The sequence below is a fragment of the Vulpes vulpes genome, chromosome 16, assembly GCF_048418805.1.
Source record: "Vulpes vulpes isolate BD-2025 chromosome 16, VulVul3, whole genome shotgun sequence".
Lineage (NCBI taxonomy): Eukaryota > Metazoa > Chordata > Mammalia > Carnivora > Canidae > Vulpes > Vulpes vulpes.
In genome coordinates, this window is record NC_132795.1 from 7,296,897 (window position 1) to 7,437,889 (window position 140,993).

Consider the following 140,993-nt stretch of genomic DNA (forward strand, 5'->3'; position numbering starts at 1 on the left):
GAATGCAAGGCTGTCTGACCTCTGGGAGTGGACAAGCTCAGGCAAAGTCTCACTGAGCTATTTCCAGGCAGCCCAAGGGTGAAAGGGTTTGGAGGGAGACAGAGGAGGGGCCAGGAGCCCAATGCAGGGTGGAGACTGAGAATGGAGAAGATGGGGGAAGCTACACTCTTACTCTTGTAGGCTGGGGGTGGGGGAGGCCGTTAGCAACTTCATGAATTAGAGTCCCAGTCACACTTCTCCTTGAGTGCTAAGTATTTGTTCTTTTAAATGTTCTTTCGAGCTCAACCAAAATGTATTCCACATTTGAGTTCAGGCTGAGTCTGACACCCCAGGGAGAAATATCAAATCCTAAAACTGCTTCATTTATTCATAGGCACTAATGATGACCCGATAAGGCTGAACCTTTTGAAAGCAATTAGCTTTCACCGTGATTGCTTCAACAAAAGAACACCTCCCCAGATTTACAAATTGTGCTCCGATGTAAACTGCAGTGTCCCACCCCCCCATCACCCAGATTATGAATGCAGGTCCAAGGTGAATTCACTGAGAGAAAGAGAGCTTGCAGAGACCAAATATGAACTCTTTTTAAGGTGACCTGGAGGCCTTCCTATAGGAGGTGTGGTTTGCCGGGAGCTAATGACAAGTCCCAAGCTCAGCCTCATTTGTGAATATAATCACAGAACTAGGAAATCAGAAAGCGATTTGAGACCAGAATAATCTGGACGAAGAGATCAGAATCTCCTTCTTCTGGGAAAAGAAAAGTGACTTTCTGGTGTGGTCCAGTAAATTAAAATGGGGAGGGCCTGCAAATTCTCTGTATCTCCCTCACCCCTTGGTCGTTGTTTTGCAGCTGCACACTTTCTAGATCAACACTTAGAATCTCCGACATAGGGCATTTATTTTCTCTGCTTGGTTCGGGGTGGGGGTGGGGGTGGGGGGAGTCAGAGCTGTCCCCCAGCTTCTCATCCCCACCCCTCCAGCATCTGCCAGTGCCCACAGTTCTCCTAGGTGAGAGCTCTGGACGAAATGCTGCCCTGGAGCTCAGAGAGTGAGCAAAAGGAAACCCTTAACCTGGACCCGGGGCCCAGAGGATGTCCGCTCCGCCCGCCGCACCCCTCCCCATAGTCCCTGCTCCTTCCCTCCCCAGAGATGCCCCCCTCCACCGCCTGCCTGCCGGGGCAGGGGCCTGGGGGGAGCTAAAACAAACAGTCCTTTGGAAATTCAGTGAAAGAAAAGGCTGAGTCAGGCCTTCTGTTTAAATAGTCCCCACCTGTTCTCCTCCAAGCCCTGCCTCCCCCCCACCCCCACCACCGCTCCCCCCACTCCCCTTTCTCTTTTCTTTCCTTTTCCCCTTTGTTGCTCATTTTCAAAAGGGCAGAGTTGACAGCTCTTGCCTTGAGCAAAGCCAACCCCGGAGCCAGCCAGGAGCCCCCGCTGCTGACCCAGCTCCCTCCGAGGGGCCCTGCACCCCGCAGCCAGCACGTGGCTGTGCCTGGTCCAGTGGGACCTGCCCCACCGCCCCCCTCCTGCTCCCCCACCCTGCCAGGCAGACCTGCCTCTCTCTCTCTCTCTCTCTCTCTTTCTCTCTCTCTGCATCAGATGATTGATTTGTAAAGCCTGGAAGGAGAGGGTGACAGGGGACAAAGACACGTAGACAGGTGGCCCCTTACCAGGGATGCCCCTTCTCGCTGGCTGGAACCCTCCGGGGTCCCATACACTTGACGCTCTGTGCAAAAATCACTTCTGGGCATCGGAGGAAATGATTTGTTGCCCGTCTTCAAAACTCAGGAAGAGGCAGTTTTCCAAAGTGGCACAAGTTGAGTCAGGGGATCTGCCCCGAACCCAGCCACCACCTTGGAAGGGAACCACCTCTCCAAGTCTGTTGCTGGCTCTGTCAAAAGCCTTTTTTTTTTTTTTTAATTAATGTTTCTCAATTAGAAATTGCATGTGAATCTACCATTTCGAGAAAATCGCGGGCAGACGCACATGCAGTTGTAAGAAATAATGCTGAGAGCTCTCCTGCACCTTTACCTCGGTTCGTCCCGGGGAGCACCTTACGGAACAGAGGAGTCCAAACGCAGAACTAGGATCCTGACAAACAGAGAAGATAGGGCACGTTTCTACCACCACAGGGGCCCTCCGTGGCCTTCTGTAGCCTAACACACTTCTCTCCCACCCTCCCCGCTCCGCGACCCCTGGCAACCACCCATGTGCTCTCCATTCCTAAAATGCTATTTCAAGGATGTTCTATGATTGGAATCGTGCAGTATGCAAACTCGTAAAATTGCCTGTTCTCAGTCTGCATAGTTCTCCAGGGATTTGTCATAGTTGTGTGCATCCATTGTCCATTCCATCTTTTTTAAGATTTTTTAAAATTGATTTATTCATGAGAGACACATAGAGAGAGGCAGAGACATAAGCAGAGGGAGAAGCAGGCTCCCCACAGGGAGCCCAATGTGGGATTCGATCCCAGGACCCTGATCACACCCTGAGCCAAAGGCAGATGCTCAACCACTGAGCCACCCAGGTACTCTTTGTCCATTCCTTTTTGTTGCCGAGTAGTATTCCATCATGTGAATGTACCACAACTTGTATAACCATTCACCTGTTGAAGGACACCTGGGTTACTTCCAGTTTTTGCCTATTACAAGTAAAGTTACCATAAACATTTATTTGTGTGTAAAGATAAGCCTTCATTCGTCTGGGGTCAAGGCCCTGGAGTCAATTGCCAGGTTCTATGATAATTGTGCGTTTGGTTATATGGTAATTGCATGCTTAGTAGTGCACCTTTTAAGACTCTTCTCTAAAACTATTCCTCGCACATGCTTCTGGGTATATTCAGGACTTGGAAGTGAGCAGAGGTAAAAGCTGGAAGTAAAAGGAAGGGGGTCTCTGAGACCCCAATTCATGGAGCAGAGTCGCTGCCCAAACAGACACACCTTGTATCCACACTGGATGCTGTAGGTGGATGAGCAGCAAAACCCAGGATGGCAAGCAGAACAGTGGCCCCCCCAAGTGCCCGTGCCCCTGTCCCCAGAATCTGTGATTGTATCAAGTCACGTGGCAAAGAGGAATGGATGCTGCGGCTGGAATTAAGGTCACCGATCAGCTGACCTGGAGATGGGAGAGTATCCGGGATGCTGCAGGTGGGCCCAATGTGACCACAGCATCCTTAAAGCCCAAGAGGAAGGTGCAAAGGAAGAGTCAGAGAACAGTATGAATTGGTGTTGCTGGGTTTGAAGATGGGAGAAGGTGACCCTGAGCCAAGGAACCCAGGTGGCTTCCAGAAGCTGGAAAAAGTCAGGCAACAGGTTTTCCTCTAGAGCCTTCAGGAAGGAGGGCAGGCTTGGTTTTTTGCAGGCCTGCGGTTCCTGTGCCAGACCTCTGCCCCCAGAGCTGTAAAATAATAAATCCGTGTTTAAGAAGCCACCGAGTCTAGGGTAGCTTGTTGCAGCAGCAAAGAGGAAACTAATACATGGACTGACCCTACGTACCGTTCAGCTCTCAGGGTTTGCCCTTCCTGCTGCTGAACAGAATGCAGCTGCTTGTCCTAGGAAGGGGTGCCAAGAGTATGGGACTCTCACGCACTTGCTTCGAAACTCCTGCTTTTTCTTCGTGTTCCTGCACACTTTCTGAGGGGCTTTCTGTAGGCACACTAGGGCTTGGGCTTCTCCCTTCCCAAACCAGCCCTGTTGCCTGCTATCCCTTTCTAGGGGACCCCCTCCACCCACCCTGGGCCTTGTCCTGTCCCTCCCTGGGCAGCACCTTTAGCGTTAAGGACTCTGAGAACCTCCATCCAGCAAACTCAAACGTCAGCCCAGCTTTCGCCCACAAAAAAGACTTCAGGATGTTTTGCTGTTGGGAATTGTCTGTCCACTGGGATTCAGCACGTAATTAATAGGAGCCCACAGGGGCCTGCCTCTCTTACAGCGCAAGATCAGGCAACGGGTGCTTCGTTAGCACGTCAGCGAGCTCGGCTGCTTTCCCTCTGATACTAACCCTAGAAAGCGATGAGCCCTGGCTGTGCATGAGGGCTTTGCCAGAGCAAAGATGCCAACACAGCGTCATTTATGAGGAAGCATAAGTGAGGTGACAATTCCCCCCAAATGAGTAGTTCTCAAGCAAGGAGTGAATTGGAATCAGCTGGTGAATTTTCTCAGCCTGTACACTCACTGCACCCTCGCCACCTGCAAGCACCCATAACGGACACATGCCCTGCTCCTCTAGAATTATCATGGTTTTATGAGGATCAGAGCCCTGAGAGCTTCATCTGTGAGGACATCGTATGCAACCTAACCAATATCCAAATACATGCCTGGGATCTACCCCCAAACACATACACTTTTAACTTGATCCACTACTTTACCATCTAGTCAGCCTTTAGCTGGCATGAAGCCAAGACTAAGAAGCTAGTCCAAGCTGGAAGATTCCTCTAATTAGTGATCTCCCTTAACTAAGTCCTCTCTCACCGGAGTGTGGCATTCCTCACCCTAGCCTGTTTTCTCATGGGGTCGGGCAGTTGGACCTAGAAAGGAAGAATGGATGAATTGTCACAACCCCGGAGATTTCCAGAGATACAACCAAAGAAAATATCCTGTTGACAATGAGGCCTCTGAAACACCAAGAATACCTCACTCATTTATTTTACAAATATTTGTTCTGCAGAAACGTAAGAGGTGTCGTCACCCTGTGTCGGACCACATGCGCATGTAGCCCGGGGTCACGAGCTCTCTGAGCCTGCTCTGGAGATGGCCATTAACAACCCCAAAACACAGGCTGGGGCAGTGGTGCTCAACCAATATCCCTTGGTCTTCCTGGGTGAGCCACCAAATCTGAATAAATGTGTTATTTATCTTTGGTGCACCTGGGCATCCATACTGGTAGGGTGGTGATGCATATGGCTCTTTGAACTCACTGTATCATGCAACTCAGTTTAAATTTTTTTTTTATTATTTATTTATGATAGTCATACAGAGAGAGAGAGAGAGAGAGAGAGAGAGGCAGAGACATAGGCAGAGGGAGAAGCAGGCTCCATGCACCAGGAGCCTGACGTGGGATTCGATCCCGGGTCTCCAGGATCGCGCCCTGGGCCAAAGGCAGGCGCCAAACCGCTGCGCCACCCAGGGATCCCTGCAACTCAGTTTAGAGCAGGTAAAGCTTGCTGTGGGGAATGGGACTTCTCTTAGCCTCATTAGGCTACCCTAAGAAAATACCACATTCTGGGTGGCTCAAACAATAGACATTTATTTTCTCATAGTTCTGGAAGCTGGGGAGTCCAAGATCAGGGCGCTAGCATGGTCGGGGTCAGGTAAGAATCTTCTTCCTGGCTTGCAGAAAGCTACATCTCCTTGTTGTTCACATGGCCTTCTCCTGATACCTGCACATGGAGAGTGAGCCAGCTCTGAGCTCTCTTCCTCTTTCTAAAAGGACACGAATCCCATCATGAGGGCCTCAACCTCATGACCTCATTCAAACCTAATACCCTCCCCCAGGTGCCCCCTGCAAATGCTACCACATTGGGACTTAGGAGTCGAACAGGAATTTGGGGAGGACACAAACATTCAGCCCATGACAGGCACAGAGTTGAGTTCTAAAGAAAGAGCACATATTCAGTGGCACGTGTAAGAACCTCCTGGAGAGAATGTAAGAGAATGGGTCCGAGTAATAAAGAGTTCTACTTGTAAGGCCCACGGCATTGCAGGGAACACAAGCAATTTGTGAGGCCAGTGGATGCCTTCACAGATATGGAGAGATACAATGATTCTGCTGTCATTGGCTGCATTGTCGTAATTCCTGGCTCACCAGTGGTGTCTTCCGATCCTTAATCATATCAAGTGTGTTTCCAATATTATGTCACAGATGGGAAAAGGCTGGAAGCCACCAGATTAGGGGCATACTCCAACTCTTAACTTCATGTCTGATGTTCTGTGGCCCACCTATACCACCTTTGGGAGGTAATGATCTCCATAGAAGGTACTAATGGCTCTGTAAAGTTTGTGTCCTTTTAAGTCCTTTTCAAAAATTACCCATTTCAGGGGCATCTGGGTTCCTCAGTGGTTGAGTGTCTGCCTTCGGCTCAGGTCATGATCCCGGGGTCCTGGGATGGAGTCCCACATCGGGCTCCTCGTGGGGAGCCTGCTTCTCCCTCTGCCTGTGTCTCTGCCTCTCTCCCTGTGTCTCTAATGAATAAATAAAATCTTTTAAAAATTAATTAACTAATTAATTAATTAAAATTACTCATTTCAGGTCCCCCCAACTGGGCATCTCAGTTGCTTAATCATCCAACTCTGGATTTCAGCCCAGGTCATGATCTCAGGCTTCTATGATGGAGCCCCAAGTCAGGCTCCATACTCAGCATGGAATCTGCTTGAGATTCTCTCTCCCTCTCCCTCTGCCCTTTCCCACCACTTCTCTCTCTCTCTCTCTCTCTCCTATTCTCTCTCCCTAAAATAAATAAATACATATTTTAAAAATAATAATAAAGTAAAATAACCCATTTCAGGCTTCTGGAGATGTTCTCCCCTTTGCACAGGGAAGGTGTTGAAAGTCATAGCCATGTCCTATCCAGAGAGCTTCATAAATATGTAACTTCTTGTAACTTCTTAGCCTCCATATTTTCAAGGTAGGAAAATAAAGGCAGACAGAGTGTCTACCAGAGCTGGGTCATGGGGTGAGCCTCTGTAAGTTGTATTTGGGACCCAGCAAGTAGAATGTGTTGGCCACACAATTGATGTGAGGAGGGCAGGACAGTGAATTCTGGTTTCAATATCCTTCTTGACAAAGCATAAATTGTGTTGGCTTTCTGCCGCGGCTAATGGCCCTGTCTTCAAGAAACAGTCTGCAAAGACTCTCAGTTTATGCTTTTGGGGTTACAAAATTCCAATAAAAGTTAAAGAAGTCCTGCCTAACCCTAAAAAGTCACGCTGAAGAATTTCCCACCTCTCAAATATGTGTAGTGAATTTCACATAGTTTTTGAATGATGCAAGTGAGGCCAACTCACTGGATTAATGTGGAAAATAGAGAAAAAGCACAAAGAAAACAAAACTCATATTTTGTGTATGTATTGGTATATAATTATCTGACCATAATCAGGATCATTCTGTATCTAACCTGCTTTTTGGATGTATTGGTAAGACATGAGCATTTTCTCCTGTCATTTATACAGATCTTCACAAACACGATTTTTCATGGTAGGTGGCGTGCTATCGTGTGGGTGTATCATGATTCGTTAAGTCTATCTTTTACTGTTGGCTATTTAGTCCGTTTTTAATTGTTCACTGCTTCAAACTACCCTTTTCAAAAACACTTCAATTCTAATCCATGATTCGTCGCAGAGGAAAGGTTATGGGATATAAAGTGAGCCTGCAGCATGGTAATTTCCTGATTGTTGACCAGTAGCTAATTAACACCCAGTTAAGCTGATAACTATCCTAGAAGCAAGGATAGAAACCAAAGGGACCCAGAGAAACTCAGATGAAAGCCTGAAAATGGTGCTGCTTCAATGGGGTTGGAGAAGTACATCAACCAACTAAATGATAATTCACTGAATCTCGTATACATTCATTGTAAGCTGCACCGTTTAGTTTAGGCAACAAGAGAAAAGAACAAAAGATCAGTGATACTAGATTTAGATTCTGACGCCCACTGCAAACCAGGCTATCTCTGCTGGCCCCTCCTAGTTTTTATTTTAAGGACAAGCATAGATGTCCATCGCCTCTTAAAAAATGTGAAACTGTTCTGTATCCCATTCTTGCTGACAATACAGTATGTTGACAACTCCCTACTATATGTTGTAAAATCAAATTATTTTGTGGTACATTATCTCATGCTTCCGCAAACTCTAATAAATACTGTATATGGCTTCAGAAAAAAAAAAAAAAAAAAAAAAACAGCATCTGGGTACAAACAGCACCCAGATGGTTCAGAAGACTACAGGCTAAAGGAAAAAAGTCTCAATAAGAGATACAGGGTTGGAAGATACTCGTGAGTGGCCCAGGGTGAGGCACATCACCCCAAACCAAGGCATGGGGTCATAACATGGAGGATAGCCTATGATCTTGAGATAAACCAAGCTGACCTCCTTGAGGAAACAGACTGGCTTTGCAAATCATCATTTTATTAGACTGCTTGTCATCTCAAAATGATAAAAGGCACCTTTAGACTCAGCCTTGGTCATTGTCACCCATGCACACCCCCCATCCCCCAGACTATTTCATTCCTCCCTGCCTTTCTGGAAGCAGTTCTCTCTTCCTGAAACACCCGTATTCATCCAGAAAATGCAACTCATGCCTCGCCTTCTTGAGGACAGCCCCCGGACCTCCCGAGGACAGAGATGGCATCTCCAGTCCAGAAGGAGTAGACCAGTCTCTCCTCCGACCCATCCCTGGCTTTGCACATCAGCTCCCGTGGGTCAACTACCACCATCGGGGACCCAAACAAGTGAGTGAAGATAGAGCTTTGAAAGAGGGAGCTTCGTGCAGTGTTGCGACCCTGGGAGCCAGAGTCTCACCTGACTTCTCACAGTCTAGAAACAATAATCTGAACCTGCAACACCAATCTTCGCTTTTTGAAGATGCTGACAGGATCTGATGAGACCAGCAAAGCCCAAACTCTGCAGATGACTTCTGCATACCTTTCCTAACCTTATCCTATCCAACACAGCCAGGAGGCTGCAGGGCTGTTCTCCTATGGCCCGCTGGATTCCCCTCCCCACCAATGGGAAAAGGCCTCAACCGTGGGGAACACGCGGTTCAGACCTGGCCTCCACACCGGTGTGTCCCACAGCTTACTCCACACTCCAGTTCTCCCTGAAGCTCCAGCTGCTCAGAGTTTGTTTAAAAAAAAAAAAAAATTGCTTAGTTACAAACTGTGGCATCTCAGATGGCCCCAATCCCCTTGAATCACTAAGATGTCCTCCTCGTCTCTCTCCATGCCATGCCACCCCCTTCACAAAATGTCATATACAGAAATTACTGGTGGACATGCTGTTCACCCTAAAAGACTGTGTGACCCTCCAGGACCAGAGAGCATTTCTGCTTCACTTAATCTTTTAACCTGAGCTCCCAGGACAGAACGGAGTTTGAAGTAACAACCTTAGTGACACTAAATTGTAGTAACAGAGACAGATGACACTTACCAAGCCCTCATGGGCTGTGTCCTGTGCTAAAGACCTAAGTACATCATCCTTTTATCTAGACAGTCACCCTAGAATTATTAGCTTCACTTTACTGATGGGGAAAGAAAATGGAGGCCCAGAAAGAGTAAGCAGCCAACGCCAAATCCTGCAGCTCTGATGTCAGAAGGACCTTGGTTTGAACATCTTCCTCCTCACTTAACTCCGATGGTCAATTGCTTCTGCAAGGTTCTGAGCACGTACTACTTAGTGAGTGGGGCTCAGCTTTTAACTTGAGTCTTTCTGACACTAAAAATAATGCTCTGAAACACGAGGTGCTCATGGCAAAGATGATCTAACTGTTCAAACCCCTGGCTTTCCATCTGGGGCTCTACGGCCCCCCTGTGCAGGCCTGAGCACATGCACGGAGAGCAATGAACACCAACACCTACACACCCAAAGCATAAACCTTCCTATGCTGAGCTCCATGCTCGCCCTCGGTGCACCTGGAGCTCTAATGAGAAGAGCCATCAGAGGGATGGGTGACTTCATGCAACCAAGCCCCTCAATCCTTCCCTGGCCACCCCATGCCTCCTCCCTGGAGATGGGAGCAAGAAATCAGCTTTACCGTGCCAAGCCATCGAGGTGTGGGTACTGACGGCTGCAACAAGAAAGTTGCCCTGACCAAAACAGTGCCCCGTAGATGATCGACTTTAAAGCCATATTGGGGAGCCACTGAGCTCATAGGAGCTATTTTATGTCAGGAGGGAGAAGGTCCCCAGTAGTGCTTCGAGAAGACTTGATGCCAGTTTATCTTACATCCTGCGCATCTCGGGGGCGGGGGGCTCACTAGTCGAATGAATGAATGAATGAGACTAAACTAAACATGGGAGGAAGGAGGCCAGAGATCACTGAACCAAGTACCTGGGAGCAGGGAGAGATGCGTCACACAGAGGGACCAGGGCAGGGCTCCTTCGGTTGACAAGGGCCCTCTGGGGTGGCGGATGAGGGCAGGGACAGAGGGAAGGGGCTCCAGCTCCTGACCACTGAGCGCTGACCAGGTGCAAGGGAAAGCCTGCCTGGCCTGCAGGGCTGGCAGCCGGGGGCTTCATCCAAGATCTGGCCCCGCTCTCCGACACGCAGCCCCCCCGAAAATGAGCTGGCACCGTGTCCCGGCAGCTGGTTTCCCACTGCCCATTCTCTCTTTCTCCCTTTCTTTCTCCGGACTCTCCTCTCCCTGCCACCGTTCTCCTGCTCTTTGGTGGCTGCATTAAGGAGAGATTGACAGTCCCCTGGGGCAAAGAACACCCCAAACCTGCAAGCAGACTGTCCCTCTGCCCCCACACACATTATGCCCCACTTATTTGCATGTCAATACCCAGAATGCCCGGCCGGTCCACGCCAGAGCCATTAGACAGCTGTTGCCAGCGTCTGGAGCCTGGAATTGGCAGAGCTAGGTGTCCCTCGGAGCACAGGGCGCTCGCTTCCGTGCCAGCGAAACTGGGAATGAGTCGCTTCACCTGCAGCCTCTGTCCCCCGGACAGGGTTCCGCTAGCGTGGCTCAAGTTGGCACAAGGCACAAAGGAAGGAAGCCACATGCACTGAGGACTGATTCTGGAAGCCATGTGACGGGCTTTCAAGATCCTCATGCTGCTCGCCAGGTGCATCCACCAGCTCAAGCCAGTGCGGCCTCTCCTGACCATCAGGGGCTGCCAGAGAACATTCTCAGAACCCAGACTCGAAGAGCTCCCCCACCACCCACCTCCCTCCATCAGGCTCCATGATTTCAGGGTGCAACGGCTTCCTCTTTGGTTGGGTTCAGGGAGGGCCAGCAACTTGCCAAAAACCACACAGGCATGACGGCCCCCCGCCCGGAGCTCGCCCCCAGGGTCTCAGCGTTGCCCCCAGGCCCTGCCGGATCAGTTCACAGCTCCAGAGAGCAGCTTGGGACAAGCCAACTTCTCCAGTTCGGGGACTAGCAAGAGGCAGACAGCGGGTGGAAAGAAGCACCGAGAAAATATCTGGGAGCATAATGGTTGGTGATGACCAAGGACGGGCCTACGTAGAAGGGGGGCAGGAAGGGGTGAGGATGAAGAGTAAGAGGATGAGCAGAGGATGATCCCCGTGTTTTACCTCATCCCCCAAGGGCTTCTTTTGCGCAGAGGATGTCCTGCACACCTGCTCTGGCCCTCCCAGAACGTGCGGCTCCATCCCCGACGTAGATAGATGTTTAATAACTCAGCGATGCATCCATTGACGGGAGCCCAACGTGCTTACTGAACCCAGCGTGGCGGTGACCTGGAAAGGTGTGGCCTCTGCAGGGTGATCTGCTTGCACACCGGGGGGGCCAGCAAGCCTCTTCCCTCCCTGCCATGTGTGATGATGGCCTCCTGGGGTCCTGGATCTCAGGTCCCCCCCCCCCCCATCATGTGGGCCCAGTCCCCAGGGGGAGCTGCCTGCGAGCATAAGGAGGAGGCTGCTCCTTCCCATCGGGGCATCTGGGGCATCAGGTCCCTCCTCTCCATGCCTCAGCTTCCTCTTCTGCAAGACGGAGCTCATGACATAACTGCCCCCCCACCCCAGGGGGGAGGCGAGGACTGCACGGCTTAACACACCGGACGCTCCTCACACCGGGTGTGACACAGATCAAGCCATCGATAACCATCGACGACTGTTACCATGGCAGCTGGCTGCACTTCTTAGCAAAAGTCACCGCGAAGCTTCAGGAAGCAGCAGCCAAGGATCACAGGCCCTTGCGAAGGGAAAAGGTGTGTACAGGAAACTAAACCCTGGATCTGGGCTCCTCGCGGGGGGCTCTAAGGAAGAACAGGACACGAGCACTTGTGCATACTGACCACTGGAATGGTGACTGGCCAGGAAGCATTCGTAGAAAACGTGGGGGGATCCCCGGGTGGCGCAGTGGTTTTAGCGCCTACCTTTGGCCCAGGGCCTGATCCTGGAGTCCTGGGATCGAGTCCCATGTCGGGCTCCCTGCATGGAGCCTGCTTCTCTCTCTCTCTCTCTCTCTCTCTCTCTCATGAATAAATAACCCTGAAAAGAAAGAAAGAAAACGTGGGCTCCTGCTCCCCGGCTGTCCTCTGCTTGCTTTGGGGTAAAGCCAGGGGACGTGGGGGGAAGAGTCACAGAGGGGCCGCGGAGACCGCGCCGAGGCCCAGAACCAGGAAGGGCAGGGGCCCTAACGCGAGGTCACCGCGATGTTCTCTAGCTGCTTGAGAAAGGTGACGGTGGGCCTGGGCCGTGGCTGACTGTTTCACAACCTTGACCCCACCCTCTCCTTGGCGTCTTCCCACCCACCCTCCCCCACCCAGCCCTCAGGGTGGGGTCCAAGACGAGGGATTTGGAGGGCTGAGCCCCAAGTCCCGGGAACTGTTTCTCTGTTCCCCAGGATTAGAAGATTAGGAGGAGAACAAAGGAGCAATTCACCAGTGGATTCTGCGGTTCTCCCGCTGCGTTCCCACCATCTCCAGTGGCTAGGGAGAGGGTGAAACCAGCTGGCTGGCCTCGGACCGTGTCTGCGCTGATGCCTGGCCTAGGGACTCTTCCGCGCCTTCTGTGCATGTAGCTTAGAGGAGATGGGAGTGAGTGTGTGTGTGTGTGTGTGTGCGCACAAGTTGCTCTGGGGAAAATCAGAGATAAGGGAAATAGGTACTGAACCAGAGAACCTTCCATGGGTCTTCTATTCTGAAGAATGCCTTAAATCCAGAAAACAGACACTGACCAGGAAGGATGACTGATACAACCCAACCCCAACTCCATCAGATACACACGCTGCCAAAACTTTGGGGAAATTGAAGGAGAAAAAAAAAAAACAACAACCCACAATTGCATCATGGGTAACATTTTGGTGTATTTCACTTTCTTTGCCTACATATTTTTTAAAATATAGAAAATACCATCCAACCCACACTTTCTTGGGGCCCGCGATGTCTCCTTTTTCCTAACATTACACCGGGCATGTTTGTGTGCTGTGACCATTCTTCCCATCGAGCCTTCTTGTAGGATGGAGCCCAGTGTGAGGACTGATTGCTCAAGACTATTCACGCCAGGGAAGCGAAGAATGAAGGAGACCCTGAGAGGCCATATTTAAGCTCCTGTGAGGCTACTTCCAATACAATATGGTCCAAATAAAATAAGAGGAAAGCAGTGAAAGCTGAAGCCCTTAGAACTTCTGCTATGAAGATGATTGTTCTGGAGAGTGGATTAGAGTTCCCTGGGTCCTTCCACGCAGGGTGAATTGTGGTCAGTCCCTCCTAGATGCCAAGAGATGGGCAAAGCGGGGCTCCCTTCGCCAAGGGGGTTTGGTATTTGCTCATTCTTAATGGATTTCTTTCTTCAACTCCTGCTTTCCCCTGTCAAACATATGCTCCAGCATTCTCATTTCTTACAACCACACCCTCCCACCTCAGAAACATGCACACCCTCCCTTCCTCGTTTGCTCTGCACTGGGCCTGTTCCAAACGGGTGGCATTAAGGGAGCTCTAAAAATATTGCTTTCCCCGTGGGATCGGGGATGTGTTGGCAAATGTAACTTTCAGCAAGGGTTAGCGTATCCTCTTTCTGCCAGCATTCAGCTCCTACCTTCTTATTCTCCAGACAGAAATGCCGGAAAGGGCTTGATGCCATGTGTGAAGCAGGAGGAGTGTGTTGGCTAAACAATGAAGAGGTGGTTCTTAGATGGAGTAGCTACTGCTTTGTTGAGAGGATAACCATCGGACACCTTCTTACGTGGGGCAGAGGCACCCCCAGCCTTCTCTCTCTACTCCCTTCTCTGGCCCGTTGGTCGGGGAGGGGGTACTAAGCTCCAGAGAGAAGTCTACTCTTCATCACTCTCCAGCCTCCAGGGAGGCATCATTTGCTCCCAGCTAGATCCAAAAAGACAAAAGACCCCACCTGTGCAGTATCCTCACGGAGCAACCCACCAGTTGCTTTGGCACAGTCTCATCATGGTCCACAGAGCTCAGGCAAGAGTCAAGATGTGAGTGGACCAAAAAAGCAAAAACAAGTTGTCACAGTTTGGAAGAAAAGAGATTCTTTCCAAGGTTAGTTGCCCAAAGGCCTGGGTTGGAAGGAGGAAAGAGAAGGGTTTTCTCTGGGTAAGCGACTATCACTGGAGGTTTCAGAGGTTGACTGATAGCGTTAATGATGGGTGCCCCCTCCCCCCCCCACCTTCTCTGGAGACCCCATTCCCAACTTGGCTTCCGTCGCAAGTGTCTGTGTTCTCAGGACCTCACCCAGCTGCTCATGGGAAGTGTCCTCGTGACTAAGGATGAACAGATGGTGGGGAATGGGTGGGGGGCAGCCAAACAGGATGGAATCATTATAATAAGAGCTCAGCCAAAGTTGAAGAGAAAAACTGGTGTCACCTCCAGCTCACAGCAGCTAGAGTCCCCATTTGGAAAGATGCTCTGGCAAGCCCCAAGTGGTCGGCAGGTGAGACACAACAGACACTGGGAAAAGTAGGAGCTGATGATTCTTTCGACCCGTTTTTCAGAAATCATAAAATCTCACGAGCTGAAAAAAAAAGGACCTGAAAGTTCATCTCGAAAATTCCTCCTTTTGCAGATGAAGGCACGCAAGTTCAGTCAGCCCAGCGTCATGGCAAGTTAGGGCCAGAGCCAGGGCTGCAGCCACAGTGTTTTGAATCCGGCCCCAGGGCTTTCTGCACTGCTCCCCGTTCACGTTCACACGGCCAGCATGTGCGCCCTCCCAGGCCCCCCAGGACATTCCCCTCCCCACATAGCACCCAGATGCGTCCCACTTTGGAGCAAGGATGATTTCCCATCGGGGCTGCCCTGCCTGTGATTGTATAATCCGACGGCACAAGGCAGGTGGAGAAGCACGTGCAGGGCAGGACATCAAGCACGAAGGTCTCGAGGGAAAACCTTAGGAAAGGGCAAATGGCTGAGGCATAGGGAAAGGGTAAAGATCTGAAAGCATTTGCCACGGGTAGGGTTCAAAACCCACAATGATACCGAAGGAGAAGCCAGGACCTTGCGCTCCAGGCAGAGCCACAAAATGCCAGCCTTTGTGCCCTCAACCTCCCTTTTCTCTGCCTCTGCCTCTCTCAGACAAGCTCTTCTTCTTTCATAAGCAACATTTTCTTTTAGGAGAGAAGCTAACGAGCACATCCACGGGGAAGCAGAACTGATTGAAAATTCTCTCTGGCACATTCCATAAGGGACAGAGACATGTTGCCAACCTCGCCTGCAAAAATGTTTTTAAATCTAGAAGCTAAAAAAATAAAAAATAAATAAATCTAGAAGCTAGATAATAGGTATCCTCATTATCTGCGCTGTGGGCCGAGGGTGGAAATCTGAGCACTTTGCAGGCTGCCTGGCATATCGCAAGCCCTCAGCAGAAGACGGTAGCTCAGGAGCTACCCTCACAGCGCATCCCCCTCAAGACAGTCTGGCCTCGGTAGTTGCAGGATCCAACCTTATTTCTTACGTATGCCCTTTTGAGCCAAGGCTTCCCCTGGGTCCGCTGTCTGGTCACTCCACTATTGGAGACCAGATCCCTTCCAAGAAGTCGTCAGCACTTCTCTGCTACAACGCAGGATGAGTCAGGATGGGACAACACTCCCCTCTCCTTTTCCTTGGCCATCACAAGACCACACCCCAAACTGCAGGCATATGCAAATTTCTTTGTTGGAAAATCAGAGAAAACTCAAAAGGGAGTGATCCTTCGGGCTGGACAAACCTCAGGTGAACTGTGAACACGGACTCTCTCTTCATTCAGCTCCTAAGGGAAGGCATCTAACGTTCAGGCTTTCACAAGGAAGGGCTCATCTATGCAGGGCCGCCATATTGCACAATGCCTGAGAGCGCCATTCATGGAAGAGTCTACGTAATGGCTCCCCTGGAGTTGTGCAGGGCCTGGCCTGCCCAGCGATAAAGGTGGCTTTCCTCATGCTGACGTTGACCCACCTTCAGGTTATTCACATGGCCTCAAGCACCCACTTTTAGGATTCCCAAGTCTCTGTGTCCTAAATGTTACTCTCTTCAAGAACCTTCTCTCCTAAAAATGAGTGGGAAATATCAGAAAGGGAGACAGAACATGAGAGACTCCTAACTCTGGGAAAGGAACAAGGGGTGGTAGAAAGGGAGGTGGGAGGAAGGTGAGGTGACTGGGTGACGAGCATCGAGGGGGGCACTTGATGGGATGAGCACTGGGCGTTATTCTATATGTTGGCAAATTGAGCACCAATAAAAAATAAATTAATTAAAAAAAAAAAAAGAGGGCTCCCTGGGTGGTGCGTGGTTTGGCGCTTGCCTTTGGCCCAGGGCGCGATCCTGGAGACCCGGGATTGAATCCCACATCGGGCTCCCGGTGCATGGAGCCTGCTTCTCCCTCTGCCTGTGTCTCTGCCTCTCTCTCTCTCTCTGTGACTATCATAAATAAATAAAAATTAAAAAAAAAAAAAGAATCTTCTCTCCCTTCCATACAAGGATGTCTCAGCTCCCTAAATCATTCTGTCTTTCACTGCTTCATATAGAGCTCTAGATATAGCCATTTGGTCAACATTGGCATGCTGGCTATCACTGTGTCCCAAAGATACCAGTGAAAGAATGGGCTCTGGTCCCATGAGCAAGACTGAATATGGGTCTTCCAGTCCTCCCACCCAGGAGAGCTGTCCCAAGACGTGAAATGGGGGAGAGGAGAAAAAAGATACATTTTAAACCACAATGAGTAAATGCCCTGGCTCTACCCTCATGGGTGCCCAATACTGCACAACAAGCATTCTGTCTCTTTGGGGCTCTCTCTTGTGGACAGCTACCCCCACGAAAGAGCTGTAATGGGGTCTATTTGCTTCTCCATTGAATCAAAGGACCTTGAGAAAAATCTGTATGATGCCCCAGATAGTAGTGCCTCTCTCTGATACACGCATCCTCAAGATAGGTAATGTGAAAATTCATTGGGTGGCGGAGGAGGGGATAGAAAATCTGATATTACATTGACTTGGACCACCAAAAGGTCACAGTGTGAACAGATATAAAGTATATAAAGGAGGAGGGGAGGGCAGCCCGAGTGGCTCAGCAGTTTAATGCCGCTTTCAGCCCAGGGCGTGATCCTGGAGACCCAGGATTGCGTCCCATGTCGGGCTCTCTGCATGGACCCTGCTTCTCCCTCTGCCTCTGTGTGTCTCTCATGAATAAATAAAATAAAATCTTAAAAAAAAAAAAAAAGGAGGAGGGGAAATAAGGAAAAAATCATAATGCATCAATGTGTAAAAAGTCTCTTTAGGGGAGTGACAACCCAAAAAATTAAGATACACTGCTCTAATACAGGAAGGAGATGGGGAAAGTTGCCAATTCTAACTGCTGCTATAGTTATTATCATTATTATTATTATCATCGTAATTATCATTGTAATTAAAACCATTTTGTATGTACACTCTAAACTAATCCTCCAATCTTAAGGGGTAAGTACTGGGGCGCCTGGGTGGCTCAGTCAGTTAAGGGTCCGACTCTTGATTTTGGCTCAGGTCATGATCTCAGGGTCCTGAGGTCAAGCCTGGTGTCAGGCTCCGCACTCAGCATGGAGTCCACTCGAGATTCTCTTTCTCTCCATCTCCCTCTGTTCCTCCCTCCACTCGCTCTCTCGTTCTCATTCTCTCTAAAATAAATAAGTAAATCTTTTCAGAAGGGGAGGGGGAGTTCAGTACTATTATACTCACTGAAGATGATGAAACTGAGCTTTAGGGGTATCGTCGAAGGCCACACAGCTAGTAACCGGCAAAGGCACGGTTCCAGCCCGGTTCCATCTGACCCTGAAGTCCATGGGCTCAACCATCTTAGAACACTGACTGCACTGTCAGTCCAGTCGAAGGAAGATGGGCAGCAGCAGAGAAATTCTGAGTTCTCTAACTTCTTCCATCTACCCTAAGACCATGGAAGATAGTTAAGCTCGAAGAATAGAGACAGACAAATCCTCAGAAAACTCTGGTTTAGGATGAGGATGAAGAGGGGGGATGACGGCCCCACTGAACCCTGAGTCCGGCTCCTCCTCCCCTTCTGGGAGGCACCGAGCCATCGGGACCAGGATCTTAGAACCGAGGGCAGAGGGACACCTGGGTGGCTCAGCGGCTGAGCATCTGCCTTTGGCTCAGGTCATGATCCCAGGGTCCTGGGATCGAGTCCTGCATCTGCTTCTCCCTCTGCCTATGTCTTTGCCTCTCTCTGTGTGTGTCTCTCATTAATAAATAAATAAAATCTTAAAAAAAAAAAAAAAAAAAAAAGGAACGGAGGACAGAGAGAAAGGTGAGAAGAAGGAGGGTGGCCCCTGCTGTGGCGTGGCTACTGCCGCCCAAGCCCTAGCACAGCGTTGCAGCCAAGGCCCAGGGATGGGGTGACCTCTACACAAACAGAACTTCCCCAGGCGGTGCTTCTGCAAATATAAACATGGGCTCACCACGTGACGGGTTCAACCAGTTCGTGTAAACACTGGAGAGAGAAAAAAAAAAATCAAGGGACAAAATATGCTCCAAGGGGCAGAGCAGAGTATGTAGCTTTGCGACTCAAAGGGAGGAAGTTCGAGAGCGAAGGGGCTCAGGCCCTCTGGGTCTGCAGGAGGGCCCCAGGGGCTACTCCAAACTGGTGTGCAGGGGGCCCCCTTCCCTTCGCAGCATGGGAAGTCTTTTGTCAGGGGCCACCATCCATGCTGCTTGGCTTCCACCCCCTTCCCCAGTCTTCGGGGTTTATGGGGTTAGATTTACCATGGGAAACCGAGAGGTCGCCCTGAAGCAGGGGGACCAGCCATTAGAGACCAGAGGGCCTTCCTCACTGGCTTCCTTCCACGAAGTCACCTCGACAGGCCCATCTAAGCTTGGGGACAGCAGACCCTCTGGGAAGCAGGAGGATGGACGGATTGAACTCCAAACCGCACACCCTTCCTCCTCGCCCCTGCACCCCCCCACCCCCGGCTGTTAGTGCTGGCAACAAGGATGCTTCCCCCCACAGCCCTGCATTATCAGTGGGAATGCCAGCAGAGCCTCTGTTGTTTTTGCAAATAAACCCATGCTGCCCCCCTGAAAAGAGCCCGCTCTCCGGCGCATTTGCACATAGCACGCGGTCCTGCAGAAGAGTTTTGACAGCCCTCCGTCTGCGTCTGTCCAAGGCACCCGTCACCCTAAAATAAACCGGCCAAGGAGGAGGTTGGCAGCTGGCCCTGGTGGACAGTGGGAGACAGGATGCTCCGTGCTGCTGGGCTGCTGTCCCCACCGTTTCCAGCAGAAACCACAGAGCTCTAGGACTCCCCCACCCCCAAGTCGGGCAGGCCGAGCTCTCTGACTTCAGATGGCACCCAGGGGACCATAGGTGGCCCCCCTCCCAGTCCCCACCACTGTGTCGGGATTTTTCCAGGGAGGTATGACCTCCTGGCAGCTCAGCAGGCAGCCAAGGGGCCCCCCTGGCCCTCCTGGGAACAAAAATTGCATAGGGGTGGGAGAGAGAGCAAGGGACAGGAGCAGGCATGAAAAGGCTGGGAGGGAGTATAAGGATCAGTGGATCTATCTGGGGCAAATCAGTAACAGATTAAGGCCTGGAAGCAACAGGAGACAGTCCAGGGCCTCCCCCTCCCCGCCACGGCCTCCCACTTCTTATCTGCGCGCCCTTGGGCGAGTAACATAACCTCTCTGTACCTCGGGTTTTAAATGGGATTAACCATAGTACATATCTCCTGAGGTAATTATGAGAATTAAATGAGTTAATATTTGGAAAGCACTTGGAACAGCGTCTGGCACATGTGAAGCATCATTAGCATTTGTTAAACGCTCACAGGCTCAGGTGAGTTTGCCCCTTGAGTCGTGCCAAAGGGCTCCTCAGCCTACCCAGGTGTCGTCCGCGTGTTTATTCGGTGAGTATTTATTGGGTGCCTACTGCATGTCAAGCTCGGTGTTGATACTGCAGCTGTAAAAATGAGCAAGAACAACCCTGGCCTGCCCACTCCTGGGGCTTAGAGGCTCAACGTCAGCTCTTTTGATGAGCTTTTCCTCCGAGCACCTCCAAATCCCTGTCAGGTTAAACCGGCCCAACCTAGATCAAATCTTGCCTAGGGGTGCACGCCCCTGAATGCAGGATCTGAAAAGGAAAATTGCTTGTGGTTTTACAGCCGTCCCAGCCCTGGTGTTCAGGAGAGCAAACCGGTGGGTGCCCTGAGCCCCAGTGGCAGCATGCAGATGGCATAAGCCCAAGCCTAGCTGCGGTGGGAGGGTCAGTAGATTGCCTAGCTCAGCACCCATCCCAGCTACTAGCAGGCTTTGCTCCAACCGCAGAGGCTAGAACCCCAAAACCTGTATTTCTCAGATGCCCACGCAGCTAAGGTTTTGGATGGGACTTGGGACCTAGACGTGATTTGAAATCAAGGGATTAGGGAAAAGAGAGGGAGTGTGGGATGTCCATTTGAGTGGAACAGGCTGGAGCCAAGGCAGGTGGGCCTGGAGCCAGCTGGGGCTGTGGCCGCCTGATTCAGCAGGCAGCTTATGAGCTCGGCAGAGGCAGCAGCTCCCACTGGGCCCAGTTCTGCTGCATGGTTTGGGGAGCCGTTCCTGGAAGCTCAGCCTAGAAGCTTTTCCCTCCACCCTCCCAGCTGGTCCCTGATATACGTAACACCTCTTAATCAACCCCTTCCAGCCTACCCTCGCTGGAGTGGATTCCATCAACACCAGCTAAAAGCCAGAGCCAAGCACCGTAACAATGCAATGATGATTGAAGCAAGGCCGAAACCTGATGAGGAAACTCTATCTCCTAAGGCGCTGGGAAGGAGAAGACACCGGTTTCCTTGTCATTTGGCCAGCCTTGAGATTCAACAAACCCCTCCTGGGCATTTTGTCTTTAGAGTAAGCTTCCCAGGATCACCAGGCGGAGCAAAAGGTTGGAAGAACTTGGCTGCAAGACCACAATGGAGTAAAGGGGAGGAGATGGTTCAGCACTACATCCTTCCCTGCCTTAGCCCTCAGTCATTAGGATTTCTTCCTCTCCCTCAAATACACCAGGTGTGTCCCTGCCCCAGGGCCTTTGCCCATACTATTCCTTTCTGCTGGGAAGTGACTTTCTTTCTTAAAAAAAAAAAAAAATATATATATATATATATATATATATATATATATTTCTCTCTCTCTCTCTCCCTCTCTCTCTTTCGAGAGAGAAAGCATGAGTGGGGAAAGGAGCAGAGGGAGATGGAGAAGCAGGCTCCCCTCTGAGCAGAAAGCCCAGGACCCTGATATCATGACCTGACCTGAAGAAGTCAAATGCTTAACAGACTGAGTCACCCAGGCACCCCAGGAAGTGACTTTCTATCACATTTCCCTATTCTATCTTCTTTGCAGCATTTAACTATTATTTTATTGACTTTTTTCTTTATGTGTAGATTAACTGTTTTCCACCATTAGGATGTAGGTTTTTAGCGACCAGGAGATCTGACTTGTTCACACTGACTCCCTGGACTACAGAACATGCCTGGAGTGTAGTAGAGGCTCCAAACAAATCTGTCGCCTGACTAACATGTTCACTGACTCTCAAACCCGAAAACCTGCTTCTGAAGGCTTTTTGAGTCAACCAAAAAAGGCCCAACTTTTTGAGTATGAATTAAATCCCAAGTGCATTTTGAGAACAGAAGGGTCTCCTGGGTTAAAACCTGGAAGTCAATGGCAGGGAAATCCTTCTCCCCTGAGAAATTAATAAGTTAAATCAGATGGAAATAAATTTAATCTTCTCCTTCTTCCCCTTATTACCCTAATGGGTTTAATTTTGTGGCAAACTTTTCAGCATTCTCACAATGGGAAGCAACTCACGTTGTGTTGGTAGCCCAGAAAGTAATTATCCTGTGGTTTTATTCTAATTCACTAACAGACACTCTCTGGCTTTGAGGACCCCTCGGAGTGAAGAAGTAAATAATGAAGATCAGAAAATGCTTTTACCATCTCTTAGGCTTTTTTTTTTTTTTTTAAGTCAAAAACGACGATAAAATGATGAGGCGTGACAGTTCTCTTTTCTTGAAACTAAAAAAGAAGGTGCATGGTTTGGAGCGTGATGTAAGACACGAATAAATGGAAGCAAAAATCTAATCAGACGCACTGGGCGTCTCATTCACTAACCTTTAGCTGGTTTCAAATATTGCTGAATGCAGCCTTGATTTTATTCCAGAACTGAGTAAATTAAACTCTTTTTGATTATCCTAACTTGGACATAAACTTTCCCCGGGGCTCAGCCCAAGCCTAGTGTGCTTTGTGTCTTTGTAGCAGTGTTTTGTTTAAAAAAAAAAAAAAAAAAGAACGCAAGGAAGGAGGCTTTATGCAGCTTTGATCTTTTTTTCTAACAAGAAAGACCTTTAATGTCTTACTTGCAATTTATTAGAGAAAAGTCCAATTTGTCCTTTTCTGTCCCCAAGCTCTCCCCCCCCCCGCCCCCGCTTCCTCTTCCACTTTGCTGCCCACCAAAAACAAAGTAAAAATCAAACGTTTTCAGCCTTCATACAAGCTCACTGTGAGATTTCCAACCCAAGAGGTATCTGCAGATTTGCAGAGTCGTGCCAGCGCTCCCAGGAGATGTCTGCCACGGATACAGACTATCCCGTTAAGAAAGGCATCAATTATTGCCCTTGGACACCAGACGTATTTTAAACAGGCAAAAATGCTATCTTCAGGAGGTATGGGAAGTGATTTCTCTACTGTGTTTGCAACCCACCCACGACACCCAAATTTATGTGCAAAATCTTTCAGAAGTCCTGAGCAAATCGACAAAATAGAAACTAGCACAGTGGTCAACGGAAGGAGAAGGTACCGGGACAGTCATCCAGGTGTCACAGGTGCCTCTTGCCCATCCTCAATCCCTTGGTTCCCGATTGGGTGGCAGGAATATGAGATAGAAACCTCTCCTCTGTCCCCGGGCTCTGAAGTTTAATCCACCACTTGTCAGGCAGTGGAGCAAACTTGCCCAGCTCTCACCGTGAGTCAGCTCACCGGAACAGATGTTGGCAGTTTGGTTTACAAAGAGGAGAGCCAGAGAAAGGGGTGGAGGGAGCAGAACCGTGAACCATGGACCCGGAAAATGACGTTGCTCGTTGCTCGAGGAGCTTGGCTTTCAAGGACACACAGGTCTCCAAATTCTGGGGCATCCCTGTTTCTGATCTTTCCCTCCATATACGTGGCAAAACTTTGTCACATGGCCTCCACTTTCTGCTACCCACTCCTTCTCAGCCCTTCCTTCCTTCCTGGTGGATTCCTCATGCTTGGAGAAACCTCCGAGGATCATCTTATGTGGTGCTTTATAGATTACATGGAACAGTAAAGTGTCCTCCAAAGCTTGAGCATGGACATGACAATTCCTCATTTTCCAAGAGCGATACCGCGATTTAGGAGAAATACATATATATATTTGATCTTTGTCCCACTTCTGGCACAGAGATCCTTAAAAAAAAAAAAAAAAAAAAAAAAAAAAGAAAACCTTGGGAATTTCCTTTGTAATGAGAGTGTTAGAGGGATCCTTTGTAATGTTAATGAAGCAAATTGTAGAAAGCGCCTGAGGATGAGGGCTGGTTGCCTGGAGATCCAACCTTGTTTTTAGAGGGTTAGAACTTTCTCAAGGTTACCCCCTTGACCTCTGGTGAGGGGAAGGGCCACGGGCTGGAGACTAAGTTCAATCACCAATGGCCAGTGATTTTATCAATCATGCCTATTTCAGGAAGCTTCCAGAACAACCCAAAAAGACGGCATCTGGAGAGCTCTGAGGTCAATGAACACGTGTTGAAGTAGGGAGAGAGGCCCACCTGGAGAGGCCCCAGAAGCTCCCAGCCAACTTTCCCTAACTTTGCCCTATGCATTTCTTCCACCTGGCCGTTCCTGACTTACCTTCTTTTATAAGAAACAGGTAACCTACCGAGTCCAGTGTTTCTCTGAGATCTGTGAGCAGCTCTAGGATATTAATTGAAACCAAGGGGAAAGGGTTGGAGCCTCTTAGGTAGGTCAAAAACACAGGTGACTACTTGGGTTTACAACTGGCATTTGGAGTTGATGGGACTGGGCTCTAACCTGTGGGATCTGAAACTACCGCCAGGTCATGTTAGAATTGAGTTAATTGCTTGGTAGTGTTGGAAAACCCACATGCACGCTAGAATTGGGTATAGAATTATACCAGATAAGTGTTGCATCAGTTAAGGGGGCTTTCAGAGGCAAATGACAGAGAATCCAGCTCACACTGGACCAAACATGCAGGAGATTTAAGGGCTGAGGGTGGCTTCAGATAAGGTCCCATCAGCAGCCTAATGCCATCCCCCAGGCCCTGAGGCTCTTCCCTCTTGCCAGGACTACTACCCATATCTTCCCACATGGTTGCAAGAGGCTACCAGTGGCAATGGGGCCTACAATTTTTACATCCAATGACAGAAAGCAGAGACATCTCTTCCCCAGACATGGAATATAAATCTTTCCATGATCTAATCTGATTGGGTTAATTTGGGTCACTGATGGAACCAATAGCTGTCACCAGATTAAACCAGTGCTTCTCAAACTTTTCTAATTTGGGATTCTTTCAAAACTCTAGAAGTTACTGGGAATTCCAGAGAGCTTTTGTTTAGCTGGATTACCTATTGATGTGCATTATGTGATAAATTAACACTAGGTCATCTTTAAAATATGTATTTGTCAATTCATTTTAAAATAACAATAAACACATTACATGTTAACATAAATAATACGTAATGAAATGACTATTTTTTAAAGGTTAGTGAGAAGTATGGCGTTGTTCCACATTTTTGCAAATCTCCTTAATTTCTAGTTTAATAGAAGACAGCTGGATTCTCATATCTGCTTCTGCATTCAATCTGTTGCAAGATCACATGACAGCCTCTGGAAAAATCCAGTGTATACTCATAAAAGAATAAGTGAAAAAAGCAAATAATGGCTTAGTCTAAAAATAGTTTTGACCTCCGAGATGCCCTGGAAGGGTCTCATGGCCCCACTTTGAGAACTGCTGGCTTAGACTCATCAAAATTACCTTCTAAAGAGGGGGATGGGGTGGACCTCTGAACAAAACTGGATCCAGATGGAAAAGGGAAAGGGGCCTGGGTTTCAGTAGCTATCAACTGCGTCGCCCTCACTGATACTCAGACAAACAGACAAAAACGACTGCCATCATCCATCTTCTACATTTCTTTGCTTATTTAAAGGGCATTAAGACATGAAAGACAATTTCAAGATGAAGGATAGTAGTTTTGATCGAATACGTACAATTTTATGAAAAATTTACCACACTGATTAGACATGGAAGGAGGAGGGAAAGAAATGGAAGGTCTGCAGCTTGAGAAGCAGGAGGAAGAAGATGGAATTTACTGAATGAAATAGAGAACCAGATGGGGTTGGGGCCAGGTTTGGGGCAGAAATGATGAATTCCACTGTGGACATGTTGAACTTGGTGGGGCCTGGGAGACAACAAGTGGACAGGTCAGGACTGAGCACAGGGATCTGGAGCCGAGGGAAGGGTCATGGTTAAAGGAAAAGCCTGGGAGTCCTATGTATGCGGATGACAGCTGAAGACCCTGCAGGAGAGGAGGTGGCCCTGAGGGACAGGACAGATAGGAGATGAGAGACAGCCTAGGGGGGATCCCTGAGGAGCACCCATCTTTCAAAGTGGGTAGGAGAGGAAAGACAGGCAGAGGATGATGAAGAGCAGTTCCCAGAAAGCTAGGAGGTCATGTTCCAATCAATGGTCTTGAGAGTATTCAGGAAGAGAATAAGATGGTGAAGGGAATGCGTGTGAACTGGGTTCTAGAAGGTGGTGTGTGTGGGCATGGAGCTGGTTTGCTGGCAGCCTTCATAGTTAGCCTCCAGCCTCCAGTGTCTGCAGCCTCATGCTTCCTCCCTTTTTAAAAACAAAAACAGAGAACAAGAAAAGTGCATTCAGCAAAGAATCTCTAGGGACACCTGGGTGGCTCAATCCATGAAACATCAGACTCTTGATTTCGGCTCAGCTCATGATCTCAGGATATGAGATCCAACCCTGCAATGGGTTCCATACTGAGCATGGATCCTGCTGGAGATTCTCTCTCTCCTCACCCCCTGCCCCTCACCTCCCTCCCTGCTCATGTGCACACACATGCTCTCTCTCTCTTAAAAAAAAAAGAAAAGGAATCTCTAAAAATTATTTTTTTTAATTTCTTTATTTGACAGAGAACACAAGCAGGGGGAGCAGCAGGCAGGGGGAGAGAGAGAAGCAGGGAGCCTGATGCAAGGCTGAATCCCAAGACCCTGGGATCATGACCTGAGCCGAAAACAGATAGATGGTCAACCAACTGAGCCACCCAGGTACTCCCTTAAAATTATTTTTAATGATTGTATCATTAAAAATTAAAATTATTGGGGATCCCTGGGTGGCGCAGCGGTTTGGCGCCTGCCTTTGGACCAGGGCGCGATCCTGGAGACCCGGGATCGAATCCCACGTCGGGCTCCCGGTGCATGGAGCCTGCTTCTCCCTCTGCCTGTGTCTCTGCCTCTCTCTCTCTCTCTCCCTCTCTGTGACTATCGTAAATAAAAAAAAAAAAAATTAAAATTATTGTATCATAGTCTGCCATTTGGATATGCCGTGCATTAGTGTACGCACTTATAATAGGTATACTGGCAAAAAAAAAAAAAAGCAAGACACCAAACAGTATATCAAGTGTGATGCCAGTTTTGGGGGTCTTTCTAGATATATCAATATGAGTCTGTACATGTGTGTAAATTGACCCACACATGGTTAAATAAAATGAGGCTCCCGGGATATGCTTGGTCGGGATTTGGCTCGTTCGTTCTGCTGAGTGCAGCTGCTAGCTCTGTAAGCTGATGAGATTTCGATGGGGTGGGAGGGTTTCAGTGCCAGGTGGCTGGAGAGGCCAAGGAAGAGTTTCTTGGGAAAAAGAGAAGAGACAATGAGACAATTTCCACCAGGATTAAAATTTTGGAGAAAGCACTCAGATGTTTAAAGTGTAGGGGAGGAAGGCTCGATCTGTTGCGTCGTGTGACATAAACATCTCCATCATCTCCCAAGAAATTCTAGAACAATCTACATTAGCCGGCAATGATTTAGAAATTGGAACGGGTGAGACTGAGGGGCCCAGGGAGACTTGGTCACATATGAGTTATAAGACAACCCTAACAGCAAAAGCAACACGGACAGCCCTCAGTTCTTGAACCAGGCAGTGCTGGGTAAATCTTCAAAAGAGCCTTAAGGCATAGGCACCATGATTATCCCCATCTTACAGATGAAGCAGCTGAGGCAGAGAGGAGTCTATCATCTCTGGAAGGTCACAGAGCCACTAACTGGCTTGGCACCTGCCTCGAGATCTAGCTTTGAGCCCCCGCACACCACCGTGCGTCTCCGTAAACTATGCAGTCTGCCTATCAGCACTGGAGCAAAAGCTCTGCAGTTGTCTCTAGGTTACGCGAGCATGGGTGATTTGGGTTTCCTTGTTTATGTATGTGTCCATATATTTCATATTTTCTACAGTGATCGGGTGTGACCTTCACAATCGTATGAAAACATGAAAAGGATCTTATTATATCGTCCATTACATAAACATCAGTCACAACTGATCAGAGGGTAAATGAGACCTCTCTTAGGAGGATTTATGTTTTAATGAGAAGCAAATTCCTACCCGGAAGGAGAGCAATTTCTCATCAGCAAGCAGGCTGGGGAAATGCTAGAAGGGAGGGAAATCCCTCAGACTAGGAAGTCACCCCATGGCTCCCCAGTGCCTGGCCACAATGGTGCTCCCTAGAGCAACCCCTTGGAAGGAAGGGAACGGAAGGGATAATGACCCCCAAATATGAGCCAGAGCTTACAGAATGCGTGTGCCCCTGACATTCTTTGAGGTGTCCCCTTACGTTAGCATGACATTATACAGTAAGTGCTCAGAAAATGCCTATTAATTCATGTGATTTTCCATGTTCACGGCTGACCTACAAAGGAGAGAGCGCATACTTCCCCCAAGGAGGAAGTTCAAGAAGGCTTCTGCAACCACAGCATGCGGCCCCAGAGGGACCAGATTTGGAGAACATTTCCCAACATACCTGACTCTGTTCAGCCTAGCAGCAGTGAAGAGGCAGAGGGATGCCCACTGGGACTTCTGATAACTCTAATGACCTGAGCAGAAACAGCATGGCCCAACTGAAAAACAAACAAACAAAAATAACAAAATACCTCCAGGTCTGGGTATGAGTCCCAGCTCATAGAAGCTTGTAGAATTCAGGGTTTGATAGGACCTCATGGAGCTTCCCATCCCTACTCCCAGCCCACGTGCAAACCCCTCCTACCATCTCACCACCTGGTGACCCTCCAGCCTCCCTCTGACCACCCCTCTCTGGGTCCCCAAAGAGCCCATTCTATGAACAGTCCTCAGAAAGATGGGAACGGCTTTAGAAATGTCGATCACATGTGGGGCAGGTGCTCTAAATTACCTTAAGACGTGAAGCCTGGTTGACAGGTGAGCCACGACATTCATGAGATGCACCTCTGCCCTCTCTCACAGCCTCTAGGCAACAGTCTGTGATCAGGGCAGCCCAACCCACCTGCCCATGCCCTCTAGAATGCTGGATTCATGTCTTCAAGCCCTATTTCCAGATAAGACAAGTCACTCTGCGGACCTGTCCAATCTCCAACTGTTCTTAGGCCTCCATTTGCTCATCTGGAAAATGAGAAAGTCGGATGAGACGATCCATTGCTGAAATCTAAGGCTAACACTGCGATCCTGTGATTACCATTGAGGGTGACGTGGCAGGTGGGGAGACAGAAAGTACTCAGGATTCATGTGGGACTCACACCTGAGCTCCTGGTAGAAACAGCCTTGGCAACTAGCAGAGGCTCAGTCATGAAAAGTGGATGTATTAGAATCAGAGAGCCGGGTGACCCCCAAGGCCCATGCTGTATACACAGCAAAACCAGGGTCTCAAGTCAGCTGGGGGGAAAGGGCGGGGCACACCTGCCCGGCATCTGGTGGGCTATGGGGGAAGGTGCCTACAGCTCCTACTCGTGCCCAGTCCTCCGAAATCACACCCACCCAGCATGGCTCTGGGCCCGCGAGGGAGTCGGGAGATTGGGTCTTGTCCAGGTGAGGCTCCCAAAACTTGCTAGCAGGGCTGGGGAAACCACTGGGGCAAGGTTGCCCAGAAAGGCTCATGCACTGCATAGATGGGATGAGGTGGCACCAGGATGCATCCACTGTGTTCCTCGGCCCTGGCCTGGCACAGAGCCCAGCTGGCAAGGTGGCAGTGAGAAGGCACGAGCTCCAGCTGAGATTACCTGGCTCCCAGCCCCACTCACCCCCCGAGTCACAGTTGGACTACTTGGCTCAAGTAATTAACCTTTCTAAGCTCGGTTTCCTCATCTGACTAATAGGGATGCTATTAACCTACTCACAAGGTCCTGATGGGGGTGAAGTGAGATGATGTTAGTAAGCACTCAGCGAAGCATCCAGAACCTAAAACGTGATAGGGTTACTTAGCAGCAGGGGTCATCTCTGTCCATCCTTAGACCTGCGCTCGCCCAGCCTCATCCCAATAACGGAGCTACTGCCCGTTCCTGAGGTTCCTGGGCTTGGAGGAGGTGATGAAAGGAAGGGGGCAGGAGGGAATCCCATGCCCAGTGATAAACCCCGCAACCCTGTGCTCCTCACCCAGTGTGCCCCCGTTGCTCCTGGCAGGAGGGCTGCAGAGGCAGTGGCTGTACTCACAGCTGGTGTGGACTCCAGCCCAGTACTGCTGGGTGGCCTAGAAGCACGGGTGGCCAAGAGGCCTCAGGGACAGAGATGAGCAAGCAGGTCCTGGCACCTGGCAGAGAAGCAGAGGAAGAACCATTGTGCAGCGATATCAATGCAGAGAGAAAGGAAAATCAGTGGGCAAAACCCAATGCGGAAAGCAAAACAAGACCTAATCTTATACTACAAATATGTGCAAACACTCCATGGGGCACACTTTTTTTTTTTTTAAGAATTTATTTATTTATTTATGAGAGACAGAGAGAGAGAGGCAGAGACACAGGCAGAGGGAGAAGCAGGCTCCGTGCAGGGAGCCCGATGTGGGACTCGATCCTGGGTCTCCAGGATTAGGCCCTGGGCTGAAGGTGGTGCCAAACCACTGAGCCACTGGGGCCACCCTGCATGGGGCACACTTACATCAAAAAGAAAATTGTGGTTTATATGAAATTCAGATTTAACTGGACATCCTCTGTTTTGATTTGCTAGCTCGGACAGGGTGGACAGGAAGCGCTAGGACAGCAGGCTGGAGAGGGTCCTGGGGATGGGAAGAGGGGAGCTGGGCTCAGCCTGGGAGGGAAGGAGGAAGAGCAAGGACAAGCATCGTCGAGGGCCACCCCTGATGCTTAGGCTATGAACAGTGACAAGCTGTTCTCTCTTCTGCTTCGTGCAGAAGAGAGAGAGCATTGAGGCCTCGCGTGCAAAGGCCCAGAAGCGGCACGTGCTCTGAGGACAGCTGGCACCCCGTGTCACCAGTGTGGCTGGAGCCAAGCGCACGAGGCAAGGGGACCGGGGGGCCCCCACCTCAGGAGGTGATCCTCACTCAGAACACGTTCCCACAGGACTCTGAGCGTGCACAGCGTGCCAGGCTCTCCTGGGATAGGCAGTGGGCACACAGGCCCCCCCACCGTGTGGTTTACATTCTAGCAGGAAGCGGGGGTGCATTTCACACAATAAATAAGCAAAGGAGGTGATGAGAGCCCGCGACAGCCAGGACTAAGCCCTCGTCCATATCGACCTGGCTAACTCCAAGCCACCTTTAGGTTTTACCAGGATATTATTCCCTGGAGGAAGCCTCTTCTGAAGCCCTGTAACGGGCCGGGGGGGCCTTCCTGAGCTTTCCCTGTAATACCAATCCTCTTTCTCTTTAATATTTAAAGCTCAAGAGTCTTCCCCGCCCTCCCTTCCTTGGCCTGCTCAGTTTGTGGGTCCCTACAGCTCCCATTTTCCTGTTTCCTACGCACAGTCTAGAAGAGACCCGGTAAGACAAGCAGTCAAGACGTTCAAATCCACAGACACTCTTCCCAAGTTTTAAAATACACGACAGCAGTCCTGTTCGTGGCTCTTGTCCTGTCGGGACAGAAAAGCAGGCTCCCCCACGCAATCCCATCGGGCAGGTGGGGGTGGTGGTGACGCACCCCACACACACAGTGGGATGTGTTCGGCTCTGTGAAAAAGGTAGGGTTGGCATTACTTTTCTTCAGAGCTCAGGAAACAGCACTGCAGAAATAAAGCTGTGTGCGAGATAAGGTGGCTGGTAAGGAGCAAAGTGGAGAGCTTACCCCGGCCTGCCTTTTTCTCTTACTCTCAGAAACAGCTTTCCTACGTGTGTTGTTAACACCACGGACAGGTTTTACGGCCTGGCGGTCACGGCCATTCCCTGAAATGACACTCATCTCAAATCCGCACACAAGCAGTTCACATAGAATCATCTTTTCTCCCCAGCTTGAGGAATGGTTGACAAATAAAAATTGTGCTTATTTACGGTGTACAGTGCGGTTTGGCGCAGGTATACACTGTGTCACGGCCACCACAATCAAGCAACTCAACGTATCCATCACTTCACACTGGTATCATTCGCGCGTGCGTGTGTGCGTGTCTGTGTGTGTGGTGAGAACACTTGAGATCGACCCTTTTAACAAGTTTCAAAGGCACAACGCAGTATTAAGTGTGGTCACCACACCATAAATTAGATCCTCAGGACAATAGGCATCTTATAACCAGAAGTTTCAACCCCATTTCCCCCAAGCCCGTGGTCACCACCATTCTATTCTCTATTTCTCTGAGTTCTGCTTGTGTTGATGTCACATATGAGTGATATCATGCAGTTTTCATCTTTTGGTGCCGAGCTCATTCTCCTTCACATAATGCCCTCCAAGGGCATCCACACTGTCACAAAGGACAGAATTCCCTTCGTTCTGAAGGCTGAAAAACGCTACATTTTGGGTGTGCACGTGTGTCCATGTGTGTGTAGGTACCACAACTTTATCCACTCATCTGCCAACAATGCCCAGGTTGTTTCCATGCCTCAGTTCCCCGGAATAACGTTACAATAAACATGGGAGTGCAGATCCCATCTCTTTGGATATATACCCAGGAGTGCAAATTCATAGCAATTTGCTGAAGGCCACACTGCTTAAAATCCATGCTCTTTTCAGCCCTCCCGAGGGAAGCATGATTTGCTCTGGAGAAGACAGGTGAAGGGAGGAGAAAGCAGCAAGGCTCCTTCTTGGGAGGGGACCCCACTTCAGATGCTCCTCTGGAAGAGAGATATTGTCTGACCCACCCATTTTGAAGCCATGCACAGAGCCACTGATACATAACTCAATTAACATGGGTTGCCTCTCCTCTTATTTTGTAGCACTTGTGGTTGGATACAGTATGACCTGACTTGGACCAAAGATGGACACAGATTGGTCTAAGCCAATCACATAATTCCAACCAATTTACCATAAAAATTGGTCCAAGGATGAACAATAATCCAAATTTAAGCCAATCACACAAAAACAGACACATAGATCAATGGAACAGAATAGAGAACCCAGAAATGGGCACTTAACTCTATGGTCAACTAATATTCAACAAAGCAGGAAGAAGGACAATCTCTTCAATAAATGGTGCTGGGAAAATTGGACAACCATGTGCAGAAGAATGAAATTAGACCACTCTCTTACACCAGACACAAAGATAAACTCAAAATGGATGAAAAATCTAAATGTGAGACAAGAATCCATCGAAATCCTAGAGAAGAACACAGGCAACACCCTTTTTGAACTGGGCCACAGCAACTTCCTGCAAGATACATCCAGGAAGGCAAGAGAAACAAAAGCAAAAGTGAACTATTGGGACTTAATGAAGATAAAAAGCTTCTGCACAGCCAAAGAAACAGTCAACAAAACTAAAAGACAACCTACAGGATGGGAGAACATATTTGCAAATGACGTATCAGATAAAGGGCTAGTACCCAAGATCTATAAAGAGCTTATTAAACTCAACAGCAAAGAAACAAACAATCCAATCATGGAATGGGCAAAAGGCACGAACAGAAATTTCACCAAAGAAGACACACACACGGCCAACAAGCACATGAGAAAATGCTTCGCGTCACTGGCCATCAGGGAAATACAAATCAAAACCACCATGAGATCCCACCTCACACCAGTGAGAATGGGGAAAATTAACAAGGCAGGAAACAGCAAATGTTGGAGAGGATGTGGAGAAAGGGGAAGCCTCTGCACCTTTGGTGGGAATGTGAACTGGTGCAGCCGCTCTGGAGAACTGTGTGGAGGTTCCTCAAAGAGTTAAAAATAGACCTGCCCTACGACCCAGCAATTGCACTGCTGGGGATTTACCCCAAAGATACAGATGCAGTGAAACGCCGGGACACTTGCACCCCGATGTTTCTAGCAGCAATGTCCACAATAGCCAAACTGTGGAAGGAGCCTCAGTGTCCATCGACAGATGATGGATAAAGAAGCTATGGTCTATGTATACAATGGAATATTCCTCAGCCATTAGAAACGACAAACACCCACCATTTGCTTCGACGTGGATGGAACTGGAGGGCATGATGCTGAGTGAAATAAGTCAATTGGAAAAGGACAAACATTATATGGTCTCATTCATTTGGGGAATATAAGAAATAGTGAAAGGGAATAAAGGGGAAAGGGGAGAATATGATTGGGAAATATCAGAGAGGGAGACACAAGAGATTCCTAACTCTGGGAAACGAGCAAGGGGTGGTGGAAAGGGAGGTGGGCAGGGGGTGGGGGTGACTGTGTGACTGGCACTGAGGGGGACACTTGACGGGATGAGCACTGGGTGTTATGCTATATGTTGGCAAATCGAACTCCAATTAAAAATATACAAGAAAATTAAAATTAAAAAAAAATAAAATAAAATAACCCCTCAAATTTAAGCCAATTGGCTCGTGGTGTTCCCCTGGGAATTACAGTGTTTAGTTCAAGGTGGCCCAGTGAGAGTAAGGGCAGGACTGGGGCCGATTTCATGGGCATGTGACCTGAAGTCACACAGAGTGTCGCACTTACCAGGGTCCCACCATTAGGTCAATGCTCTGGTTTTGCTTTCTTGAAGTTCTTAATAATTGTGGAACAAGACGCTCACATTTTCCTTCACGTTGGGCCCCACAAATTCTGTGGCTGGTCCTACACAGGACTTCCGTTTGTTGGTGGAGGGCGGACAAGAGCAAGGAAATGCATAGCCGTGGTTTGGTTGTGATTGGCTGTTATCTTGCAACCATGAGAAAAGCCAGCCTGAGGCCTAAGCCAACACTTAGAGGAGAGCTGAACTGAGAGCATCGCAGAGAGCAGGCGCCCTGATTGAGCCATACCTGCAGTCCAACACTCAGCTGGACTTCCTGATCCTGTAAGCTAAAACATTCCCTTCTTGGTATAAGCAGATTTCAAGGAATTTTCTATTACTTGTAACTGAGCAGATCCTAATGGATACGATAACTAACGACAGCTGTCAGGGCATTGACTTAGACACGTGGAGCCACATCTATAAGACAGGAATGGGTGACCTCAGCTACTTCCCCTACATAGTCTGCCCCCTTGGTAACATCTTCCCCGTGCAGTCTGTCCTGCCCACTCTCTCCAGCCCCTGGGGTGACCTCGCTCATCAGGACTCTCCCTCATGGTATTGCTCATGGATATCTTGCTTTGACATTTAACTCTTAAGCTGGTGTTTAGCTTGTGGTGGATGCACGCTTTACCACTTTCCAAAGCTCCTTCAAGACAGGGATCACGTCATAATTGAGTAACACCTGCCCGGGCACCTGGGGCAGGGCTCTGCACTCAGTGAGTCCTCAATGAAGAACTGTTGACTCATTGGCCAACCTCCTCTAGCAGGTACAATGCAAGCATTTCCCCTTTGTCAGCTTTGAAAAAAACAAAAAAAAAAATAAAACAAAAAAAACCCCTTGCTTTCTGGTTTGCAAGATGGAGGATCCCACGAATTAATGTTGAAAATTGTCCAGTTAGGAAAGCCCGGGTGGCTCAGCGATTTAGCACCACCTTCAGCCCAGGGCCTGATCCTGGGGCCCCGGGATCGAGTCCCAGGTCAGGGTCCCAGTGTGGAGCCTGCTTCTCCCTCTGCTTGTGTCTCTGCCTCTCTCTGTGTGTCTCTCATGAATAATAAATAAAATCTTAAAAAAAGAAAGAAGAAGAAAGAAAGAAAGAAAGAAAGAAAGAAAGAAAGAAAGAAAGAACATCGTCCAGCTAAAGGGAGGTTCCAGGGACTTCTTGAAGTGGTGGGGACAAGACACCTGTTCTTTGTGCCAACTATAGACAAGATCCAAAAGAATGGGGCTCTACTACAGCTGGAGACATTTAAGCGACGTACTGAGAAGAAGTTCCTCTCTCTACTGAGGCTCTGATACACTTTCAAAGAAGGTCGTGGTGTCTTCTGGACACTTCTAGAAAAGGGGGACACTGATTTCTAGTACGGTTGGCATGAGGTGCTCCCTGTGGATAAGTGGACGGATGTCCGCTGTTCTCGTGCAGGCCCGGGGTGGCACAAGAGCAAAGAGAACAGAGCCTTGGGACCGAGTCCCCGAGGTCAGGCCTAAACACCCAGCAGTGCCACTGGTGTGCCACGCCAGCCCCACAAGCTGTACCCAGGGCCCAGCCCTTCTCGCCAGGGTGCACCGGGGCGGGGGGGTGGTGGTCTGGGGGCAAAGCAGGGTGAGGCAAGGATGAGGTTGTGAGGAAGTCGGGACACGATTATTCCCCTCCAGCAATCTGAGCCCCTGGGAGGAAGGGATGGCGTAAATACCAGGTCTTCCTATTATGAATCAGAATTTTTTCTCTTTAAATCCCTTGTGCACTTAATACTCTTAATGATGAACCATTTCTAGGAAAAGGGAACCGGAGACTTGAGAGGTGGCTTTCCGACTGAGTGGAGGGTTTTGGATGCTTTCACCCAGGCTTCCCAGATGGTTGGGTTTTTTTATTTTGTTTTTGTTTTTCCCCTTGGGATCAGATGTCTCTGACTGACCAGATACCATTCTATCTAAACAGGGAATTCCCAATCCCAACCCCTCCCCGACCCCTGGTTGCTCCCTCTAGTTTTCCCCCTCTTTTATTTACCCTTTGACCTGAACATAATATAAATATTTAATCTCCTTTATTACCTGAAAATTATCTGTGCTCATTCTGTTTATTTAGTGACGGTTACTTAAAAACCAAACGAAAACTCTAGGCTTGGGTCAAACAACCAGTTTGTCTGATTTTTCCACTGAGGTAATCCCTGCTGATATTTAATTTCAATAATTGGTTGCTCCCCAACCAGTCAATTATTTCAGGTTTTCCCAGCCTCCCCCTCCACGCCGCCACATCCATTCTCTGCCTAGTAGAATCCCACTCACCTCTCAAAACCTACGTCTAGCACCCCCTCCTCTGTGAACACGCTCCTGGCCCCCGACCATCTGGCCGCCTCTGCAGCTGGACCAGCGCTCCCCTCTCCGTGCTCCCCAGCGCCTTGGGTGTCATCGCAGCCACCCCCTGGGACCCACCAGCAGGCGACGACACAGAAGCTCTCTCGATGGGATTCTGGAGCACACTTCCTCACTGCAGACACAGACCCTACAACTTTCTCGTTCTGAGACCCAATGCAAGTGTCCTAACTTTTCTGTGGACCAGGGAGCCCGTCTTACTGGGTTTCGCTTGCTGTGCTTCTGGCCTCTCAGGGATGGATGCGATCCTCAGGGGCTGCATAGAGGAGGAAGAAAAGGAACTAACCAGAGGAATAAATATGGGGATGGGGAAAGTTCAAAGGAAGAGGTGGGACAAGAGGAGGGTTTTTCTAGAAAGGAAAGAGCAGATCACCTGTAGGCGTCGGAGACACCCCTCACCCCTTAAGTACACTGCACCTCGCCGTCGCTGCCGCCGCGGCCCAGGTTTGGGCGGCGTGGGTCACTGTCAGCCAGCTCGTTCTGCTGCGCACCAGCCAGGCCTGGGGCTGAGGCTCAGGTGCGGTGACAGGATGAGGCCTGAGCCGGCAGGTCCCAGCAGTCTGTCCTGGCACAGCCCACAAAGTCTGCCTCTCGGGCAGGACTTAGCTTCGGAACTCTCCACGCCCGCCCCGGCCAAGCCAGATCCGCTTAGCCTCGGGCTGGCAGGAGCCCGTGGCCCTGGAACCCGGGGAGCAATGCGCCCTTTGAACACACAAGTCAGCCCGTGCCAGTCCCTTGCTCTCGGTGCCCTGACGGCCTCCGCAGTCACTCGGGCTAAGGATGGTCCAGGGTCCCCATCGTGGTCTGGACCCCTGGCTACTTCTCTGCACTCGGTCCCCACCGGGCATCCTGGCGGTTTCTTAAATTCACCAAACCGGTTCTTTCCTAAAGGCCTTTGCACTCGCTGTTCCTTTTCTGAGGATCCACTCCTCCAAATACATGCAGGGCTTGCCCCCTCCTTTTGTCCAGGTCTCTGCTCAGATGCCAGCTCTTGGGGGATGGCCGGCACGCTGACCTTATCAAAGCAAGGTCCCATCCTTCCCTCCCCGCTTACCTGCTGTACTCACCTGTATCACGCTCACCTCACCTGCGTGACATCTGCTACCCACTTGCTCGCTCTTTTACCTGGCTTTTGTCAGCCGCTCCGTCTACATACGCTCCGTGCTTGCAGAGACTGTATTTTGTTCACCACTGAAGAGCCTGGAACATCACAGTTGGTCAGAAACAATGGTTAAGTCGAGAGCAGAAAGCAGGACTCGAACCTTCTTGTTCACAGGGAGGAACCCAGGACCCAGAGCAGAAAGAGCCTACTGGAGGTCACACTCACTGGCTGGCGTGTCACAGATCCTGAATTTAGCCCTTGTCCCCTGGCTCCCAGGTAGAGGCTTCGGTGCCACTCCATGCTGCGACCTGAGGACTGGTCCTTGCACCCTCACTGCTTGGAAACACACATGCCACAGGCTGGACTCTGAAGGGAGGCTGAGTGTGCAAGGCACCCAGGTTGCTTGCCCTGCTGCTCTTGAGCCTTTTCCCACCTCTCACTCCACGTAGATTCTGAATCTGAATGAAAAGATGTTTTAAGAACCCAGGTTGGGGCGTCTGGGTGGCTCAGTGGTTGAGCATCTGCCTTTGGTTCAGGATGTGATTCCGGGGTCCTGGGATCAAATCCTGCATCGGGGTCCCCACAGGAAGCCTGCTTCTCCCCCTGCCTGTGTCTCTGCCTCTCTCTGTGTGTCTCTCATGAATAAATAAATAATATCTTTAAAAGAAAAAGAAAAGAACCCAGGTCAAGCTTTCTCAGATCCTCCCTTCCAAGATGACCAAGAAAAGAAGGAATAATAGTTGTGCCACAGAGGGCCGCGCCACAGGCAGCCTATCTGCTACACCTGTTGCTCCTGTTGCATGCCCAAAGACAAGGCCATGAAGAAGGCCATTATTCAGAGCATAGTAGTGGGCACCGCCATCAGGGGCATTTCTGAGGAGAGTGTCTTCGACACCTGTGTGCCTCCCGAGCTGTATGTGAAACTCCATTACTGTGTGAGCTGTGCCACTCACAGGAAGGTCCTCCCATGAGGCACAGAAGGACCAAACATCCCCACCCCAATTTAGACCCACGAGTGCTGCCCCCTGACCTCTGCCAAAGCCCATGTAAGGAGCTAAGTCCTTAAAGACTGAAGAAAAACTCTTGCCTGGGAAAAAAATGAAATGGAGATTACACTTTAAAAAGAAAAGAAAGAAGGGATCCCTGGGTGGCGCAGTGGTTTAGCGCCTGCCTTTGGCCCAGGGCGCGATCCTGGAGACCCGGGATCGAATCCCACGTCGGGCTCCCGGTGCATGGAGCCTGCTTCTCCCTCTGCCTATGTCTCTGCCTCTCTCTCTCACTGTGTGCCTATCATAAATAAATAAAAATTAAAAAAAAAAAAAAAGAAAAGAAAGAAAAAAGAATCCAAGGGTCGAGATGATCACAAGGCTCAGGGAGCCAGTCATGAACTACATCCACAAAGGGCAGGACAAGAGTCTACTGGACTTGGTTGGGTTGGAGGGCAGAAGGGTTCCCAACAAGGTCGGGTGGAACCGAAATGGGTATCCAAGACAGAGTGAAGTGGAACCAGAGCCCAACAGAGACAGGAGAAAGTCACAGCTATCCTTTCAGTCATTCAGCAAATATTTATTGAGCACCTACTAGAGATTTTAGTGAACCTCAGGACAGGTGGACAGGATGACCTAGGAGGCACATAGCCCAAGGAACCTGATCCTGTGTGATTTTGTCTTCAAAGGACCTCTCTGTAGAACAGCTTCTTCATTAACTGAAGTCCTGAGTACTAGGGACAAGAAGTATCCAAGAAAGAAAGGGACACAAGCTTCTTCCTCCTCTTGGCTCCGCTTCAGTAACTTGAATATCAATAATACCCATTTTTTCATGGAGGTGTGGGTGCTGGGCTACCTGGACCCTCCACGGCTTATTTTGTCCATCCTCCTGCCCCTAAGGATGAACAGTACTTTCCTGGACCCAGGCTAGGCTGGGTCATTTTTAGAGATCCCATTGTGATTAATTCCATAGCATCCCTTGGTCCCTTGGTCCACTTTCCCTGACCATTAGCCTTTTCCATCATAAAGTTCCTTCTTTTTATTTTTAAGATTTATTTATTTATGATAGACACAGAGAGAGACACAGAGAGAGAGAGAGAGAGAGAGAGGCAGAGACACAGGCAGAGGGAGAAGCAGGCTCCACGCCAGGAGCCCGTCTTGGGACTCAATCCCAGGACTCCAGGATCGCGCCCTGGGCCACAGGCAGGTGCCAAACCGCTGCGCCACCCAGGGATCCCCCATAAAGTTCCTTCTAAAGTCTGCCCTCACACCTTTCTGCGATACCGGTTCAAGTTCTTTTGTAAAGTTAGTCTTGGTCACACAAGTAATTCCCTAGACACCAGACCTCCTTTTGCATCACTTACTACAGACTACAGTAAAATTTTAATCAATCAGCAGCCAGCAAATAAGCACTGGGCATCAATTATATGCAAAAATCTGTGGTAGGTTTAGGCAGAAGTACGAAGAGAAAGCAGAAGAGAAGAGCAGTGGGTCTGGAGACAGATACTAAATTGGAACCACCGCTCTGACGCTTGTCCCCATGAGAACAAATCCGCTTCCTCACGTCAGCTTTATCATCTGTGAAATGGGGTGACCAATTCTTGCCCCAACTCTCACACGGGATTATTGTGAAGCTCAGTAAAAAAGAAATGCAATAAGCAGGGGCTTTATAAACTGTAAAATTCCATAGAAATATGAGTCAGATCCAAGATGGTGCAGTGGAAAAACACTGAACTTTCAGCCACAGGGCTGAGTGGGCTGAGTAGGGAAGTCACCTACTTCCCTTGGGGCTTTGGGCAGGTCATTTAATTCATTTCCTTCTCTATAAAAATGGCTTGTTGTGCAGATGAGACGCTGAACCGAGAAGCAGCCATCATTAGCCCCTGGTACCTAGCAGATCCCCCATGTGTATTTGTTCCTTCATTTTCAGGTGACAAGGGACGAGGAGTGCATGCGAGCAGACTGAGAAGAGATTGAACACCTGGGTCCCACCAGGCTTAAAGGGTGGGCCTGGCAACAATGGGAAACGAGACCATAAGGGCTGTGAAGGGAAGAGGGAAAGTGAATGCCAGGCTAAGCAGCCTGGGTTTGAGAGAAACAATAGGCATTAAGGAGCCATTGATGGTTTTAGGACAGCAGGGTAATAGATGAAAGGTATTTCTGTGGCTCAGTGGAAAGTGGCTCAGAAAGGGGGAATCTTCTGGAACTGTTGGGTTCTCCACTCCAGGACTGGGTGGCTAACCTGCTGGAATGGAACATGGGCTTCACAGGCTCAAGGTCTGACCAGCACCTCTTCTGAATAGCTAGAGCTTAGAGCAAAACCTGCCCAGACTGCTAGAACTTGGGCCCTGTATTCATCGTAGACAGCTGTGTAACAAATTACTTCAAAAAGGGGTAGTTAAAACCAATAAGAAGTGTTTATTATCTCACAGTCTCTGCAGGTTAGAAATTTGAGAGTGTGCTAGCTGGGTAGTGTAGACTCTGGGTCTCTCATGAAGCTGTTGTGGTCGAGACACCAGCCCAGCCTGCAGTCATCTGAGGGCCTGCCTGGGACTGGGCCATCTACTTCCAAGATGGCAGATTCACATGGCCAACAAGTTGGTGCTGGTCATTGGCAGGAAGCCTCTGTTGCTCAACACATGAACCTCTTTACAGGGCTGCTTGAGAATGGCCATGATGTGGCAATTAGCTCCCAGAGCAAGTGTCCAAGACAGAGCAAGGCAGAGGCTACAAAGTCTTTGATGCACTAGCCTCAGAAGACACACACCGTCATTTTTATGGTATTCTATTGGTCACACTGGATTAATTCTGGAACAGTGTGGGAGGGGGCCTACAGAGGGAGTGATCAAGGGTCATTGGGCCTTCTTAGGAGCTGGCTTCCACGGCAGGGGGAGTGGGATGTCAAAGAGAATGATCTTAAAATCAGATAGACTTGGGTTCAAATTTCAGGTCCTTGACTTACTCCATGTGTGACTTCAAGCAAGTCACTTAAATCTCAGGCTTGAGTTTCTTCTCTGTGAAATGAGAATAAAATTAAGAGTAGCCGAGACATAGAGTCAGCAAGGTGGAACACACAGGGCACTTGGTCCAGCTCCAAGCCCAGAGTCCACATTTGGTAAATGGTAGCCTTATTTACTGGTATAACACACAGGCAGGTAGGTAGACACACAGGCAGGTAGGTAGAAAGCTGTTCTAGAAGCACAAACCATCCCCGTGGTAGGCTGAATAATGCCTTCCTAGGGTGTCCATGTCCTAATCCCCAGAATCTATGAATATGTTACCATATATGGCAAAAGGGATTTTGCAGATGCAAGCCAGTGATCTTGGGAAAGGGAGATTGTCCCGGATTAGCTGAGTGGATGCAATGATGCCCTCACATGGGTCCTCGTGAGAGGCAGGCAGTGGTGATATAGAGTGAGAGGGAGAAGTGATGACAGAAGCAGAAACTGGAGTCAGGCAGCCACGAGCCAAGATGCCAAAGTATGCTGGCAGCTTGAAACTGGAAGAAGCAAGGAACGGATTCCCCCCCTGGAGCTTCCAGAAGGAACCATCCCTGCCGTTACCCTGATCTTATCCCTCTTAATGCTCATTTCTGACTTCTGACCACCAGACCTAGAAGAGAATAAATCTGTGTTGTTTGAATCCACTAAATTTGCAGTCATCTGTTACAGCAGCAATAGGGAGCTAATAGGATCCTCTGAGGGCCTGGGGAAGGAGGATGGACAGGGAGAGAAAGAATAAAGGGAGGTCAAAGGGGGGGTGCATCTTATGGAACCCATTGCTCCCTCACAAGACAGAGTGATAGCCCTGATCCTGTGGGATCTGGAGCTAGAGGTATGGATTCAGGACCCAAACAGGGAAGGTGACAATAGGGAAAAAGCAAAAGTAATAGACCAATTCCGAAGGTGAGTGGCCTGGCCCATTGGCAGAAAGTGCCTTTTTCTTAATGACATATCTGATAAAGGGTTAGAATCCAAAATATTTTTTTAAAAAAAAACTACTACAACCAACACCCAAAAAATAAATAATCCAATTTAAAAATGGGCAGACGACGTGAGCAGACATTGCTCCAAAGAAGACATCCAGATGGCAATAGACACATGAAAAGATGCTCCACATCACTGATCATTGGGAAAATGCAAATCAAAGCCACAGTGAGACAGCATCTCACACCTGTCAGAATGGCTAAGATCAAAAACACGAGGAACAAGCATTGGCGAAGATGTGGAGAATAAGGAACCCTCATGCACTGTTGGTGGGAATGCAGACTAGTGCAGCCCCTGGGGAAAAGAGTATGGAGGCTCCTCCAAAAGTTAAGAATAGAGCTACCCTCTGATCCAGTGATTGCGCTACTGAGTATTTACCCAAAGAACATAAGAACACTAATTCAGGGACGCCTGGGTGGCTCAGCAGTTGTCTGCCTTCGCCTCAGGGTTAGGGTTAGGGTTAGGGTTAGGGTTAGGGTTAGGGTTAGGGTTAGGGTTAGGGTTAAGGTTAGGGTTAGGGATCCTGGAGTCCCAGGATTGAGTCCCACATGGGGCTACCTACATGGAACCTGCTTCTCTCTCTGCCTATGTCTCTCCCTCTCTCTCCCTTTCTCTCTCTCTCTCTGTCTCTCATGAATAAATAAATAAAATCTTAAAAAAAAACACCAATTCAAAGGGGTACAGGCACCCGAGGTTTACTTACAAGAACCAAGATACGAAAGCAGCCCAAGGGTCCATCGATCGATGAATGGATAAAGAACAGGTGGTAAATATGGAATATTATTCGGCCATAAAAAAAGAACAAAATCTTGCCATTTGCAACAACATGGATGGAACTGGAGAATAGAATGCAAAGCAAAATAAGTCAGGGAAAGACAAATACCATATGATCTCACTCATCTGTGGAATTCAAGAAACAAAGGAAGTGAACAAAGGGAAAAGAGAAAAGGGGGAGGCACACCAAGAGACGGACTTAACTCTAGAGGACAAACTGACGGTGACCAGAGGGGAGGTGGGGGGGGGGTGAGGGAAACAGGGGACAGACATTGAGAGTACACGTATCACAATGAACTTGGATGTGTGCAGGTGTCGCATCGCTGTATTGTACACCGGAGGCTAATATGACCCTGTATGTGACCTACGCTGGAATTAAAATTTAAAGATTTAATGATAAAAATAAGTAAACAAATAAAGTGCCTTTTGCTTGACCAGAAATAAAATTGTGTTGGCCGGTTCCTGACGATCTCCGTGGCCCTGCTCCAAGATGGGCAGAGAAACGGACTAGGAAAAGCCGTCTCCTGAAACCCTGGGTGGACGGGAAGCAGTGTGTCGGCTCCTCACGAGCGTGCGGCCTGGTGGGGGACCCAGGCAGCTTCCTGCAGGGCACGTGGGCCAGGCCAGGGACTCCTGGGACTCCGTGGGCTCCCTGAGCCCTAAACAGAGGGCTGCTGTGAGGCGCACAGGCTCGCCCTGCCGCCCCTTGGGGAGGGCTAGTCATGCTGAAGAAGGCAATCAAGACAGCAGCCCCACTTGATGGGATGAGCACTGGGTGTTATTCTATATGCTGGCAAATTGAACACCAATAATAAATAAATAAATAAATAAATAAATAAATAAATAAATAAATAAATAACAGCAGCCCCATCTACAAGAGACACACTGCTCCCTGGTCGGTGTGAAATCATCAGTAAAATAATCCACATAGCGATGGCTCCGTTAACATGAGTCACTCGGAGTGCTGTTGAGAACCCCCGCCCCCCAGCTTTGGAATCCTGCAACTCATTCCATCCCTTCCAGAGGACTCACAAGCAGTCTGACCTTGGGCGTGTATCTTAAATTCACTCCGTATCGGTTGGTCATCCCCGACACCAGAATGATCGTCCCTCCTTGCAGGGAAGCTGTGAGGTCAGGGGACAATCCGTCGACAGCAGTGTGTTGGGTGCGGAGCAGGGGCTCAGGGAGTGGCAGCTTGGCTCTGGTCATCAGCCGAGCCTCTCACACCGAATGCAGTTCGGATGATGTCGGAGGAGAGGTTTCCGTGCCCCTGTGACCCTTGCCACCCACGTGGCCGATGCTGCTCAGGAGCGATGGTGAAGACATGACCACCTGGAGAAGTAGGAGAAGGAACAATTCCCTGGCCAGGGGCAGTGCCAACCGGAACACCCACAGGGCCTCCGTGTCCCATGCAGCCACCTCCAGGCACCTCGGCAGCAGTGCCGCTGTGGCCCGATGCGAAGGCACAGCCTCGGCCTCCAGGGGCCATACCAGCCGGTTAGAGCTGGAAGTTCCCACTGGCATGGACTCAGCAGCCAGGCTCTGGGGGGGTGGGGGGTGCAGGGCAGGCGTGCCCTCTCTGTAAGCAACCCCAGGGGTCTCCTCCAGAAGCAGTAATAATAGAAAGTTTACATCTCCGCTCTTCGTGCACCAGGGGGTGATGCCGAGCAGCCTCCTTAAGGCTGCATGTTACTGTATACCCATCTGACAGATGAGGAGACTGAGTCACAGCTGCGAGAATTACTCGAGTGGGAGCAGAGAATCAGGATGTGCATCCCGCCCTCTGACTTTGGAGGCCCGGCTCTCCCCCTCGGGCCGCTCACTCAAGCACACTGTGCTGAGGGCTGGGGGTGCACAGCCATAGGGTCACTCTCTTCCATGTGGGACCCCCGCGATGCGGGTGGGGAGGTGCACGGTGCTGCGGCACTCCCGGGGCCGCAAGAGGATCCCTGCCTGGGAGGAACCAACCAGACGGTGCTTGCCTCCCTGGAGCCTGGCTCCCCAGCACCGTCTGCACTGGTCCCCCAGGGCCCTTGCAGGGTTGGCTCCCACATCACTGGAGGAGAAATCCTGCTCCCCGGGTCCTTCCCAGCACCTTCAGGCCAGCCCGAGGCCGCAGGCTACTTGGCCAGCACACCCTTCACAACCACCCTCTGGCTGGGGAGTTGAAATCAAAAGACAGACAGAGAGGGGAGGAGGAGACATCTGAGAAATGAGCTCTCCCCAAACACTGAGCCAGCCTTAAACATCCCTAGGACCGGAGACCAACAAGTTGCAACTCACCAAGACGTCTTCCCCTCCAGCTGCACCGACTAATTACAAGAGAAAGGTTGAAAGGGAAGGTTCCAGCTTTCCATGAGTGAGGTTTGCTCTCTAACTCTCCGTCCTCCCCCTCCTCCTTCCCTCCTTCCCCATCCCCGCTCCCCTTCTTCCCGCCTCCAGCTCCTGGCACCCTGCTCCTGCAGAGGTAGGGCCTGGCTGTGTGCACTGAGCACACAGGCATCTGCTGGAAGGGCCTTCCAGAGGTCACCGAATCAAACCCCTGCCTCCGTACGAAGAAAATCCGCTCACCTGTCAGCTTCATGCAGAAAACGGGTAAGAAAGGGGATCCTGTGTTGCTCCCTCTCAAGACAGCCTTCAAAAGTCACGTTTATTTCCCTTTGTTCAAGGGAGGCCACTCATGCAAAAGATATAAACACTTAAGATCATCCGCTCTCCGGGCAACCACAGATAACACATGATCCATATTTTGCTGTACAGTCCACCCTTGACCTTCTTGAGAATTATATTTCATGATCTTCTTGAATCTCCAAGTTTAAGAAAATAGATATGTGAAGGGCAAGCCCAAGAGCCTTTGCAAAGAGAGTGTCACACTACATCTACACTCAGCTGCAGGAAGGGAGGTCCTGGTTCAAGACCGGGGGTCGAATGAGGTACCACCCACTTTATAGGTAAAGGAACTGAAGCCAAAGGGATGTATCAGTTTTTCTGCGGCCCTCAGTTAAGTGGGAGTCAGAGACGTGGCCAAGAGAAGGGAGCTTCTTGGCAGGTCCTGCAGAAAATTGGCTGGTGCCTGCTTTGGCCAGGAACTCAGAGGTGCAGGGAAGCCGGCAGGAATCCTGTCCTCCACCTGCACTCACAGGTTGAGTCTCCAGCTCGACCAAACCCAAATTTTCCAGGATCTGCAGCCAGGTGTGTTGTCTGGGTCCAGAAGTGAGACACTCCTGGGGCTGAACACCCCGTGACCTAGGTGGCCCCATGCTGAGACACGGTGTGTGCTCCCAGTTAGTAGAGCCGGGACCAGTGTATCCCCAGAGAAGCTCACCCAGGAGAGGGCTAGACGCTCCCATTGGATGTACCAGGAACAATTGGTCCCAGAGAGCCTACCCTACCCGATGAGTCCCAATGTCCTACCCTACCATTCAAGGAGAGCTTGCCAGGACCAGAAACCTGGGGCCAGCCCACCTCCTCACCCCCGTCCCGCACTTAACACTACTTAACCCTGGCCAAGTCCTCTGATAGCTAGCATCAAACAGTGGCAAATCCATCTTGAACAAAAAGATCCAGACACCCCAGATTGGCAATTGAGCTTATCCCTCAATTCCAAGGCGACCAAAAAGCTCTGGGCAAGGCTTTGGAGTTGGTTGCAACCTGTAATGCCGCCTGTCCCTCCCCTTCCTCCTCCAGGATTGAGCCTGGGGCTAAAAGCCCTCACTTGCCACTCCCTTTGCACAGCCCAGAGCCAGCAGTGTAGAATCTTCCATTCCTAGACCTGCCATGGACTGACTCATCCCCTGCCAGCTTTCCCTGAGTCTTAGCCCAGAGTCTGTTCTCACTGTACCCACAAAGCCTTTACTGGATGCCCCTTGTTCTTGTGCTGGAACCTCTAAGAAGAGTCCATGTATTTTTCCCCAACCGTGCCTAAGCTCCTACAGCTCTGTCTTCATATTTCATCTCCCCAGTGGCTCATCAAAGGGAAGAAAGAGGCGTTTAATGAGAACAACTCTAAATGATTAAAAGAGGGAGGAAATATCCACACACTACTCTAAGAATCCCAGCTAGCTCGTTCTTCCAAATGACCTGGTGGGAATTTTAAAAATTTTTTAGATTTTTAAAATTTATTTACTTATTTATTTATTTGAGAAAGAAAGAAAGAGTGAGCACAAGCAGTGGAGAGGAGAAGAGGGAGAGGGAGAAGCAGACTTCCTGCCGAGCAGGAAGCTTGACATGGGGCTCCATCCCAGGACCCTGAGATCATGACCTGAGCTGAAGGTAGATGCTTAACCAACTGAGCCACTCAGGCACTCCCCACGTGGGGAAATTTAATGTAGGGGACGAATTGCCCAAGTTTCACAAGGGCCTTTGAAACACTCCAAGGATCTCCAAGTTCTTGGGAAATGTTTGGAACTAGAAAATTAATAATGTTTGAATCATTCAAAAGCCAAAAATGAAAACCACTGAGATGACTTCTGCCCTAGATATGGTTTCCTCCTGAGATACGGACACACCCTTCCCATTTGCTTTGGTACCCTTGCCTCCCACATGCAAACGTGCACCACTTACCTTCACACAAACCTGGAGGTGCCAGGAATTTGGCCCACCCCAGAGAGAGTAGTCAGGTAAAAATAAAAACATAGGCCACCCAGTGAAATTTGAATTTCAGAGAGAGAAACAACAAATTTTAACGTAAGTATGTCTCAAATATTGCATGGGACATACTTATACTAAAATCTACTCATTGTTTATCTGAAACTCTAATTTAACTGGTCATCCTGTATTTTATCTAACATCCCTAACCCTAAGACACCTACCTCTAGCTCTTACCTAGCCCCATACAGACCCTCTACCTTAAACATCAACTTTGATCGGTTGCAAATTTTCCCTATTTTCATATAATCACCTGAAAATTGCCAAGACTGAGATCCAGGGCAGAGTAGGTTATTTTAAGGCCTTTTACCATCTTCCTTACCTGACTGCACTCAAGAATATGGTCAGTGACTCAAAGATTAGCGATGTGGGGGTGCTCAAATTCACCCAGTGTGAGCTTAGTGTACCAAAAGGTTATCTCTGTCATTCTAAACTTTCCTTCCATGACAGTACTGGTTTGGATTGAGAAAAGGCTGAAAGCCTTGGTTCCTGTGAAGAGTTTAATTCCCAGGTGCTAGAGAAAAATCAAAGTGGCTTAGCTGGTTTCTAAGGTCACAACACAGAGATATCCAGGACAGCGGTAGAGCTGTCTTAGCAGATCTATTATTAAAGGACTGGATAGATTTTTGTGCCTATTACCAAAGACCTCTAACCCCGTACTCCCTAAACATGGCCATGGCAATGGAGATAGTCCACCTCGAAGTCCTTCCCCTGGTCATCACCTGGATTGCTATGTACCCTCCAATTTGATGAGCTCTCTCTCCTTGTGGAGAAGAGCAAAGATCTCCCAAATCCCGGATAGGGCTCCTTGGAACATCTCTGTTGGGGGCCTTTTGCTTGCTGGGCACGTGTGGACAAGACTCTCTCATGTTTTTGACTCATGCTGCAATGAGCTCTGCCCAAGGCTCAGGTCTCTAACGGGCAGCTTGGCAGTGAGCCTGTGACAGTTGGGGAAGGAGGTGTTCTCCTCGGGTTTCTAATGCTGACTCGCCTCAGAGATCCATACTGCTCACCACTCTTCCTCTGAACTTCTACCTTCAGGTTGGTAGAATGGGTTTACTTAACTAACCAGGTATTGTCAAAAGGACCAAAGGGATGAGGTCTATGACTATATGGTGAATTCTCAGAAGGGTAGGGTCAAGTTCTAAAACATTCAGGCATCTTTCAAGGCCACGATATAGTTTGAAGCTTTCAAACAGATTTTGTATCTCTAGGACATCTTCCCTGAGAAAGTCAGAGTCTTTAAGAGGCAGAAAGAAAATCTCAGATCTCTGAGAATCCACACAATTTGTAGGAAAAGGAAAGAGCTACAAGGCTCCCTGAAGCAATAAAAGGAATGATGCAGGAGGGGTTCGACCTTCAGTTAGAGGACCAGTGTTGGGCTCTTCAGGAGCTTCCTGAGAGTGGAATTCCTTCCACCAGCTTCCTGCTGGTGAAAATTGACCAAATAATGAACCCTTATCATGCAGCATCTTGCACAATGTGCCGTAAAAATACACAATCCTAACACTCTTCATGGTGGCAGAAGAGGACTTCCGTGATGGCCCAGCACCACCCAAAATCAGAAAATCCATGAAGTTATGTTAGTGAAGGTTCATTTGATTGCAAAGAATGGAAACCCTCTCTGACTAGTTCAAGGGGAGAGAAGAGCTGTCAAAAGGGTATTAGGAGTGTCATGGAATCTTGGGGAAGATATCATAGGATCCTGGAACAAGAAAACCAAAGGGCTTTGTAACTCGGAGCCATTCTCATGTGTCTCTGGTTTGTTGGTTGCGGATCCTCCTCACTTGCCACTGAATATTTGTTCATGTGGTTGCTCTGATATCCTGTTCTCCTAAGACTTTTCAGCTCCCATGACTGGTCTTTCCTTCTGTGCCTTTCACTCACCTTTATGAGAGAGGATCTAAGGGGCCCAGTTAACTGATGAATGAGTCCTGATGGGGTCAGATGTCCTTCCCTGAGGCAATCACTGTGATGGGGCAATGAAGGTTCAAGGCACTGAGCCTTGTTACCCATGAGGGCAGAGGGCAGAACCAACATCACGACGCCTGGTAAGAAGGGAAAGAGGAATACACTGGCAGGGGTAGTTAAAGCTATCTTGAAAAGAGGACATGCTCTCCCTTATCCACAGTGAGTACGACGAATTGGGACTTTGGGTCAGAAGGCCATCCAGTCAGTGAGCAGTATGCTAAGAATTTTACACATGTTATCCTGCTAGTATTCTCATGAACACTGCACAGTGGGCTAATTTTTTCCATTTTACAGAAAAGGAAAACTGAAGCTCAGAAAGGTCACTCACCGGGTCTCTCAGCTAATGGGTGGAGGCGCTATGGTCCAACCCAGCCCTGCAGGACTCCTGACAATGCATTCATAGACACAGTCAACCATAGAACAAGGTTCTCCCTCTGTTCATGGACTCAAATGAAATGCAGACAATAAAAGGTATTTTTTTCACCAAAAATCACCCTGAGCGGAGAAGAACGGGAGGGGACAGGAAGACCAAGGGGGGAGAATGATGTGTTTTTCCTAAGCAAATAAGGACAAAAAGATGGAAGAAGGCTGGTCTAGCTGAGGATCTTGGGAGTAAGGTAAAGGACAGCAGAGAAAAATGAAACCCAAGGCCACAGAAAAGTATTTACTTTATAGGAGGGATTTTCAGTTGTTCCTTGTTCCTGTACCAAAAGTGCCTATAAAAAAAAAAAGAAGAAGAAGAAGAAAAGAAAAGAATGAAAGAAAAGAAAAAGAAAAAGAAAAAGAAAAAGAAAAAGAAAAAGAAAAAACACCCTGCCGTTGCTCCAGCAACAGACAGAACCAAAGCCGTGCAAGGCCTTTGCCAGGTTGAGAGCTTTTTCTATTCCTCCGACCCCCAGCATTTTCCATCGTCAAGATGAGGGGCAGAGGCTTGCTGAGACATGGCGCTCAGAATATGCCAGACATCCAGACCTCACCTGAGCTGGAGAGGAAGCTAAAGGAGCCTTGGGGGGCAGCGGGGGGTGGGGGGGACCATGCTATGGGCTCTGTCCAGGGGTATTTGAAGACAGTGACAGAGGCTGAGACCAGAACCTAGTCCTGAAGCTGATCCACACAGTCATTAAGAGGTAGGGGAACAGAGAGAAATGATCAAAGCTAAAACACATGCACACACCCTTGAAGACCCAGAAACAGGCACACAGACGTTCTTACAGAAACAGGGAAACAGAGACCAAAGGGAGCGGAAGACGGCCCTGTTTATTCTCCCAAAAGGCATCTAGATTTCTCAGTGAGATCCCGATTTGAGTCTTTTCCTCATTTTCCAGCTGGACTGCATGGTGAAATGCCTGGCACGAGAGGTGCCGTGAGTCAGCTGCAGATTCAGGCTTGGTCCCTCTGCCCCTCCGCTCTGCTCTGTGCCAGACCACACAGCCTCCCTCCCCTCCTGCCAAGCATGGCTTAGCTCACCATCCAGGTAGCACACTTCAAAGACTTGGGGGTGAGATGGGCTGGGCTGGGCCAGCCTCAGGATGGGAGCAGATTCCACTCCCAGCCCAAACACTCCTCGTCAGTCCTCTTGAATGTCTTCCACTCCTCTCACACCCTTGACACTTTGAATAACCCCTGGAAGTTGGAGCTGGAAAACCCAACCGTTCATTGGAGAGGTCTGTCTCTTCGACACTACAGGTCTGTGCAGCTTTATTACCATGGGGTTGACCAGATGTCAGCCAATAGCCAAGCACAGCCTGGCATTAACGGAGTCTTTGTAGGTTCCTCCCTGGTCTTGGTCATACTCCCCAGGGCAATCAGAGAGACAGGCGGTGCTTATGCAACCAGAAACCACAGGACCTCTATCGTGGTGTGTGGATTATGGTCCCCATTATCAAGGTGTGCTTTCTGCATCTCCTAAGATATGACCTTCAGGCCACTTTGTATCGATGATATGTGTCTGATCCCCATAGAAAACTATAAAGATCTCTGTGATGGGGAGACATGTTCATCTTTGTGCCCCTGGTAGCACAAAGTGAGGGATGGTGCCTCGTGCTACCTACCATGTGTTCATTAAATGCTTGCTGACTTGAGTTTGCTGGCTGGAGCCTCTGAATTTTTTTGAAACACTACAGAGCTTGAGAAGCATGAAAACGACGTCATGTCTCTTCCCTTCTCAAATCTTTTCTCTCCTGACAATTGGGTCTATGCATGAGATTGAGCACCGGTCCAAGGACTCAGAGTCCTATTATTTTACTGGTGGAAAACCTGAGGACAAAAATGTCATTGCCCTAAAAATAATAACAATTAAAAAAATAAAACTGTCATTGACCTGTCAAGCATCATGGTGGGCAGAGTTCTAAGAGGACCCCCCCTCCATGGCCCATGCTTTTAAATAAAATCCTCCCCCTGAGTGTTGGTGGGACATGTAATTTGCCCTTAACCACTAGAACATGCCAAAGGTGGCGGGATATCACCTCTGTGATTGTGGTACCTCACCTGGCAAAGGTGAAGTGACTTCAAAGATGTAATTAATTTGCAGTTGATGGAGTCAATTTATAAATAGATTATCCTGAGTGAGCCTGAACTAGTCAGGTGAGTTTTTTTTTAAAGGGTCTAGATGCTCCCCAAAGTTAGGAATTCAAACCTGCAGAGCTGCTTCCCCACACACACCCTGTCTCTGTGTCTGTTCCTGTTTCCCTCTCTCTCTCTCTCTCTCTCTCTCTCTCTGAGCTGGAATAGATACTTTTTGGTGTGAGTAGAGGTGTGGGTAGGCAGGCAGCCACTCCTCACCATCCCCCCTCCTTCACCGCCCCATCTGTTTCCCAGGAGTCCTCTCTCCCCCAGTCCACCCTAGCTGTCTCAAATGTTGGTTTCTCCCCACACATCCCAACCTCTTCCTACCTTGACATGATGAACATTTCTTGACCTTCTTCAGCAAGATCAAGTCAAACAGGTGTCCCCCACCTGCCCTTCCTCCCCCAGCACCGCCACAGCAGGTGGCCTTCCTGTGACACTGAGTGTGACAGCAGGTAAAATTTGACTTCTCCTACTAAGCCCAGACCATGGTGCTTTCTTCTGCGCAGAGCCTTCCCTCTGGGAGTTCATACCTTTATCACTCATCTGTATGGATGGTCCCCGGATCCCTCCCACCAACCCTGCTCTTCCCAGCCTTGCTGTATTGTCCATGGTCAGGCGAGCTTCCCCCGGACGTACCCTATCCACCACCCTCTCTCCATTTTTCTTCAGTGCTCCCTGTGCCTGGATCATCTGCCTCCCACCCATCCTCTCACATGTCCCGACTCTAGAACCTCAAAGTCATGTATCCTCCACACTTTCCTCAAATAGTCCTGTATTGGCCAAATTCTTGCTCCATAATATGGAAGAAAATCATTTATCTTCCAATTTATCCTTCGAGAATGTTTGGGTGAGTGTTCAGGGTGTAAGAAGAAGGAAGCTCCATAAATATAATAGTGTACCTGAAGCTGAAGAGTCACATTTTCATTGTAGGTTAAAATTCAGTCAGTGGAAATGGAGGAAGGGGTTCGAGCCACGTATGTGGGGCAGGTTGGCTGTTGAGGAATGGTTGTTGGGGCGGAGGGAGGGGCTCATGGGCATCATCCTCCTCCTCTACCTACTGCGTGTAAGTTGGAGATTCTCGACAATAAAAAAGGCGTTTTAAATAAAGTTAAATAACCAGTTAACTCTTTAATCAAAACAGCCGGGGAGGGTGAGCCCACACTGTTTTAATTGGCCCCAAATGGTACCAATAGGCGGAAAGTGCTGCTTTGCTACTGCCCGCCTTGAACCCGTGTTTCTCCCCAGCCCCCAGGCAGCCTGGATCCTTCCTGCTCCTTGCCAGGGGCTGTGTGCATTTGCGACATCTGTTCTACAGCTGCGAGAAAACAGCTAGGTAGAGAGACAGATACATAAGTACCTTCATGATGCTAGTAAATTATTAGCAAGTTTTCACTCATTTCTCTTTTTTGGGGGAGGGGGGTGTAGGGAGCCCAGTCTGGACACCACCTCAGAGCTCCTTAGCCTATGACAGTTCATCTCTGGGTCTCTAGATTACAGAGCACTTTCTGTCTACATTTCACACTCCAGTTCCTGCCTGAGTCCAAGACTCAGGCAGCTCCTGACATGTTTTGGGGACAGGAACCTCTGATACGGGTGACCACATGGTTTGGGCCTGCACTGGTGGTTTGTGGACACAGAGCCACTGCACCAGATGAGGGCGGCATTCGTCACACCTTTCTGAGGACCAGATAAAGCCCCTGTACCTGTCCAGGCCCATGGCTTCTCATTTTGACTTTGACTTTCAACCAATAGAGCCAATGTTGACTTCATCCGCTTCTTCCCAGACACTCAGAGTTGGGTCCTATGGATTCCAACCCCTCACCCCAGCCTTGCCCAAAATCAAGCCCCAAGAAGTGTCCAGAGTGGGCTCTACCCATCTCCAACACAGGTGCCTTCACCCCCCACCCCCACTAGCACCCCACTGCCCTCTGCCATCTGGCTGGGTTTCTCACTGGCTGCAGGAAGCAAGCGATTATGGAGGATTTAATAATTATCAACAAAGGAATTCAAGATTTGTTTGGTTTCATGTCTTTTTGCTTTTAATGCTTTAGCAATCTAGAAAAGGTAACTAGGGAGAGAGGCTGCCTACTGAGAAATTAAAAAAAAATTAATAAATAGAAAGAGAGAGACAGACCTCATTCATTTAACCACAAACATTCACTGAGTCTGCTAGGTGCCCACTGCTGCTCTAGATTCTGGACAGCACAGAACTGGGCCCCACAGTCAAGTCACCTGCTCTCAGGACACTTTCTTGCTAGACATAATCAAGGCCTGGAAAGACACTGAGAACAGAGACACAGACCTGGCTGTAAAAATACCCCCATGGAAAGGTGTTTGGAGGAGGTATTGTGAATAACAACTAGCACTTGAGCGTTTACTATGTGTTATGGGTCGAATTACATACCCCCACCACCACCACCACCAAATTCGTATGTTGACGTGCTAACCCCAAGTCCCTCCCAACATGAACGTGTCTGGAAATGGGGCCATTGCAGGTGTAATCAGTTAAGATAAGGTCATACTGGAGCAGATGGCCCCAAATCCAATAGGCCTGGGGTCCTTTTAAAAAGGGGAATTTGGACACAGATACCCACGCAGAGGGTATGACACGTATGGGCTGCAGTCAGGCTGCCACAAGCCAAGAAACAACCAGAAGCTGGGAGAGGGGCCTGGAACAGATCATTCCCGGTGCCTTCCAAGGGATCCAGGGCCTGCCAACACCTTGAACTGAACTCTTAGCCTCCTGAACTGTGAGACAATGAACTGTCGCTTGTGAGACTTTGTCACAGCAGCCCTAGCAAAGTAATACACGATGGAATAGGTGCTGTGCTAATTGATTTAGAGATTTTCTCATTTAAGTGCCATGCCACCCCATTGGTTGATACCACAGCCCATTTTACAGAAGGATAAATTGAGCCATGGGAAGGTCAAGTAACTTGCTCAAGGCTGAGCTGCTTTCATCTGGAAGGACAGTGGTATTGAAAACTTGGAGTCAGGCTGCATGATGCATGGAAGCGTTGAATCACTGTATCAAACACCTGAGACTAATGTAATGCTGTGTTAACTACACGGGAGCTAAAATAAAATTGGAAAAATTTTAAAAATAATAATCACCAAAAATAATAATCACCAAAACAAACCAAACCAAACCAAACAAACCAAAACAAAGACTCAGGGAAACCTGCTCTCCCTACATGCAGTGTCTCCCAGCTGCGTAAATCCCACATCTCTTCCCTCAGTCTCTCAATCCTTACGCCAAACAGATGTCGCCTCTTCGGTGGGCTTATGATGAAGACACTTCCCTGCCCTGCTTGGTGGTCCAATCGGTACCCAGACCTGTTCTAAGTCTATACAAGTGGCAGGGTCTAGTGAGTCATGTATTCATGCTGTATGCGTGGTACCTCCACTCCAGCACCTGCGTTTACCAGCAAATCGGTAGCCCACACCTCTTAGCCTCATGCCACCTCTGCGTAAATCTCCAACACATGCCTCCCCACCATCATAGTACACACTATTCATGCTCATTCTCTCGCATGCGCTTTTTAAAAAATTAATTATTTATTTTGAAAGAGAGAGTGTGAGCACAAGTTGGGAGGGGTAGGTGAGCAGAGGGAGAGAGGGAATCTCAAGCAGACTCCCAGCTGAGCAAAGAGCCCACGGAAGGGATTGATCCCAGGCCCCTGAGCCAAAACCAAGTGTCAGATGCTTAACCGACTGAGCCATCCGGGTGCCCCTGTTCACGTTCTTTATTTTTGTTTGATCTGTGTTTTTGCCCACAGCTTGTCACTCAGCTATGTGCAGATTCCTCACGTCAGCCAGCCTTGCAGGCAGCTCTAGAAAACATGTTCCGTCTTCGAAGGCAGGAGAGCCAAGTGGCACCACTTTCATGGTCGCTGGGCTCAAGAGTGGATGCGAGCCCGACCCTGATGAATGCACCGGAGCCAAGTTAGGGGAATGTGAGGCTGTGCCTTGAAAGTGAAGATGTCATGAGACCATTTCATTCTGCAAGTGAAGTTCTCCTGGGTAATTTTGATTATACTCAATTTTTGTGTTTCAAGCTGACTTTAACCACTACATAAGCCATGACTCCACTGTAGTTTAAAAAAAAAAAAATAGCGAGAGAACTAAATCACCAACCAGGACATCAAATGTGTATACGCCAAGCTCAAAAAACTTGCACAGTAACAGTTAAACCATAATCATGACATGAGTGGTTTCTTTTCAGCAAAACATCAACTAAACATCAACACACTAAATTAATGTTATCACTTTGTGTTTTGTTGGGTTTTTAGTTTTGATTGAGTTCATTTACATATTTGTTGGATTTTATGGTGAGATAAGCTTACGGAGCTTATGCCTTAATACGTACATATTTAGGTTACACTACAATTAACATATTTTCGGTCCAACAAAAGGAGTATACTGGAGTTTACTGTTATTTTAAAAGATGCCAAAATACTGTTATTTAAATTATTCACATTTGAGACACAAAGAGTTGACCAGACTAGTATATAAAGGGATGAGATAGAAATGCATCAACATGGACGTTACCAACAGTCAGAATGAGGCAGAAGTAGAACTAGGTGCTTAGAAAAAGTGTTGGAATAGTTAGAGGTCAGTGAATGTTTTTCATTCAAAAGTATTTTATTAAGGGTCTTCGGGGCTAGGAACTGTGCTGGGGGCTCCTGACCAAGAAGTAGGGGAAGAAGGAAAAGTGGAAATAAGATACCAACAGGAGTAAGACCTTGGGTCCTTCAAAACATTCTGTCTAAAGGGAAAGCTTCAGTCTAATAGGTCATACTGAGTAAACACTAACAAGGCTCACATATGGGGTAGGAAATAAGTCCACACACACACACCCCAATTTTACTGATGAAGACACAGAGAACCATGTAGGATAAATGCTGCTACACAGTGGGGTGTCTTTAGGAAACTACACATGTGAGTCGGGGAAATCTGTCAAAATAGATTGTGATTTCATCTGGTCCTTAGTAATGACTAGTCCACTAGTCAGAACAGAGGGGAAAGCACTCTTGTCAGAATGAACAGCTCATGCAAAGACATGGAAGCATGGAAAGGCATGGTTTTCTCTAAGGAATGGCACAATGGCGTGGGTTGGCCCAAATGAGAACGTGGCCAAAGTCAGTTGCTTTAAAGGGGCTCAAACCCATTCCTCAACTCTGGTAATGAATCAAACCCTATCACTGGGCCAACCCTTCCTGCACCAGTAGAAAAACAGTGTCTCCTAATGGTTTGGAGGCCAGGCTCAACTTTTCCAACAAGGGCCACGGCATACGGTTGCGCAGGTTGGGCACTACACGGTAAGAGCCTAATCTAAGTGGTACTCTTCATACAGCAGATACAGTTGATACGAGCATTCACTTCATTATGACAATTTCCCAGAAGGGGGAGCAAAGTTTCTTGTTCTAACGAAGTCTGTATTTTATAACAATTTTCTGACAAATAGTTGTAAAGTGTCTTGAGGAAGGGGATCTTTTTTCGAAATCACGCGAATCTGCCCTATAGGTTAGTGGTGGTTAGCTAGCTCTTGGTTTCTTCCCCTTGAACTGTGATGGAACCTAGATTCCAACCATGCACAGTGGTTTTATTCAGCCCGTTGATGGCTCAGATGCATCTGCTCCGGGCGGTTAAGGCACACTCGCTCTCCTCCAAGCCCATGTGAGTCCATCTTCTCTACCCAGCCCATCCCCCTCCCTCCCAGATCTCAATCTACCAACGTTATTTTGTTTTGTTTTAATCACAACAGATCATTTTTTGTCTAGTTAATCTCATTTTTCCAAAATTCAAACACAGCTCTAGGGCTGTCCATTGCACAAACATGTCAGATCCCGTGATCCAAGAAGGCCTCCAACCAGAAACTGTGTTTATGGAGCCATTCCTCTCCTGCCGTATCTCTCTGGAAGGGTTCCAGCAGCCTTCTAAACATCAATTCTTAACACTATTAACTTCTATATTGCTCACATAGAGGTATAAGTCAGTCTGAGTCATAGTTGGCTCCAGCTCCATCAAAAGTCAGCCCTAGGGTCAGTGTGGACTGCAGTTAAATTGCCACCGTAACGAGCACCACGACAATATTAACTCTAAGTAAGCTCACGGTTTCACCCTCCAGATCGTTCTGATCCTGTTCCGTAAGAAACTTCATGGAATACCGAGAAAAACACTGCGAGAAGGATACAAAGCTCTCTGAAAGGCTGTTACAGTGTTTTCCCCTCTTCGGAAGCTTGGAACCCACCGTAATTCCCACTTAAACATCTTGAAAGGACGTCTCTTGTGCACCTGGGCTGAAGGTCATATTCTAATTATTCCTCAGAGAAGCTTGAGGGCATTCTTTGATGAACCCAAAGTAATCAAGTTCTGACCTGGCCGTACCTGTCTCCACGGTACAGCGATCATGACCGGGGCTGCCAGTGGGACTTGGAAGGGGTCCCACCTCCACTGGGTCGGGGCTGTCGTGGCAAAGGGCAGTGCCAAGGCCCAGGAGACGTACAGGGGACTCACAGACTACCGCTGGCTCTCCCTCGGTGCCTTTGCTCCTTTGCTCCCCCCAGCCCGGTTGCCAAAGACTTCCACCAGCATCTGCTTCTTTCCCTTCTAGAAAGGAGGCGTGTTCGAAATGATGTATCTACTCTGCCACCTAGCCCTCAGCCCCATCACTGCACCAGAGCTGCCCTGGGCCCATCCGCAGGACCTCAATCCTGCTGAACTTCCCTCTGTCTGGGGAGGGACCTGAGCTACTGGGTGCTTTATTTCTTAAAGCACCTTAGGTTTAGAGGATGAAGTGGCAACATTAGCATGCCCGATGTGTGCTGGTCTCCGCCAAGGGCCCGATGGCAATCCCATGAGATCCTTAAGGGGGCAGGCGTAACCACTCACTGCAGGGAAGGGTTTCCACAAGTCTGTCCAAAGCAGTGAGGAGAGTAGCACACAAAAAGGAAAAGGATAAAGACCCTTAGCTGACAATTTTCCAGCGGAACCCGAGGAACCCATGATACTTCACTGTCCTATCAAAAGTCCGGCTTTCCCAAACCATGCTCTCAGGTGTCACCCTTGCCTTGAAAACCACTTAGAAACTCCACAGAAAATGACCAAGCCCCACAAGATAAAAACGCTAGGCGCCTTTTGAAAAGTGGTCCATACAGTAGCATCTTTCACCAGGTTGCTTTTCTTGAAACTTGGTTTTGATAGGCAGGTAATTTTTTTTTAAAGGAATGGGGAGGAGACATCTCTACGGGATGAGACACAAGTGGCTGATATTTAACTTCTTACTTCTCCAAGAAAAATGCCGTTGAAGGGCATCAAAACTCGGGCATGCCAGGGTGGAGAGCAGAGTCGGGAAGTTCACGGCAGGGAAAGCAAGTCAGCAATAAAGGAGGGGAGGGAACCTGGCCTCCGACGTGGGCATCTGGCAGGAATCAAATGAGCCCCTCTTAACTAAATTCACTGCCCCAAACCTTTTTTTTTTTTTTTTTCTCCAGAAGCAGTCTTGCAAAGGTGATTGTGAACAGATCTAGGCCTAGGAAGTAGAGGTGGGGAAGGAAGCAGAATCAAGAAAGGCCCATGGGCATGCCCCATAATCCAAGAGCATGTAGCAGGTCTTCACCTCCACTGTCACGTTAGGTAGGGACTCGTGCAAGCAAACCCATCTGGCCTGTCCCAGCTTTGGACCAAACCACTGCAGACAGCCCCAAGCTACTGAGAATTCCCTTATGTTCCCTTCAGAAGCCTACGCCAGGTGCCTGGGAGAGCAGGTCCGTCCCTAGCTCTCAGCCCCTCGTGACTGAGCCCACTTCTAAGCAGACACACAGAATGGTCACTTAACATTTACGGAGCTGCAGAGCATGCGCGCCCCGCGGGCCCCTCTGCATCCTACCCCTGGGACCAGCCCCAGCCACCACCTCCTCCTCCTTCTCTCCGCAGGCTTCTGTCTTCTCCATGAATCATCCCCCTCTTCCTTCTACCTGTCCTCACACATTTGATTTTCCAGCCACTGGAAGTCGGCTAGACAAAAAAGACGTGTCACTGGAGGCCGTCTCTCTCAGAATAGAGGGTGGCTGGAAGGAGCCACTCATGTTTCTCTGGAAGGAGCACCACAATTTCCCCATTCATCTTAAATGCTACCAGTGTGCCTGGAGTCAGCTTTGCTGGTGAGTTGGTGCAGAAATAGGAGCAGGGGTCAGAACACACACCGCACACTGTTGGGCCGCTCTTCTAGTCTGAACTGGACACAAAAGGGAAAATTATACATGATCTCCCTGGTTCCTCAAATATTTCAACGGAATTTTTGAATATGAATTCTCCCCCTACCTTCCCAGACCCCCAGAGAGAAGGGAGAGGCAATGCAAACAGGTCTTGCAGTTTGGGGTTTTTTGTTGTTGTTGAGATGGGGGGGGTGGTTTGGGGTGGGGTTTTTGTTGTTGTTGTTGTTGTTGTTGTTGTTTTGGTTTCTTCATCACTACAGGCAGCTCCTCCTCTCTCTCCCAGCCAACACCTAAAACCCCTCTGGCACTACAAACAAAAGCACAACTTTAAACTCCAGCCTTTTAAAATGTGCCTTTCAGCAAACAGATAAGCAAGTAGAAAGATCACGATCTGGGAATGTTAACAGCATCCAGTGTGATGCTCCTGAACCAAACCGGCAAGAGAAATATTTTCTTAAAAGCAGTCCTACAGAAAGAATTCTTATCATAGATAAGGGTGCAGTCTAGTGGCAAACTTCATGAAATGCAGCCCCTTTTCCAAAGGAAAGTGAGAGCACTTCCAAAGAGCCGAGGGAAATGTAAAAGGGGTGAATCCAAATGTAAGAGGGGTGAATCCCACCCCCACGTCCTCCCAGATGGGAGGTGACCTATCAGCAGTGACAGGTCATCTCTCTCTGACCGGACTGGGTCAGTTTCACAAACAAAGGAAATCATCACTTTCCTTCCTTTAAGATTTTAGCTTTCTTTCATTTTCCTAAGGAAAGAAGGGATCCAGCAGTGTTCGAAGAGGTTGCCTGAGCTTTCCAACAGAATAATAATGTTGCTGGGCAGGATCTCTTCAGAGCGAGTCCTATGGCCCTGTCAGCTCGCCGTCCTGAGATGTAACTGTGTGTGCCAGTTAACCTAACAAGGTGCCTCTCCGGTCTGTCACCCATGCCCTCCAGAGATGTGGCCCTCACCAACAGAGATGCCCCGGGGGGGTGGGAAATGTGGAGGGAAAATACCACTCCCATCTGCCTTCCTTCCATCCCAAAACCCCACACCAGGACCCGTTAGGTCACCAGGCAAGATTTTCAGACTTAGCATCTTCTGGAACGTGCCAGTCTCTGTAAGTCAGTGCTCCCTTCAATGCTGCTGTATGAATATCCCTTTCTGCAAACACACACAACACAGATACCCACAAGCGTGCACAAGCATGCAGCATTTGCACACACACACACACACACACATGCACACACACGCAGAGCTTCCCTAGGCCAACAAGGAGCCGAAGGAAGGTGGCCACCCCTTGATCCTATGACCAAAGACAGTCACTCCACACTCCACCAGCGAGAAAAAAGCTTTTAATCAAATCCCCTATCCCCTTCCCGGGACTTTGGGGGGTGGGGGGAATCTAGTTTTTCTTCTCTTTTCTTTTTTCCTTTCTTTTTAATTCAGCTCACTCCCCTCAGCTGGCCATCCTGCACTAACACTCCCCTTTACACACACACACACACACACACACACACACACACACACACACCCCTCACATAGTAACTTAGACGCTAGCAGACAGCCATTTCCCAAAGCTTGGGAAGAATTTCCTGGGCACGGTATATATCCACTTGGCTAATAAGAAAATGCTTCTCCCTGCAGCCGGAGCCTTGGCTAGTTAAGGGATGGGAGGGAGGGAGACCCAGTTCCTCTTCGGTGCCACCAACTCCTGAATATTTGCTTCTTCCACTCGACCGCCCCCCCCCCCACCTATCCACACACACACACACACACGCCCCCCTGCCCCGTAGGCAGCCCAGCCCGGTCCCCCGTGCCCCCTTCTTGCATTCCGGGGGGAGGAGGGCACTGCTCCGGGAGCGCAGGGGAGCCCCCGTGTGTCTAGAAGGCCTCTCCCCACCCCCACCCCGTGTGAGTTTGTACTGCAAAGCTCCTTGGCATCCTCGCCTGGGTTGGGTGTTGGGGAGCTCAAATAGCAGCTACAAACTGGCTGGCAGCCAGGGGCCGTCTATTTAAAAGCGCCTGCTCCACCGGAGCCCGTAGTCTCTTTGGAAACTTCTGCCGGGGGAAAGAGCTAGGAAAGAGGAGCAAACCGGTGTGGGGTTCTCTCTCTCTCTCTCTCTCTCTTTTTTTTTTTTTTTTTTTTTTTGCTCCTTTTAATTACCCCCTCTTCCGTTTGCACCCTTCTTCGAGCTTCACGCAGAACCTGCGAATTTCCAAGAGGTGGTGGCACAGCGGGAGCAGAGAGGTGTTAGGGGTTTGGATTGGGGGCTTTTTTTTTTTTTTTAAATTTCTTGATTTCAACATCTTCCCCCACCCTCGCGGCCACCGCCGCCGCCTCTTACCTGTTCCGCGGCAGCCGCGCGCTGCAAGCAGCTGAAGGTTAGGAACTAGGGGCAGGGTGCATTTTAGGTCTTAAACCAAATTTTTGAAGACAAACCCATTTTGCTCCCCCCCCCGCGCCCCACCCCCTTCTCCTCCACAGCCTCCGAGCTCATTATTTCGGCGGTTTCTTTGGGGGTGAACAATTTTTGGCTTTTTCCTCCCTGTAATTCTGAGCAGGTCTGGCCGGGGGGGTTGTTTCTCTGGCCTCCACTCCCTCCGCGTGCACCTGGCGCTGCTCTTTTCCCCCCAACCTGTTGCAAGTCCTTTAATCCTTGCAACTGGGACTCGCTTGCAGGCACCTCAGCCCTCCATCTCTCCCCGCATTTTGCAATTGCCTGGGGGAGGGCACCTGCTCTACCTGCCAGAAAAAAAAAAAAACATTTTTTTAATTTCTCCGGGCGCCCTCCTGGCCCCTTTCTCCCCACACTCTCGCTCTCGTGCCCCGCCCCAAGGTAAAGGGGAAGACTCGGAGAAGATGGTGCTCACCGCGGTCCTCCTGCTGCTGGCCTCCTGTGCGGGGCCGGCCCAGGGCCTGGGCTCCTTCGTGCACTGCGAGCCCTGCGACGAGAAAGCCCTCTCCATGTGCCCCCCCAGCCCCCTGGGCTGCGAGCTGGTCAAAGAGCCCGGCTGCGGTTGCTGCATGACTTGCGCCCTGGCCGAGGGGCAGTCGTGCGGCGTCTACACGGAGCGCTGCGCCCAGGGGCTGCGCTGCCTCCCCCGGCAGGACGAGGAGAAGCCGCTGCACGCCCTGCTGCACGGCCGCGGGGTTTGCCTCAACGAGAAGAGCTACCGCGAGCAAGCCAAGATCGGTGAGCGCGCTCGGTGTGCCGGTCGGGGGGCGCGGCGCGCGGCGGGGACCGGGACGGGCCGGCCCGCGCGCTCCGTCCGGCGAGTGGCTCGGCGCCGGGGTGGAGCCCGGGAGGAGGGTGGGCACGGTCCTGGCCCCTCGCAATCGGAGCCTGGCGGACCCGGCTACCCCGCGCCGCGCTCCCAGCCGAGCCCCCCGAGCCCTCGCTCCCTCCCCTCCCCTCCCCTCCCCTCCCCTCCCCCCGTCTGAATTCTGCCCCCGAGCTGCCAGTCGGAGTCCGGGTGCAAACCCCCAGGTGCGCAGCTTCCAGTCTGAGAAGGCGCCTGGCACCCTACAGGCTCCCTCCGCCACCCACCACCCACCCAACACGGGTTCTCTCGAACTTGGGAAAAAAAAAAAAGAAAAATCTCTTTTGTTAAAATATTGCTTTAACTGGGGACCTGGAGAGAGAGGCGGCACCGGCCCTCCGCGGTTATCCCACCTTGGCCCCCCGCCCCCCTGCAGGCCGGTCCCGGGGCTCCCTGCCCTCCGCCCCTGCACACCCCCGCGCGCGCGCACGGGCGCTGGGGAGCTAACGCCGGGGGCGGGGCGGGGGGCAGGGGGGGCTCCGATGCCCCTCCCCGCGCACACCCAGTGCTCTGGACTTGGTGTGATGGTTTGCGGTACGTGGTAAGACATTATTAAAATGCAAAATACCTTTTTTCCTCCCGAGAAGGGAAAAAATGACTTTGGCACGCTGGGCTGCAGCGGTGGGGAGGTGGGGGGCCGGCGGGGGGGCGGGGGGCGGAGGGACGGGGAAAGAAGGGTTTCTGGTCCAATAATGCAGAGTATTCGTCCCTGAATCGAATTCCTTGTCCCCCCCCCCTCCGCCCCGCCCCAGTTCAGATTTTACCTGGGAAGAAAGAAAGGTGGATATAGGGGCAAGAAGGGATGTGAGCCTCAGGCATCACCACTTCCCCGCCAGTGCTCATCTCCCCCCCTCCGCGCCCCCCCAACCCCCCCCCCCCCCCACCTCAATCTATCAACCCGGATCACAAGTGGGTGTGGACCCTGGAAACGCAGAATGCAAAATCTGGGCGGAGACGGGAAAGCCACGCTCCGGGAGCCGCGCCCTCCTCCGAGTAGCCCCGCCCCCTCGAAGCCACGCCCCCTCGAGGCCACGCCCCCCAGTTCTCAGTGTCTGGAGTCTAAGGTTTAAAACGTTGACAGAGCTGCCTGCTCAATCAGAACGGTTCTTTTTTTCTTTTCTTTCTTTCCTTTTTTTTTTTTTTTAATCAGAACGGTTCTGACCCCCTCCTTAGACTGGGTTTTCTTTTGCACTTACCTGATCTCCCTTCTTTAAAAAAAAAAAAAATCTAAGGAGCTGTGCACAAAGATCTGGGTTCTTAACCAATGAGTAACCAACCTGGTTATTAATCCTCTCCGAAGGGGGCTAAAACTTAGCTAAAAACAATTTTTTTTTTTCTGTGTAGCTTCTTACTGGGACAATGTCCCTCTTCCCAGCCCCCATCCCGTCCATTAGGGCGCCCCGACTTGGGTTTTCCTAACTGCCAGCTACAGACACGATCGTGTAGGATAGGAGTGCGAAAGCGCTTGCAAAGCTGCAGGACTTTCCCGGGCTCACCCTGGAACCCTGCAAGCCTCGCAGGGTTTGCCGGCCGCCCCCCCCCCCCCCCACTTTGCAAGAGGCAGTCCTCCCCCGGATTGCAGCCTGCAAAAAAAAAAAAAAAAAAAAAAAAAGGAACAGAGTGCAACGCTCAGGCCCCGGAGGCCCGAGGGGCCGGGTTTGTGGAGTTATTTTTATTAAGAGCCACTTTTCAAAGGCGGTCCTGGCCGCGCTCATCCTGGGGGATGTGGATTTGGAAAAGCTTAGCGCCTGGGGGAGAAAAGGTATGAATTGATTTCCTGGCTTGGAAGCGGGCGCTCTGGGTAATAATCCGGTCACAAAGAAAGTATGCAAGGTATCACTCAGCCGCTTTCTGGCCTCGCTTTTATTTGCCCAACCGTGTGGTTGGTGTGATGTGGTTGGTGCGGAGGGTGTGCGCGCAGGGCGCTCGCACGCACGCGCGCTACCGCTTGGAAGGGCAAATTGGCTCATCATCCAACTTTCCAGTTGAACGTAATACACACAGAGACACACAAAGACACCGGCTTTTGTCCCAAGCAAGACGCCTTTCAGACTTCTCTGCAGCCCGTTCCCCAACCCCTACCTTCTAGCCGCCTCCTGGGGAACCCGTGGCTGCCTCCCCGCCCCACCCCGACTTTCTTGGCGACTCCACCCGGCCTCTGGCAGGTGCCAACGGAGCACGGTTGCAGGATGGCTTCGGGGACTCCTAACTCCTGGAAGATAGGATGGTAGTGGGCGCTCCTGGCTCTAGCTTTTTGCAACCGTTGAGGGGGTCCCCCAAAAAGTTGGAGATGGCGCAGAGAGGTTCCATAAAGAGAGGGAAGTGAACAGAGACAGGGAGGAAGGTGTCAGCTCCCTTGGCCAAAAATCCTGCTCCCCAACACCCCACCACCGTATCCTCCCTACCAAGGTGGGCAGTGAGAACCCGGATTTGCCTCTCCCCCCTGTGGTTGCCATACAGGTAGAGATACAGGTAGAGATGATGGATGCATACACACACACACACACACACCAAAAGATATGTGCGCACAGAAAGATATAGATACATATCTTTTTTTAAGCAAAAGAAAAAAAGTGCATTTCTCGAATCCGGAATGGGGAGCTGAGGAGAGCGAGGTGGCAGGCAGCCAAAGCTGCTGGAGGAAGAGCTGAGGGCGGGCAGGCGGAGACTGGTGTTTTGCTGGGCGCGTTGCTGAGCAACCAGAGAGCCAGTCCGCCCGCGAACTGGGTGCTGGGAGCCCGCTGGGCCCTGCATTTTATTTTGGCCAGTTCTGGGGCAAAGATAGATATAGAAACAGAGGGCAGTGTGTGTGAGGCTGGAGGGAGGCGGGAGACAGGAGTCCTTTATTGAGCCAAACTCAATAAATACCGGTGAGCTGGATGGAGGCAAGGACGCACCAGGCTTTGCTTGGGCATTGTTGGGAGAAGGGCCCTGGCCTGGTTCTGGGAGCTCTCCCTTGAGCCCCTGAGACATTAAGCTTGGGATACAGGGAGAAATGGGTTCTGCGTTTCCATTCTGTCATTGAGAAATAAGAGAGAGTGGACAGAAAGTATGCTCTGGGAACGAAAAAAAAATATTACCTAAATAAAAATGAATTTGGCCTTTGCATCTCTGAGGGGTTTGGCGTCCATCACCCTGGCTTCCACTCCAAGCCTGGTCCAAATGCCATGTTGAAGTCAAGTCCCAGAGTTCGGTTTATTGGCCAAATTTGTGTCTGGCTTGAACAAGATCATGGAAAACCAAAGGAGCCAGATTCCTTTCCCACTCGCACCCCCTCCCTTTGAAATAAGCCTTTGAGAGGCTGGCTGTGCCCTGAGCCAACCAAAATGGGAGCCGGGAAGATGAGAGACGGTGCTTTTAACTTGACTTTTCTTGCCTCCCGCCCCCTCTTTCTGCTGTGTCAGCTCAGACTGGAAGAGCAAAGACAGTTGGCCACAGTGAGAACTCATTTTCTTTCCATATTTCTCTTTTCTTATCCCTCCTTCGGACCCCACCCCCCACCCCCCCTTCTCCATCCCCTAGCTTGCCGGCATTCCCTGAGGGCTTGAGTTTTAAGTCAGAGCAGCTGCCAGTTAGTGCTTAGGCTTGGGTTGGATTTGAGCAGACAGGTGGACTTGCAGCTGCAGAGAGAGGACTGGGCTGACCTAGGAGGCAGAGGTCACCATGGGGGTTACAGCAAAGGGCATGGGAGTAGGAATTCCACAGAAGCCCCAGTCCCCTTAAAAGGGATGGGAGGTGGGGGGAGGTGGCTAGCAGGAAAGGAAGGTAATTTTTGCCTAAAGCTTTGACTTTGTACCTGAGCAATGCCTTTGAAACTTTGGGTTATTTAATGCGTAGAACATAGAACTTCGAAGAATGGATCCGCACACTCCAAGCCTCCTGCATCCAGAAACTGGAAGGACTCCATGTACAGACCAGGTACCAGTGAGGGATCAACAGGGAGTAGAAGTGAAGAGGATGGGAGAATGGGTGTGGTGAGAGACGAAGAGGCAATTTGGAGGGATTTTGTTTGAGTTTTTGTTTCGCATTTTTACTACAGTTGGTCCCAAAGATACAATCCCCGGAGGCCATCCTTAAATTACAGTCTGGATTTTGTTTTCCAAAACAATAAGATTCATTACCTATTTGCAAAAAATAAATAAAGAAGCCAGTTCTAAGCTTCTATTTCCCACTGCCCTCTATCCAGAGGATCCCCCCACTTTTGTTTCCAGTTCTGTTTCCATGATTTTTATTGTGATGCCTTTTTTTAAAAAAAAATATATAAATCCAGAGGAATTATTGCAAACTTCTATGGGAGATAAAGTGACGTTTCCTACCTGGCCACTTGGCTTAGCTTGGTCCTAGTGTCTCCCCACGAATGGTCTAGGTACTGGCCAAAGAGTGCTAATGCTGGAAACGACCCATAGATCTTAGTACTCAAAACAGCAATTTCAGAGATGAGAACACCGAGGCAGGGAGTGCAGGGTTAGTGGCAGAGCCGGGACTAGATGGAACTCAGTCTCACAGTCCTATTGATTCTATACCCATTCCGCTCTTCTGGGCTTCCTAGACTAGTCACTAGGGCTCTCACCAAGGCCTGGCCTAACTTACCATGAGGCCTTCGGCAAATATGGCCCAACATTGTCTTCCCATAGTGGGGCTTGTGAAGATGAACTGGGCGGGGGGACTGCTCTGTTTTAACGTAAGAAATGAAGTGGCCCTAAAGTGGAGAATGCAGCCCCCACCCCCACCCCCAGCTTTTATTTTCAACCACACTCCATTGTATCCCTTTTTCTCCATGGTCTTGGAAACAAGACTGGCTTAGGCCAGGGTGGAAAGGAGCAGTGCTGAGCCCAGGCCTTAGGGCCGTGGACTAAACCTCCTTTCCTGAACTACGGGGTGCTCTCCTGATCTGGGAAGGCAGGCAGGCCCTCGCTTCCCCTTGGCTGTGTGGCAGCCTACAGTATAGAAGGAGAACATGGCCCCTAAGCGACCAACTTTCCTTGGCAAGCAGCCTCTACCTGCACAGGCCTTTCATGGAGTCAGGCGAGCAAGATGAGGAGACCCCAGCTCCTCCGGTGGGGCAGGGTGGGAGCAGGAGAGAAAAACCACACGCCCTAAGAGTTGATAAGGAGGACAGCCAGAGAGTCACCAGGTTTTGGAACAGGGGCAGGTCTATCAGCGATCTTTCCAAAGGACAGAAGAGTGGAGCCTCCTGATTACACCTGGGGGCCTCAGATGAATCTGAGGCATTTCGGAGAGCCAGGCTAACACATCCTGGAGCTGTGGCTGCTCCTCTCTTGGGGGATTCTTAAGAAGGAGACAGATAAGTTAACGACCTCTTCTCAAGAGGTTAGACCTGTCAAGTGCACCCTGGGGAAATTTTAATATAAATAGGTTAGTGACCTCATTTTTCATCCCTCAACCTCAACCATCAGACATGGGTTTTCCCTAGCCAAATCCTGAGGCAAGGCCCAGACCGAATTTGCACTCAGAACCTGGCTTCCTTTGACCTTTGCTGGTTCGCACAGATGTTTTAGGTGGGCTCTGGTTATCCTGAACCATTTAGGTCCTGCCATCACAGCTGAACTGAGTATGCTCCACTGTCTCTTTGTCACACCACTGAGGATGACTCTCGTCCCAGATGCTTTAGAACAGCCCGGGCCAGCTGAAACTGCATACAAGCCACACACGTGATTTCAAATCTTCTCGTAACCACACTTTTTAACAAGGCCAAGAGAAACAGGTGAAATTAATTTTAACCATATATTTCAATTCAATGTATCCAAAATATTATCATTTCTACATATACCCCAGCAGTTATAATGAGATATTTTACGTTCCTTCTTTCATATTAAAGTCTTTGAAATCTGAGGTATGATTTGCATGGACAGCACATCCCAGTTTGGACACTAAATTTTCATTAAAAATACTCGATTTGTATATTTAAGTTTTGTAAAAAAGTTTACAGTCGAAAAACTGGATTCATATACCTGAGTCATTCCAAACATACTCAAAAAGTTTCTGATAACTACACTGAGTATTATTATTTTTTTTTAATTTTTATTTATTTACGATAGTCACACAGAGAGAGAAGGAGAGGCAGAGGCAGAGACATAGGCAGAGGGAGAAGCAGGCTCCATGTACCGGGAGCCCGACGTGGGATTCGATCCTGGGTCTCCAGGATCGCGCCCTGGGCCAAAGGCAGGCGCTAAACCACTGCGCCACCCAGGGATCCCTACACTGAGTATTAGTTTTAAAATTCAAATCAATTAAAATGAAATAACTTTCTTTAGAGTGGGGGGGGGGGCAGAGAGAAAAGGAGAGAGAGAATCCTAAGCAGGAGCCACCCCCAGCATGAGCCCGACTCGGGGCTCCATCCCAGCACCCTGAGATCATGACCTGAGCCGAAATCGAGAGTTGGATGCTCAACAGACTGAGCCACGCAGGTGGCCCTAAATGAAATAAAATGTTTAATTCGACCCCTCTAGCCACATTTCAAGCTTTAATAGCTACATGTGGCTAGTGGCCGCCTAACTAGCAAGCCCCTCCCCGACCTGAGAAGGGAAATAATATCTCTGCATTCTCTCCTTCAGCCCCAAAGAGTCCAACAGGAAGAGTCTGAATTCGGACTCTTCCAGACACCACAGGACTCTTGTTTGACCCCCAGCAGCTCTCTTTTCTTAGGGAACCCAGGGAAAGATCTAGTTGCCTGCTCCCTGCCACCCCCTTCTGGTCACCCAGGACCGTTCTCAGGGAATGTGGCTGCCTAATTGTAATGTTCTGAATGGACTGTGATGAGTCATGAGTGGAAGTGTAGCCAGGTCAGAGAAATGGCCAAGTGCTCCCTCTCCCTCTCCCCTTCTCCATTCAGAGGCTGCTTCCCACCAAGCCCCCTCTATTCCCTTCTGGTTTAGGGTATACGTGGGGAACAGACACAGACGTTTCTCCTGAGCATGCTGTACCTTCCCCAGCTCTAGAGAAACCCAGCCAGGGAACCTTATCTGGGGAGTTGGACATAAGTGTGTATGTCTAACACGTAAGTTTATCACCAACCGTCTCCCAGGGATCAAGAAATGTGTACTGAAAGCGCAGCCCTCAATCCTACTTTGGCCCTGGGGGAAAAGAATGGGGGGAATTCTGCCTTTACCTCTGTTCCCGGGACAATGGGAGATGCATGAGTGAGAGCCTCGCCTTTCATTCTGGAGGAATGTCACCAACTTGACAGCAGCCAGGTTATGCCATTAAGGGCAGTGGGTCACCTTTTCTCTCTCCATCTTTTGGAAGGAGACCTCATGCCTAACGCAGCATGAAGTAATGCCATTAGATGGGGGGATACTTCTGGAGGGAACCCTCTAGGTGGGGACCGGTTCCTCTCAGCTGGGGCTGGCAATCAGACTTCCTGGTACTCCAACTCTTACTCTGTTCACCCACCATGCGATATGATGTCACCAATTCTCCATTTAGGATAGAGATGTTGCGTGCCCACGTTGGCCAACTTTGGTGTTGGTTTAGAGCACGCAACTACATTAGTTTTCTGGTCTGGAATGGGGTGGGGGCTGTAGAGGAGCTCAGCAGGGTAGGTCTCCTGTCCTCACTGTCCAGTCACTGATTCTCTGAACCTGCTCCCCGCCTCCACCACTCACCCCGAGTCTCACTTCTTCCTTCTCCAGTGCCTTCTTGCAACTGTTCCTCAGGATGATGGTTATTTGGGTTTGTTTTCCTCTTGAAAAGACAGCGCTCCTTTGCCTCCCAGCCCATAATTCGTGTTAAAAAGAGCCCAGAACATGCAGGCCTGTTACTGACCACAGAGGAAAAGAAAACAGTGTCTTCCAAGAGAGGCTGGGACAAAGCACACACTGGCCAGGACTGGAATGGCTAAGAGGAGGCAGTTCCCCTGGAAGGCCCGGCAGCCCCTCCCGACCGCCCTGGGCCCGTTCTCTTTATGCAAAGGCATGCACACGCGGTGTCGTTGATTCATTTGGCATCCACGGCTGGGAAGCGGTCAGACTTCAGGAGATTGAAACGCGTCTCACAGTTTTTTTAAACAGTGAGCCGCCGATCCATCATTGCCCCATAAGCTGCATGTCCTGGCAAAGAGCAGGGGGAGGCAGGTTGGCGGGGAAACAGGGCAAAGTGGGGAGGGGGTGCAGGCATCCGGCCACGGCCAGGGGTGGATCGGTGCCCTCAGGCCCGCTGTCCAGGAGGACTTTCCGCAGTGATGAAAATGCTCTGCATCTGTGCTGTGCACCGCAGCAGCCACTCCACCGCTGGAGCTACGGGTCCTTGAAAAGTGGATAGAGCAACCGAGGAGCTCCACTTGTAATTCGATTTAATATTTATTCATTTAAGTGGCCACATGTGACTCTTGAGTGCTATATCGGAGAGCATGACTTTAGATCAGAGAAGCCCAGGAAATCCAGGGGAGCCGTACTTGGTCCTGTTACTCGGCTTCCCGGCTCCCTCTGCAGCAGCTCCAGGGCTTCAAGGCAAGGGGGCAGGGTGAGGTGACCTCTCGCGGCATCCGTGGAACTGTACCATGCCCGACTTCATGTTACAGACCCGCTTCTTGACCCGCTTCTCTTCATCTCTTGAAGAAATCTGTGCATCTCTCCATTCACAGCTTATATACCGAATGCCATCCGATGGAGAGGTGAACATAGGTGACCAGGCTCCGCTCTTAAGAAGCTTACTTTTTAAATTCCACAGAAGGAGTTAGAGTGAGAGCCAGAGGAAACCCAGCTCCCCTTTTCATTCCTTGTAGAGAGATTCTGGGCAAACCCATCTTGTCTCCTGGCTACAAAAAGAGACTTTCCTCTCCCCAGGTCCAGGTGGCCTGGCCAAGCCCCACAGTCTTCCTGAGCTGTGAATTCCAAGTTACGCCTCGGTTTCTTCAATTTCCGTAAGCAAAGTGGCGGTATCTGGGCCACTCTGTTTGAAGTCTGATGATGAGATTAAGATAGAGTGGGAAACTACCACCAGCCTGGGCCCAGGGTGCTAGTGGGGCCAAGGCATGACCAGCATGGGGGGATAGATTGCAGGGAGCAGCAGGTCCCTAACATCTCCATCACGGCCCACGGAGCAGGATGGAATCGGAAGGCTTCTTAAGAGCATGGGCCTGCTTCGGGCATTGTCCACTGTGCTGTGGTAGCGCTGCCCACCCTACGATGGCTCCGGATCCAGAGCCGCTGGGCCTCCAGCCAGACACACTCTGTGTTTGCTGGGACGTGAAAACGGCATAGTCCTCCAGCAGGTGTTCATGTTGCCATAGGAAGGGCCGTGTACCTGAGTGTGCCTCCGTGGGTGCTGGCGCAGCAGCAGGACCCAGAACCCCCTCATGAATGAAGGAGGAACTGCATTGGCCCCCACGACGGGGCAGGGACAGGGGCCATCAGAGAGCCTGTGGGGATGCAGGCCAGACTCAGAACCCGCCCATCAGGAAATGCACCCATCAGGACCATGTGACAGCCCCTGCTCCCTTGGCCATTGGATGAGATCAAGGGATTAACGGGCCCTGCCTCCATTGCCCCTTGGAGGCGGGAACAATACTGAGCATTCCCCACTTTCCAGCTGCTGCAGAATCCTTTCAGAAGGACATGGAGACAAGGGCAAGGGGGCCCTCAAAGGGGTCCCCTCTTCCCCAGATCACTTTTCAGCTGCAGATGAGAGAAGCAGTGGGAGGCTATGCACAGATGCACAGGTCGGCCTTGTCCCCCCATGAGCCTCCAGCTCTCACAGCTGCCTTCACCCTCCCCGTACATGGGTGTTTTTTTTCTAGTCCTCACCTGTCCATCGCCCTGACTCCTGAAATGCATCTGCAGACACACAGAGGGAAGGAGAGGATTTGGGTAGCTGTCACAGAAGTGGAGGAGGGCAGCACACAAATCTCAGATCTTAAAAGTGCCTTGAGGTCCCTGGAAATAAGCACCGGGGACATGCTGTGCAGCCTGAGTCTCCTCCGCCACCTACCGGCCACGTGGAGGTACTGGCCTGTTTGTGGACCAGCTTCGAGAACCCCCTGCACTTGGAAGTTCCTTTGCTGTTCCGCAGTTGGGGAAGTCCTCCCTTTCATCCCACCTAAATCCCCTCTGCAACCTTGGTCCATTTTCTCTCCATGAATGAGCACAGGAACCGCCAGTCTGCGTGTGCCTGCTTGTCTTAGCTAAAACTTAAGCCCTTCCCAAATTGAAAGCCTATTTATGACTTGGCCAGCAAGCAGCTGAGGAGGGCTAGCGGGCCCTGGCATTCCAGCCCCCCAAAGTCTTACTCTCCAGCCTTTTCACCTTTGTAGCTCCGCACTGGCTCCATGCTGCGTTTCCGCTGTCTCTGGAGCCTGCAAGTGACCACGAGACCCTGACTGGTATCTTTGAGACTCCACTACCCTGGCTGCCTAAGTAATAGGTCCCATGGGGTTAAGTGGCACCAAAAAAACCAGGAGACACATCAAAACTTTAAGCCTGCCCTTCAGAAGCAGCCAAAAAAGCGCCTGTGAACCAGGGAGGGCATGCCTTCGGAACCCTGCCTTCGTGAGGCCAGGGAAGGACAGAGCGTTTGCAGAAGTGCTTTTTTTTGTAGGGTTTTTCTCTCTTTTAAGATTTTATTTATTTATTTGACAGAGCGATAGAGCCAGAGAGCACAAGCTGAGGGAGCGGCAGAGGGAGAGGGAGAAGCAGGCTTGTCACTGAGTAGGGAGCCCAATGTGGAGCTCAGTCCCAGGACCCCGGGATCATGACCTGAGCTGAAGGCAGAGGCAGAGGGAGAGGGAGAAGCAGGCTTGTCACTGAGTGGGGAGCCCGACGTGGAGCTCAGTCCCAGGACCCCGGGATCATGACCTGAGCCGAAGGCGGAGGCGAACCACTCAGGGGTCCCTGCAGAAGTGCTTTGAGCTCCTTAAAGAACATACAGGAATCCACATCGTTTTCCAGTATGAACATGCGCTTAGTCCCAAGGCCGTCCTTGAACACTTTCGGGGAAAAGACTAAGGTCCAAGAAAAGTTGCTCCCAAGTTTATTGAGCCACTGTTAACAGCCCCATCCCCGTCCCAGGAGGAGTGAGTCAAGGTTAAGGGCAGCCCACAGCATTTCTTAGAAAAGGTCCTAAAAGATGAAGGGTCTTGAGAAGAGCTGTTGGTATGTGGAGTGCCGTGAGCCAGCAGGCCTCCGTGTCCAGCAAGGCCAGAGAGAGAAGCCCTGGGAGAGGGGACGCCACATCTGGTGGATGACACCCTCTGACCAGAAGGACAGGGGGGCTCCGGCACAACAGGTGGCCAGAGGAGGAGGGGCAGCACCCCCATCTCCGATGTCTTTAAGAGCTAGAAAGAGCACCCTGAGATACGTTCATGTTCTTGTTTCTGCTTGGACACAGGGGCATGGACCTGACGGTGCATTGGAAGGCTTCCAGGAGCTGGTACAGCTCCAGCCACTGGAGGTCAGCAGCTCCCTGGGATCTCCCTCACGGAAGTGGCAACTCCTGGAGCCCAGCCACACACAAACCTGCTGGCCCTTCCGCCCAGGCTGGAGCCGCTCCACCCTCCCACCTGTGCCCTCACCCACCTTTGCTCACTTCACCTGCTTATGATCTTGATTAGGGGAAGGGGGTGGCCATGCCCCCCTGCAATGCTCCCAACCTTTCAATGGCAGCCATCTCTTGACCTCTCTTCTTCCCCAGTGGTCAACTGCTTTCTCAGGGTCAGAGCGCTCGGTGATGCCCAGAGAGGTTGTGGGAAGTGCCTCAGATCACTCAGCAAATGGGCTCAGCAACCTTCCGTCCCACAGCTGGCTTTTCCTCTCCACGCATCTCTCCCCAAGACCTGAACCTCGGGTCCGGGCTCAGTACTAGATAACAGAGCCCTAGCATTTCCGGTTTGTACAGAGCCCCCCACTGCTCCCCTGCACATCACCCCATTCTAGCTTGTCCCGCAACCAAGAAAAGTTGGTTTACTCCAAACGTCACTCCTTTAGCTAACCCTAGACGGCTATCCTCCCCCTACCAGGCGCATCGCCCACCACGCTGATTAATGATCGCAGCAGGTCTGATAGAGTCAGAGCCCTGAGTCCAGGCAAGGCAGGAAGAGGGAGGGAAAGACCAAAAGTGGGGGATGGGGACCTGGCTCCGAACTTTGCTCCGAGAATGCCTCCCCGTTGCTCTGCCATTTGCTCGCTCCGCATCGTGTCCCTCTAGTGACTGCCTCCCTTCCTCTCTGTGGATAAATATCCAAGCCAGCTAACCACCCAAAACACTGCAAACTTGTGGAGGCTTCTTCAGGGCGGGGAACTTCCCTGCCAGGGCCTTAAAGGCCGGATGCCTATTCAATTAAGTTTGACAAATCCCAAGCCAAGAGACAAACAGGTGCTCAGGTGCTTCCTGCCACCTGCCATCCTGACCAGGTTAGGCCAGGTCCCCAAATGCCTCCCTTAACCCACACCTGGAACTTCCCCTGGAAAGAGGGTTCCTGCCCCTGGGGACACAAAACAGTGTCTTTTCACCAAGATTCTCCTTCCCTGTGCATCCCGTCATCCCCACCTCCTTGGACTCCTCTCCTATTCCCCATCCCAGGGCCTTGTCATCATGGCTCCTGGAGAGCCCAGTGACAGTGGAGTGGCTGGAGAACAGGATTTTCCTTCACCTCATGAGTTATCCGGGGTCACCCCAGAGCCCTATTTTTCTCTCTCTCTAAAATTTGAAAAGAGGCGATGAAGATAGGACTGACCCGCCCCTACCCACCCCCACCTTGCACCTGGTCTCCCTGCGGGCATCCTGGTCACGTCCTGCCCACCTGGGAAGAGCGATGGAGCCCTCCCCACTCTGGGTCTGCCAAGGCTGGCGAGGTCAAGGAGCTGAGAGGAGGAAGAGGGGCCCAGAGAAGAGTGCCTGGGAGATAAGAATGTACTGGAAGTCGGCAGATGGAAACAAGGCCGGGGGTGGAATTATCAGATCAACAAATAAATGGACAAAGTCCTACTTCTTTAAAGGTCATAAGTCAGCTAAGTATAGACTGTCACCAAGTCTCTCCTATATATAACTGCTCCAGCCCCCGCCAGCTGTTGGCCTCTCTTGGCCTGGAGCTGGGTTACGTTCCAGCCTCCCAGGGCCCAGAGCCCGGAGCCAGCCCTGAGCCGGGGCAGGGCCGTGGGGTTCCAGGTCCCCCCACCCATCCTCCAGGCCCCACCTGTCTGGCCCTCTCAGGTCCCCTCCTCTTCATGATGGTCCTCACCACCCGGCTAGTCTAGATCCCGAGGACCCTCCTGCTCCCCGATTCCAAGTTGAACGGATCTCAGCTCTAACAGTCCTGGAAGCACGAAGGCCCCACTCAGGGACAGACTTGGCCTTTCCTTCCTTCCCCCATCAGCCTGCATCTCCAGGTCATGCTCTTAGACGGCAGCCCCCATCCAGCCACTGCCCCATCTACAGAGCCAGCCCCATGGCAGGCAAGCAAGCCCCCGACCAGCACTGAGCACCCCCACGGGCCACGTCCCACCCACGTCCCCCCACACCCACCCGTCCTGCCCCCAGAATGTCCTCTCCCTCCTGTCAGACTTGCCCTCATTTATCAGCCTGACCTTTTCAACCCCATGCCACCCCATGTAGCCTTCCCAGGTTTGCTCCTTTGGACTCGAGTCATGCCAGCCTTTCCCAGCACTTCCGGCAGCGAGGACCCCTATGTCCTCCTTCTTCCCCTGCTTGTCCCCAGTCTGGTAAGCTCTGGCACGACCCCAGAGGCTGACCCTCCGCCTCCTTCTCCTGCAGAGAGAGACTCCCGTGAGCATGAGGAGCCAACCACCTCCGAGATGGCAGAGGAGACCTACTCGCCCAAGATCTTCCGGCCCAAGCACACCCGCATCTCCGAGCTGAAGGCCGAGGCGGTGAAGAAGGATCGCAGGAAGAAGCTGACCCAGTCCAAGTTTGTGGGGGGCGCCGAGAACACTGCCCACCCCCGGGTCATCTCTGCCCCCGAGATGAGACAGGAATCTGAGCAGGTGAGTCACAGGGACACTGCCCCCCACGCCACCCCCCGCCTCCACCGGCATCCCTGCCAGGCCGCCTCTGCCACCACCACCCCTGCCTTTTGACCTTTCCCTGCTTCTAAATGAGCATTTTCAGCAGCCAGCGCTTAGGTGTGTCCTAGCGTGGAATTCAGAGACGTCTCACGGCTTCCATTGATCAGAACTCAGGGCTTAACCGAGCGGGGCGTAGAGGCGGTGCTCATTCAAGGCGCTCATTCAAGCGCCAGGGGCTGTGTCCTCACCTGGGCAGCACGCTCCCCGGAGCACCTGCGGACGGCCACCTCCAGATTGAATCAGAGCAGGGCGGGTGTTGTGCAAGAAAAGTGGGACAGTATGCCCCCGTGGCCGGTCAGATGCTGGTTTTGCACACTTTTCCACACCCAGAGTGCATGACAGGTACAAAGGAGGAGAGATCTCTGGAAGCGACTAATTGAAAAAAATTCTCCACCCACCCTTTAGCTCCCAGTGCCCTGCGCCCCTCGTTCTGCACAGACAGGTGGTTTCTTTTTCTTTCTTTCTTTCTTTCTTTCTTTCTTTCTTTCTTTCTTTTTTTTTTTAAGATTTTACTTATTCATGAGAGAGGGAGAGACACAGGCAGAGGGAGAAGCAGGCTCCCATACGGTGGCCCCGATACAGGACTCGATCCCGGGACCCCAGGAGCATGCCCTGAGCCAAAGGCAGACGCTCAACCGCTGAGCCCCCCAGGCGTCCCCAGAAAGGTGGTTTCCACTTGGGTCCTGCCGTGGGTCTCACTCCTGCCGTCTTCACACAGGGCCCCTGCCGCAGACACATGGAGGCTTCCCTGCAGGAGCTCAAAGCCAGCCCACGCATGGTGCCTCGTGCCGTGTACCTGCCCAACTGTGACCGCAAAGGGTTCTACAAGAGAAAGCAGGTACGTCCCCTGCTCCCAAGTTCAGGGGGCCCCTGAAGGGGCAGCTGCCAGATACCCTTACCTCTAAGTGCTGAAGGTCTGTGCCGTTAACAACAGTGTTTCCTGAATCCCTGATATCCACGCAAGCACCTCAATCGTGACTTTCCCCCTTCCCTCCTGTGCGGACCTTACGTTTTAGTGATCCGCCTTATTTACATGAACTCACCAAAAAAGCAAGCGTTCTTCTATCACTGTGTCATGTCACAGGTTGTATAGGTTCTTTTCTGATAAACACACACACGTAAATATATGCGCACAGATAGTGACTTCCAAACGAATTTTCTGCAGGAACCACGTGCAATGATTTACGTCCCATTCCCAGCCAGGCTGCCCTTTTGGGCAACACTTCTGCGCTAACACTTAGCCTATTCAAGCAGTTACCCCGTTATCTTAGGCCAGCGGTTCTCCGGGATCCTGGGGCATCAGAATTACCTGGAGGGCTTGTTAAAACACCAATTGTGGAGCCCCACCCCGGGGTTTTGGGGGTGGACCCTGAGAATTTCTCATTCCTAACAAGTTCCCTCTCAGGTGACCCTGATGCTCCCTAAGGGTGTCCCTCGTCTAAGTTGAGGGTCCAGAGCCAGACGGCCTTGAGTCAATTCTTGGCTCTCCCACTTAGGAGCTGTGCCCTCCTTATCTCCTCATTTAAAGTCTCTGCCCCCAGACTCTGATGCAAAACGACCATCGACCATCGATTAGGGATTCATCTTTGTAAAGGACTTAGAACAGGACCTTCTCCGTGGGAAGTGTTAAGTAGCGTCTGGTACCCGATAAAGCCGTACAGATGATGCAGCCGCAGCATCGCTGTCACCCCATCCTCAGCAGATCACGTAGCCAGGTGGAGACTATCAAGCTGGAGGGCCCTGAACGGGTGGCGTGAAAGAGAGGTTGTAAGAGCTAGTGGAGGGCGGACTGTCTACTGTCTACATGAGCGTTTTTCCTAGGGCCACCCCCATGCAGGGGGCACAGCAGAACCATGATGGTTCTGTGATGGGGTCACAGTCTGTCTTGGGGCGGGGAAGACAAGGAGCAGAGCCTCCGGGGGGACAGCCACCCTCACCGCCTGTCCCTCTCCCTTCCCCCCTCCCCCAGTGCAAGCCTTCCCGTGGCCGCAAACGTGGCATCTGCTGGTGCGTGGACAAGTATGGGATGAAGCTGCCAGGCATGGAGTATGTCGACGGGGACTTTCAGTGCCACACCTTCGACAGCAGCAACGTTGAGTGACGCGTCCCCTCCCCGTCCTCCCCTCGCCCCATCCCACCCCCAGCCCCGACTCCAGCCAGCACCTCCCTCCACCCCAGGACGCCACTCATTTCATCTCATTTAAGGGAAAAAAAAATCATATATCTATCTATTTGAGGAAACTGAGGACCTCGGAATCGCTAGCAAGGTCTCAACTTTCAAACCGGCAACAGCAGAGATGCAGACAGCTAAGGAGACCCCCCCCACACACACACACCCCTTGAAAAATCTTGAAAATGGTTTTCTTTTTGAGGCAAGTTGAAGGGACAGGGAGGGGAAGAGAGGAGGACACGAGAGAGGAGAGAGAAGGGAAGAAAGTGCACTTGTAGAGGAGAGAGGGAGACACCAGAGCGTCGTTTCGAAGAAGAAGGAAAGAAGAACGTGGGCAGGAAGGGAAAGATCACCGGGACCACGGCTGGACCGGCCCGTCGTCGTGTCCAGCCCTGGCCTGAGTTGGGAGACGTTTGGGCACCGGAAGGTATGGCCCAAGGTGTGGCACCCGATGGCACCCTTGGGGGTTTTCCCGTCTGGATTGGTCGCGGGGGGAGAAGGGAAAAGACCGGAGGGGTCAGCGCCTCTCCTGACCTATCTCCACCGCCAGCCAGCAAGCTGCATGGCTTGAACCCGCTCCTCCTCCCCTCTCCCCCCGGCAGAGGGTTCTCCTTCCCCAAAACTTCTGAAAACTAAAATGCATTCCACTCCTCTCCAAACGAAGCAACTGCATAGCCGAGTGCTGTTAGATAGATAGGTTTGCCTACGCAGAAATACCAAGAGTAAGTAGGTGTGCGTACCTCAGGCCCCGTGCAGACTTCTAGAAAGCAGGACACACCCCGGAGCCGAGACGCTTGCTCTCCCAGGGTGACTAGATCATGCTGACACGGGTGGTTTGAGCCCCCCGCGGCGCTCCCTCTGGGGGAGGACAGGCTGACATCAATGCGGCCTCGTCCATACTTCTCTACGAGGCTCCATGTAGTCATGTACAAGGCGTATACGTCTACGTTCTTTCTATTTTGCTTTCTTCCTTCCTTTCCTTCGAAGGTTTGCATTAACTTTTCAAAGCAGTTCCTCTGGGTGCACTGAGGAGCTCCCTCATTCTGGGAAAACCGAGAAAACCCATATTCTTCTGACACAACCCATCACTGCAATTGTGCCAGCCTCCCATGAGCGGCAGACGCAAACCCTCGGTGGGCCACGGTGTTAGACTCTTTCCCGGCTTCCCGCGTGCAGGTGTGGGCAGGTGTGCCCGCAGGTACCCAGCCGGGTAGACGAGGGCTCTCCGCGGCGCGCCCCCCAAGCCCCCCCCCCCCGCGCCCCCCATGCCTCTGGCGTTGTTAGCCCTGAGACCCTCCCGGAGTCACCGCCTCTGGACCCTGCACCAAACGAGCACAACGGGGCCGAGTGTGACCCACTGGTCCTGCCCAGCCTTTTTCTCCCGTCATTTTGACATTTTGAGGGCCTCCCTCGGCCTCCGCGCTGGCCTAGCAGGAGAGAGCCTGAAATGAGAGAGGGACGTGAGCGGGAGGGACGTGAGCTGGGGTGAACGCAGGGGAGCCGGTAAAAGGGGAGCAGAGCAGGGGGGGCACTGGCTGGAGGGCCAGCGGGGACTGCCTCCTTCCAGCTCTGGAGCAAAGCAACAGGAAGGGGGACGAAGCCCAGCGCGATTGCCTGGCTCCCCATCCTCTAGGCCTTTGGGACTCGAGACGACAGCAAGAAGAGAATGGGGGCGCAGTTCCTCAGAGAGAAATGAGCTTGCTCCAGGCCTGGGCGCCGGGGACGGTGGGCACCGTTAGGTGGGCTCTAGACACCTGCCGCTGGGCAGGAGCAGGGATCGGCACGACCGGCCGTGCCTTCGGAGGGACAAGACCGTGCACGCGGGTGGCCACCTCCGCTCTGCACTGAGGGACAGGTGGCAGACTGTTGCAAGCCCTTCAACGCCTCCGGCCAGCACAGGCTCTCTCCCTGGGGCGGGGGACAGGACAAGGGCCCAGGACAAGCGGATGCTGCAGGGCGCTGTCCTCAGGAGCCAGGTTCGGAACCAAGGAAACTCCCGTTCCCGCTGACGTCCTCAACAAACCGGCGCCCGTGGGGCTGTCCTTGGAGGCCGGAGCCAGCCTGCCGGGAGAGGGGGCTGGGACACCGGCGAAGGGGCCCCCTCCTCGCTGTGGACACAGCTCTCTCCACTCTTCCCTGATGGCGTGACGCCGTGGGGACCACTCCAGCGCCCAACTTCTCCAGCGGAGAAGCAGACAGATTTCAGCTGGTGGGAGACTTGCACCTACGGGACTTGGGGCTGGGGTGCAGGGGGGGATTCCTGCCTCCCTAACCCCCCCCCCCCCACAGGACAGTTGGCTGGGACAGGAGAGACGGTCGATTGCCACAGGACAAAGGGCCCGATGGGGATGGCGGCCGAGAGGACTGAGTCGACCTGCCGTCAGTGTGCCCCATCTCTCTGCACAACTCTCTCCCCAAACCCCCGACTCACATTTCCGTGTCTGAGGCCAGTATTGTAAACCTTTCCCGCTTCACTCTACCGTTTGCCCATCCTTTCTGCGCATCTTGAGCAGCCGTCTAACTGGGATCTGCCAAGTGGATACTGGGGTGCCATTCCCCCTAAGAAAAGACTGAGCCAGGAATTGCATACCCCCCACTGCACACCCCTCCCAAGACCTGGACCTGGTTCCTGAGAGAGGCTCTCTCCTTTCCCCCTGCTGCGTCCCGGACTCTGAAGGGGCGCCTGCCGCCGGCCGTGAGGTGGGGGAGTAGGGCCTGCTTGAACCCCAGCAGTCTTCGGGTTTCCGGAGCTCCTGCGACTCACCCAAGCCTGTGAGCCCAGTGCTTGCAGGGGTGACTCCGGTCAGCTGGCCACTCCCTAGAGGACGCAGGACCTGCATGATGGATGAAACAAGCCTCCCAAGGGGGCGGCCTGGCCTGGGGAGGGAGTCGAGGAGGAGGATGGAGATGGAGCGTCCCTGGGCCAGCAGGGCGGGAGGGAAGGCTGGTGGGCAGCGCCGCCAGCGGGGATCCTGACCCGGGATCTCCTTGACTCCAGGCTGCCTGAAGCCTACTGTTGCTTCACCTCGAGGCCTCAGGCTCTGTAGTTCTCTGTGGCCTCAAGACTAAATGTCACCCCCCACCCACCCACCCAACAGTAGGCCTCTTCCCATCCCCTCTGACCTGTGCCTCGCTCTGGCAGGGAGACGACTACCTGTCATTGCCACTGCCGCCGGGTCGCGGATGGAGGCCTCGCCAGGACCCGACCTCCTTCCCCCAGAGCTTCCCTACCCACCTGGGCAAACAGGGCATCTGGGACGGGTGACGCTCGAACGTTTCTCAGACAGCCAGGCCTACACAGGCCTGGAGACATTCAACCCCCACAGGGGAGGACGGGAGGCCCAGGCGGCCCCGTGCGGTCTACCTCCTGTCTCCTCGCTCATTTGCCCATCGCCATCTCAGTGGTCTCCCCGGGAATCCTGCAGGGTCAGCCTCCCCCCGGGCAGGTGGGCCCGGCCACCGCTCTCCCGACACCTGGCTTGTTGGCACCAGGGAGGGCCTCGGTGCACGGGGGCCTTCGAGGGAAGTGAGCCCACGAGAAGCAACCCTGGGTCTCAAAGAGGACATTTGTGGTTTGCAGGAGAAAGGAGGCTAAATTTTGAGAAGTGGTGGCGCAAGGGGATGGGGACTTGCCAAGCCAGCCACCTGGGTGTTGTACTGTCTTTATTTTTAAAACCACTAAAGTGCAAGACTTCCTTTTGCACTTTTCTCCACTTTTTTTTTTTTCTCCTCCTGGGTTTTTGTTTCTTTTTATAAACGTACTTTCTGGGTTTTCTAATGGAGTTCGATGGTCTAGCCATCCTCACAGACCCTGGCCCCCCTCTCAAACTCCTCTGGGTGGGGAAAGGGAAGGTGGGGAGCGTCAGCCACCTTCTCAGGTCCCCGGCCACCAGCCTGAGTCCCGAATCTCCCGCCACCGTCGCCGCCGCCACCACCGCTGCCACCACAACCGCCACCGCCACCACCACCACCACACAGTAGCCCACACGGATAGACAGTTGTCAGACAAGATTCCTTCAGATTCCGAGTTGCCTACCGGTTTTTTTTTTTCTTTTTTGAAGACAGCAATAACCACAGCACATATTACTGTAGCTCTTTGTAGTGTTACGTACATACATATCATAGCTCTATTCTCTCCCTTTGTTTTGTTTTCGACTTTTTTTTTTTTTTAATAAACGCTCATAATCTTTACTGGTGAAGAGGATGAAAAAGAAAATAAATTGACAAATAAAAACCAGTTTGTGGGGAAAAGAATTAAAAAAAAAAGCGGGGAAAAAAAAATCACCTGAATGCAGAGGGGCTCGCCTCCTGTTTAGCATTTTGTACCTGAGGAAATAAAAAAAAAGAAAAAAAAAAAGCCAGAGGATCTCACGTTTTATTAAAAAAGTGAAGATTGCTGTATACTATTTATTCAACTTATAATTTATGTTACTCCTTGATCTTTGTCTTTTGTCATGACAAAGCATTTATTTAATAAAGTTATGCATTCAGTTAGCCCTGCGTCAGCGTCCTCCAAGGGCCCAGGGAAGCCAGGTGGAGGGTGAGAGGCCCACAGGCCACCCTCCAGAGCACAAGGGGCCTGTCCCTCCAGAGGGGAGCCCCCAGACCCGGCCTCCCATCCAGACTTGGGTGCCCCCTTCTCTACCGTTCAAAAGAGTCCAGTGAGGTAGTGTCCACAGGGCGCTTAGAGCAGCAAGTGGGCAATCGCAGGCCTCTTGCAATTAAGTCAAGGGGCCCTAACCTACCCTTCGGCGCGTGACAGGTCTCTTTCTTGGAGAGAATTTTCAGGAAGGCATTTCTAGACTGTTCATCAGTTGCTCATTCCAAGGCCTCATAAGCTCTTAACCACCAGGGGCCTCCGGCCAAGGTGAATCCTACCTCTCGCTCCTACCCAGCCCCCAGCTGTCTCTTCCCCATGAAGAAGAAAGCTACAGAATGGCTAGTGACCCGAGTCCCACCTTCCAGCCGTTGCCCCACATTCTTTCACGTCTTTCCTTCCACCTGGGCCCCTCCATCCCCACGTGCCCCCTTCCTGTGCGGGAGTGAGAGCAGCACACCGCCCTTTACGCGTCCCCTGATGGCACCCTGTGAGGCCTCGTGCACAGCATGTACTCAGAGTTGGGGGCCTCCCCACCCTGCCCAGCCCAGACCCCTGTACCCCCCGCCGCTCCATGGCATGTGGCCAGTGGAGTACTTGGGAGCACCCCAGCCTGGCAAGGGCTTGGCCTGTCATCGGGCAGGCACCCTTCCTTCTGCGAGGGCACTGCAGCTCGTTTCCCCGAGGCCCTTGAGCCGTGCCGTCATTCAGCCAGCGCCCAGCAGCAAAGGCAACAATGCAGCAGGCCCCTTGGCCTTGCCTCTGCCTGGCTGCTCTAGGAGGCAAAGAGAAGGATCCAGAGTCTCCCCACCTCCCTTTGTAGGGGGGTTGAGGAGGGGCCTCAGGAAGAGTAGCGTTCAGGAAGGCCGTGCTGGTCCAGCCACATGGCACCACCTGCCCCGGGGACCGTCTCCCGGCCTCTCCATAGGCAGCTGCTCACCCTCCTGCCACCCACATGCTGCAGGGGAGCTTTGGGGGACGTGGGGGGGGGCCCAGGCATCTTCTCCCTGCGGCTCCTCCCTTAGGGCCTGCCGCAGCCGGGCCCTCTCTACCACGCTCCTCTGCTGCCCTTGGGCCTCCTCTTGGCCCTGACAACCCTCATCTGCGAACCCCCGGCTCACGCACGAGGTCATCTGGGATTCCAGCTCCCGGCCGCTCTACACCTTGCTCCGCCCTGCCCCGCACAGTTCAGGGGTCATCGGAGCAACCCACACAGCACCCCGGGGATCCTACACTCACGGGGCCTTTGTGACCCAGCAGGGACTGGGCTGGCAGCTGGAGCCTGCTTGGATGCCACCCTCACCCCCGGCGGGCCAAGCTAGTCCAAGGCCACTGCTATTGACTTCACCAGTCTTGCGTCCATCACTCAGCGCTCGGAAGCCACTCTCTGAGCTTCAGTGCTCCACATGGAGAGTCTGAACACCCCACTCGCCCGCTCGGCCCATGGTCTGTAGACAGTGAGAGGCCAGGTGGAGGCCTCAATGTCAACGTCATGCCGATGGAGGAAGGAGTCTCTGCTCTCCCCATTCTATTCCCCAACCCATCAAGCCTCTCCGGCCTTGCCTCCGTCCCTAAGGAGACTAGATCCAGGCTCCACCATCACCTCTGCTCGTCTGCAGCTCACCTGCCCTGCAGCATCTCAGCCCGGAGGAGCCCCAAAGGCCAACACTGGGGCCCCCGCACAACCCTGCGGAGCCCTGATGGAGACAGTCCCCCCACAGTGCGGGCTGACATCACCACAGAACCCCCCAGCTTGAAATCCTGCCTGGGGAAACCTGCTCGAGCTGTCTCGTTCCCACATTCCCCCGTGTCTACAACACCCTTTCATGCTTCTCCCCACACTGCCTTCTCCCCATCCGAGAAAACCAAGACCTGACTGTGAGAATGTCCTCCCTGCCCATCCAAACCCCTGGAGTCAGCCAGAAAACCTCTCCAAACCCGCCCTCCTGTTTGCAAAGGACAGGCCCCGTCCTGTGCCCTCCCCGCCTGTCGCTCCTGCCCTTCCCCACCAACCACCGCCCCTCTCCTCTGTGTAGGTGACGCAGGAGGGGGAGAGAAGGGGACACGTACGAACAGCATCTTGGGGACAGAACCAGTGGGTCTTGTTCGTGAACAGGATGTCAGGATGAGGGTGATGGGAGAGTCAAGTGTGTCCCCCAGGCAACTCCAATTCCATGTGCCCCAAATTGAACTCGTCCTGGCCGCTCACGTATCTTACCCCTTACGAAGTACAAATTCAAAAACACCAACAAAATCTGAACTCGTCACCTTCCCTCCTAAACTCTCCCTACCACCACCCCCTGCCCTGTTTCCCTCCTCCCCATCTGGTCGTCCTCCCAGACGATGGGACCAGCATCCACCCAGCTGCGTAGCCTGACCTCCAGAGTCACCGCTGATTCCTCACCCTCACCCCCTCCCAGGTCCAGCAGGTCCCCAGGCCCCGGGAATCAGCTCCCTCGTGGAAAACTTTCTAATCTGACCTCGCTCCCCACTTCCGCTGCCGAGTCCAGATGACACCCACTTCTCACCTGGATCATGGCCACTTGTTCCTGCCAGGACCAGCCCAGTCCCGTGTCCTCCCTACTAAGTATCACAGGAGGGGGTTCCTGTTCTAAAACACAAATCCTCTCCTTAAATACTTTCAGCCCAAAGCTGAAATCCCACAGCAAGACCCCCAGAGGCTTTCCCGATGAGCTCTCCTCTGGCTTCCTCTCCAACTTCTCCTCCACCTACACCTTCCTCTACCACGGGGAGCCCCAACCTCGTGTGTAGCTCATGCCCCGTCTGCCTGAACCCCACCAGCCCCCCACACACACACACCACATCGTCCCTCATATTCCTGCTTCCTCCCTACACCTGTCTTTGCACCCCCTGTGGGACACGGATATTCTCCTACCTGCACCTGGGCACACCTCCATCCCACCCGCGGTCGGGGAGGAGTTCTGTGGCTCCCTCTGTCCATTTAGGATGGGGACCACAATGTACATCATCCTCATCTACTCCTACATCCTAAAACCCAAATGCAGGGCCCAGGAGGCAGTAGTAACTCCATTTAGGCAGCACTTGCTGTATCACAGGAATGAGTTTACATTCTCAGAGCAATTCTTTGAAATAGAAACTATCCTAATATTTAAAGATGAAGTGAGGCTCAGAGGTTAGGAATGTGTCCGAAGTCGCCTAAGTCGTAAGTGGTAGCGTCCAAATTCTGTTCGGAGACCGCCCCACCTCCAGGCGATGCTCTCTCACCTACCTCATCCCTACGCAGCCAGTACTCCGGACACATCTAACCCACGGGGTCGCTGCACACGGGGACCCTCCTAACTCAGAGGGCCCGAGAGCTGGGCCGGCTGCCCGCGTGCCCACCGGGGGCCTGTGCTCAGCTTCACGCTTTGCTGTCGCGCTCTTGAAATTCTTAATAATTTCTGAACAAGGGGCTCTGCAGGTGCCCTGGATTTTACAAATTAGGTCACAGAGAAATTGGGTGATTGTATGAATTAGAATTGCCCCGGGGGGCAGGGGGGCTGGAATGTTCCAGTGCAGATTCCCAGACGCCCTCCCAGCTTCTAGCCGGGCAGTCTGCAACGACGACGACGATGATGACGACGACGATGACAGGTGCCCTGCTTGGGCAAGTTTAACAAGCTCCCCCGGGGGACACCTGGGACCCCCGCTGAAGCCAAAGGACCCTCGAGGTCCCGCGTAGGGCCAGGTGCGGCTCCCGGGGCCGCCTCACGGGGGCAGCGTAGCCCCGGCGTGTGCCAACAGCTGGCCGCTTCCAGAAGGCGAGCAGCGGCGGGCGGGCTTGACATCCCGGAGATCCCTGCCCAGCCAACCACCTTCCCACTTGGATGCAATTATGATTTCGCTCGGCCAAGGTTTCTAGGGCATCTGGCCATCCGTCAGGGGGGTCCTGTAGCTAGAGCCACAGCGGGGGTGCTGAGCTCGGAACCCATAAAACCCTCCTCTCCAGAGGGTTTAGAGGACAGGGAGGCGGTGGGCAAGCGGCATGGAAATGGATAGGGCGACTGTGACCGCCGCGGAAGCACCCTGCCAAAATACCGCAGAGCTGAGTCGGCCAGGCTGGGGGCCTGGGGCCTGGCATTGAGTGCTCCCGCCCGCAGCGGCCCATGACGAGCCCTCCCATTTCACCCGGCCCTCTAGTTTTCAAGCACATTCACAGCCACGGTCTCGCATGGAGCATCATCCTGTTACGCGAGGCTGAGATCATGCCCATTAGACAGATGAGGAAAACGGAGCCTCTGATAAGGCGAGTAACGTAGGACCAGGGCAACGGGACAAGATTCGCACCCAGGTGTCCCGACTCCAGCATTCTTCTGGCCCAGCTCTGCCCTGGAACCACCCAGGACCCTTAAAACACACAAGCCGACCTACCCGGGCTCCCTCCAGGCCAATCAGATCAGACTCTCTGACGGGGGGGTGCAGACAGGAGTATTTTTTTTAAATTTTTTTAATTTTTATTTATTTATGATAGTCACAGAGAGAGAGAGAGAGGCAGAGACATAGGCAGAGTGAGAAGCAGGCTCCATGCACCGGGAGCCCGACGTGGGATTTGATCCCGGGTCTCCAGGATCACGCCCTGGGCCAAAGGCAGGCGCCAAACCGCTGAGCCACCCAAAGATCCCCGGACAGGAGTATTTTAAGTGCCCGGGTCCACTCACGTGTTAGGCAAGGTTGAGATCCCCTGCAACTGCAGGGGGGCCAGCACCGGCTGCCCCATCCCAGACCAGCAGCCACCAGCTCCTGCTACACCCGAGGGGCACGGAGACGGGTGGCAGGAGCACCCACCCGTGGACGAGAGAAAATCAGGCCCCAGGTAAGGACGGCTGACCCTCAGGGCGCAGATCCAACCCACAGCCAGAGTGCCCGGGGCTCTCTCCAGGCGGCCCGCCCAGCTTCCTCCCAGAGAGGGCATCATGGCCCAGGGAGCACCCACACTCTGGAGTTAGGGGCCCCAGCCTGGGCCCTGGAGGTTGGGCGGCGGCAGCTCTGTGGATTATTTCTTCATCTGTAAAGTGGAGCTAATAGAGCCTCATTTGTGGATTCATGAATGGACTACTCCTGGAGCAGCAGACCAAACAACCCCGCTAAGGGACCAAATGGCCTGCTGGCCTAGACCTTGGCCTCGGCCTGCCGCAGCCGGAGCACCCTGGCCAGGGTCGTCTGCTTCGGGGCACCTGGCTTTGTTCTAAGGGGAGAAGCTCATCTCACTCCCACCCCCGTGAGGGCCCCGAGCGTCCCCCTGCCTCTCTTGAGGTGCTGGAAGGTCAGGAGGGATATGGCTGGAGCAGCACCACCTGCCCTCACCTGCGGCAGGAAAGGGTCAGACTCCAGACACAGGAGAGCGGCTAAGGTGACAGGTGGGGCTCTGTGCCCTGTGCTGGGAGCAGAGCACTCCTTTCCCTGTGGCCCAGTGCAATGTGGGTGGGGGGCTTGCAATTCGCCAGGGGTTAGGGGCCCCCAGAACACAGTGGGTGGAGCTCTCACGTAGAATTTTGCTCCGGAGCTAGGGTCCCTATCTGCACATGTCTAGTCCCTGGTCTTGTCAACTTTGCTGTTCTGGAAGGCCGACGGTTACGTGGGCCCCTCGGAGAGCAGCTCCTGAATTCCCAGGGGCAACGCTCTGGTGAACATGCTGGCACCCACCAAGCCTGCTCCCTCTCCTTGAGGACCTGGGGGCTGCCTCTCCCTGCACAGAAGGGAGCTCTCCTTTTAGGGGCCAGAGGACCGCAAGTCCAGTGTCTCCCTGTCCTGTCTCCCTCTGCGATGCACCTGAAAGTGGGAGAGAGAACGGGCTCTGAGCCACCTCCCCTCCCTCACTGCCCACCGGGGGACGACTGTCCAGGGGGAGACGCCAGATTCAGGTGGCCGCCCTGCAGCCCTGCAGGATCCCGCCTCCACCAGGAACCACAGCAGTGCCTGTCGCATTCCCAGGACACGTCCCCAGGGGTCGGGGACAGAGCTGGACAGACAGGCAGGTAGGCCTCAGGATCTCTTCCCAGGGAAGCCCCAAAAACTCAGGCAAAAGACACACACTGTATTTTTCCTTCCTTTAATCTTAAGCAAAAGAGACACGGGGGTTCAAAAATAAAAATTTCTTTTTCCCCCCTCCCCAACCTTCACCCCAGCTCCACCCCTGCAAGCACCCTCCCTCCCCAGCAGGGACAGGAGAAGGCGAGGGCCCTGGGGAGGGGGAAGGCGGGGCTGTGCCGAGCTCGGTGCTGGTCTCTTTCCAAATATAAATACACGTGTCAACACTCCTGGAAAACCCTCCCCACCCACCACACAAGGCTCTCCTCCCTCTGCCAGTGTTTGGAGAGGGGGTGGGGGCGGGGGGTGCCCGGCACCGGCTGGCTGTGGTTTTACTGCATCCGCTGGCTATGTACCCCACGAGCCTCCTGCTGCTCGTTGTAGAAAAGGTGACACTCGGGGTCCCCCCGGATGGTGGGGGCTCCCTGGATCAGCTTCCCAGTGTTGGGGTTCACGCACCAGCACTCCCCACGCTGCCCATTCAGAGACATCTTGCACTGAGGAGAGAAAAAAAGGACATGGAAGACGGCCCTGCCACCAGCAGCTGTCCCTGCTTCTCCCAGCCCGAGGTTCAGGGAGCAGTTCCAGGGTGCCATGCAAGCTAGCCCTGCAGGCCGGGGCTCCCCAACCCCGACCGCGTGCCAGAGAGCACCCTAAAATGCAGACTCCCCTTCAGCAGGTCTGCAGCAGGGCTGAAACTCTGCTGGGCTAGCAAGCCCCCATGGGATGCTGGTGCCCGGGCCGGGCTCCAGTGAGCAAGGCTGTGGGGGGCTGCCCAAAGGTGGGAAGAGTCCGTCCCCACCCGGCAGGGAGGCCCCACCCAGTGGGGGACCCAGCTACTGGGGTCTGGTTGTAGTGGGAGGGGAGACAATGCTAGCACCGGCCCTGCTATGTGCCTCGCACCGTGTGAGCAAACTCCACGCTGCTCATTTATGGTTTACAACTTTCATTTTTAAGTTTTTTTTTTTTTTTAAGATTTTATTTCTTTATTCATGAGGGACACACAGAGAGAGGTAGAGATACAGGCAGAGGGAGAAGCAGGCTCCCTGTGGGGAGCCCGAGGCGGGACTGGATCCCAGGATCCCGGGATCACGCCCTGGGCCGAAGGCAGACACCCAACCGCTGGGCCACCCCAGTGCCCCTATTTATTTACTTATTTTTGTACGCTCGAGGCTCAATGTGGGGCTTGAACTCATGACCCCGAGATCAAGAGTCACATCTGAGATCAAGAGTCACACACTCTTCCGCCGGAGCCAGCCAGGTGACCCTCCTGTTTTTTATCTAGCATAACCCCGTTCATTTATTCCTCGTGAATCAGGTACGGTGATTTCACCACTTCACAGATGATCAGAAGGAAGCACAGACAGGTGCCCAATGTCACCCAGCTAGTAAGAGGCACCGCTGAGATGTGAACCCAGCCATTCCTGTCCCAGGGTCCCTTTCCTTACCTATGAACTAATTACCACGGAAAATCCCTTGAGTTACCCCATAAGGGACAGGACACAGCCTGTTTTTCATTGGAAGAAATCACTATTTCTTCTTCTGAGCTCCAAATGCAGTAGTCGGCTTACATCTTGAGGGCACGTGTACAGGTAGCTTTCAACACTAGACTGATTATTTCGAGGGGCAAATGCCTGCCTGCCTGCCTGGGCTGTGAAGGAGGTAGGAAGGGAGACCCCCCCCACCAGGGGGGTGGGTGTCAATGGTTTAAATCCATGATTCTGGAAGTGTGGTCCACGGACCCTCAGCGACCCCTGGGGGTTTGTTAGAAATGCACACTCTTGGTTGCCACCCAACCTTCTAGAATGGGAGGTAAGGCCCAGGAATCACTGCCAGGCGATTCTAATGTTCAATGAAATGTTGAGAAGCATTGGTGTAACCCCACATCTCTTCTCCCAGAGGCTCCCTCCCAACCTAGACACCACAGGCTGACGGCAGGTAGCTGGGTAAGTGGAGTCAACCCCCGACAGGCCTGGCAGCTGGCCTCCCCATGCCCCCCTCAGCTCTCAGACCTCAGAGAATGACAGGTGGGTAAGGTAGGAACAAGGCTTATGGGGCTTGCGGCCAAGGAGATCCTCTCTCACCTGTTTGAGGTTATACAGGCCGTGCTTGTCACAGTTGGGGATGTGCAAGGAGTACAGGTGCTCCAGAGGGCCCCGCTCATCCGGAAGGTGCATGGTGGAGATCCGCTCCAGGACCTGGTCCAATTCCTGCTGGCAGGGGGTCTGTGGGCACAGACGGGCACAGAGGATGCTCAGAGTGAGCCCAAGCTCACAGAACACTGGCCTGGGAACAGCCTCAGAAAGCAGCTCATGCGCAGGGAACGGATGTTCCCCAGGCCACGCAGCTGGTTGGTGGAACCAGGGACTTCTGACTGTGATCGCACTAACATGTCACCGTGCCCCACTCCACCCTTTAAGGAAAAGTCACATGCCTAGGGGTTTTCGCCCATCACTCAATCTATGTCAGTGGCTTTCAGAGGTCAAAATGGGATCTACTTGCAAAAGTGCATTCGAGTGGCTGTCTCTGGCGTATCGCTACCCCGACCCAGTGGGCCAACCTCCATTCTTCTCCATCCACCACCCAACCAGGACCAAGACCCCAGACGACAGAGGGGAGCTGGAGGGTAGGGGGTGCAGCTAAGCGAAAGGAACACATCCCAGCAAGCTTGAGCAAGTTCAAGTGCACCCAGTGCCACCTCTAGCACCCGTTGCCTGGCCTCTGGCCTGAAGCCAAGCAGAAACGTGGAGGTTTCAGAAGGACGGGGCTTCAAGAAATCATCCACCCTTTCACAAACAAAGGCATTGAGGTCCCCGAAGGAGACACCGATCAGCCTGAAGGTCGCTGACATGTGTTTGTGGCAGAAGCAGAAAGGAAAGCGCTTCCCGACCCAGGACTCAGATGTTACCCGGGGCCCTCCGCCACCCAGACCCGGCCCCTCTGACCCTGGCAGGTGGGGGCCGCAGCTTCTTGGGCTCGTCCAGACCCAGGTGATGCTTGCCACCCTTGCCCATCTGCCGGTGCTGCTCGGTGACCTTCTCCCTGAACACGGCCAGCTCCTTCATGCCCGACTTGAGGGGCTTCCTGCCAGCACCACCTCCGCCGCCTAACAGGTTCACGGTCCCATCCACGTGGTTCTCAACCAGACCTCCTTCAGAGTGCTCGTCGCCGTTGTCTGCAGAGAGAAGAAGGGAAGGAGAACCCTGGGTGCTGTTTCCCGAGTGCCGGCCCCCCACCCCGGGACTGTCCTAACCCCTGAAGATGGAGGTGATTGACGTCCAGGCAACAGTACTGAGCAAATTACACCGACTATCAACTTCAGTTTTGCAGCAACTCTTGGGAGGAGCGGGTGGCGCTACCCCAACTTTGACGGGCGGCCAAGTCAAGGCCCGCAGAAACCCAAACCGAGACCTCACATCTGGTCTGGGAGGAACACAGGCTGTCTGGGAGGCCTAGTCCGTTGTGCCTCCAGCCAGAGCGGAGCGGGGCAGCACAGAAGGATGAACGCGTCTGCAAGGCTCCCACCCCGGAATGGGACGAAGTCCTTCTGGATCCAACACTCTCCCCTAGAAAGACATCCCAGATCCACCCGCCCTAACCTCCGATTTGAAGTCTTCATCATCTGTGCCCTAAAAGGTACAGTTTTTAAAAGTAACGTCAGAGATCACCGGGCCGTGCCACATCTGGCGAGGGAGTGAGGTCGAGAGCCACCACCAGAAGCCACGGCCTCCAGTTCCTAACAGTCCTGCTATTACTCCTCACTTGCCCACCTGCCCCCTTCCTCGTGTGCCCCGAAGATTCAGTCCCAGGGCTGCTCCAGCACCACCCCGCGGCCCTGACTGGTCTGTCCATGCATGCCACCGCCTGCCACCTAACAGGGAGCCCCGAGAACAGGGGCCGGCTCGACTCCGAACTGTCAGCTTATTGCAAGGCATGGAGCCTCACCCAGATGCTTGTCCAAGGAGCATCTGTTAAGTCTCTTTCAACTTTCCTAAACCACCAGTGTGTCAACAACAGGGAAAGGCTCCTACTGAGTGCACAGCTCAGGTGGAGGGGGCCCGGAGAACAGCCCCCAGCTCCCACGGTCTCACGCTGGCTCAGGTATGTCCAGCCAGGGGCAGGCCAGAGGAACAGAAGGGCATGGAAGAGTGGTTACCAGGGAGACAAGTAAGTCCCCACGGGCTCTAGGAGGCCCGGGACTCACACCGCCCTTGTAGACACAGCAGAGCACACAGCGCCTCTGACCAAGCCGCCCGGAGCGGCTCCCCAGCAGGTCCCGACAAGACCTGGAGGTGCGGAGGGGATGTTTCTAAGCAAATTTTGCATTTTCTCTTCTTTTTTTGTGCCTTCAAAAACTTACAGCTCTGATGACATAACGGGATGGCTCTTCATATATTTCTACCCAAAAGCTTCAGGTGAGGCACTTAGGACCTGATGGTCCCCTCAGAAGCCGGGCACAGCGTGGTGGGCTCAGATGGCCACTGTCCTGGGCAGTGTTTTATGGAAGAAAAAGCTGACCCTGACCCATAAAAGGGGGGCCGCGATGCCTACCGTGGGTGGTTGCAAGCTGCGGCATTCACTCACTCCCCGCCGACAAAGGGATGGGGACACTCTTGCACGCCACGGGGTACTGGCACCTGCTTTCACGGAGCATGCTCCAGGAGACCCAGGTGGAGTCTGGCCACCTGACCCCTGGCCAGTCCTCACCAGCCACGGCCACATTCCTTTAGAAACCCAGCACAAGCTCTCCAGACTGGCGAGCACTGGTTGGTAAGACAAGCCCAGCTCCCCGACTTTTTACAGCGGCTCAATTTGTCCTGCACATACCACCTCTCTGTGCTTCCATTTCGTTACCCGAACTGTTGGATCATAATAGCTCTCACTTCACAGGACTGCTGAGCGGATGTTCTATGTAAAGCTTATAAGGTTAAGTAAGGCCTAGAGCACAGAAACTCTGTGTCCTGTTGGTGACAGTACTTTGATGAGGACGAAGATGCCAACTGCCTCAGTTGTCCGTTATGCGCTCGGTCAGCAACGCGGAACCCGCCCAAGAACCAAGAAGCGGAGGAAGAGAAGCCTCTGAGCATGGGAACAGCTGTCGCTCTACGGATGCTTGGTCAAGTTCCAGTGCTCTCCTCACAAGGCACGGGGACATTCGGCACAGGACGAACACTGACAGCTCACAGGAGCACGGCTCCAGCAAGCCTGGGCTCTGGATGTCTGGTTTCCCGGGCCACCGCAGAATAAAATCAACAAAATTAAAACGAGAGAGAGAACGAAGGCATGTGAACAGTGGCAAGAAGTATCAAATGGCAGGAAGAAAAGAGGACACTAAAAAAAAAAAAAATAACCAAACATAAGAACTTTGGGGATATTTAGTGCATAGCAAACAACTCCACACCCATCGATGACCCCTGAGGATTTCCATATCGTGTAGCCCAAGAGTTGTGTGGATAGTGACGAGGAACTTGGGAGGTCAAAAAAGGCGAGTGGGATAACATGTCCAGCATTTAGCATTAAAAAAAAAAAAAAAAGATTTCTATCCAAAATTTTTAAAATTTTAGAAAAATAAAAATGGAAATATCTGAATGAGTAAGCCCTCTGAAACCCAGAAAATTCTCTCTAGAATGACTATTTCCCCAGTGGCTCCAGGGGAGCCTGGGTTTTACCATAAATAAACCCACCACAGATTAAATCCCGTTCCAGGGACTCCTGGGTGGCTCAGTGGTTGAGTGTCTGCCTTCAGCTCAGGGCGTGATCCTGGGGTCCTGGGATCGAGTCTCACAATGGGCTCCTGGTGAGGAGCCTGCTTCTCCCTCTGCCTACGTCTCTGCTTCTCTCTCTGTCTCTTATGGATTAATGAATAAAATCTTTAAAACCAATCAATTCTGTTCCAGAAGCCCCAACACCACCCGCAGTGGATGGCCTATTTGAAGCATTTGCCACCAGGCTGGATGGGAGTTTCAGTCCCCACCATGCTGGACTAGACCCACCCACCCACCCCAAACTTTCATCACTCACCCTATCTCCCGACCCCAGCACTACTGACTGGGACCAGGATTCTTCACTGGGGAGCTGCTCCTGCAGTGTAGGACGCCAAGCAGAATTCTGGGCCTCTACCCACCAGAAGCCAGCAGCACCCTCCTGAAGCTGTGACTACCAAAGATACCTCCGCACACTGCCAAACGGTCCCTGGGGAGCAAAAGTGCCCCCCACCGAAAACCATCATTTGGAAGTCGGGCTTTATCCAGAGGCCTAGAAGTTCCCCAGCTCCATGCTGAAGACTCTAAGCCCCGAATAAGGCAGATCCAAGCTCTACTATATTCCCTTCCCTCAGCTAAGACCCCGCACCACTGTTCCATCCCCAGTACAGTTCTCGCGTCCACTAGTCCACCTCCTGGCCGGGGGCTAGGGGGCTTCCCTAGGCATCCAGAAGACTCCCAGGCTGCTGTTCCCCCTACTCTGAGCTCTCCGGGCACCCAGACCACTGAGAGGGGTCAAAGCAGGACCCCTGGCTGAGTCCCAGGGGGGACAACAAAGCATGTGAAAACGTGTTAGATGTAAGAGGCACACAGGTAAATACGCATCAGGCCTGCAGGCTCCAGGCAGGGCTGGCTTGTCATCAGGCACAGCAGGAACAGTGCCCAAGGGCCTAAGAAATGTTGGGATCTATTTTAAAATCAACCTCTTAAAAAAATAATAATAATAAAATAAAACAAAATCAATCTCTTGAAAAATAAGCTTTTAGGTAAAAAAAAAATTTTTAAGCCTTAGCCGCCAACACCGATACATTCACAGTTAGAAGATGCGGTCATCATATATGATTTAACATCTTTTCACGGAGGAAGGGCCACAAACATCAAGGCGTCCAGGGTCCGCGGTCCTAACACAGCCCCGCGCCAGGCCCTGGAAGATGGGGGGCCCCCTGGGCGGCCCGCTCCCAGGAGGACGGAGTTGGCTTTCTATCCCGAGACAGCCCCATTCTCCCAAAGTAAAGGTCAGTTTGTCCATGCACACGGAGGCCACCTGGATTCAAGGCTAGGTTTCACCCCATTCCGTTATTGATCTCGGCTCTGCCAACGAACGTGCCAATAAGATGAAGAAACCTGGTTTGCTGACGCACATGCTGACGCCCCACACTTTGAAGGAGAAGCCCAGGGAAGGGAACGAGAGAGTTGACCGGGTGAAGAGCAGACAAGCCTGCAGCCAGAGAAAAGCCTGGATTCCTTGACTGTTATATTCCCAGCCAGAGAAGGTCAAGAATTCAGGTCCAGAGTCCACTCGCCTGACTGAATCCAGGTCTACCAGTCAGCTGCGCAGCCCCAGACAAGCTACTTAAGCTCTCTGGGGCTCCACGGCTCATCTCGAAGTCACGGACGAACAGTGGGCAGCCAGATTCCCAGAGGTGCTGCACGCAGACACAGGGCCAGGCACACACGGAGCTGGCTCTCACCTGCCCCCACGTCTCCCCACACTCGGCCAAGCACCCACACGGCACCCCTCCACTCAGGCGGACGAGGGCATTGGCCCGTTTTACCAAGTTCCTCCCATACGTTCTCTTATAGGTGACAGGAGCGGCCCGTAGGAAAACATTCCAAATGCAGAACTCCAACTAGAGATGGAATTTGCCCTCAGAACAAAAATACCAAGTTGCATTTTTTTTTTGTTGCCTGCCTAAGAGTGAGGTCCAGAATAATATTTATTATGCAACCACTTATGTATGCAGCTCCGTGGGCTGCAGTGCAAAGGTCAGTCTAAGAAATGGTTCTTAGCAGCCCAAATCACATAACTGGGAAAGGCTTCGGGCTTAGTGATGACCAACAGGGACCTCCCGGGCCCCCAGAGATCTTCCCCGAGGGATTAGCTGTTCTCTACACAGCGCCCCCGGAGATGGCTCAACACTGCAGCAGGGGACTTGCCGACTATATAAGAAGGGAAAGCTTTTCCAAAGACAGGTGGCGGAGACCCCAAAGGGCCTGAAGCATGAGAACCCCTGTCCTGTGCAGGTGTACGGCCGTACCTCTCTACTCCATGCACCTGGAGGGGAGCTGACACGAGACAGGTAAGGAGAAGGAGAGGCAAGGGACGAGTCGCCCCGTTTTACAGACACCAAGCCCGAAGCCCAGAAGGACGACCACCCGGTCTAACAGGAGCACACCCCACCTGTGTGCCATCAGCAGACGCACTTCCCAACGGGCATGGGGCCCCGGCGTTGTTCCCTGACCCAGCCTTGCCAAGGGGCCCGGGCTGGCAGCTGGAAGCTGCCACTGCAGGAGAAAAAGAGCTTTACACCTACATTCTGCATTCCAGACTATGCATTAATACCCTGGTTTTAAAACTTAATTTTGGCATCGCCTTTTTTTTCCCTGACGTAATCTTGTCGGATCATAGCACTGGCGACATCACTCAATGCACGAATCGTGTTCGACAGATTCTTAAGCTCATGAAACCACATTTCCTCCTAGCACCGTGCTCTGACCTCCGTGCTCCAAGAGACAGCTGGCGATTCCTGATCTATGGAAGCACCTTAAAGCCCGCTTAGGAAAACAGGCCCCCAACATCTAAGAGCAGCCCCCCACACTCCTTCTTGCTTAGAACGTGAGGCTCTGTCCCTATGCACACCTGGCAAGAGAGAGGACTTTCCCCAGAACAGGCCACATCTTCCTAACAGATGACTTGCCTCCCTACTTCCTTCTGCTGCCATATCCAACCTTCTCCTTAGCCTACCTCCTATCTGGAAATCTAAGAGCTGAGGGCACTGAGGGGAGATGAGACAAGCTTGTAGGCTGAGGAAAGCCTTGATTCCTTGGCAGTCTACTCCGACCCCAAATGAATCATGCCCTCCAGTGGACTCACCTCCTTCAACAGGTAACAGCATCGCAGGCCCCTGCAAGAATGGATTCCGAGTAATGGGCCAGGGGAATGCTGGCCACGTTCCCGGTTCCGCTCTCGCTGGGCACAGAACTCATGTGGCTCTTGCTTTGTTGGTCTCTCCCCAAATGCACTTAATCTTGACGCATGCTGGGCAAAAGAATTAATACTACCATCTTCCTCTTTCCTCTTGGACAACCTCTCCAGTAACACCCACGGCAGCGGACAATTCATTAACAAACTCGAGTGGGCAAAGGCCTCCAGGAGTCAAGAGGCCTCCCGACCTTGCCGCTTACGATTCACCCGTGACATTGGTCAAACCCTTTAACGTTCCTGAGCTCTAACTCCTCAAGTGTGAAAAATGCAAATAATCACCCTACTCAAGTGAAGGCTGCTATTTGTCATGACCACTTGCCCAACGTGGGCAAAATCAAGCCCCGGAAGAAATGCGCAGACAGATGAGCTATTTCTCAAGTGGGTAAATGGAAGATGCATGGGCCAGGCAGAGGGGAAGGGGGGATGAGATCCGATCTGCAGAATGGCCATATGCATGGGGGAGACAGGAGTTACAAGAAGGTTCCGCAATACTGTCTGTCTGCACATTTCTTCTAAAGCCTCATTTTGTTGATGGCGTGAATTCCGTCTGTCACTAAACATCACAGCCCTCTGCCATTTGATGGAAGTCTCTGGGCAAGTGTGGATTTGCCTAAATTACTTTAACTTCACAGAATTTATGGGAAGAAAGGAGAGGAAGGGAGAGAGGGAAAGAAAGGGAGGGGAGAAGGAGAGGTGGCTCCCACATATCACGCATGCACAGGGGAAACAGGGCTCATAGGTAAAGTCACCAGCTTACAGGGGAAACAGCTTTTGTTGGAGAGAACTGGAAGCCAGTGCCTTCGGAGGGCTGCCTTTGGCCACCACGGGCAGTAACACAGGCCACCGAGGCTGGGGGGGATCCTTCAGGCCACCTTGGGAGGTGGGGGGGAGGGAGGCCAGCAGAAGTCAGCAGTGGTGGGGAAGAAAGGGGAGCTTCTTTGTTTTATTTTTCAGCTGAGGTCCTTGGTCTCTCTGGTAAGTGGCCTTGTCTGTGTGCCTCCCTCCACTCTTTCTTCTAAAGGTCACAGGCGGCAGGCCACATTGGCCCCTCACGCAGGAATTACGAAGAGTGTGTCCACGAACGTCTGCTGTGGTGGAGGCTGGCACCCAGGACACATTCCAGCATCTCGAATGACGTCCTCCCATCAGCCCATCTACCCCCCTGCTGACACCCAGCTTCCTTCCAAACTCCCTTCCCGTTCTCTCCCCGCCCTCTGGGGCCCTGCTCTCTGCATGGTGCCAGCAAAGCAGACCTGACGTCTCTCAGATGCCACCATGTTCTGGGAGAAACTCTTTTGGCAACGGACCAGTAGCTCCTCAGCATGGCTTTTGCACCAAAGGAATCCCCCTGTGGTGGGGAAGAGCTGCGAGCAGCCTCTTCAGAGGTTCCAGATACACACATCATCCAGGTTGTACCACACAAGGGCAGGAGCTGGCCACTGTCGCCAAAGGATCATTACCCTGCACTCAGAACTGCCATGGGCCTATCGCCCAGCGAGGCGTTGCTACCCTCATAACCTCCAGGGAGGGGAACGGCCAGTACCCACGCTCACACAGGGGAGGAACTGAAACTCCTGGATGGGAGAGAGCCCACTGCTTGCCAAGCTCCCCCTCTGGATTCCCTTTGGAAGGCCAGCTCTCGGGTTCAAAGCTTTGGTTCTGACACAGCAGGAAGAGGAGTGCTGGCCTGAAAGCCGGGGGGCGGGGGGGGGGGGCAGGGGGGCAAGGTCTGATTCCGAAGCTACCACCATGACTGTGGACTCTGAGTGATGCCCAACAGGTGCTTAAAATGTGTAGGCTTTAATAGATGGGGGCACCTGGCTGGCTCAGTTGGTAGAGCACATGACTCTGGATCTCTGGGTCATGGGTTCGAGCCCCATGTTGGATCTAGAGATCACTTTAAAGAAATAAAAGGAGCTTGTATGGTCAAGATATATAGGGTTCAGCATGCTCATCTAAAAATTCAGGGAGTTAGATAAGGGGAATGTTTCCCAGCCATGGCTGTTCATCAGAAATCATCTAAAGAGCTTGTTACAAATGGTCCTCAACCCCAGCCCCCCAGGGTTCACAGACAGCATGCCTGGGCGAAGGTCAAGGACTAGGTATTTTGAAAAACCCCCTTAAAGCTCCGGCATTTGCAAGGCCCCATTCCTCTGCGTTTCTCTGGCTCCTGCCTCAGTTTGCTGATGAACTTCTTGGTAATGGGAGGAGAAAGACGCCTCTTCTTTTCAAGAGCTAGGACTTCACATACTCACCCTACGAAGATACAGCCTCTCGAGCTCTTTCCATCCAGAGACTCATGAGTTCGTAAACTGACACACATGCATGCTTGGACGCACAGAGGAGGCCCTTCCTGGCCAAGCGTCGCGGAGATTTCTAGAGCATGCCTTCCCGACGCCGTCTCCTCTCGGGCTCCCCCTGAGTGAGCAGAAACAGCACAGCCTCTACGGAGCTTCCCTGCCTACGCGCTCTCGTGGGCTGCTCTATAAACACCAGGGTCATTCCTGGAGTCACAAAGACCCGGGGAGGGTCAGCACTGAGGCACACCGTTTGAGAAAACAAAAACATGCTCACATTCAGCCAAGGTCCCCTGGGACTCCGTGAGCCAGGCTGTCCTGGAAGAGCCAGAGAAATTGAAATCAAGGTGGCAAACACACCACCAGCCTTCACTCTTTCTGTGGGTCCCAAACAGTTCTCCTCCGGTTCAACCAAAGCCATCCAAGAGCCTGGCAAGGCGGCCTACCTGCCAAAAGCCCAAGTGAGTAGAGAATGTGCTTTGGTGCAAACTTGGAACAGGGACCATGGGAACAGGAAGACTGTGGCTGGCCCAGCAAGTCCAACTCTCTCCGACACGGGTGCGGGGGCAACCGGGCACCAGTGTTCACTACAGCATTACCTGTAGCTGCAAAACTGTTGGCAACCTGACCCAAAAAGCCTTTCAGCGGGTCAATGGCTAAATAAAATCAGCAGGGAAATACAATGGAGTCATACACGGCAGTCGACAAGATCGCTCTGACCTGTGATCACTCCTGACATCTATCCAACGTGGACAGATCTCAAAACCTAATACTGACAAAGGGGGAAAAGCTGCAGAATGAAACCCTTTTGCACATTTGACTTAGCACAAGAACGACTCTAGATGCTGGCCATGGATCAGCAAATCTATTTAGCCAAGGAAGAGAAACACGAAGTCATGCATGCTGGTGGCTGCCTCTGGGGACGAGGGACCAGCAACAAGAGGCTGGCGGGGAAGGTCATCTGGAGGTGTTTTAAAGGGACGTGAAGCAAACAGGACAAAATGTCAACCACTCCCAGCTGTAGGGGGTAGACTGGTGTTCTAGCATAATTCTTATTACTCATCTGTATTTTTACTTTTTTTTTTTTTTTTTTTTTTTTTTACAAATTTCATGTTTATATAATCCTTAACCTCTATAGCCAATGTGAGGCTTGAACTCACAATCCCGAGATCAAGAGCTGCACGCTCCACTGAGCCAGCCAGGCACGCTGCAACCATTTTCTTGTAAAAGTCACTTCCCTCACCACATTCACTCTTCTCTCTCCTTGCCAAGCAGGGGTATCAGTAAATCTGAGGTGCTCCTGAAAGCCCCCTGGGTGGAAGAGGACCGAACAGTAATACCATGGCCAACTTCACTGCCACTCTGAGGCCAGCGCAGCATCACCAGGATCACTGCCTGCCAGAGGCTGACCATGGGCTCCCGGCCAGGTCTCTGTGGCATGAAGAACTGGGCCAGAGGCAAAGACCCAAAGAGAATGGGAGACAGTTACAGGGTCAAGGAGAGGACGGCGAAGGAATCAAGATGGGGCAGGCCTGAGAATGGAAAGCCAAGGGACGAGCTCATCCCAGTGCAGCCCAGAGGGCACCAGGGGGTGCCCAGAGGTGTGGAGTGATGGAAGTGCCCAAGGGCCAGTCACGCCCAGTGGAAGGGAGGAACCCATTCCAGCTCCTTGAAGCCCAGAGAAATAGGAGCCTTAAGTTGAAACAGGAGAGATCCAGAGTCTTGACCTTGGAGTCGTGAGTTCGAGCCCTGCGTTGGGTATAGAGATTGCTTAAAAGAATAAAATAAAATCTTTTTAAAAAAATTGTTTTAAATAAAATGACACGCTTCTCTGGCTCCCCTCCAGGATGAAAAAGCATGTGTTACGGGGAGCACTGACAACTGCCTCTTTACAGTCTTGCACTGAGTTCCCTTCCAGGGAAGATGAGGGTCCCATCATGAAGAGGGGATGAGGTGATAGGAAACAGAAGGAATAAAGCACTGGGGTTGAAAGTCCCACATGCAGTGCGTGCTCAGTCGGTGTGTGAACATCAGGAGAGCTGACTACCGAAGAGCATCCCACTCTCTGGCCTAGCGGATCATGTATTATTTCTCCTCACTTTTCTGGGTTCTCCCTCTCCATCCAGGCCCTATAGCAGTAGGAGTGGTCAGAGGTTTATTAAAAAAAAAGGGGGGGGGCAGTCAGCAAATGGAAGTACGAGATGGGAGAGAAAAAGACGCTTCCCTTTCCTGGGACCCACATTCAAACTGTCCAATGACATGACCCCCCAGGCCAGCTCCCAGAGAGCTAAAGACCGGGTCCTACCCACCTGTCTCCTGACCCCTCCCCTCTGCCCACCCCTTCTCCATGCCTCTTCTGCATCCCCGTAAGACTCTTCCCCGAGACTGCAGGCCTGACAAACTGAACCCAGAGGGTGCAAACAGAAACTAAAAACCTGTAAAGATGTCCAGGATTGCCTGCCACACTCTCAAACCAGCACAAGAAGTGTCCGGAATATAAATAAGTGTCTTTAAATAGGTCACCAGGCTTTTCTTTTTCTTCAACTAAAAGTTCACTAATTGTGTCTGACTTAATACTGTATCACATCTGGGGTCTTCCTTGGCTGTGCTCTCTTGGCTTAGGGGCAGCAAAGAGAACCAGAGACAAGCAGCAGGGCTTCGAGGGAGAATCGTCGCCTCTGGAGCATAAATGGGCCATGCTCTCAATCACTGGTAGAACCATGACGAGTGACAATGGCATCAAAGACCAGGACGGCCCCCTGGAAAACCCGTCCACCTCTAACGCCATTCTGGACTTTCCAAAGCAAAAGGGCAGCTATCCAGGGAAGCCGCACCCCGTGGAGAAAGCCGTGCCTCTGAACCAGATCCTTAAATCCCTGTTCTACTAAACTTGTCCAATCAGAAAACACGGAAAAACAGGCATTTGCCTTCTCCTTCCCTTCTGCGTGTTGAGATTAGAGGAAGAAGGAAGGAGAACCGGTGTGACATCATCTGATTATCTGAGTTTCTGTGCTAAGCGGTTTGTGTACAGAACCTCGTTTTTTATCATCGAGCAATCACACGAGGTTGATAATTTCTTATCCCCTCTCACCTTGACCAAAAAAAAAAAAAAAGGCATAGTGCTTGAGGCCAAGTGCTCAAAGTCACGTAGTCAACGGCAAAGCCAACACAGATCCAGGTTGTTCAGCTCCATAGCTCTTAACCAACCAGGATGGGGTCTGGTCATTGGCATCGTCTAAGGGAAGACTCGACCGGCAGCTTTCAACCCCAGTGCTTTACTCCTGTTCCCTATCCCTCAACCCCTCTTCCTGACGGGACCCACCTCTTCCCTGGAAGGGAACTCATCAGTCAGATCCCAGCCAGGCCCACCCAACCTCAAAAACCCTTCTGATCCAGTACACCGATGCCAACCCCATCCCAACCCCACTGCCCTTCATCCCGCCCGACACCCCTCCTGCCACTGTTGCTATAGAAACTACCCAGCCTTATCAGGCAGCTGCAGAGGCAGGGCTCGAGGGGACTGCCATTTTCATTTTATCTTGGCCTCAGGCACTTCAGAAAGCAACGGGGGCACCATCCAGAGGCAACTTGGCACCTCCATCCAGAAGTCAAGACAACAGATCTAAAAGAAACTTCCCGGGGAGTCGCATTAAGGAATATTTTTGAGAAGTTGTGCCTTAATTACCACCTCCCAGGGAAAAGGAGCTTTTCGGAGCAGCAATCTATAATTCACTGCTTCTTTGCACACATGAGTCTCCGGGAACGGGGCCCTGGGATGGGAGTCCGGAGACCCAGCCTCCACTCCGGTCTGTGCTTGCCTCAGCACCGGAACCCAAACGCAGCCTCGATTTCTTCATCTGTCAAGTGGGGAGAATTCTGAGGCTAAAGCAGAGCTGGAAAGAAATGAGACAAACAACAAAACCCTACAGGCAGCTGGGTCAAAGTGGAGGATGTCTAGAAAAAAAGCAATTTGAATTAGCATGACTTTGTCCTTGACCCTCTGCTCACTGCAGCCCACAATCCAGCTCGGATCCCTCCGGCTAGAAGGCCTCACCTCCCGGATACCTTCATGAACACGTTGAGCCCCCCCAGGCCCATCTTCCTGGGCTGAGGCCCTCCTGGGCACCCTCAGCCCTCCTGGGCCCGTGCTCTGGGCCCCTCCCTCCCTGGCCTCCTGCCTCCGGGGCTCAGCTCCTCGAATGAAACACAGGCGGACACACCTATACCCATCAGCTAATGAGAAACCCCAGGCTCTGCTCAGCTCAGGCCAAGCGACCAGGGGGGCCTGTGGGCCAAGTCTCCTGCCCCGCAGCTGGAGGCCTGCCAGCCCCTGCCCCTTCTCCCCAATCTCCACTGGGGCCCTGCCTCCCAACAGCCAGGAAAAGACATGGGGCCTGCGGCCAGAAGGGGCCCCATGGGCTGCCAAGTGCCCCCTCCCCCATCAAAAAAGAAGGGAGGGGGGTAGAAACAATTCCTGACTACAATCGACTCTGTATTTCTTTCCGGGGGAGCCGGCTTTCTGAGCAAGGTCTCCCTCTGCGTCCTGACTGACACCCAGGAGCTGAGCCAGAGCAGATCTTCCCTGGCTTTGTGAGAGGACAGGAGTGGCCGAGGAGGGGGAGAGGCACGGGGGGGGGGCATTTCCCAGGAGTGAAAATAAAATCCTTTGCCCAGACACTCCTCACTGGGGAGGTGGGTTGGGGGTCAGCAGTTACCCTGGAACCCAAAAGCCAGCAAACTTCTCTGAATTGAGGATCCTATCTGTAAAGTGGGTTTTTTTTCTCCCGGAGGCCGCATCCCCACAGTCATGAAGGGCCTCGGAGTCTAAGGAACCCGCCAGCTCAGATTCCCAGTGGCAAATGCTGTCCTCTGTCCCAACTGTCCTGCTTTTCACCACAAGCCTATGCTGACCCCTGAAGGCTCCAGCATCCCCCTCCTCTGCTTTCTGGGGCCTCACCTCCAAAAGATGCTCCAAAACACAGTCGTCCTATCATTACGCCCAGACAGGCGGTCACTCAGATGGAATCAGACACTAGGGAGGATCTCAGTGCCCAGAAAACACTCCTCCCAACCCCCCGAGCACTCCAGTGGGGAACCCATCAACCCCTTCGAAATGAGATGCTGCTCCCCAAACGGCCTCCCAGGGAGTGAGGTCAACTCTGCAGACGGCGTAGTATGGAAAGGAAACGTTACTTTCTGGACAGAACGTCCAATTTCTTTGGCAGGATCACGTTCAACGTTCTGGCTCCCTAGGCTCAGCCAGGATAGATGTGAAAGCCCATTCTCCTGGAGCAAGAAACAGGCACCACGGGGCCTTTCCAGGCTTGGACAACTCAACTACCACGCGCGCTCACCCACGCCATACGTACTAGGCGTGCTAAGACCAGGCTGGTTCCTAGCTGCCCTGCCCCTACTGTTCTGAAGCCTGGGTCCCAGCGCTTCCTGTGGAGGGCTGTCCGTGGAGGAAGGGGCTTCCCCCTCTGGAAATGTGGCCTCAGAGTTTCTCTGATCTTCCAAATACCTGCAGTTGGAGGGCTAAAGGTTGACTGGCCAGGTGAAGGCAGGACCCAGCCCTGTCGCCAGCTTAGGAGCAGCAAGCCTGCAATGTACCCAGTGTCCCAACTCTAGGGCCACTTCTGTGCCCACATTCCCTCCACCCCCAACTGAGGCACTGAGGCTCCCAGACCAAGAGCGGCCAGACCAAGAATGAGGCTCCCAGACCAAAAATGGTCAGTCCCAGACATCAGGACCCGGCTCCTAAAGAACATTGCCTAACTCCTCCGCAAAAAAATGGAAGCCGGCTGACCTCAAACCACTTGCCTGACGTCAAATCCATTGACACTATATTTAAAGTATAGTTTCGTTACTCTTTCTACAACTCCAGTCCATGGAAGCAGGCGGGAGGTACGGATATTTCTATTTTATAGGTGAAGAGATGAAAAGCAAGTGACTTAATTAAAAATAAAACAAAAAGCAGGGATCCCTGGGTGGCGCAGCGGTTTGGCGCCTGCCTTTGGCCCAGGGCGCGATCCTGGAGACCCGGGATCGAATCCCACGTCGGGCTCCCGGTGCATGGAGCCTGCTTCTCCCTCTGCCTGTGTCTCTGCCTCTCTCTCTCTCTCTCTCTCTCTCTGTGACTATCATAAATAAAGAAAAATTTTAAAAAAATTTAAAAAAAACAAACAAAAAGCAAAAACCTCCCCCCCCAAAAAACACCAAAGTGCTTAGCTTTGACTGTATTATCTAGCTTTCTAGGCGCACGCGCGTACACACACACACACACACACACACACACACACACACACACACACGGGCGCCACCCTATGGAGCTGGTGCTGTCAATATTTGATTTACAGATAAGGACACAGAGGCTCAAGAAGGACCTATCTCCTGCCCTGGGTGATTAGTGTGTGGTTGGAAACTGGGCTTTGAGCCGGAGCAAGTTCACACCACGAAGAGGCCACTTAAGCGCCACACTGAAACCTCCGGGGAGACTCAGTGGCCTGCCTGACGCAGCCAGCGTGGCCTTCTTCATTTCAGAGACGGGCTCCCTAGGCATCAGGGGGGAGCCCCGGCCTGCTGAGCTTGAGGAGCTAATACGTGTGAGCACCTGCTCTGTGCCAGACACTGGCCAGCAGCGCAGCCATCCCCGTCTCCCCAACACTGGCATCTGAGGGAGGCCCCTGCACACCAGCGCTCAGGTTCTCGGGGACAGGTCTGCAACGGAACCCAGTCCCTGTGGCGGCACAAGCTGGCCCACCAGCTCTTCTGAGGCCGCGCTTCTGTCTCTCCTGACTGCTGCACGCTGGTCACTCCCCTCTGAAGTCCCCAGGACGTGGGCCTCCCAATGGAGTTGAGGGAAAGCAAATAACCGAACCTGGCCCCTACGTGGCAGGTGTCCAGGAACAAACTTTCTGGCTGACAGGGTCAAAGGCTTTTGCTGCCAACACCCCCTCCCTCCCTTGTTTGGCCATGGGGGCGGAGGGGCACAGAAGAAAGGTCAGGCCTCTCATTACTTACCTGCTAAGGCCTCCCCTGATTGAACCTCAGAGTCCCCCACACCTGCGAAACGGAGGTAAAAAGCCTCCCTCTCTCCCTCCCAGGGATCTCGGAAGTCAGGAGACAAAGCAGGCTAAGAAGCCAGTTCATAATAGGATGAGGACAGATGGGAAGGCGACCGAACCCCTGGCAGCTGCCTGCCACCTCAGCAAAATGCTGGCCAGAGACAGCAAGGAGGAGAGAGGCCTAGAACGGGTGCCAAGCAGAACACCAGCTCCCCTGGTGACTTAAAAGCATAACCTTGCTCCTCCCTGCCTCGGGTTGCAGGGGGAGCAGCCTCAGCACAAACCCCCTTGGGGATACGGCCACTTCCCCCGCGCCCCCCCACCAAGCCCAGCCCCTGTGCCACGGCCAACTACCCTCCGCATCTCAGGATCAGATGTGCTCCCAGCATTCCGTCCCCCATCACCTACGTGGTCTCCACCTACCTGGATTCCTGCGGAAGGCTGGGGTAGCTCTGTCCTCCTAACTGAGCGTCCAGCCGGGGGCTCAAGACCCAGCCATGGTGGGAGAGGCCTAGGGGAGCCAGGGGGGCCAGGGGAGGGACTGGAAGCACTAGGAAGGGACAGGTTGAAACTAAAGCAGTCCCTGCTGATGGGGGCTTTTTAAAAATAACAGTAACGACCAAGCCCTTTGTTATTGTTGGTACCGTGTTGTAGTAGGTGAGGAGGGTCAACAGCAAAACCAAACGGATGCAAGCAAGGTCTGCATATTTCCTGCTCCTCCTTCACACCCTTCAGCAGCCCGTGCTGTGCCCCCCGTCCCACCCCCACCAAATACTGTCGTCCTGTTTTGGAATTCACTGGAACCAAGAATTCCTGGAACTTCCTCCTACCAAAATTTAGCAATTGTGCATCCAGTTTCCTATGGCAAAGAAGAGCTAACGTGAGACCCGACTAGAAGTTAACCTGATGAATGAGCTACTACGGTGCACTGATCCTCTCAAATCTCTCACCCTAAACCCTCACATGCTGGACAACTGGTGGCCAAACACGCTCCCGCTTCCAAGTAACCTGCAGGCGTCTCTCTAGGACCGACTTCCATGCAGTCCCCTAACCCAAAGGCATGATTTGCCTGAAAATTTCAGTTTAAAGCTCAATGAGAGCTTTCAGTTTAAAGCTAACAATGAGAATCATCTAAGCCTCCCTTTTCCCTCTGCCTGCCGGGAAACTCAGCAGTCCAACCTGGCCAGGACCCACTGGCCAGACGGCCCCTCGCGGTGGCCACCAGCAGATAGATTCTTCTTCCCCCTGGACACCGCCATGTGTGCGAATTCAGAGACTCCTTAGCCCTGTTCTTGTTTTTACGAGATCCTTTGACCTCGTTACATAGGTTTTTTTTTTTCCCCTCGAAGCTTCTTCAAATACCTTTGTCAAAGGAATAGATGGGGTCAGTATTACCACACAAGGGGAACTACCTGGGTGAACGGCGTGGACCTAAGTGGAAGGTGAGTAAGGAGACTGCCGGCAAAGACCCGGATTCTGGGACTTCCTCAAATTCCAGCCCTCCAGGCACACAGAGGAGGAGGAGGAGGAAGGGGAGGCAACCGGCCAAACCCTGCAAACCCTGCAAACCCTGCCCCGCCTGCCTCGGCTGCTTGGGGACTGGCGAGCCACGTCCTCCAGTCCAGCCCTGCCTCAGGGCCGCCCCCCGCGGGGTCCAGTGGCCCCAGGGACTCAGCGTCCCGGAGCCCCGGGAGCAGCAGCCCTCAGCTTCCCCCATCGCCTCCTTCCAATGCACGGTGGTGACTCAGGCGGGGCGGCCTAGCAGAGCTAGTTCTGGGTGTTCTGTCCAGAAGGGGGGGGGAGGGTGGCGGAAGGTAGTGGCGTTAGCGATCGGTGACAGTGGGTCCCACTCATTCCCCAAGTCTATTTTACGACTTTGAACTCAGTATGCAAATTTATGCAAGACAAGATGCAAAGCAGCGCGCTGTGAGCCAGAAGTCCCATTGCTTTTTCTCCCCTTTCTCGAAGCTGCACGGCACCACTGTAAATCAGCGCTCGCCTCTGCCCCCCTTTCTGCTCCCCCAGCAACTGCAGATGCAAAGCCTCCTCAGAGCCGCCCGCCCGGGGACTTTGAATGACTGCACATTTCTATAGCACCTTTATATGTGCAGCCGCCAGACGGCCACTCGGCGGCTCCGCCCCTCGGCAGAAGCCCAGGCATTGTGCGCGGCGGGAAGGAGCAGGGGAGCCGGGAGCCGGCCAGTCCCCCGCCGGCCCTGGGTTCTGAAAGGGAGCCCACTTCCTCCTCTTCCCCCCGACATTTCTAGGCACTTCGGTTCAGCCCCGCTCCGCCAGCAAACACACCCACACGCTGCTAAGGTCCAGACCCCGCCGGATCTGGGGGGGCCGGGGGGGCCCCACTCCCCTGTTTCGTCCAGGCTCGCTCACCTACTCCAACCCGGAGGCAGGCGGACTTCCGAGTTGCTCTGAGCCCACCAGGCCCGCCCCATCACCCCCCAAGGGATGGAGGCTCAGCACCCGCAGATGGCCCCCCCACCCCCTGCATCCCAGCCCGTCCCCAGGAAGTCAGCGACACAGCCCCTGCGTCCCGGGAACAAAGACAAAAGCGCTAACAGCAAAGCCGGAACTGCTGGGGTTTGCTGCCTCAAAATAAGAGGGTATGTTTAAAATTCTCAAAAGCAACCTGCTCAAAGAGGAATGCAGTCTGGGATGGGAGAGAGCTCGCTCTTCAGACAGGGGGGGAGAGGGGATGGGAGATGGGGGGGCAGGCAGCGGCCACCAGGGCTCCGCTCCCCTCCGGGCCACGTCCTGGCCGCCCACCCGAGCCGGACCCCAGGGCTCTCCAGGCAGCGCCCCATCCCGGCCCCAGCCCAAGACCCTCTCCTGCCCAGAAGCCTCACAGCCTGCCCCTCTCCCCTGCACCCCTGGCAGCCCAGGCTTCTCCCTGCACCGCCCCCTTTCACCCAGCCCCACTCGCGCCTCAGCACCCTGCTCTGGGTCACTTCTCTCCAGGGTGCCCACCCGGCTTCCACATCTAGCTCCCACCCCCACCCCAGGGGCCCCTCTTCCCAGTCTGGAGCACAAGAGAAAAATGCGGAAGGCGTCCGTGTGGACACTGGGAGGAGAAGGCTGAGGAGGCAGCTGGGGCTAGCTGGCGGAGGGGAGTCCCACAACCAGGCAGAAAATCCGGAGTGACATTCTTCCCATGAACTCGCCCCATTGTCCCTGGACTCCCCTGACAACTCCCCGGTCCCCTTCGGGCTGGCGGGGAGGAGGGTACGGGGACAGTGTCCCGCATCTGTTCTGGGGCTGGGAAGCCCGAGAGCCGGTTTCCAAGCTGCCAGTGAGAGGGATGAAGGGTGGGAAAAAATACTACAACGTTTAGGGAGGACCTGTCCCATGCACTTTATGAAGACGGTCAAAATCCAAAGGAGTCTCCGAACTCGGAGGCCTTTGGAAAAGTTCACCCTGCTGAGGAAGAGGTTTGGTTTGTCAGAGTTCAGCTCCAAAAGCGCAGCACCTCCCTGGAGGGGGGCTGGGGGGGATCCGGCCGCCTGGAAGGGGCCACGGAGGAGGAAGGCGGAGCCGAGTATTTCCCTTCTATTATGACTTTCTAAGAGAAGCAGCAGGGAAGGGTTAACTTGGAAGCAAGCAGGCTGGGGGGGGGGGGGGGGTAGCCAGCGGAGAGAGAAGAAAGGAACTCGGGGGTTCAGCTTAGCTCCCTCGGAGGGAGGAAGCCCTAACGTGCTCTGCACTCAAGGTCAAAACTGTGCCAGAGACACAGAGGAAAGATTTCAACTCTGACCCCCAATTCCATTCCCAAGGAGAAGAGGGAAAATACAATAGCTGGGTAGAGGAAGGGCGAGGGGCTGTAGGGTCCTGGGGGGGAGGGCCCTTGGGGGGTTACGGGGGAAGGGGGGTTGTGCTAGGACCACAGAAGTTTACACGCATGCAAGAATGTTTGCACTTATTCCTTTTCTTTCTTTCTTTCTTTCTTTCTTTCTTTCTTTCTTTCTTTCTTTTTTTTTTTTTTTTAGCTTGAGGAACTTGGTCAGGCTGGCTCGCTTTTTACAACAACAGCAGCAGGCAGTGGACACATTTCCCAACTGTCTCCAAGAAGAAAGAAAATAAATTACAGTTTCCTCCAGACCACTGGGGCAGGAGGCTTTTGGAACTTTACAAACAAAACAAAACAAAAACAAAAACAAAAGTGAGAGTGTCCCTCAAGAACCTCCGGGTGGGTGGGGGCGATGCGGACGCCTTACAAGGACTCCCGGGGCCCCCATCCCACCGGGCAGAGGGAGTCCCCTGGGGCCGGGCGGCGGGGACCAGCTCCCCGCGGTCGGGGCAGCCGCGGCCGGCGCCGGGACCCAGATGCTCCCGGGGGCCCAGATGCTCCCGGGGGCCGCACGCCTGCCCCCGGCCTAAGGCACCCGGACCCGCCCGCGGGGCTGAGCCTCCCCAACGCCCCTCTTTTATTGTTCCACCGACGGGGAAGGAAGCACGAGCCCTCCTGCTTCCCCGCCGACACAGCAGCGCGCCTCTGCACTTCTCCCCTAAGCAACCCACCCTACAAAGTCCCGAGTCCTCTCCTTCCTCCTCACCATCCCAGGCGGATGGGCATCCTGGAGAGAAGTGACCCAGAGCAGGGTCCTCGAGGCGCTGCCGCCTTCTCCGTGCGCCCCGCTCGCCGGGCGTCCCCGAAGTCAGCGGCCCCCGCCGCCCCCGCCGCCCCCACCCCCAGCAGCGCCCTCGCCCGGACCTTTCCAGGATCCCTGGGTCGGCGGCCACCGACTCAAGCCGTGCCCCTAAATAAGCCTCAAGCGCTTCCCCCCCGGGGTCTGGCCGACACCCTCCTCCCCGGAAAATCCCCCCTCCAGAATAGAAGTCGAGGGGCCTTGCAGCCGGGGGAGACGAGGTGGCAGGGATCAGGGATGCCCTTCCTGCGCCCATCGACCCGACCGAGCGGTGCGCAGGCGGCCCGGGAGCGCCCTCCCCGCAGCCCCCCCCCCCCCCCCGGGTGCAGGGCCCCGCCGCCCGCCGCCCGCGCCCGCCCAAGTTCGCCCCAACTAGTTACCTGCAACCTGCTCGGGGCTGGCGCCGTACTCGGCGTCGCGGCGCTTCTCGCAAGTGCCCTCGCCCAGGACCAGCGCCTGCAGGGGCAGCTCGGAGCCCGGGTGCGGGTAGCAGCGCAGCCCCTGTGCGCAGCGCGGGGTGTAGACGCCGCACGCCTCGCCCTCCAGCCGCGCGCACACCGAGCAGCAGCCGCAGCCCGGCTCGCGGACCAGCTCGGCGCAGGGCGCACGGGCGTCGCCGGACACCCCGGGCCCCCCCGGCCCCCCCGGCCCCCCGGGCCCCCCGGCCACCCCCGACGCGGCGGCGGGCGGCGCGGCCGGCGGGGGCCCGCAGGCGGCCAGGCGCTCGGGCGTGCAGGGCGGGCAGCGGAACAGCACCTCGGCGCGCGCCCCGCGGCCCCCGCCCGCGCCCAGCAGCAGCGGCAGCAGCAGCAGCGGCGGCGGCAGGAGCAGCGGCATCTCGGCGGCGGGCAGCGCGACGGCGGCGGGCGGCGGGCGGCGGGCAGGTGGCGCGGCCCTGCGAGCGCGGGAGCCGCCTCCTCCGCTTCTCCCTCCTCCCCCGCAGCCCGGTCCTAAAGGGCCCTGCTTCTCCCCGCCCCCTGCTTCTCCCCTCCCCCTTCGGGAGACCACCCCCTTCCCCGCTCTCCCGCGCGCCGGCCCTGGGCGCGCGCCCCTCGCCACCCCGCCCCCGCCCCGCGGGTCCCCAGCGCGCGCCCCCGCCCCGTGCACCCCCGCCCCGCGCACCCCTGCTCCGCGCACCCCCTTCCCTCGCCCCCCTGCTCCGCGCGCCCCCGCCCCGCGCCCCTCTGCTCCGCGCCCCTCTGCTCCGCGCCCCCTTCCATCGCCCCCCCTGCTCCGCGCGCCCCCAGCCCGCGCCCCCCGGCCCGCGCCCCCCTGCTCCGCGCGCCCCTTCCCTCGCCCCCCTGCTCCGCGCGCCCCCGCCCCGTGCCCCCCGCCCCGCGCCCCCCTGCTCCGCGCCCCCCCTTCCCTCGCCCCCCTGCTCCGCGCACCCCCTTTCCGCGCGCCCCCGCCCCGCGCCTCCCTGCTCCGCGGGTCCCCAGCGCGCACCCCCGCCCCGCGCACCCCCGCCCCGCGCACCCCCGCCCCGCGCGCCCCCGCCCCGCGCGCCCCTGCCCCGCGCACGCCCCTGCCGCGCGCGCCCGCGCCCCGCTCGCCCCCCTGCTCCGCGCGCCCGCGCCCCCCAATGACTGCGGGGTTGGGGCAGGATCCGCGCGGGAGTGGAGAAAAGTGGGCGCTTTTGTCTCCTGTGTTCGGTTGGGTTCGGAAGGACCTAGTCTGCGTGCGTCCCACGTGGCCGGCACCGGGCCGACCGCTGGGGCAAAAGGCCAAGGGCAGAAGACCTAGTCCTGACCTCCGAGTCCGGGTCGGTCCGCTCCCACCGGGCCCCTCCATCCTCGGGGCTCCCCTCGGCGCAGACGCCGGGCCTGGGGCGATGACTCCGGCGAAAGAGGCTCCCCTCCTCTGCACCAGCCTAGCCCGAGCAGCCCTATTAGGGACCACGCCAGCTTCCCAACTCTTCGAGCGTCCGGTAACATGTAATTACCAGAGATGCAATTTGGGGGCACTGAGAAACCTGCTCCCTTCCTCTCTGCCTCCTCGGACACCCCCGTCCCCAAAGTAATCCCTTAGTTGTGACCTCTCCAGATAGAGTCTTCCAGACGCATTTGCTGTGGGACAGATCCCAAAACACCCTGCTTCAGGGAGCCTGGAGAGGTTAGATCAGATTTCTAGGTGTGAGAGGAGGCCCCCGGGGAAGGGCATTGAGAACTCTCTCCAGTATTGCAGATGGACCAGGACGACCTCCCTTCATTGTCCTGTTGGGTTTACTCGGAGTCCCTCTCCTTGCTGCCCCCCAGCCCCCAGCACTCCAGGCGGGACCCAGGCCTTCATTATCACCCACGTCCCTGGGTTGTGACCCTAACAAAGACCCCTGTCAGAGAAGACCAACCGTTAAGCTGACTCCAGCCCACAGTTAATTTCCCAATACCTCTGCCCCGCTCTCCACCCTCCACCCCCACCAGCCCTCCCTGCCAGCTCTAACTTTAGGACTAGAGCCATTTGACTGAACTCTACAGCTCCTCACCAAGTGGCCACCTGGCCCCGAAGGTGAGTGAGATGCCCCAGGGAAGGCAAGTTCGGGCTTAAGGATTAACTGGTGCTTGGGGATAGGATTTTGGTAAGATGAACAAACAACTGGTTTGTCAGAGGCTTGGAGGAGGAGAAGTATTTGGATGGAGAGGTGATGAGGGTTTGGGGGTCATGGGTGAATCCGAATTGAAATCGAAACTTAGAAATCTTACCACCACCACCCCTACCCCCAGAAATGCAGGGATCACAAGGACACTCGGAACAGAGGGGCCAACCGAAGCAAGGACAGCGACGTGGGACAGGAAGGTTGAGGAAAGAAGTCCACTTGGGCCAGCAGAGTGCTTGGAGGCAGGGAGCACTGGCAGGAAAGCCAATTGACTTGTGAGGAGGTGTGGCTTCGTTCAGGGGACAGGGGAGGCCGTGTCCATGTTTGAGCAGAGGAGTAGGATCCATGGAGCTGAACTTCTGGAAATCGGTAGAGCTGTGTCTAGTGCAGATCTGAAGAAGTAAGGAGAGAGCGTGGTGGGGAGGCTGCTGGTCTCTCCCCCTGGGTGTGCCCTGGCTCCTTGTCCTGCCCGCTTAACATTTGCTCCTGTTGTTCTCACCCGCTGGGTCTGAGCGCCTTCAGAATAGGGACAGTGTCTAGCATGACACGGGCCCGTGGAAGTCTCACGCGAAGCACAAATGTGAGCCGCGTGCGCAATTTTCAAATCTCAAGCGGCCACGTTAAAATATAGTAAAAAGAGGTAGGCGGAACCCAGTATTTCACTCAGTACATTCAAAATATCCTTTTAATATGTAATCGGTACTAAAAATTATTAATGAAAGATTTAGGATTCTTTTTTCGCATGAAATCCTCAGGCTCAGGGGGTGTATTTTGTGCTTAGAGCACATTGCAATTTGAGCCAGCCGAAATTTAAATAACACCCACAGGTGACTAGTTGTGACCATGTGGACTAAAGATACAGTGCCCGGCACCTAGTGGGCACTCAATAAATATGGTGAAGGAATAAATGAGTGAATGGGTGAAAAGCGCTGTCTCCAAAAATACTCCGGGCAGTTCTTCTCACTCTCCATTGTGATGTCCAGCAGAGGGGATAGGAGAGACCTTCGTTCACTCATTCATTCAGCTACTCACAGACCATCTGAGAATCATGCTCTTTCCAGCTCTGTTTAAAGTTCTTGATCTGGCACCTGGGTGGCCCATTCGGTTAAGCGCCTTCCCTTGGCTCCGGTCATGATCCTGGGATGGAGGAGGGGGGTCCCTGCTCAATGGGGAGCCCGCTTCTCCCTCCCCTGTTCCCCCTGCTTGTGCGCCCGCTCTCTCTCTCTCTCTTTCTCTCTGTGTCAAATGAATAAATTCCTTTTTTTTAATGAATAAATTCTTAAAAATCTTTAAAAAAAAAAAACATTATATCAGGGACGCCTGAGTGGCCTAGTCAGTTAAGCATCTGCCTCCGGGGGATCCCTGGTGGCTCAGCGGTTTGGCAACCTGCCTTCGTCCCAGGGCATGATCCTGGAGTCCCGGGATTGGGTGCCACGTCGGGCTTCCAGCGTGGAGCCTGCTTCTCCCTCTGCCTGTGTCTTTGCCTCTCTCTCTGTGTGTCTCTCATGAATAAATAAATAAAATCTTTTTTTAAAAAAAAAAAGCATCTGCCTTCAGCTCAGGTCCTGATCCCAGGGTCCTGGAATCCAGCTCCAGACCCGCATCAGCACAGCAAGGAGTCTGCTTCTCCCTCTCCCTCTGCCCCTCTCTCTGCTCATGCTCTTCCTCTCCTTCTTTCTCAAATAAATAGATAAAATCTTTAAAAATTAGATCGGGGGCAACCCGGGTGGCTCAGTGGTTTAGCACCACCTTCCGCCCGCCCTGGAGACCCGGGATCCAGTCCCACATCGGGCTCCCTGTGTGGAGCCTGCTTCTCCCTCTGCCTGTGTCTCTGCTTCTGTGTGTGTGTGTGTGTGTGTGTGTCTCATGGATAAATAAATAAAATCTTTAAAATAAAAATAAAAAAATAAAAATTAGATCGGGTAAAATTTAAAAAAAAAAAAGGTTCTTGATTCCTTAGCCAAGAACTGTGGAGATGAACAGACAAAGTGAAGCTAACTTGACACATGCAAAATACTCCAGACTTCTCTTGAATGAGTCTGACATCCAGACTCCCAATTCTTTTCTCCTAGTTCCCTGGTGAAGAGTTAGTTTTACGGCCCCTCCCCACAGACACACACACCACCACCACCACCACCACCACCACCACCACCACCACCACCGCTAACCCCATCTTTTGAAGTCCTAACCCCTGTGAGGTTCAGAGTTCCACTCCAGAAAGGCTGGCTGCTGCTACTAGATGGCTACCTGTCATCCACCGAAGCCTGGAGAAGTGGAGGGACCTGACCCACCACTTTCTTCCCTAACTGTAGGTTCAGGGCTTGGGACAGTGCCTGGCCCTCAGAGGCTTTGATAAGCATTTGTTGGGTGAGCCCCGGCTCTCGGTCCTCATCCCTGCCATGCCCACTGTTTCTGGAGCCTGCCTCACCTTAAATTGCTCCTGAGTCCCTCTATCAAGGATGTGTACTTAGGCCTGAGAGACTCTGCCAGGCAGTGGGGACTTGTTGAGAGCTGGGGACAGGCTGAAACTGGTTTGCTTCCCCTCTGCCTAATCCCTGCCTTTTTCCATTTGAAAAGTGTTTCACAAACTCCACCCTCCCAGGGTTTACCTTCACCGAGTACCACCTGTACTGTTATTTACATAATATTGTTTTAATGTTAAGTCAGTTCACTTTTTTTCTTTGCAACTAAAAGCTATTTCTAAAACAAACCTTACATCACTACGGTAAATGGAAAATCAAGATTGATGGCCGGCTATAGATGGCAACCATAAAAATAAACACAACGAAAGCAAAACAGTGTCATTCAAGCTGAAGACTGTTGCCCACTGATGCCTCTGAACCCGGCATACGCCTCTGCTTAACAAAAGATGAGCCAGTCTAAAGAGAAGCCTTAAAGGCAAGCCAGGCCCCAAGGTGCGATTCGTCTCCTTTAAGTCATCAGAAGGAGAAGCATATTTTTTTAAACATTGTACTGAAATGTCATAGGGGCAAAAAAAAGTGCACCTATCATAAACTTGAGAAATGTTCGCAAATTGGCCATTCCACATAACCAGTACCCAGGTGAAGAGAGAGAACATGACTAGCAGCCAGACCTTCCAGGTATCACCTCCAACACCCCATTATCCCGACTTCTACTACCATGGATGAGTTTGGCCTGTTTTTGCATTTCACATAAATGAAGACATACAGCAGGCAGCCTTTTTGTCTCTGGCTTATTTTGCTCCACATCGTGCTGGTGAAATTCGTCCACGTTCTTGGATGTGGTCATTGGCCCCTTCTTGCTGTGGGGTAGCGTTCCGTGCTATGACTATACCACCGTGTATTTATCCTTGGTGCTGTTCATGGGCGTTTGGACGGCTTCCAGTGTTCGACTCTTCTGAACACAGCTGCTGTGAACCTCCCAGAACATGCTGTTTGTTGAGCATGTGCACACATTTCTGTTGCATCTCTACTAGATACGGAATTTCTGGGTCATGGGGCATACATGTGTTCAGCCTTAGTAGGCCGAGGACAGGCAGAAAAAGTTTTGCAAAGTCCACGTCTGCATCTGTACTGCTATCAGTAGTCTCTTGCTCCCCGTCCTTGCCAACACTTGACATAGTCCATCTTTTCACAACATGCCCGTTATGGTAGATCTATAGTTGCGTATCTTTCTTTGTGGTTTTATTTTGCAGTTCCCAGATGACTAAGTAAGTTGAGTACCTTTTTAATGATAGGATGGGATGAATTTTATTTTCTTAAAAGATCTTATTCATCCGTTTGGCAGAGAGAGAGTGGAGAGAGAGAGCACGAACAGGGCATGGAGGGACAGAGGGAGAAGCAGACTCCCCACGGAGCAGGGAGCCCAGATGGATGTGGGACTTGATCTCAGGACCCCAGGATCACAACCTGAGCCAAAGGCAGATGCTCAATCGACTGAGCCAACCAGGTGCCCCAGTGGGGTGAATTTTAAAAGAGAATCCTATCATATCAGGTTATATAATGTCATGCCCGTGTATCATGATTAAACACTGTGAGTAACGCCTAAAATCATCCTGGCCACACCAGGTGCAGACATTTTTATTTTGGAAGTTTTGTTTGTTTCAGGAGGAAGAAAGCAGTGAAAAAGGGTAAGAGTATTGCTTGAGCAGATGAAGCATCCTCTTCTCTCTGTTCACACTGCTAGGAAACACCACAGACCAGTGTACCTCTTCCTTGGTGAGTCCTGAAGCAATGAAAAAGCAAGATGACCTCCAGCATTTCTGATCTGATTCCTTGGTGGGAAACTCCATAAGGAGAATCTGAAGAGCATCGCCATGGAAAAGAGTTTTAAAAAAAATGGAAAAAGTGCTCAGAGGTAAATAAGAGGCCAGGGCTGCATATGCTTCATGGTGATTTCCTGAACCTGCCTTACATGCCAGGCTAACAACTAGATCCCATCACCATCATCATCTTTGTCCTCAGAGCATCTGGACCAGATGCCTCTTCCCAGATGCTGGCTCAGGCTGCTGGGTGGCCCTGCCCTCTAGAAGATATGAAATTGGGTTGAGTGACTTTAAAGTAACCAAATGGAGAGAGAGCACAGAAAGGAAAAGCGGAGTGGGAATGCGAGCCCTGGAGGCTGGTGGAGGAGTTAAGGAGAAAGGGCTTTGGGCCAGGCTGGATGCATGTCCGACCCCTTCCCTTACTGATTGTGTGGTTTGAGGCAAGTTACTTTGCCTCTCTGAGCCTCAATTTTCCCATCTGTAATAAGGGAATGATAATAACAACACCTGTTTCAAAGAGGTACTTCAAGGAGTAAGTGAAACCCTCCACCAAGCACAGAGCCCTTGACAGTAGTCTCGCTGTTGTTCTTACCTTCTGCTCATGAGAGGGGCCCATGTCCTTTTGCGCTGTATGGGAATGGAGCATGAGGCTGACAGGGCCTCAGCGTGAGGCCAGGAAGGCCCTTCCTCTAATAAAGCTGGGAAGATGGAAGTGCCTGGGTGGCCCAGTTGGTAAACGTGAACTCCTGATCTTGGCTCAGGTCATGATGATCCCATGATCATGAGATCGAGCCCCACGTTGGGTTCTGAACTCAGCATGGAGTCTGCGTAAGACTCTTCTCTCCCTCTGCCCCTCCCCTGCATGTGTATGTGCACCCTCGCCCCCCGCTTTCAAATAAATAAATAAATCTTAAAAAAAAAAAAAAAAAAGACTGGGAAGATGTTTGCAGGAGGAGGAATTCATCATAAGCTTGTGGGGAAGGGGTGGGAGTAGATCCCTGGCACAAAGTGAGGCAGGAAGGGGATAATGGATGCACACAGCTTCCAGGAATTGCAATGAAGAGTAACAAGAAAGACAGAAAAAAAGGGGGGCAGTAACGAGAAAGAAATAGAAGTAGACATCAGAGCATAGTGTTCCCTCAGAAGCCTGGAAGAAGGCATGGAGCTGGCCATGAAGTCCAGAACCTTATCCCTCCTGGCTGGAGATCCAACTGATCATCAAGGCCACAGCCACAGGCAACGAAGGTCGGTGACAAGAGGAAGCATGGAACAAAAGTCAGAGCACATTCCCAGGCGTTACTTCATTTAATTCTCATGAGTGTCAGATGAGGCCCAGAGAGGTTAAGGGACCTGTCCCCAGTCAGCCAACTGCACACGGTCCCTGACGCACAGTGGTTTCAACTTGCAATTTTTCGAATTTGCAACAGCGCAAAAGCAATGTGCCTGCAGTAGAAACCATACTTCGAATTTTGAGTTTGGATCTTGTCCCAGGCTAGCACTGCGTGGACGGTTCTCTCTCCTGATGCCCCGCCAGTGAGTGGCAGGGGCCGCGGCTCATCGGCAGCCCTCGATCTCGAGGGTCAGCCACCGGTGTGCTTACCACCATTCCCAACCCCTACAACCATTCTGGGTTTCGCTTTTAGTACAGTATTCAATAAATTACAGGAGATCGTCAACGTTTTATTACAAAATGGGCTTTGTGTGAGATGATCTTGTGCAACCCAAGGCTCACGTTGTGTGCTGAGCACCTTTAAGGTGGGCGAGGCTAAGCCGTGATGCATTTCCTCCTTCCAATGGGCTTATCGGACTCGACCCCACTGTAGGTGGAGGAAGGTCTATAGGGTGTAATAGAGCCGGATGTCGGACCCTCCCTTACCTTTCTACTACTCTGGGGAGACCAACACTCTAACTCAAGACTTGCTAACATCAAGGTGCATGGCCACACTTGTCCCTTACCCCCTCGTGGCCCACACTGCCATTGCCTTGTTTCCTCTCCCTGTGCAAAAACCATCCCCAAACTGAAGGGTTAAAACGACCATCTGTATCATCTCTTGCCTTACTGTGGATCGACAGGGCTCCACTGGGTAATTTGCACACAGGCTATAAGCCACAGTGTCAGGGACTTGGGTCACCTGGAGGCCTGACTGGGCTGGACACCCAAGAGTGTAGCTCACTTGCCTGACTGGCAGCTGACACTGACTGGGCTGGGTGGTGGACCAGGGCGCCTCCCTCTGGCTTCTCCCCGTGGTTTGGGCTCCTCAGGGACCTGGATGAGGAGGCTGGGGTTCAAGAGGAAGTGTCCCCAGAGGGAGTGTTCCAGGAAACCAGATCGAAGTTGCAAGGCTTCTTGGCATCCAGAATCCATGCCCCCCTCATCCTGCCAGTCAGACGGCCACCAGGCCCATTCATCCTCAAGGGGGTGGAGGATCAGCCCGCAGGACAGAAGAGGTTGCACAGGCCATCTCTGGGCGGCATGACGGGCTCAGTCCCCACTGCTCTTTATTGATGAGAAGATGTGCACGTAAGGCAGGCTGTCACCCCAGCACCTCCCTTCCTCAAGCTGCTGCCCATTGCCTGGAGAACAAGGAGCCCCGTGGCTCCTTGGAGGAGGAATAAAATCATCACCTTTCCCTCCAGTGGGCCACCCCCCGCCCCCACTCCTTCCCGGCCTCTGAAGCTCACAGTTTCCCAAAGAGCAGTGCAGATGCTTTAGATGGGGGCCCACCGTGAACCAAATCAGGTGTCCCCTCTGTCCTTTTGTGAGATGGTTGAGGTCATAAGGTTGTGGAAATTCTGGATGGGTTCAGGCCCGTGGGACCCACTGCACCTGAAGGAGGGGTGTCTGGCAAAGCATTGCTGCACCTGAATTCTCTAGATCAGGGGTCAGTCAGTCGGCAAAAGCAAAGACCCTCAGGTGAATATTTCGGGCACGGGTTTGGAGGGGGCTTCTTGGGGTCTCTGTCACAACCCCCCAGCTCTACCATCTGAGGCCTGCAGCAGCCCAGGATGATGTGCAAAGAGAGGAGCGTGGCCGTGTTCCAGTAGTAACATTTTATTTATTTTATTTCCGAGAGCAAACAGAGGCCAGGACGGGCCCAAGGTCTGCAGCGTGGTGGCCCCTGCGCCAGGGCCTCCTCGGCCATGGGGAACAGGCTTTCAGACCCTGTGAGCCTAGGAGGTCCTCAAACCCTGGAGTATTCCTGCCAAGCTGAAAGCGGTTGCCTGGCCGAGGAAGCCTCCCACCCTGTGACCTTGAGGGGGCCACAGGATGCCTGTGGGAAAGGCCAGCCCCATAAACATCACATTCTTGATTCTTCACCAGGGTCCCAGCTCCCAACATCCCCCCTTCCCTCTCTATCCCCGTCCCTCCCAGAATCCCACAGCCTGGTGCCCCCCTCTCCAGGTCCCCCTCCCCCGCAGTGTCACCCCACAAGAGTCTGGATCTGGCATCCGGCCAGGCCCCATCAGCCCCTCTTGGTCATCAGGACAAGACGCAGGGAGGCCGCGGCGGGCCAGGCGGAGGTCAGGTCCTGGATCAGAACTGGGGGAGAAGTGGCAACCGGCTTCCCTGAAAAGGTCCCGGCAGGGTGAGCAGCTATGGAAAATGTGAGCGGGGCTGCGGTGGCCCTGAGATGGGCCTGCCCCCCTCCCCATCCTCCCCCGCCGCCAACCGGCTCTTCTTTCGAGGAACAAGACTACATCTGTTTGGCGATACTCTATCTGGAATGGTTAAATAAACCTTTCAGGCCCTGGCAAACAACAGCCCATCTTATTCCAATGGGGGAGCGTCTGAAACACAGCAGACTTCTTAATCCTAAATCTGTCTGCAGGCGCCCCCTCCCCTCTCTGCAAATCCCTGCTGCCCTGCTCCCTGGCCCTCAGCTGGGAGAAAGCTTGCTCACACTTGCCGCCTCCGGCCCCTGCCACTCCTAGGCTGGAGTCTTCACATTGACTCTTATTGTCACACTCGGTTTTTCTCCCCTCACCCCTTTCTTCTCAGGGGTCTCTCTCTCTCTCTCTCTCTCTCTCTCTCTCTCTCTTTCTTTCTCTCTCTCTCTCTCTCTCTCTCTCCCTCTCTCGCTTGCTCAGTGGATCTCAGCCACACAAAACCGTCTGAGCAAACTCGTTCAGGCCCCCACAATTATCTCATCTCCCCATTACCCCCACCCTCACCCCCTTGAGGCCACTGAGAAGCAAGCAAAGCTAAATAAATAAAGGCTGGGAGGGGACCCAGCCAGCTTTTCGGAGCCCTGGCGGTGTAAAATCACAAGCGCACAGGCTCAGCTTGCCTTCTACCCCCCAAGGGCACCAGCCTCCCCCATAGTCAGAACAACAAAAAAAGCTGAACCCCTCCTACGGATGAAACCCAAGTCCTCTTGCAAAGGCGTGTTGCAATGCAAGCTGCAGAATCTGTGTGTCCAGCTGAGCACACAGACCTCCCCCTCCCGAGTGCTCTCGCTCCCTTCCCTCAACATCACACACATCGTGGCCCTAACTCCCCTTTCCAGGAAATCTGTTGCCTCAGCAGAGAGTCAGGGAAAGCAAGAAGTTGCTGTAGGCACGTTTGGTCTCCTGCAAAATTGCTGCCGGGTGGTGGTGAGAAATGGGTTTGAACAGCACCCCTCTGCCTCCCCACCTCTCTCCCGCCCCGAGAAGGCTGTAGAGACTACACACTGCAATTTTACAGGCAGGACTTGGTTCTCCTTTGCTCTGTAATTAAACTGCAGCCTCTCCTCCAATCAGGAGCCAGCTGGACGGCTCCGCCGGGGTTGAGGGGGAAGGGAGGGAGATTTGAGTGTGGGAGGGAATGATGAAATCATCCAGTTTGGAAACTAAGCCACTGGGGGGTGGGGGGGGCAGTGGGCAGTGAGTGGAGGTGGCAAAGAATCATCCCCTAGGGGAAAAGGAAGACCCCCCCCCACCCGAGTTCTGAGGTTCTTTGAGGCCTGTGTGAGGATGAGAGAAGCTCCCCGAGGGAGGAAGGGCCTCCTGAATGGGTTCTTGCTTCTCTCCTGGTACAGCACCTTCCTGAAGGTGAGACCGAGCTCGGGGTCCCTGTCCATCGCTCCTAACGCCTCCACTCGGGACCAGAGCCCCATCTAGGCTGTGCTAAGATCTGAGTTTATATTTCTTTGTTTCTTTTTGTGTCTTCTATCAGGCTCCTCCAGTTCCCAAGACACAGAAGGTTGGGTGGGGGCAAGGACTGATCTTCTCGGATTCCTCTGCACCCCTCTCCCCACCCCTCCCTTCTGCCTGCCTTTGCCCAAGGTAGAGGGAGGTTACCCCATTCCTCTCCCTATGTGCCCACCCGTGGGCAGCCTCCGTGAGGCCTCCGTAAAGGGAAGAACTGCAGCCTGAAGAAACAAAGCTCCTCCTCACTCAAGGTCATTGGATGAATGTGGTTTCACTCCCCCAGGTAAGCGCTGGTCACTCCACCAGGCAACTCCACCTCTTGGTCCTGGCCGTGGGCGGGCAATAAAGCCCCACGGACCACGTGCCGTTGTGTACAGAGCTGATGCCAAGCAGCATGTCCCAAATATCAGTCATTTGGGAGACTGCTTCTAATTTCGCCTTGTCTTTGAACCACCTCGCTTGCTATTTACTTAATATTGTATTTAAGTCAACTCCTTTTGTTTACACAAAATATTACAGGCAATAATATGTCTAAAAACACGGTTTTTCCTTTACGCATGAAAACAAAATATGTAACTTGGCAAATAAAAGATGCTTCTCGGAATACCACCTAAAATCAGTTTGTGTAACCATATGTCGGCACAAAGTGTAGAAGGTATTTTCATCTTTTGGCCAGGTTAAGTATTTTAGGCAAGGGACGCCTGGGTGGCTCAGTGGTTGAGCATCTGCCTTCAGCTCAGGTCGTGATTCTGGGGTCCTGGCATCAAGTCCTGCATCGGGCCCCTGCAAGGAGCCTGCTTCTCCCTCTCCCTATGTCTCTAGCTCTCTCTGTGTCTCTCATGAATAAATAAATAAAATATTTTTTAAAAGGTATTTTAGGCAAGTCTCTGTGGATCAGTCCCCTCATCTATAAAATGAAAATAAAAATGCAAAAAAATGCAAAAAAAATAAAAATAAAAATGCCGCTCTGCCTTCATGAGATTATAAATACCGTGTGAAGGGCAATGGGCAGGATCAGTAGCTATCAAATTAGAAGGAAGTTTTTAACAGAAGACATGGCCAGGAGAATGGCATAAAATTTAATAAGCATGGGGATTTTTTTTTAAGTATAAATTGCTAAAAGAGGAAGGAATAGACAGTGCTGTACGTACTCAAAAAAATAGGAGCCCTGCACCAGATACTGCAAAGAGATCTAACAGAAATAGTAGAGAAATGTACAGGCTATTTAAGGAAACAATACACACCCACACGAAAAACATAAATAAAAGAACCTATAGGGAATTATAACCCTGATTATAATTCTATTGAGCCATGAATGCAAAGCAAGGGAACAACGGGCCTCTGGACAAATCAGAGGGAGCTCTGCAGCCTAAGCAGTGGGCCTGGAAGGCTCCCTGGAGGTGGTGTTAGAAACAGAGTTCTGGGGCAGCCCGGGTGGCTCAGTGGTTTAGCGCCTCCTTCAGCCCAGGGCCTGATCCTGGAGACCCGGGATGGAGTCCTGCGTCGGGCTCCCTGCATGGAGCCTGCTTCTTCCTCTGCCTGTGTGTCTGCCTCTGTCTCTGTGTGTGTCTCTCATGAATAAATAAATAAAATGTTTTTTAAAAACCTTAAAAAAAGAAAAAAAGAAACAGAGTTCTAGCTCCTCGGTTGTGAGGGTGCTTCTGGGATCCTTTTTTCTTCTCCCCCCACCTCAAGTCCACGTTCCCTTGGGTTTCAGCCGTGGACAGCAGGTGCTTGTTGGAAACTGATTTTCTGGAGGCTGCTGGTGGTTGGCAGGACATCGGGGACCCTGCGAGGCGGCAACATGGGGTCCCTGGGTGGCTCTCAATGCCCAGGAAGCACCTGCTGCTGCTCTGAGTCCGCTCCAGAGGCCTCCACCCCTCTCCTCTCACCTCAGGGTGGGGGCACCACCTCCAGGGCAGCTTACCTTCCTCCAGGCCCTTGAAGCGTTTCTCCTTCCCTCCTGCAACTTGTCACAATGGAACTACTTCTACCTCCTATTTGGTCCCTGCCCTGTCTCACGGTAGCTTGGCTCGGGTGGTTCTTGTTTCTCTCTTTCTGCATTCTCTGCCTCTCTTTCTTCATCATTGTTATCCTCATTAAGGATATTATTTTTCATGCCCACGCCCGCCGCCCAGGCCTCCTGTGACCCAGCCCTTTCCTTCTAGAGAAAAGAGTCCTAAGGACTCTGCTACATTGTGATGATAATCAGTGGCCAGGACTCTGAGGTGACATCTTCTGGGGCTTGGGAACAAGGGATGGTTTAGAGTCCCAGTGAATCCCCCACCACCGTTACACACACACACACACACACACACACACACACACCCTGCATGGCTGGAGCACAGCGCATTTGGGCACCTTGCCAATCCTTTCCAAATTGTGCCTCCTGCCCATGAGCCAGAATGGAGAATCAATAATTATTTCCATCCACATCTTTACAAAATAGTAAACAACCCGGAGGCTCAGCCAAGTCAATGACCTCAGTTCCTGCTCTTTGTCCAGAATCCTGGTCTCTGGACCTTCGGTGTGTGAAGGGGCATTTGAGTTGTAACACCACAGGCTCCGTAGCTCGAAACAACCAGAACGAGCACAACCTGCTTTAGAGGCTGTTATTGGGGAGGGGGGTGTCCCCAGTGCTGGCTCTGCCAGGCAATCCACGGGGTAATTTTTTGCAGGTCACCAAACTGCTTGGAGTCTCAGTTTCCTCATCTGCAGAGTGGGGTAAGAGCATCTAGCTCACGGGGCTTCTGCAAGGACCGAGTAGACTCAGCCGTGGAGGCCGCCGGCAGGGCGTCTAGTCCAAAGGGCAGGCTCAGCTCAGGGTCTGCGAAACCCTGGCTGGTCTTGACTGGGGGGCTCTTGCCTCTTGGCAATCCTCTGACTTTGAGAACTCTGATCCAGAACAAGGGGGGCCCGGCATTCTCAGGACCCCATGTTGGGACAAAGGCCCTACCTCACCTTTCCTGGCCTCAGTGATTCCGAAGGACCCACCAGGCCCGAGCGGGAGACCTTCACCTCGCCGTGTGCCATCTGCCACTGCCTGTCCGCCCTACTCGATCCTGGTTGTCTGGAACAGGAGCTTCTCCCTGGGGGAAAATATTATTGTTTTTTGGGCCACTTGTTTGATCCTCAAGAGTCAATATTTGTGGAGATAAGCACAGTGTCATGTAGCCGGTGGAGTTGTTTACAATTCAGTCCCCATCCCATCGGGTTTCGGTCCCCTGGCAGCTGTGGTGTGAGGTGAGAGGGTGCGTATCAACAACAGGTGGTCCGGTTGCTCACCTGGACCGGCCCGGTTACTCAGCTGGAGCAGCCCACCGAGGCAGTGGAAGAGGGCCTGGAGTCAGCTTGGGCGGGCTCTCTCCCGGCCTGAGCAGACAGGAGCGCTAGGGAGGAGCTGAACGTGGCCTTCCAGAAAGCTGGTGGCCTGGACTCCTGTCCCTCCAGGCCTCTCTTCTAGCACCAGGCTGACCCCGACCTTCTCCAGCCGATGGTCAAGTTCTGGAGGGGACTTTTCTAGAAGAAGATTTTCTGTTTCCACTTCACATACGCAGGCCTAGAGAGATTTTCCCACCAGGTCTGGAGGGCTTATCGATGGGACCGAGAATACAGGTTATGAGAGGCTTAGGCAAACTCTGCTCTGAAGCGGCCTGGATGGGAGGGCACCCCCAAGGGCTAGGTGGGCAGCTACACACGGGATGCAGTGGGAGGCCAGAGGGACACCTGATTAGGAGAGACACCTGCTCGTATTAAGCCACTGGAGACACAGAAAACAAACCTGGTTTCAGATAAAGCCCAAACTGCAAGTCACGGGGACGTGCAGGCAGCTCTATCTAATTTGAGGGGAGTAGAAGCAGGGATGGGATTACTTGATGCCAGTTCCTGGTTGTCTGGCTAATAACAGCCACCAGCACCACAGAGGGAAGAGGAAGCAGGAGAAGAGGACAGAGGAGGAGCCATTGGCCCAGCAGGGTACCTGTCTCTTGGCGAAGTGACTTCCAAAACGAATCTCATTTAATTATCTTCTCTAACTCTCAGGACGACCGACCGCTCTCATACGGGGCCGCTCTCATCCCCACTTTTCGGATGAGGAAAGTGAGGCTCTGCGAGATTAAAGTGGTTTATCTGTCCCAGGTCACACGGCTTGCCAAAAGCAGGGACCAAACGGGATTTTGCTGACCTTGGTCAAGGCGCTTGCAGCAGATCCGTTTCTGACGGACTCCTCATTCTGTTCGGCAGACAGCCAGGCCCTCTATCCCGTCTTTGCCGTCTCCTTGGTTATTTCTCTTTCTCTCTTTGGAGACAACGGAGCCCACTGTGCCCAGCCCCCTCCTCACGACCGCACCCCCGCCCCGCCCAGTATGGGGACCCCTCCGCCCCCCTTCTCATAGAGCTCCTCGTTTCGTGGCACGCCTATTTACTGAATGCCCGTCTCCCACAGTGGACTGTCGGGCTCCTTGCACTCAAGGACTGGCTGTCGCATTCCTCCCCGTGCCCCCCAACCTTGCCCAGGGCATGACACCCCAGACTCCTACTGATCTTCTCATCTGATCTGTGCCAACCACCCTTTCCTGAGAAGCGGGAGGGTAGGGAATGGAGAGCCATGGGCCGGGTGCCCAAGGCCCCAAGGCCTCCCATCGGGACCTGTGGTCGCACAGCGTAGGTGCTTCTGGTAGTGGTGAGAGAGCAAAAGACAAGCTGAGGGCGAAACACGAGCTGACACCCCACAAACCACATCCCCCCAAGGTAGAATGTATATACCTCAGGCGCTAGTGACAGCCTAAGAACAAACGTGGGAGGCCGGGTGCACACGGTCAACTGATAAAGATCACACTCAGGCAGGACACGAAACTCCACTATACTTTGTCACTGTCTTAATGATTTACAAAAAAACACATTCTTAGCAATAGTCAGACCTCCGGGAACCTAGAGACTCAGTTTCCTGGAGCCCTAACATCACCTTCTTTGCCTCGGGAGAGGATAGAAACCCTTATATAATCAGTCCCTCCTCACAATCGCAATGCACCTCTCTCTGCCCGAGGCTCCTGTCCCCAGTGCCTTAATGAACAGCTTTTCATAGAGTTAAATGCCTCCAGAATTCTCTCTTGACTGCTGGGCCCCTGTTCCTGGATCATAGCTTGATGGCCCCGGTAGGGGGATTGTGCATCTTCATCATCTGGGCTTGGAGCTTCAGTGCAAGTGTGGTGAGTTACTCCCTTTTCCCCTTCTACTCGCATTCCAGGGGCTGTGCAAGGAGTATGGTCTTACTGGAAGACTTCCATGTCGACCTCCCAGGCTTCGATCCTCTAGCCTGTGGCCATTCTGAGAGAGGAACAAAAGCCTGCCTTTTGGCGGGGAGCTTGTACCCTGGCTGGCATGGGAGTAAGACCCAGAAACTTGATGCCCTCTCCTTATTCCTATTCTTACACACAGTTGTCTGTCTTGGGCACGGGACGGCCACCTAAGGCACTAGGACAGCCCCCAATCTCAAGACTCCCGGGTGAGGCTTCCTCCTCATTGCTCTCATGTGATCCCCTCCATGTCTCCGGTCTAGCCACTCGGACAGCAAGAGCTCCACTCAGGGCCAGCCGAAGCCAGTACCCGACTGAATTAAAACTCAAGCAGGGACCACTTCGTGGGGAAATCGATATGTGTTGAAATGCCACTTAGACTATGATGGATTTCTATATTCTTCATCGGTGCCCCCCACGGACCCCTAAATTACAATACTAGGTAATTTCCCCTTGTGAACATTTTCTGGTGTTTCCCACGGGTTAAGAACGGCAAGTTCTCCCCAGCATTTCTGTCCTTTCACAGGCACCCATTTGTAGTCTAGAATGCAATGGGGATATGGGGAGACACTGGCATTCCCTCCTACAAGGCAAGGCAGTGCTCACAGTGACTTGACTTCCTAGAGGGATGCCTCTGGGCGCGTTGACGCCAGGAACCTTTGACACGTCCTGCGTGGGAGGCCACCCAGGAACTGGGAGTGGGATTTTTGGTAATGGACCTTCTCTCCTTCTAGGAACACAGGATCTTCTTCCGTCCCCAGAGATTCTCCCTTGGGATGCCTGTTAACCCAATGGAATCAATTCGGATTGCAAGATCTAAGAAAGTTCTTTTTTTAAAGATTTTATTTATTTATTCATGAGACACACACAGAGAGAGGCAGAGACACAGGCAGAGAGAGAAGCAGGCTCCATGCAGGGAGCCCGATGCAGGACTCGATCCCGGGACCCCAGGATCACACCCTGAGCTGAAGGCAGACGCTCAACCACTGAGCCACCCAGGCGCCCCTAAGAAAGTTCTTTTATAACATTGCATGGACTCAGTACTCCTGAGATGAAGAAAAATGGCTTATTGATGGGACTTGAGACTTTAATACGATCTATCAGACACCTCTTCTGCAGGAAACAGGGCAAATCGAGACTGAGGTGTCCTATGTCCAGACCTTCATGACTAAATCAGCATCCCGACCTGAGGACCTCTTGCAGAATGTGTCTAATCATAAACCCCCTCTGGACGTCTTGGATGATGATTGTCTGAATAGGCCCGTTCCTCCTAAGAGCCCTGGACCACTGGAGGACACACTTGCCAACCCAAACAAAGAGGATGCTGGCTCTGTTATTATCCCTCCTCCTTATAAGCCCCAACCCCCACCTGGCACCTCAGGGGGTAGCTGCTAGAGTCTTTAATAATAGACATATGGCCTTAAGGCAAGAAAAGGACCAGAGAGCTAAATTGCAGGGTAAGATACAGGCTCAAATATTAGCTGCTGCTACTGTGGGTCCCCCACAACCCCAGACTGACCAGGGGCCGAAGAAAAAGCCCATATCAGACAAAAGACCAAGTGGGATCCCGTGCCATGGATATGACCAGACCAGACTCTGGAGCCAAGAATGTCTAAACAAAGGCTCTTCCCCAGGGCCATGTCCTGTCTATAAAAAAAAAAGGGGAATGAGACATTGGAAGAGAGACTGTCACCATCTCCAGAGAGAGAGGAAGACGGGAATTTGCTTCCCCACCAGAGAGCAGGAACCAGAAGACCCAGCATGACGGGGCCCCAAGGCTGGACCTGCTCCCTGTGACATCAAGATGACTGAGCCCCAGATTAGCCTGGATGTGGAAGGTGAGTCTGTCAATTTTCTTATTGATGCAGGAGCCACTTACTCCGTTCTTACTCGGCGCTCCGGCCCCATTTGTCTTTCTAGCCATTTGCGCAGGAGGGAAAACTAAAACACGCCGTCAGACAATGCCTTTAACCTGGGAATACAGAAGCCAGTTGGTCACTCATGGTTTTCTGGTCCCTCTATCTTGTCCCACTCCCTTACTGGAATGAGACGTAGTGTATAAACTGGGAAGCAGGTGTGCTCTTACTAAAGAGGAGGATGGCTTGTTCTCTTTACCACCTGGAAAATGAACACCTGGTCCTGATGTCCCTTCTCATGCCTGGAAGGAAGTAAACCTGCAGGTCTGGGTTGGGATGTCCCAGGACCGGTTCTTAAAGCCCAGCCAGTGGAAGTGACCTTGAAGGGCCCAGCCACTCTACCTCATAAAAAATAATATCCCTTAAAGCCTGGAGACAAGAGCTGGGTTACAACCACTTATGGATAAGTTTCCCAAAGATGGCATTGTATTTTATTTTTTTAAAAGATTTTTGAAGAAAAAAAATAAAGATTTTATTTATTTCCTTGAGAGAGTGAGGGAGACCATGGGTGGGAGGAAGGGCAGAGGGAGAGGGAAAAGGAGGCTGTACAGGGAGCCCGATGTGGGCTCCATCCCAGGACCCTGGGATCACGACCTGAGATGAAGGCGGATGCTTAACCGATGGAGCCATCCAGGTGATCATCAAACACGGTAGTTCAAAGCCTTGTCAACCTCCTTATAACACTTCAGTTTTACGAGTAAGAAAGTGAAATGCGGGGGGGGGGGGGGATCCCTGGGTGGCGCAGCGGTTTGGCGCCGGCCTTTGGCCCAGGGCGCGATCCTGGAGACCCCGGATCGAATCCCACATCAGGCTCCCGGTGCATGGAGCCTGCCTTCTCCCTCTGCCTGTGTCTCTGCCCCTCTCTCTCTCTCTCTCTCTCTGTGACTATCATAAATAAATAAAAATTAAAAAAAAAAAAAAAGAAAGTGAAATGGGGAATATCAGGTGGTACAAGATTTAAGGGCAATAAATGAGGCAGTGGTGTCCATTCATCCCAGGGTGCCAAATCCATCTACTATTCTCACCCAGGTCCGGGGTGAGGCCAACTGGCCTTCAGTCCTCAATTTTCAGGATGCCTTCTTTTGCTTCCCTCTAAGGGAAGAAACACAGCCACTACCTGCTTTTGAATGGGCCTCCCCTTCAAGCCCACAGGCTGCTCTGTGGACTTGGACAGTCTTGCCACTGGGATTTAGAGACAGTCCTCACCCTTGTGGGGCTGCACTTAGTAATGACCTTCGTGTTAAGTCCTGGCCTCAAAGGACTGTAATTCAGTATGTGGTGACGTTTTCATCTGTAATCCCACTAAAGAAAAGTGGGATTTTTTTCTTTAGTTAAATTACTATTAGTCTAGTAATTCTAGATACTGATATCTAGAATTCTAGATAGTAATAGTGATAGTAATTCTAATACTTTACTTAATTTCTTGGCAGACAGAGGGCATCGTGTCTCCCCTAAAAAGGTGCAAATATCTAAACAGAGAGAACGATATTTGGGATACGAGCTATCACCAGGTCACTGGACCCCGTCTGCTGACAGAAGAAAGGACCCCCAGCTACAAAGAAACAACTCCATACTTTCCTAGGTGTGGCAGGTTTTTGCCACCTGCAGACTCCCGGATTTGGGCTCTTAGCCAAACCATTGTATGATTCAGTTAAAGGCCCTGATAAAGAACCTTTACTCTGAACGAAAGCCCGGCAGATGGCCTTTCAAACATTAAAAGCTAAACTTGTGTCAGCCCCAGCTTTGGCTTTACTGAATTTAGAAAAACCTTTCGCTTTATATGCAGCAGAAAAACAGCATCAAGCTTTGGAAGTTCTTACGCAGAAATGAAACAAGACCGGTGGGCTATTTTTCAAAGTCACTTGATAATGGAACACAAGGTCGGTTGCCACAGCCCTCCTGGTTAAAAAAAAAAAAAAAAAAAAAAAAAAAAAAAGTTTGAAAACTTACTATGGGACCATCTTTGGCACTGATGGCTCGACATCAGGTCCAAAGTATCCTAGAGACCAAAGGCCACCAATGGAAGATGAGAGGCCGACTTATTAAATATCAGCCTATGCTTCTAGACACATCTGAAATAATACTTAAAGCCTGTCAAACTTTAAACCCAGCCACCCTTAGGCCCGCACCTGACCATATATCTGTGCTAGAACCTAACTGCCCAGGAATTATCAGTCTTGTTTATTCAGGCGTCTCGGACTTAAAAGATTTCCCTATTGAAAATGCAGGTGAGGGACACCTGGGTGGCTCAGTTGGTTGAGCATCTGACTCTTGGATTTTGGCTCCAGACGTGGTCTCAGTTTGGAAGAAGGCACAGAAGATGAAACCTTCGGCCTTCAACAGCCTTTAAGATTTAAGGGTCAGGATTACTGAGGAGGGGAAGTGATGAGAGAGAAAACAGATGAGCTGAGGGTGAAACCCCGCAAACCGCACACCCCCCTTTAGGTAGAATGTGTATACACATGGCATTCCTCAGGCCTAGTGACAGCCTAAGAACAAAGGCGGGGGTGGGGATGGGTATAGTCAACTGATAAAGATCACACTCAGGCAGGACATGAAACTCCACTATACTTTGTCACTGTCTTAATGATTTACAAGAAAAACACGTTCTTAACAATAGTCAGACCTCCAGGAACCTAGAGACTCAGTTTCCTGGAGCCCTAACATCACCTTCTTTGCCTCGGGAGAGGATAGAAACCCCGATCAGTTCCTCCTCACAATCACAATGCAGCTCTTTCTGCCCCAGGCTCCAGTCCCCAGTGCCTTAATGAACAGCTTTTCACAGAGTTAAATGCCTCCAGAATTCTCTCTCGACTGTTGGGCTCAATGATCCCTCATCAATTAGGGACAAAACAGGATGTCTGACCTCAGATAGTCCAGGTCCTATGGCCGCTGCATCCGTGATGAAAGACAGAAGATGGCACTGAGGGGGGCACTTGATGGGATGGGCACTGGGTGTTATACTATATGTTGGCAAATCAAACTCCAATAAATATATATATGTATAAAATAATCATCATCACAAAAAGAAATAAAGCAAGCTCATTGAGCTGCCTGGGTGGCTCAGTGGTTGAGCATCTGCCTTTGGCTCAGGTCATGTCCTGGTGCCCTGGAATCGAGTCCCACATCGGGCTCCCTCTGCTTCTCCCTCTGCTTACGTCTCTGCTTCTCTCTCTCTGTCTTTCATGAATAAATAATAAAATCTTAAAAAAAAAAAAAAAAGAAAAGAAAAATAGAAGCCACCGCAATGTGAAGTCTGGAGAAGAGATGGGCCAGGTGACTAGTAGACAAGCCCTTCTCTAGGAAACCGCTGAGCAGAAACCCTCCAGCCTCACAAAGCTGGGAGTCGCACACTTGAGGACTCTGTTCCAGCTCGCCTCCTCACCTTATCTTTAGAAAAGCACTGGACTGGGCTGCAGAAGTCACTTGCTGATTGAAGACATAAGAGGCACCCCCTTCACTTGAATCTTTTTTTTTTTTTAAGATTTTATTTATTTATTGGCACAGAGAGAGCACAAGCAGAGGGAGTGGCAGGCAGATGGAGAGGGAGCAACAGTCCCTGCCCCCCTACAGAGCTGGGAGCCTGACAGTGGGAAGCCCCACATAGGGCTCGGATCCCAGGATCCTGAGGTCATGACCCAATGCAAGTGCAGATGCTGAACCCACTGAGCCACCCAGGTGCCCCACCTTCACTTGAATCTTGTTCAACATGCACTCATTAGGCCCCTCCTGTGAAAAATGAACAGGACTCATGCAGTTCTTATCCTCAAAAGTCCTGCCACACTAACGGAGCTGACAGGCTTTGTGGGATGGCAGGGGGCAGGAAGGGGTGCGGGGTGGGAGCAATGCTAAAGATCTCCAGGGCAATGTGTCAGGGCAACTACCTCAGTGCAGGAGGGGCTTCTTGGAGGTGGTAAGACTTGGGAACTGAGTCTAGAGACAGGTAAGACTCGACTGGGTTGGGAAAAGCTTTCCAGACTGTTGGCATGGTGCATGGAAAGGCATGGAGGTAGACACAGCTTGGAGCCTGTGGGAATAGCTTTGGTGTGGGCCGCTGGGAAGTCAAATGAAAGACCCCAGTCTCCCCCACCACCCCCAGTTGCCGACCCAGTGCTCAGATCTGACCCCAAAACCTGAGGTTTCATGCATCATCCTGTGATCTAAGAAAGAATGGAAATGCTCCCATGTCTAGGAAGAGAAGTCCAAGGTCAGTAATTACTGTAAGAGCAAACAAAGAGTGGGAATAAAGGCAGATCCTCAGAGATCTCCAGAAGGGAGGTGGGTGAATGATGATCTTGGTGGTTTAGTCAGCTCGTATCAAGAAGCATCCAAGAATGAGGAGCATCTACCACATGCACCTGGCTACCCAGGGGCCAGGCACCCCCAGGCACCCCTACCGTGAACTCACAGAGTTCTCCCAGCAGTCCCACGAGGTGAGAGCCATTATTGTGCCCACTTTAAAGAGGAGAAATTGAGATACACCTGGAGAGGATAAGTCACATGCCTCAGGGTGTGTGATCCTTTTCCAACCCAGACTCTGCTCCAGAGTTTGTGTTCTGAGACAATGCTTCTCAAGTTACCTCCGGTCAAAGACCAGTTGTCGCCTGCTTCATCACAGACTGACACTTTTGTAAAATACTAGCAATAAAATGAATTACTAGAAAAATGATCACGGGCTCGGATAGCACAGCCATGGCAAATTGCTCCAAAAGTTTCTGATGCTTACTCTGGGTTTCTGCATCTGTCTCTTCACGGCACAGAGCTGCATGGGGTACACACACTTGGGGCAGCGCTAATCCACCTCGCCATGCACTTACTCATGTGCTGAGGATGTGAAGGACCAAGCTGGGTGCAGAGAAAAATCACTCGTCTGCATTCCAAAGGCTGAACTATTAACCTCCACTGCTCACCCCAGAATCAAGGATTCGGCAGACACTTGGCTCTGTGTTCCCAGTTTGGGTGACTTAGGGAGAGGTCCCCCGTATTGTACAGGAGTGATATTGGTTTAGCTCCAAAGGTCCCTTCCAAAACCAAAATGCTAGGATTCCATCTCTTTTTTGCAACAGCCCAGCTCAGCAGAAATGTCTGCAGGGCCAGCTGTTTTTGTTCATGCATTCATTAATAAAAGTAGTGAATGCAACAAGAGCCACTCTTTTCTTTCCTTTGTCATGTCCTGAAAGGGGGCAGGGAGGGAGCAGGAGAGCCTGCAGACGCAGGGGACGTGCCAGACGTGCAACAGGAAGGGCTCAGCAGAGGAGGACTGTGAGGAAGGAAGGCAGGTGGGCGGAAGGCGGGGGAGGGGAGGAGGGGGCCATGTGACAAAGGCAGACTGACACATGGAACCCATTACCCCCGGCCATGGGGTGGGGGGGTGCACCTGGGAATTAAAAAACACCTGGTCGTTTCTGGAACAGAGGATTAAGAGCAGCTGAGGAAAATGGAGCTGATGATAGAGCAGGATGGGGTGAGACAGGAGGACACGGCTCAGCTGTCCCCACCCCCTGCCCCCAGGGACCTCACTTGATCCCTAGGGGATCGGGCAGTGGCTATTTCTCAGAGTCTATCAGTAGGGCGGGGAGGAGGCCACTCTGGGTCTTCTTCCATTCAGAGACCTAAAAGGAGGAAATCGGTTCCAGAGGTGATAGAAAGCCTCTTAGGGACAGAGGGAGCGCGAAGAGCGGAGGAGGATTCTCCAGCAAAACACAAGACACAGTTCGATGCGAATTTCTGATAAATAATTCAGGGTGTTAAAAATGTGGTATATAATGTACGGGATGCCACAGACTCATACACTTGAACATGATTAAAATGCTGAATTGTATATTACATGTATTTTTCTGTAATAAAAAATATTGAATATAGAATTGTATTCAATTTATCTGAAATTCACATTTAACCAATGCCCGGTATTTTATTTTATTTTATTTTAAATATTTTTTTATTTATTCATGAGACACACACACAGAGAGAGAGAGAGAGAGGCAGAGACACAGGTAGAGGGAGAAGCAGGCTCCATGCAAGTGGCCTGATGTGGGACTTGATCCGGGGGACCCCAGGATCACACCCTGAGCTGAAGGCAGATGCTAAGCTGCTGGGCCACCCAGGCATCCCCCAGGTATTTTATTTACTGGATCTAGCCACCCCACCCCCAGCAGGAGCTCTGACGCAGGGGGCTGCCCAGAAGGCTTTGGGGCCACAGAGGAGACACAGCTGCTGCTGCTGCTGGAGATGTGGCAGGAAGGGGAGTCATCCTCGGAAGAGAAATGGTCTGGCCTGTCCCCTCCTCCCACCCTGCAGTGACCCACCAGTGCCTCCTGCCAGCCAAAGCTCCTAGAAGCTGGGTGGGGAAGGGAGCCTCAGAAATGCAGGGGGCAAGAGAGCAAACATGCAGTTATTGGAAATGACCCAAGAAGCCTGGATTCGCCAGACCCAACCTCGCCAATCGCGTTTTATCTGCAGGCTGCAGCGCCCCCCCGCCCGGGCCCAGCCTCAGTCAGATCATCCCTTTGAGGTCTGTGCTCTCCCTGCCTTGACACCCGGGCCAGCCACGGCCCAGAGTTCCTGCTGGCTGCCAAGGCAGCAGACAGGGGCACATTTGTGAGTGTCCCAGAGCTGGGAACCTTCAGCCGGGAAGTGGAGGATACGTGGTTCTCGTCCTGCCGCTGGGAACGCTGGGTCCCCAATGCCTGTCCCTCCTTTATCCCATGTTGGCTTATGAGACGGGCACGGTCCGCAGCCACTGAGGGCAGGGTGGCAAGTTAGACGGACACGTGCCACGTTCTTCAGGGGCTCACGACGGTTCTAGTGGGTTGAGGCATATAAAATGCAGTGGGAATGAGCCAAGACACAAGGTATAAGTGACAAACGCTGGACAAAGACTAGCAGGGAAATGATGAACGGGACGTGGACGGTGTCGGCGAGACCTGCAGTAGATGCACAGTGTGCCGGGCCCGTGCTCGGTGCTGGGGGGCAGCAGAGCAGAACCGGGCACGTGCCCCCCCCCTCCAGGAGCTCAGGATGTCACTCACTGGACTCCCCGGAAGGCAGCCACCAATCTGTGTCCACTCGTCTAGGCCTTGGGGCCTCAGGCCTCCGTGGTCGAGTGCGCGTCTGGCCTCAGTCACCTCTGCCTCCGCACTGTGAGTCCCCCCATTCTGTCGTATTGACAGGTCTCCGTTTCATGTCTGCTGACCTCTGACAGCCCCCAAGAAGCGGTGACAGGGGCATCCGGCCCCCGGGGCCCCACACTCAGAGCTCTAAACGAACGACGCACACATTTACCGTCACCCTGGGCCAGAGTGGCTGAGCACTGGCCACGGTTCTGGGGTCAGGCTGCCGGTGGTCGGCTTGAACACGGTTGCATAAAACGGCTCCCAGGGTCTGTTTGTTCATTTGCAAAGTGGAAATCATTACAGGACTTCAGAGATCTGCAAGGCTGCAGAAGATAGCGCCTGCAAGCGTGCCTATTAGCTACTGTCCCTTGTTATCAGTGTTTATTAATCACACTTCATAGGCTTAGAAACCAGTCATTCATTCACTCTCACCGTCTGTCTCCAGATCATGGCTTTTTAGTTGACAGGTTCCGAGCCTCTAGCGGGTAGGGAAGTCACCTGATATGTAAGCTGTTGTACATTTAAAAGAAATATTTACGCTAATTGCACAACCAAAGACGAGAAGGTTGGCAAAAGGGAGGAAAATAATACAAATTATTAGTGTATCACACGTGCTGAGCATAAGGGAGCATCGTCCTGGGAAACTAGAGTCTCAGCTGCAGGTCTGCAGGTGGGGAGTGACGGGGCCCCC

The 140,993-nt window shown here is 52.3% G+C and overlaps 2 protein-coding genes, 3 long non-coding RNA genes and 1 pseudogene across 9 annotated transcripts; 3 read left to right on the forward strand and 3 right to left on the reverse strand.

Annotated features, from left to right (window-relative positions):
* Window positions 1-26,897: 26,897 nt before the first annotated feature.
* LOC112922570 (uncharacterized) lies at window positions 26,898-37,375 on the reverse strand. 3 transcript variants are annotated; one of them, XR_011997913.1, is made up of 7 exons: window positions 37,006-37,375; window positions 36,808-36,862; window positions 29,775-29,928; window positions 29,519-29,579; window positions 28,672-28,787; window positions 28,174-28,246; window positions 26,898-27,010 (listed from the first exon to the last, which is right to left on the reverse strand). It is a non-coding gene; the product is annotated as an uncharacterized lncRNA (long non-coding RNA). The 3 variants fall into 3 exon arrangements; XR_011997914.1 differs by having other exon boundaries at window positions 36,980-37,197; XR_011997915.1 differs by lacking the exons at window positions 36,808-36,862; window positions 37,006-37,375 and adding an exon at window positions 32,226-32,391.
* A 54-nt stretch (window positions 37,376-37,429) lies between these two features.
* Window positions 37,430-44,638, reverse strand: LOC140595933 (uncharacterized). Of its 2 annotated transcripts, none has more exons than XR_011997917.1 (4): window positions 44,499-44,638; window positions 38,142-38,160; window positions 37,934-38,041; window positions 37,430-37,806 (listed from the first exon to the last, which is right to left on the reverse strand). It is a non-coding gene; the product is annotated as an uncharacterized lncRNA (long non-coding RNA). The 2 variants fall into 2 exon arrangements; XR_011997916.1 differs by having other exon boundaries at window positions 38,142-38,166; window positions 44,499-44,586.
* On the forward strand, window positions 38,423-38,758 carry LOC140595932 (small ribosomal subunit protein eS26-like; annotated as a pseudogene).
* An 18,211-nt stretch (window positions 44,639-62,849) lies between the features above and the next one.
* On the forward strand, window positions 62,850-84,871 carry IGFBP5 (insulin like growth factor binding protein 5). The gene is made up of 4 exons (XM_026002192.2): window positions 62,850-64,044; window positions 77,897-78,126; window positions 78,926-79,045; window positions 80,177-84,871. The coding sequence occupies exons 1-4, from the start codon at window positions 63,711-63,713 to the stop codon at window positions 80,306-80,308; spliced, it is 816 nt and encodes a 271-aa protein (XP_025857977.1). The 5' UTR covers window positions 62,850-63,710; the 3' UTR covers window positions 80,309-84,871.
* Window positions 84,872-91,028: 6,157 nt separating this feature from the next.
* IGFBP2 (insulin like growth factor binding protein 2) lies at window positions 91,029-114,930 on the reverse strand. Of its 2 annotated transcripts, none has more exons than XM_072742871.1 (4): window positions 114,389-114,930; window positions 93,968-94,197; window positions 93,107-93,247; window positions 91,029-91,519 (listed from the first exon to the last, which is right to left on the reverse strand). In XM_072742871.1, exons 1-4 carry the CDS (start codon window positions 114,843-114,845, stop codon window positions 91,355-91,357), a joined length of 993 nt encoding a protein of 330 aa, XP_072598972.1. In that variant the 5' UTR covers window positions 114,846-114,930; the 3' UTR covers window positions 91,029-91,354. The 2 variants fall into 2 exon arrangements, with proteins under 2 accessions (XP_072598972.1, XP_025857978.1); XM_026002193.2 differs by lacking the exon at window positions 114,389-114,930 and adding an exon at window positions 99,879-100,098.
* Window positions 114,931-115,552: 622 nt separating this feature from the next.
* LOC112922481 (uncharacterized) lies at window positions 115,553-117,836 on the forward strand. The gene is made up of 3 exons (XR_003235443.2): window positions 115,553-115,942; window positions 116,429-116,513; window positions 116,729-117,836. It is a non-coding gene; the product is annotated as an uncharacterized lncRNA (long non-coding RNA).
* Window positions 117,837-140,993: the final 23,157 nt, after the last annotated feature.

Bases quoted from the DNA above. Each gene is read 5' to 3' on its own strand.
- IGFBP5 (XM_026002192.2), top strand. From the start codon at position 63,711: ATGGTGCTCACCGCGGTCCTCCTGCTGCTGGCCTCCTGTGCGGGGCCG. The intron at 64,045-77,896 runs GTGAGCGCGCTC...CTTCTCCTGCAG, and splicing joins CCGCGAGCAAGCCAAGATCG to AGAGAGACTCCCGTGAGCAT. The intron at 78,127-78,925 runs GTGAGTCACAGG...GTCTTCACACAG, and splicing joins TGAGACAGGAATCTGAGCAG to GGCCCCTGCCGCAGACACAT.
- IGFBP2 (XM_072742871.1), bottom strand. From the start codon at position 114,845: ATGCCGCTGCTCCTGCCGCCGCCGCTGCTGCTGCTGCCGCTGCTGCTG. The intron at 94,198-114,388 runs GTAACTAGTTGG...TTCTCTCTGCAG, and splicing joins CAGCCCCGAGCAGGTTGCAG to ACAACGGCGACGAGCACTCT. The intron at 91,520-93,106 runs GTGAGAGAGGAT...TTCTCTCCTCAG, and splicing joins GCCTGTATAACCTCAAACAG to TGCAAGATGTCTCTGAATGG.